We start from the raw sequence: 144,179 nt of genomic DNA on the forward strand, positions 1-144,179 counted from the left end.
GAGTGATATATAAATAATTTTTTTTTGCCACACAGGAAGTTATCATGATAATATGGATGTAGCATTAAATAATAAAAACAAATGGCACCACAGTCACAAGGCTGGTGGGAGGGTAGTAGTCAGAGCTGTACCGTCCATGGGGTGAGATGAGCTTCTTGCCTCAGGCGGCAGGCCTGTTGACTCTCTGTGGGGGCAGGAGCGCCACTGAAACCAGCCACTGCCATCCCCTCCTGCGCTATAATTGTACCTGCGTCTATAGGACACAGATACAATTACATGCATAAGTGCTGAATGGCCTGGCACGTTCCATGCCCGGCCATTCAGCACCTTTCAATGATGCATGAGGCGCGATGACGTCATCGCTTTACTTTCGTCCTTGAAAGCCGCTGATAGGCAGGGCAGAATGACTTGCTCTGGCAATCAGTGCCTTTCAAAGATGTAAGGACAGGTGAGTATGTAAAGTTTGTTTTTTTTCTCTTAAAAGTGTGAGTGCCATTATATACAGGTGGGGCTCAATCGACAGGCGGCACAATATACAGTGGGGGCTATATGTGTGGCACTATCTACAAGGGGGGCTATATGTGAGGCACTATCTACAGGGGGCTATATGTAGGGCACTATCTACAGGGGGCTATATGTGGGGCACTATCTACAGGGGGCTTTATGTGGGGCACTATCTACAGGGGGCTATATATGGGGCACTATTTTCAGGGGGGCTATATGTGGGGCACTATCCACAGGGGGGCTATATTTAGGCACTATCTACAGGGTGGGCTATATGTGGGGCACTATCTACAGGGGGGCTATGAGTTAGCTAGGGTTAATTATACTGTATGGAGGCATCTGTGGAGGTATTATACAGTATGGGGGCATCTGTGTGGACATTATACCGTATGTATGTGTGCAGCTAAGGGGGCATTATACTGTATGGGGTAGCTGTGGGGACATTATACTGTATGGGGACAGCTGTGGGGGCATTATACAGTATGAAGCAGCTGTGGGGGCATTATACTTTATGGAGACAGCTGTGGGAGCATCATATTGTATGGGGGCAGCTATGGGGCATAATACAGTATGGGGTAGCTATGGTGGCTTTATACTGTATGGGGCATCTGTGGGGGCATTATACTGTATGGGGGAAGCTTTGGGGGCATTATACTGCATAGGGCATCTGTGGAGGCATTTTACTGTATAAAGGCATCTTTGTGGGCATTATACTGTATGGGGCAGATTAGGGGGCATTATACTGTATGGGGCAGCTATGGGGCATGATGCTGTATGGGGCAGCTAAGGGGCATTATACTGTATTGGGCAGCTATAGGGACATTATACTGTATGGGGACCGCTGTGGGGGCATTACACTGTATGGGACAGCTGTGGTGGGAATTATATTGTTTAAGGACAGTTATGGGGGCATTATACTGTATGGTGCAACGGTGGGGACCTTATACTACATGGAGCAACTGTGTTGGCATTATACTGCATGGGGCAGCTAAAGGGGCAATATACAGTATGGGCAGCTGTGGGTGCATTATGCTGTATGGGGCAGCTGTGGGGCGTTATACTGTATGGGCAAGTATGGGGGTGTTATGCTGTATGGGGGCATCTGTGTGGGCATTATACTTTATGAGGGCAGCTGTGGGGGTATTATACTGTATGGGGCAGCTAAAGGGGCAATATACTGTATGGGGCAGCTGTGGGGCATTATACTGTATGGGGACTGCTGTGGGGGCATTATACTGTATGGTGACAGCTGTGGGGCTTTATAATGTATAGGGCAGCTATGGGGCACTATACTGTATGAGGCAGCTACGTGGGCATTATACTATATGGGAGCATCTGTGGGGGCATTATAGTGTTGTATAGGGGCCAGCTGTGGAGGCATTTTACTGTATAAAGGCATCTTTGTGGGCATTATACTGTATGGGGCAGATTAGGGGGCATTATACTGTATGGGGCAGCTATGGGGCATGATGCTGTATGGGGCAGCTAAGGGGCATTATACTGTATGGGGCAGCTATAGGGACATTATACTGTATGGGGACCGCTGTGGGGGCATTACACTGTATGGGGCAGCTGTGGTGGGAATTATATTGTTTAAGGACAGTTATGGGGGCATTATACTGTATGGTGCAACGGTGGGGACCTTATACTACATGGAGCAACTGTGTTGGCATTATACTGCATGGGGCAGCTAAAGGGGCAATATACAGTATGGGCAGCTGTGGGTGCATTATGCTGTATGGGGCAGCTGTGGGGCGTTATACTGTATGGGCAAGTATGGGGGTGTTATGCTGTATGGGGGCATCTGTGTGGGCATTATACTTTATGAGGGCAGCTGTGGGGGTATTATACTGTATGGGGCAGCTAAAGGGGCAATATACTGTATGGGGCAGCTGTGGGGCATTATACTGTATGGGGACTGCTGTGGGGGCATTATACTGTATGGTGACAGCTGTGGGGCTTTATAATGTATAGGGCAGCTATGGGGCACTATACTGTATGAGGCAGCTACGTGGGCATTATACTATATGGGAGCATCTGTGGGGGCATTATAGTGTTGTATAGGGGCCAGCTGTGGGGGCATTATACTGTATTGAGGCATTTGTGGGGCATTATACCTTATGGGGGCACCTGTGGGGGCATTATACTTTATGGGGGCATCATACTGCATGGTAGCATTTGTGGGGGCATTATACTATATGGGGCAGCTAAGGGGGCATTATACTGTTTGGGGCAGCTATGGGGCATTATATTGTATGGGGGAGCTATAGGGCATAATACTGTATGGGGCATTTGTGGGGGCATTATACTGTATGTGGTCCTCCATGTGGGCATTATACTGTATGGTGCAGCTAAGGGGGCATTATACTGCATGGGGGCATCTGTGGAGGCATTTTACTGTATTACATAGTTACATACATAGTTTGTACGGTTGAAAAAAGACACATGTCCATCAAGTTCAACCAAGGGATGGGAAAGGGGAAGAAAAACATTTCTACACATAGGAGCTAATATTTTTTTGTTCTAGGAAATTATCTAAGCCTTTTTTAAAGCCATCTACTGTCCCTGCTGTGACCAGCTCCTGCGGTAGACTATTCCATAAATTCACAGTTCTTACAGTAAAGACGGCTTGTCGCCTCTGCAGGTTGAACCTTTCTTTTTCCAGACGGAGGGAGTGCCCCCTTGTTTTTTGAGGAGGATTTACATGTAACAGGATTTCACCATATTTTTGCCATTCATATATTTATATAAGTTAATTATGTCCCCCCTTAGTCGTCTTTTTGCAAGACTAAATAGGTTTAGTTCTTTTAATCTTTCCTCATAACTAAGATTCTCCATGCCCCTTATTAACTTCGTTGCTCTTCTTTGTATTTTTTACAACTCCAGGGCATCTTTTCTATGAACTGGAGCCCAGAACTGAACTGCATATTCTAGATGAGGCCTCACTAATGCTTTGTAAAGTGGTAATATTACATCCCTGTTCCGTGAGTCCATACCTCTTTTAATACACGACAATATCTTGCTGGACCTTGAAGCAGCTGATTGACATTGCATGCTGTTATTTAGTTTATGATTTACAAGTACACCCAGATCCTTCTCAACAAGTGACTCCCCCAGTGTAGCTCCCCCTAGGACATATGATGCATGCAGGTTGTTCGTAACCAGGTGCATAACTTTACATTTATCTACATTAAACTTCATTTGCCAAGTGGACGCCCAAACACTTAGTGTGTTCAAATCAGCTTGCAATTCACGAACATCTTCCATAGTCTGAACTATATTACATAGCTTGGTGTCATCTGCAAAAATAGAAACAGTGCTATTAATCCAATCCTCTATATCATGAATAAATAAGTTGAATAATAGTGGTCCCAGCACTGAACCCTGTGGTACACCACTTATAACCGGGGACCATTCAGAGTAGGAATCATTTACCACAACTCTCTGGATACGGTCCTTGAGCCAATTCTCAATCCAATTACAAACTATACTTTCTAAACCTATAGTCCTTAATTTACCCATTAGACGTCTATGAGGGACAGTGTCAAATGCCTTTGCAAAGTCCAAAAACACTATATCCACAGCGGCCCCTCTGTCTAGGCTTCTGCTCACCTCCTCATAAAAACAAATCAGGTTGGTTTGACAGCTTCTGTCTTTAGTAAAACTGTGCTGGCTATCACTTATAATACAATTTGTTGTCACATAATCCTGTATATAGTCCCTCAATAGCCCCTCAAACATTTTCCCCACAATGGATGTTAAGCTTACTGGTCTATAATTATCCGGGGAAGACCTAGTGCCCTTTTTAAAAATAGGCACCACATTTGCCCTGCGCCAGTCCCTTGGCACTACACCAGTCACTAGAGAATCTCTAAATATTATGAAGAGGTTACAGAAATAACTGAACTAAGCTCCTAAAGAACTCTAGGGTGTAACCCATCTGGTCCCGGGGCCTTGTGTACGTTTATTTTATTTAATTTAGCTTGCACCATATCTACAGTCAACCAATTCAGTATATCAACTGATATATTAACAGCACTGGCACCAGCTACATCAGCTGCTCTTTCTTCTGTTGTATATACAGAGCTGAAGAACCCATTTAGTAACTCTGCCTTCTCTTGATCCCCTGTGACCAACTCCCCATTACCACTATCTAGGGGTCCTACATGTTCAGACCTTGGCTTTTTTGCATTTATATACTTGATGAATTTTTGGGGATTTGTTTTACTATCCTTGGCCACCTGCCTTTAATTTTGTATTTTTGCTGATTTTATTACCTTTTTACAGATTTTATTAAGCTCCTTATATTTTACAAAGGCTACTGCTGTACCCTCAGATTTGTATTTTTCAAATGCTCTTTTTTTTTCATGTATTGCCCTTTTTACAGAAGGTGTAAGCCATGTGGGGTTTAATTTTAGTCGTTTATACTTGTTACCTATAGGAATAAATTTTGCACTATAATTACCCAAAGTAGATTTGAAAATCTCCCATTTATCATTTGTCCCATTATTTAACATTAGTTCTTCCCAGTCTATATCTTGAATTGCAGCCCTCATTCTGGGGAAATTGGCCTTCTTAAAATTAAGTGTTTTGCCCTCCCAGCCTGTGTTTGTTTTTTACAGTATATGTAAAATATAACTATATTATGATCACTATTACCGAGGTTTTCACGAACATTGACGTTCCCAACAAGCTCTGTGTCACGGAGCGGGTTAGTGGACCCACTAGGCCGTACCGCCGCAGCGGGGAGGCAGCTGGCCAACCAACAGGACACCCCAGAAATACAATGTCCCGCACAAGGGTACCTGAATAGTCCAGATGGTGGCCGCAGCTCTGGCACAGATGAGATGGGTGCAGCGGATGGCGCCATGGCTGGATGACAAACGTGGCGGATGACACAGGAGCCGCAAGTTGCGCCAGACGTGGCGGATTCCTCTGGACGTGGCAGATAACACAGGACGTGGCGGATTCCTCCGGACGTGGCAGATTTCACAGGACGTGGCGGATTCCTCCATACGTGGCAGACGACACAGGACGTGGCGGATTCCTCTGGACGTGACGGATTCCTCTGGACGTGGCGGATTCCTCTGGACGTGGCAGATTCCTCTGGACGTGGCAGATTCCTCTGGACATGTCAGATTCCTCTGGACGTGGCAGATTCCTCTGGATGTGGCAGATGACACAGGACATGGCACGACTTGATACTAGGGCAAAGCACGGGAAACAGGAACGGGGGAACAAGGTACGGGTAACAACAGGAACGGGAAACACTAAGGGACCATTTGCAAGACAGACTGGGAAAACTAACAACGCTCAGGCATCGAACTAGGGGGCTGGACCCCTCTTATAGCCCAGGGTACTCACGGGTCAAAGGTCGTTCAAGATGTCCGGTGGAGGTGAGTGGATGCAAGCGCTGGCGTCTCCTGAGGAGGAGGCTGGGGCCAGCGCTTGCCGACTCATGGCTGCAGCTGTCAGCGGGAGGCTGGAGCTGACAGCCCGCAGCCACGGACATTACAGTATCCCCCCTCTTACGCCCCCTCTTCTTGGGACCGGAGCGAGAGAGAAACTTCTTTAGAAGAGTAGGGGCATTGAGGTTCTCCTCTGGCTCCCTCGACCTCTCTTCGGGACCAAACCCCCTCCAATCCACCAAATACAAGGTCTTTCCTCTCACTCTCTTGGTGTCCAAGATCTCCCTTACCTCAAAGATGTCCGAGGAGCCGCTGGGAGCAACCGCAGGGCTGGGAGTCTTGGAATAGCGGTTTAGGATGACAGGCTTCAGGAGGGAGACGTGGAAGGAGTTGGGAATCCTGAGGGTAGGAGGCAGCCGAAGCTTGTAGGCGACAGGGTTGATCTGCTGCAGGACCTCGAATGGTCCAAGGAACCTGGGAGCGAACTTGTATGAGGGCACCTTCAAGCGAATGTTCAAAAAACGTAGGAGGAGGGGCGGCAGAAAACATCGAAAACACAGACCAGGATCTGAGCCGTCGCCTCCGTTCATGGAAACCCCTGCATCAAACCTAAATGTCGTAAACTTATCTTCCATCCCACTTACGGAAGCACAAATTGAAGTGTTAACTTTAGGTCTGAACTTTGCTCCCAGCAACAATTTCGACCTTTTCCATACCATACTCGATATCAACAAATTTGTAAGAAACCTTACCATTAAAAGACATTTCCTTCCAACGGAAACACCAATTAACGAAATAATAGCAACTGAAAATTCCATAAATAATGAAGAACAACAAACAGAATGCATTAAATTGAAGGAACGAGATAACAGAAAAGAATTTTCCTTCCAAGAATTACAAACGATGATGTGCTTGGAAAGCCTAAACACAGAAACAGTGGAAATGTATACAAATATGGCAACCAATTTTACAACCAGTAATTCAAAATTCTACCCCATCGCATCCAGAACTGAATCAATGGACCATTTTCAACTGACGGTAGAAAAAGAATTACAACTATTATTAGAAAGTACCCAAGAAACCAAGTATGAATCTAATCTTCCAATACGTCTCAAAAAGGCAATAAAATCTTTGAAAGATAACAAAGAAATTATCATAAAAAACTCCGACAAAGGAGGAGGAATAGTAATAATGGATAAAAACAACTATAAAAAATCAATACTAGACCTATTAGCAGATCAAAAAACATATAAATTACTGGAAAAAAATCCAACTGAAAAAATACAATTTAAAATGAAAAATCTGCTAAAAGAGGGTGTGAATAACGGTTTTCTTACCCAAAAACAAATGGATTATATTTATCTAGAATATCCTACTATACCTATAATACATGCCTTACCAAAAATCCATAAAAACATTCTCCCTCCACCCATGAGACCCATAGTCTCGGGAATAGGATCAATCCTTGAAAGACTATCAGAGTGGTTAGATTGCCTATTGCAACCACTTGCACAACAAGCACCGTGTTTCTTAAAAGATACCAGAGATGTACTTTCAGCTTTTCAACATAAAAATTGGAATAAAAACCTAACATGGTTAACATGTGATGTAGTCTCATTATACACTGCCATTCCTCACCAAGTTGCACATGATGCACTGAAATACCATCTAATAACACACAGTACCCATACCGAAGATTTTCAAAACTACATTCTAGAAATACTCATGTTTCTCATGTCACATAATTACTTTCAATTCGATGATAATTTCTACCTACAATTATCAATGGGGGCAAAATTTTCTCCATCCATTGCAAATCTAGTAATGTCCTGGTGGGAGGAATTCCATATATTTTCAAACAATCCACATGAAAAACAAATAGAATGGTACGGTAGATATATCGACGACCTTCTACTAATATGGAAAGATGATGTAAAAACAATTTCATCATTCATCTAATTCATAAATAACAATAACTACAATCTCCGTTTTACCTATCAGCATGATCAAAACAAAATCACCTTCCTAGATCTGGACTTGACAGGAGAGATAGACAGTATTATACAAATACAAACCCACCGCAAAATAACTAGTGGTAATACAATACTGCATGCTGACAGTAACCATTTAAAACAAACGATAAAATCCATTCCGGTAGGAGAAATGATCCGTGCAAAAAGAAACTGCACCTCTCATACTCAATACATGAAAGAAAAAAACCAAATTGAAAACAGGTTACAAGAAAGAGGATATCCAAAGTGGTCTCTTAAAAGAGCAGATAATATCACATCTAAAATCGATAGAAGCCACCTACTCAATCAAACCAAAAAGCATGTTAAAATGGAATCAAATAAGCCTACCTTAGTGCTACAACAAAGCAACCAATTTCAACAAATTAAACAAATTGTCAATAACTATCTACCCATATTAATGGAAGACGACAACTTAAGATCAATTCTGAAAGATGGTTGCAGGATAGTAGCCCGAAAAGCTCCATCAATAGGAAGTGTTCTATCACCATCGGCTTTTCAACCCATAGAACCTACAACTACATGGTTGGAAAATAAAGGATCATACAAATGTGGACAACATCCATGCAAAATATGCTCATATACTCATGTCACAAAAACCTTCTCAAACTCCAACAATTCTGAGACTTTTTCCATACAAAGTTATATCAATTGCAATTCAGAACTAGTAGTATATATAATTGAATGTACGGAATGCAATTTAAAATACATAGGATGTACAAGCCGCAGATTGAAAATCCGCATACTTGAACACCTAAGCTATATAAGAAATTCTAACATCCAAAACATTTCAAATGCGGCAAGACATTTTATATTTTTCCATAAAAGAACAATAAATTCATTCCGTTGCTACGCAATTGAAAAAATCCGTAAATCCAAAAGAGGAGGAAATATAAAAGAAAAGATGCTACAAAGAGAAGCATTTTAGATTTTCCGTCTCAAAACAAGAGTACCAGAAGGTCTTAACCTAAAAAGAGAGATCATGCACTACTACTGACCATAGAATAATGAGTTTTCAATCAAATGAAAAAAATCCGACATGACACATCATTCATGTTATACAGATATTTTCATGACCATCACAATAAACAATACAACTTTCACGATAGCATGTTACAGCTACTCGTATATATCATAATGGAAAAATTCATACGTTCAAAGTGATAAATATATGTAGTAGATAACCAACATATATTTTCATACTCACTAGGTATAAACATATCACTACCTCTACATTTCTATTTAATACGTTTTTAACCAGCATTATGTATCTACCCAGACACATAAGCTTTTTAGCAGACTTGTCATGAATTTTCATTAATTCATACTCACAACTTCCTTGATCATAATTTCCCTCGTTCTTCTTTTCCAACATTTCCCATTCAATCATCATTCACACACAATCGAACTCCTGAAACACTGCTGGAGCTTTACACAGTCCGAAGGGCATCACCAGGTATTCGTAGTGCCCGTCCCGGGTGTTAAATGCCGTCTTCCATTCGTCCCCCCTGCGAATCCGGTCTAAATTGTAAGCCCCACACAGGTCTAGCTTAGAAAAAATTTTGGCCCCTCGTATGCGATCAAATAGCTCAGAGATGAGTGGCAACGGGTATTTGTTCTTGACTGTGATCAGGTTGAGGCCCCTGTAGTCAATGCAGGGACGAAGGGATCCATCCTTCTTTTTAACAAAGATGAATCCAGCCCCGGCCGGAGAGGAAGATTTTCGTATAAAACCCCTCTCCAGATTCTCCTTTATATAGGCCGACATGGATAGAGACTCAGGCAAGGAGAGAGGATATACTCGTCCACGGGGAAGAGAGGCATTAGGAACCAGTTCAATGGGGCAGTCATAGGTGCGATGTGGAGGCAGCGTCTCAGCCTCCTTTTTGCTGAAAACATCTGCATACTGAGCAAAATGGGGAGGCAGTCCCGACAGCGACTGATTCAGAGAAGGCTTGACAGGATGGATCTGCAACAGACAATGACCATGGCACTTGGAGCCCCATTGGAGAACCTCTCCAGAATTCCAGTCCAGGACTGGGGCATGTAGTCGAAGCCAAGGCAGGCCCAGCAGAACAGGATTGATGGCCTTGGGCAAAACAAGGAACAAAATAAATTCAGAATGAAGTACTCCAACCTGGAGCTTCAACGGCTTGGTTTTAGAGATAATGGGATCAGGCAGAGGCAGTCCATTAACTGAGGCAACAGCCAAAGATGTCTCCAGGGGAACTGTGGGCAGCTGAAGATGATCCACAAGCTCTTTCTGGATGAAATTTGCAGCAGAGCCAGAGTCAAGATAGGCAGAGACTTGATGCGTCCTGTCGCCGGATACCAGGGTCACAGGAATAGTCAATTTGGAAGAGAATCCTCTGTTAGATTCTGTTCCACCTAGTGTTGTCTCTCCAACCAATCCTAGGCAATGGGGTCTCTCCGGCCTCTGGGGGCACAGACGCACAATATGGCCTCCATGGCCGCAATACAAACAAAGTCCAGAAGTGAATCTGCGTTGTCTCTCCTGGGTAGACAATTTAACATAATTACTCTGCATCGGGTACTCTGGTGGGACGACTGAGGAGGATTGCAGGACAGCAGAATCCAGCCTGGGAAGTTCTCTCCCCCGGAGAACCTCTTGGGAACGTTCCCGGATCCTCATGTCGACACGGGAGGCGAGTAGGATAAGATCGTCCAGGGTAGATGGCAGATCGCGAGCAGCCAGCTCGTCCTTGATCCCTGAAGACAGTCCCTGCCAGAATGTAGCCACCAAAGCCTCGTTGTTCCAGGTCAATTCAGCAGCCAGGATACGGAACTGAATGGCATACTCGCCCACTGAGAGGTCTCCCTGGTGTAGGGTCAGCAAGGATACAGCAGCCGAAGAAACTCTCCCAGGTTCCTCAAAGATCGAGCGGAAGGTCTGTAAGAAGCACTGCAAGTCCCGGGTCTCTGGTCCCTGATGTTCCCACAGAGGATTGGCCCATGCCAGGGCTTTGCCGGTAAGGAGAGAGATGATAAATGCGATCCTGACGTCATCCGAACAGAAGGACCTGGCATGTAGTCTGAAATGGATCAGGCACTGATTCAAAAATCCCCTGCAGGACCTCGGATCTCCGTCATAGCGGGGAGGTAGCGGCAAGAAACACAGGGGGTTGGTATCGGTACAGACAGGAAGTGTAGGAAAGGGTGCGGTGACGACTGTGGTTGGAGCAAGCAGCCGATGGGCTATGGCAGGGGTCAGGAACCTTTTTGGCTAAGAGAGCCGTAAACGCCACATATTTTGAAATATAATTCCGCGAGAGCCGTACAATATGTTTAAAGGGCCATTGACAGATCAATCGCTCCAATGTTCACTTAGTACAGCAAGGAATGCTCCTCCCTGCTGTATAAAGCCACAACTGGACTGAAACAATGGTAATTAGCAGTAAAAAAATTAAATAAATAACTTACATTGTGAGCTTGCGATGCATGACATCAGTCCAGTAGTCTGGCTTCTTCTTTTTCCTGCGCATGACTGGAAGCTGGCATTCTTCCCACCTGATGTTGAGAGAATGCCAGCTTTGAGGCATTCGCAGAAGAAAGAAGCTGGAATGTTGGACATGTCACACAACGCATTGTCAGTTATGTCAATTATCTATTTTATTATTTTACAGCGAATTATTGTTTAGGTCCAGCGGTGGCTTAGTGCAGCAGAGAGGAACACTCCTTTGTGTACTAAGTGACCGCTGGAGCAATTGTATCTGTCAGTGGCCCTTTTAAAAGTGTTGGTCTTACAGAAAATGAACAAAAAAGAGAGGCTCAGACCCATAGGGAACTAAAGCATTTACTACTTAAAGTGGTACATACAAGCAGGCACACCCAGCGTAATAAATAATTGAACTTTATTAAATAGTCTCACTGTACATAAAGTGCACACATTGACTTGTATTTAATTTTAAAGAACAACAAATCTCCGAACTCTTTTTTTTATAACATAATAACGTTTTAATGCTGTTGCTAACCAACGACGAATAGAATACTTCCTACCGTTAACGTCCAAGGGAGACACAAGGGAGGAGGCAGATGCCGCTTCACTAGGGGACGCAGGTGCGTGCTTGCAGACGGCGCGGCTATGCAGGGAGTTATGGGAAATGTAGTCCATGCTCCCTGCCGCTCACCACTGCCGCCAATGCTTATCAGGCCATCAAAGAACTACCAATATCAGCGTGCACCGCGGCCTGATGGAGCGCGGTGCACGGGCTGATGGAGCGCGGTGCATGCATCCTTCCCATAGACAGGTAGGAGCCCTGTCTGCGAGCCAGATACGGCCATCAAAAGAGCCATATCTGGCTCGTGAGCCATAGGTTCCCGACCCCTGGGCTATGGCGTTCACTGACAGGAGGAGCTGGTCTTGTCGTGACTGGAGATCTTCCATCTCAGCCAGCATGGCTTGTGTAGTCAACGTCTCAGGTTGACCAGCGGGGTCCATGGCCTGAGCGTACTGTCACGGAGCGGGTTAGTGGACCCACTAGGCCGTACCGCCGCAGCGGGGAGGCAGCTGGCCAAACAACAGGACACCCCAGAAATACAATGTCCCGCACAAGGGTACCTGAATAGTCCAGATGGTGGCCGCAGCTCTGGCACAGATGAGATGTGTGCAGCGGATGGCGCCAAACGTGGCGGATGACACAGGAGCCGCAAGTTGCGCCAGACTTGGCGGATTCCTCCGGATGTGGCAGATAACACATGACGTGGCAGATTCCTCCGGACGTGGCAGATGATACAGGACGTGGCGGATTCCTCCAGACGTGGCAGACGACACAGGACGTGGCAGACGACACAGGACGTGGCGGATTCCTCCAGACGTGGCAGATTCCTCTGGACGTGGCAGATTCCTCTGGACGTGGCAATGACACAGGACGTGGCAGATTCCTCTGGACGTGGCAGATGACACAGGACGTGGCACGACTTGATAAGGGCAAAGCACGGGAAACAGGAACGGGGAACAAGGTACAGGTAACAACAGGAACGGGAAACACTAAGGGACCATTTGCAAGACAGACTGGGAAAACTAACAACGCTCAGGCATCGAACTAGGGGGCTGGACCCCTCTTATAGCCCAGGGTACTCACGGGTCAAAGGTCGTTCAAGATGTTCGGTGCGTGCGCTGCCCCTTTAAGAGCGGGGACGAGCGTGCGCGCGCACCCTGCGGGCTCCGGCGGAGGTGAGTGGATGCAAGCACTGGCGTCTCCTCTAGTGGGGTCTTCCACAAACTGGCCCATGAAATTTTCTTGCAACAGGTTGAGGAAATGTCTCCCCTTTGCAGTTGAAGCCAAACCATGACGCCAATTAATATCCCGGTAATTAAAATCTCCCATTATCATTACTGTACCGCCTGTGCAGCCTGCTCCATCTGTTTATATAGCTGACATTCCATCTCCTCAGTTATATTGGGGGTCTATAGATTACACCAAAAGTAATTTTTTCGATGTTTACCTCCCTTTGTAATTCCACCCACAAGGTTTCAACCCCCTCACATTCTTCACCCTCTAATGTCACATTCACACTCACCTTCATATCGCTTCTCACATACAAACATATACCACCACCTTTCCTATTCGCTCTGTCTTTCCTTAACAGTGTAAAACCCTGTAGATTTACAGCCCAGTCATGTGAAGAGTCTAGCCATATATTTTCTTCCAGTACCAAGGCCTCAGGCTCCCCCATTTTGCTTGCTAGACGTCTGGCATTTGTGAACATACACTTTAAATGTTTCACTTTCAGTATCAGAGATGTGATTATTTGACATTATTTTGGCATTTTTATTTTCACTGCTTTTTTGTAACGAAAGGATCTCCTTATCTTGTTGCCTAGTCCTCTCCCCACAGTCTGTTTCTCCCCCCACCAATATAGTCTGACCCCTCTCTAACCTAACTATCTCTATTTTCTACATTGGCCTCCCTCCTCAGCCCTAGTTTAAATACTCCGCCACTCCAGCTAGAATTCTCTCCCCCAGCACAGTGGACCCCCTTCCATTTAGGTGCAAATCATCTGCAGAATACAGTTTGTACCCCAATGAAAAGTCAGCCCAATGCTCTAGGAACCCAAAGCCTTCTCCTCTACACCAAGACTTAAGCCATGCATTTAACTCCCTGAGCTGGGGGCATTTTTGTGGGCATTATACTGTATGGGGCAGCTAAGGGGCATTATACTGTATGAGGACAGCTGTGGGGGCATTATACTGTGTGTGGGCAGCTATGGGGCATGATACTGTATGAGGGCATCTAAGGGGGCATTATACTGTATGGGGCAGCTATGGGGCCATTATATTGTATGGGGACAGCTGTGGAGGCATTACACTGTATGGGGCAGCTGTGGGGAAATCATCCTGTATAAGGGCAGTTATGGGGGCATTATATTGTATAAAGCAGCTAAAGTGGCAATATACTCTATGGGCAAATATAGGACATTATGCTGTATGGGGACAGCTGAGGGGAATTACACTGTATGTGGCAGTTATGAGGCATTATACTGTATGGGGGCATCTGTGTGGGCATTATACTGTATTAGGGCAACTAAGGGGGCATTATACTGTATGGGCGAGCTGTGGGGGATTTGTACTGTATGGAGGCATTTGTGGGGCATAATAGTGTATGGAGGCCTCTGTGAGAGCATTATACTGTATGGGGGCATCTGTGGGGGCATTATACTGCATGGTGGCATTTGTGTGGGCAGTATAATGTATGGGGCAGCTAAGGGAGCATTATACTGTGTGGGGCAGCTAATGGACATTATAATGTATAGGGACAGCTGTGGGAGCATTATACTGTATGGGGCAGCTGTGGGGGAATTATACAGGATGGGGCAGCTGTGGGGGAAATATCCTGTTTGGGGCCTCAATGGGGGCATTATACTGTATGGGGGCATCTGTGGGGGAATTATAATGTATGGGGTATCTGTGTGGGCATTATACTGTATGTTGGCAACTAAGTGTGCATTATACTGTATATGGGCATCTGTGCGGGCATTATACTGTATGGGGGCATCTGTGTGAGCTTTATGCTGTATGTAGCATCTAAGGGGGCATTATACTCTGTGGTTTCAGCTATGGGGGCAATATACCGTATTGGCAGCTGTGGGTGCATTATGCTGTATGGGGCAGCTGTGGGGCATTATACTGTATGGGCAAGTATGGGGGTGTTATGCTGTATGGGGGCATCTGTGTGGGCATTATACTTTATGAGGGCAGCTGTGGGGGTATTATACTGTATGGGGATAGCTGTGGGGCCATTATACTATATGGGGGCATCTGTGGGGACATTATATTGTATGGGGCAGCTATGGGGCACTATACTGTATGAGGCAGCTATGTGAGCATTAGACTGTATGGGGAAGCTGTGGAGGCATTATATTGTATGGGGCAGCTAAAGGGGCAATATACTGTATGGGACAGCTGTAGGGCATTATACTGCATGGGGCAGATGTTGGGTCGTTACACTGTATGGGGACAGCTGTGGCAGCCTTATATTATATGGGGGAAGTAAAAAATGTCTACACATAGGAGCTAATATTTTTTTGTTCTAGGAAATTATCTAAGCCTTTTTTTAAAGCCATCTACTGTCCCTGCTGTGACCAGCTCCTGCGGTAGACTATTCCATAAATTCACCATTCTCACAGTAAGGCCTCATTTACACGAGCGTATTATACGCGCGTGCGACGCGCGTGCTTTTCACGCGTGTCGTACGCACCTATAATAGTCTATGGGGCTGTTTAGACGATGCGTGAATTTTGCGCAGTGCGCGTGCGTTGCGTAAAACTCACGACATGTTCTAAAATCGTGCGTTTTTCGCGCATCACGCACCCATTGAAGTCAATGGGTGCGTGAAAACCACGCATGCCGCACGGAAGCACTTCCGTGCGAACTGCGTGATTCGCGCAAGAGCTGTCAAACTCCTGAATGTAAACAGAAAAGCACCACGTGCTTTTCTGTTTACAAACATCCAAACGGAGTGTCAAATTCGAGATGAGCGCACCGAACTTCACCGGGTTCGGCCAAACTCGTTTTGACCGAAACCGGTAAAAAATGTTCGGGTACGCGACGTCAGGAGACAGTCTCTGTCCACGGTGCTGAAAGCGTTAAACTGGTTCAGCACCATGGACAGTGACTTCCGCTCCGAAAATCCATGAACCTGTAAAAAAAAAAAGACGTTCTGACTTACCGATAACTCCGGTCCGACCTCCCGGGATGACAGTTAAGTCCAAGTGACAGCTGCAGCCAATCACAGGCCAAGCACAGGCTGCAGCCAATCACAGGCTGCAGCGGTCTCATGGACTGCGGCGTCATCCTGGGAGGTGGGGCCGGATGACGAGAGAGGGACGCGTCACCAAGGCAACGGCCGGGAGACCGGACTGGAGGAAGCAGGCAGTTCATGGTAAGTTTGAACATCTTTTTTTATTCACAGGTTGGTGTATATTGTGATCGGCATTCACTGTCGCGGGTGCTGAAAGAGTTACTGCTGATCAGTTAGCTCTTTCAGCACCTTGGACAGTGACGGGCGTCGACTAGCCTCATCTCTATGATGGCGGCTGCGCGAAAATCACGCAGCCGCGCATCATACACGGATGACACACGGAGCTGCCAAGTGCCTTTTGCGCGCGCAAAACGCAGCGTTTTTTGCGCGCGCAAAACGCACACGCTCGTGTAAATGAGGCCTAAAGAAGACTTGTCGCCTCTGCAGGTTGAACCTTTCTTTTTCCAGACGGAGGGAGTGCCCCCTTGTTTTTTGAGGGGGATTTACATGTAACAGGATTTCACCATATTTTTGCCATTCATATATTTATATAAGTTAATCATGTCCCCCCTTAGTCGTCTTTTTGCAAAGCTAAATAGGTTTAGTTCTGTTAATCTTTCCTCATAACTTAGATTCTCCATGCCCCTTATTAACTTCGTTGCTCTTCTTTGTATTTTTTCCAACTCAAGGGCATCCTTTCTATGAACTGGAGCCCATAACTGAACTGCATATTCTAGATGAGGCCTCACTAATGCTTTGTAAAGTGGTAATATTACATCCCTGTCCCGTGAGTCGATACCTCTTTTAATACACGACAATATCTTGCTGGCCCTTGAAGCAGCTGATTGACATTGCATGCTGTTATTTAGTTTATAATTTACAAGTACACCCAGATCCTTCTCAACAAGTGACTTCCCCAGTATAGCTCCCCCTAGGACATATGATGCATGCCGGTTGTTCGTATCCAGGTGCATAACTTTACATTTATCTACATTAAACTTCTTTTGCCAAGTGGACGCCCAAATACTTAGTGTGTTCAAATCAGCTTGCAATTCACGAACATCTTCCATAGTCTGAACTATATTACATAGCTTGGTGTCATCTGCAAAAATAGAAATAGTGCTATTAATCCAATCCTCTATATCATGAATAAATATGTTGAATAATAGTGGTCCCAGCACTGAACCCTGTGGTACACCACTTATAACCGGGGACCATTCAGAGTAGGAATCATTTACCACAACTCTCTGGATACGGTCCTTGAGCCAATTCTCAATCCAATTACAAACTATACTTTCTAAACCTATAGTCCTTAATTTACCCATTATACGTCTATGGGGGACAGTGTCAAATGCCTTTGCAAAGTCCAAAAACACTATATCCACAGCGGCCCCTCTGTCTAGGCTTCTGCTCATCTCCTCATAAAAACAAATCAGGTTGGTTTGACAGCTTCTGTCCTTAGTAAAACTGTGCTGGATGTCACTTATAATACTATGTGAGAGCATTATACTGTATGGGGGCATTATACTACATGGTTGCATTTGTGTGGGCAGTATAATGTATGGGGCAGCTAAGGGAGCATTATACTGTGTGGGGCAGCTAATGGGCATTATAATGTATGGGGACAGCTGTGGGGGAATTATAATGTATGGGGTATCTGTGTGGGCATTATACTGTATGTTGGCAACTAAGTGTGCATTATACTGTATATGGGCATCTGTGCGGGCATTATACTGTATGGGGGCATCTGTGTGAGCTTTATGCTGTATGTAGCATCTAAGGGGGCATTATACTCTGTGGTTTCAGCTGTGGGGGCAATATACCGTATTGGCAGCTGTGGGTGCATTATGCTGTATGGGGCAGCTGTGGGGCATTATACTGTATGGGCAAGTATGGGGGTGTTATGCTGTATGGGGGCATCTGTGTGGGCATTATACTTTATGAGGGCAGCTGTGGGGGTATTATACTGTATGGGGATAGCTGTGGGGCCATTATACTATATGGGGGCATCTGTGGGGACATTATATTGTATGGGGCAGCTATGGGGCACTATACTGTATGAGGCAGCTATGTGAGCATTAGACTGTATGGGGAAGCTGTGGAGGCATTATATTGTATGGGGCAGCTAAAGGGGCAATATACTGTATGGGACAGCTGTAGGGCATTATACTGCATGGGGCAGATGTTGGGTCGTTATACTGTATGGGGACAGCTGTGGCAGCCTTATATTATATGGGGGAAGTAAAAAATTTCTACACATAGGAGCTAATATTTTTTTGTTCTAGGAAATTATCTAAGCCTTTTTTTAAAGCCATCTACTGTCCCTGCTGTGACCAGCTCCTGCGGTAGACTATTCCATAAATTCACCGTTCTCACAGTAAAGAAGACTTGTCGCCTCTGCAGGTTGAACCTTTCTTTTTCCAGACGGAGGGAGTGCCCCCTTGTTTTTTGAGGGGGATTTACATGTAACAGGATTTCACCATATTTTTGCCATTCATATATTTATATAAGTTAATCATGTCCCCCCTTAGTCGTCTTTTTGCAAAGCTAAATAGGTTTAGTTCTGTTAATCTTTCCTCATAACTTAGATTCTCCATGCCCCTTATTAACTTCGTTGCTCTTCTTTGTATTTTTTCCAACTCAAGGGCATCCTTTCTATGAACTGGAGCCCATAACTGAACTGCATATACTAGATGAGGCCTCACTAATGCTTTGTAAAGTGGTAATATTACATCCCTGTCCCGTGAGTCCATACCTCTTTTAATACACGACAATATCTTGCTGGCCCTTGAAGCAGCTGATTGACATTGCATGCTGTTATTTAGTTTATAATTTACAAGTACACCCAGATCCTTCTCAACAAGTGACTTCCCCAGTATAGCTCCCCCTAGGACATATGATGCATGCCGGTTGTTCGTATCCAGGTGCATAACTTTACATTTATCTACATTAAACTTCATTTGCCAAGTGGACGCCCAAATACTTAGTGTGTTCAAATCAGCTTGCAATTCACGAACATCTTCCATAGTCTGAACTATATTACATAGCTTGGTGTCATCTGCAAAAATAGAAATAGTGCTATTAATCCAATCCTCTATATCATGAATAAATAAGTTGAATAATAGTGGTCCCAGCACTGAACCCTGTGGTACACCACTTATAACCGGGGACCATTCAGAGTAGGAATCATTTACCACAACTCTCTGGATACGGTCCTTGAGCCAATTCTCAATCCAATTACAAACGATACTTTCTAAACCTATAGTCCTTAATTTACCCATTATACGTCTATGAGGGACAGTGTCAAATGCCTTTGCAAAGTCCAAAAACACTATATCCACAGCGGCCCCTCTGTCTAGGCTTCTGCTCACCTCCTCATAAAAACAAATCAGGTTGGTTTGACAGCTTCTGTCCTTAGTAAAACTGTGCTGGATGTCACTTATAATACTATGTGAGAGCATTATACTGTATGGGGGCATTATACTACATGGTTGCATTTGTGTGGGCAGTATAATGTATGGGGCAGCTAAGGGAGCATTATACTGTGTGGGGCAGCTAATGGGCATTATAATGTATGGGGACAGCTGTGGGGGAATTATAATGTATGGGGTATCTGTGTGGGCATTATACTGTATGTTGGCAACTAAGTGTGCATTATACTGTATATGGGCATCTGTGCAGGCATTATACTGTATGGGGGCATCTGTGTGAGCTTTATGCTGTATGTAGCATCTAAGGGGGCATTATACTCTGTGGTTTCAGCTGTGGGGGCAATATACCGTATTGGCAGCTGTTGGTGCATTATGCTGTATGGGGCAGCTGTGGGGCATTATACTGTATGTTCAAGTATGGGGGTGTTATGCTGTATGGGGGCATCTGTGTGGGCATTATACTTTATGAGGGCAGCTGTGGGGGTATTATACTGTATGGGGATAGCTGTGGGGCCATTATACTATATGGGGGCATCTGTGGGGACATTATATTGTATGGGGCAGCTATGGGGCACTATACTGTATGAGGCAGCTATGTGAGCATTAGACTGTATGGGGAAGCTGTGGAGGCATTATATTGTATGGGGCAGCTAAAGGGGCAATATACTGTATGGGACAGCTGTAGGGCATTATACTGCATGGGGCAGATGTTGGGTCGTTATACTGTATGGGGACAGCTGTGGCAGCCTTATATTATATGGGGGAAGTAAAAAATTTCTACACATAGGAGCTAATATTTTTTTGTTCTAGGAAATTATCTAAGCCTTTTTTTAAAGCCATCTACTGTCCCTGCTGTGACAGCTCCTGCGGTAGGCTATTCCATAAATTCACCGTTCTCACAGTAAAGAAGACTTGTCGCCTCTGCAGGTTGAACCTTTCTTTTTCCAGACGGTGGGAGTGCCCCCTTGTTTTTTGAGGGGGATTTACATGTAACAGGATTTCACCATATTTTTGCCATTCATATATTTATATAAGTTAATTATGTCCCCCCTTAGTCGTCTTTTTGCAAAGCTAAATAGGTTTAGTTCTGTTAATCTTTCCTCATAACTTAGATTCTCCATGCCCCTTATTAACTTCGTTGCTCTTCTTTGTATTTTTTCCAACTCAAGGGCATCCTTTCTATGAACTGGAGCCCATAACTGAACTGCATATTCTAGATGAGGCCTCACTAATGCTTTGTAAAGTGGTAATATTACATCCCTGTCCCATGAGTCCATACCTCTTTTAATACACGACAATATCTTGCTGGCCCTTGAAGCAGCTGATTGACATTGCATGCTGTTATTTAGTTTATAATTTACAAGTACACCCAGATCCTTCTCAACAAGTGACTTCCCCAGTATAGCTCCCCCTAGGACATATGATGCATGCCGGTTGTTCGTATCCAGGTGCATAACTTTACATTTATCTACATTAAACTTCATTTGCCAAGTGGACGCCCAAATACTTAGTGTGTTCAAATCAGCTTGCAATTCACGAACATCTTCCATAGTCTGAACTATATTACATAGCTTGGTGTCATCTGCAAAAATAGAAATAGTGCTATTAATCCAATACTCTATGTCATGAATAAATAAGTTGAATAATAGTGGTCCCAGCACTGAACCCTGTGGTACACCACTTATAACCGGGGACCATTCAGAGTAGGAATCATTTACCACAACTCTCTGGATACGGTCCTTGAGCCAATTCTCAATCCAATTACAAACTATACTTTCTAAACCTATAGTCCTTAATTTACCCATTATACGTCTATGAGGGACAGTGTCAAATGCCTTTGCAAAGTCCAAAAACACTATATCCACAGCGGCCCCTCTGTCTAGGCTTCTGCTCACCTCCTCATAAAAACAAATCAGGTTGGTTTGACAGCTTCTGTCCTTAGTAAAACTGTGCTGGCTGTCACTTATAATACTATGTGAGAGCATTATACTGTATGGGGGCATTATACTACATGGTTGCATTTGTGTGGGCAGTATAATGTATGGGGCAGCTAAGGGAGCATTATACTGTGTGGGGCAGCTAATGGGCATTATAATGTATGGGGACAGCTGTGGGAGCATTATACTGTATGGGGCAGCTGTGGGGGAATTATACAGGATGGGCAGCTGTGGGGGAAATATCCTGTATGGGGCCTCAATGGGGGCATTATACTGAATGGGGGCATCTGTGGGGGCATTATAATGTATGGGGTATCTGTGTGGGCATTATACTGTATGTTGGCAACGAAGTGTGCATTATACTGTATGTGGGCCTCTGTGCGGGCATTATACTGTATGGGGGCATCCGTGTGAGCTTTATACTGTATGTAGCATCTAAGGGGGCATTATATTATATGGTGCAGCTGTGGGGGCAATATACTGTACGGGGACAGCTGTGGTCATTATACTGCATGGGGCAGATGTTGGGTCGTTATACTGTATGGGGACAGCTGTGGCAGCCGTATATTATACTGGGGAAGCTATAGGGGCATTATACTGTATGGGGGCATCTGTGTGGGCATTATACTTTATGTAGCAGCTAATGGGGCGTTATACTGTATGGAGCATCTGTGGGGCCATTATACTGTATGGAGGCATCTGTGTAGGCATTATACGGTATGAGGGCAGTTAAGGGGGCATTATACTGTATGAGGGCATCTGTGGGGGGCATTATTTGTATGGGGATAGCTGTGGGGGTAATTATACTGTATGGGGCATCTGTGGGGGCATTATACTGCATTGTGGCATTTGTGGGGGCAGTATTCTGTATGGGGCAGCTAAGGGGACATTATACTGTATGGGGCAGCTGTGGGGGCCTTATACTGTATAGGGCAGCTATGGGGCATTATATTGTATGGGGCAGCTATGGGCCATTATACTGTATGGGGGCAGCTGTGGGGGCATTATACTGTATGGGGCAGCTGTGGGTAATTATACAGTATGGGGCAGCTGTGGGGGCATTATACTGTATGGGGGCCTATATGGGGCCTCTGTGGGGGCATTATAATGTATATGGGTATCTGTGTGGGCATTATACTGTATGTAGCAACTAAGTGGGCATTATACTGTATGTGGGCATCTGTGGGGGCATTATACTGTATGGGGCATCTGTGTGGGCTTTGTACTGTATGTGGCATCTAAGCGGGAATTATACTCTATGGTGCAGCTGTGGTGGCAATATACTGTACGTGGACAGCTGTGAGGCATTATACCGCATGGGGCAGCTGTGGGGTCATTTTACTGTATGGAGACAACTGTGGCAGCATTATATTATATGGGGCAGCAATAGGGGCATTATGATGCATAGAGGTATCTGTGTAGGCATTATACTGTATGAGGGCAGCTAAAAGGGCATTATACTGTATGAGGGCATCTGAGGGAGCATTATACTGTATGGGGCAGATGTGGGGGCATTATACTGTATGGGAAATGTGTGGAGGCATTATATTGTATGAGGCAGCTAAAGAGGCAATATACTGTATGGGGCAGCTATAGGGGGCATTATACTGTATGGGGCAGCTATACGGGCATTCGACTGTATGGCGGCTCCTGTGGGGGCATTATACCATATTGGGGCATCTGTGTGGGCATTATACTGCAGGGGGCAGCTATGAGAGCATTATACTGTGTGGGGCAATTATTTTGAATTAAACTGTGTGGTAGGGGCATTATACTGCGTGGGGGCACTATGGGACATTATACTGTATGGGGGCACTACGAGGCATACAGTATGAGGGGCAGCTATGGGGTTTTTATACTGTGTGGGGATTCTATGGGGACATTATACGGTGGGAAGGCACTATGGGAGAATGATATTTTGTGGGCTGATCTGGGTGTGTTTGGGTGGAGATAGGGCAAGGTTAGAAGTGTGGCTTAACAGGGAAAAAATATTGCCTCTAAGATTTCTCCTGTGCATCCCCATCCTCTGGAACTTTCTACCCCAACACATCAGACTTCAACCCTCATCTACTGTCTCCGTTCCCCTTCACTTGAAGATTGTAAGCTCTTGCAGGGTCTTTTCTCCTTCTGTACCAGTCTGTAATTTATTAAGGTCATGTTTATTGTATTTATTGTCTCATATTATCAGAATAAGCTGTCATGTGTGTGTAAATGAGAAATAGCACTATATCTGACCTTTATATGACGTACTGTATATCCTGCATTTATTAGCAGTTTTTCCCTTTGCAAGATCTATCTCTAATTCTCAGTTCTCTCAGCTGGTGGGTAGAGCCTAACTGCTGTCATGTCTTCTATATACTGCACACATAGAGAAGAGAACATCCTGCTCTCCTATCTCTATCACATATACAGAAACAGCAGCAATATGGAGGAGATTATACTGAATTAATAAGCAGAGTAGCTGTGAATTCAGCACTGGAGTGAGATATAAAACGTACTAGGAAGCTGCTGCAGTGCCTCTGTGCATCTCTCGGCCACTCTCTCACTCCGCTCCTGTTCCTTCCTCCCCTCTCCATAGACTTCTTTAGGAAGCGTGTGGCCTGATCCCTCAGTGAGCTGATAGTACGTCTCGTCTTGAGGAGACGGATTTAGCAATAAATTCAGAGTGAGTGGACAGTTAGAAGGGGGAGAAAAAAAGATCCTGATAAGTGGAGAAAAAATAGGTACTTTCCCCTAATAAGATATATTACAAAGTTTCTTATATTTGATTTATGCAAAGTTTTTTTTTTTAAAAAGTGAACATATAAGCCCATTTTTCATATATATATATATATATATATATATATATATATATATATGGTACATTGTGTTTGCTAACTGTGTTAGAAGGCTAATGGATGATTAGAAAACACTTGAAAACCGTTGAGCAATTATGTTAGCACCGCTGTAAACAGTTTTGCTGTTTAGAGGAGCTATAAAACTGACCTTCCTTTGAGCTAGTTGAGAATCTGGAGCATTACATTTGTGGTTTCGATTAAACTCTCAAAATGGCTAGAAAATGGCTAGAAAAAGAGAGCTTTCATGTGAAACTCGACAGTCTATTCGTGTTCTTAGAAATTAAGGCTATTCCATGCGAGAAATTGCCAAGAAACTGAAGATTTTCTACAACGGTGTGTACTACTCCCTTCAGAGGACAGCACAAACAGGCTCTAACCAGAGTAGAAAGAGAAGTGGGAGGCCCCGCTGCACAACTGAGCAATAAGACAAATACATTAGAGTCTCTAGTTTGAGAGAGTGGCAAAGAAAAAGCCATATCTGAGACTGGCTAATAAAAGGAAAAGATGAATATGGGCAAAATAACACAGACATTGGACAGAGGAAGATTGGAAAAAAGTGTTATGGACAGACGAATCGAAATTTGAGGTGTTTGGATCACACAGAAGAACATTTGTGAGACGCAGAACAACTGAAAAGATGCTGGAAGAGTGCCTGACGCCATCTGTCAAGCATGGTGGAGGTAATGTGATGGTCTGGGGTTGCTTTGGTGCTGGTAAAGTGGGAGATTTGAACAAAGTAAAAGGGATTTTGAATAAGGAAGGCTATCACTCCATTTTGCAACGCCATGCCATACCATGTGGACAGCGCTTGATTGGAGCCAATTTCATCCTACAACAGGACAATGACCCAAAGCACATCTCCAAATTATGCAGAACTATTTAGGGAAGAAGCAGGCAGCTGGTATTCTATCTGCAATGGAGTGGCCAGCGCAGTCACCAGATCTCAACCCCATGGAGCTGTTGTGGGAGCAGCTTGACCGTATGGTACGCAAGAAGTGCCCATCAAGCCAATCCAACTTGTGGGAGGGGCTTCTGGAAGCATGGGGTGAAATTTCTCCCGATTACCTCAGCAAATTAACAGCTAGAATGCCAAAGGTCTGCAATGCTGTAATTGCTGCAAATGGAGCATTCTTTGACGAAAGCAAAGTTTGAAGGAGAAAATTATTATTTCAAATAAAATCATTATTTCTAACCTTGTCAATGTCTTGACTATATTTTCTAGTCATTTTGCAACTCATTTGATAAATATAAGCGTGAGTTTTCATGGAAAACACAAAATTGTCTGGGAGACCCCAAACTTTTGTACGGTAGTGTATATATTCAGAAAAAAAAGAAAGAAAGCAGCTCAGGTCCAGTAGTGGGTGCAACTCATCCTAGGCTCAGGCTATGAGCCCTCAGATAAACAGCAGGCAAAAAGAATGAGGCAGCACTCCAAAGTTGTGAATGAAAATGAAAGGTGTGTTTATTCACCCCACAGGCAAGCAACATTTCGATCCAGCTTACTGTGGTCATTCTCAATTTTTTTAATATTTTTTAGAGAATCCTTTGCAGGCAATGCCTGCCTGAACTCTGGAACCCATGGACATCACTAAACGCTGGGTTTCCTCCTTTGTGATGCTTTGCGGGCCTTTACTGCAGCTATCTTCAGTTGTTGCTTGTTTGTAGGTCTTTCTGCCTGAAGTATTGTCTTAAGCAAGTGAAATGCAGCTCGATCGGGTTGAGATCTGGTGATTGACTTGGCCATTACAGAACATTCCACTTCTATGCCTTAAAATATTCCTGGGTTGCTTTCGCAGTATGTTTTGGATCATTGTCAATCTGTACTGTGACGCGACGTCCAATCAACCTTGCTGCATTTGGTTGAATCTGAGCAAAAATGATATCCCTGAACACATCAGAATTCATCCAGCTGCTTCAGTCTTCAGTAACATCATCAATAAACACTAGTGACCCAGTGCCTTTGACAGCCATGCATACCCATTCCATTACACTGCCTCCACCATGTTTTATAGAGGATGTGGTGTGCTGTGGATCATGAGCCGATCCAAGCCTTCTCCATACTTTCTTTCTCCCATCATTCTGGTACAGGTTGATTTTAGTTTCAACTGTCCAAAGAATGCTGTTCCAGAACTGGGCTGGCTTCTTTAGATGTTGTTTGGCAAAGTCTAATCTGGCCTTTCTATTTTTGAGGCAGAGTAATGGTTTGCACCTTGTAGTCAACCCTCTGTATTTGCTCTCATGAAGTCTTCTCTTTATGATAGGCTTAGATACTGATACACCTACTTCCAAGAGAGTGTTCTTCACTTGGGTAGATGTTGTGAAGGGGTTTTTCTTCACCATGGAAAGGATTCTGCAATCATCCACCACTGTTGTCTTCTGTGGACGTCCAGGCCTTTTGGAGTTCCCGAGATCACCAGTGCGCTCTTTTTTTATTTTTTTCAAGAATGTACCAAACTGTTGATTTGGCCACTCCTAACATTTGTGCTCTCTCTGATGGATTTCTTCATTTTTTTCAGCCTAACGATGGTCTGTTTCACTTGCATTGAGAGTTCCTTTGACCTCGTTTTGTGGGTTCCAAGCAACAGCTTCCAAATGTAAATGCCACACCTGGAATCAACTCCAGACCTTTTACCTGCTTAATTGATGATGGATTAATGAGGAAATAGCCCATGCAGCCCATTAAATAGCTTTTGAGAAAATTGTCCAATTACCTTTGGTCCCTTGAAAAAGAGGCATCTACATATTAAAGAGCTGTAATTCTTAAACCCTTCCTCAAATTAGGATGTGAATACCCTCAAACAAAATAAAACAAATACAATAAATAGTTCTAGTTGCTTATTTTGTAAAGAAACAAAATGATGATCTACTTCCGGTTCAGTAGAAATAAAGGTGTCCGGGTGTTGTGGCCATGATATAAGCATAACAATTCTAATCAGAGTGACACAATAAGGCATTTTGCGGATCAGTAGAAAGGTTCAGTTACCTAAAGATATGTCGATATGTCAGGCAAAACAAATGCTTATTGTCTGTGTAATGTTTTGGATGAAATTGTTAGGCTAGGAGTGGAAAGTTGCATACCTATAGTATATACACAAATTCTTTACATTTCTCGGCGCTTCAATAACAATGCTCCCATGCTTATACCTAGAAAATGTACAATTCTTTAAACATTTATAGTGTCATATTAGCAGAATTTCATGAACATTACCTTTAATAGTATGGTCAACTTCATGCATCTTGAGCTGCCCATTTTTTGGGCTACATTTACTATTAGGCTTAGATATGATTTCTCCATTTATATAATATACAAGGTATATTCATAACAATATATTAAAAGCTATACAGAAAGCATTTTCAGCATGATGGTAGCACTGATTAATTAGTATAGGATTACCACCAGCCTAGGACCAAAAGGTTTGCATTCTATATACCAAAAGGTTTGCAGTCAGGAGGTACCAGCTGCATCATACTCCTGAGGAGCGGTTGTACCACCACACTTCTCCCGCCTGCGCTCTCCCTCTCCCCACCTGTGTTGGTTCAGCTGCTGCCTGTGCAGTTTTGCAGGCAATCATTGAACATCAGTGATTTCAACCAAACCTTCTGTTAGAAAAGATGAAGGATCCTCAAAACGCTGAAAATTCTGCTGTGCAGAAGCAAGGAACCAATGCAAAGACAAAAGGTACGGTTAGGACTGTGCATTTGCATCTATCTATCTATCTATCTATCTATCTATCTATCTATCTATCTATCTATCTATCTATCATCTATCTATCTATCTATCTATCTATCTATCTATCTATCTATCTATCTATCTATCTATCTATCTATCTATCTTTTTTATACACTGCTTATGCCGGCCTATTTTATATGTAAAGCATATAATGTATGTAGCTTATGTCATTTTCATAAAATAATACAAACTAGAATTGTGTTTGCTACCAGAAAACTTTAAAATAATAGGAATACATACAAGACAGCAGAATATGATTTGTTATGCCTTTTTTTAGTCTCATAAATGCCAGTGCGGCAAATTTTCCATTGCTTTGACATTGAATCTTACTTCACAATGGATTATTATCAATGTCACTATATAAGGTTGTACAATATCTTTGTACGAGCTGAAATAATAATTAGGATGGGTGGTCTATTTCTCAGACAATAGAAGTGACTGTCTCCTACTAAAAGGGCTCAATGGTTTATTCTGTGTTTTATCCTTAAGGGAATATCACCAGTTGCTGATGTAACTGCTGCATTGATAGTATATATTATACCATGTTTTATGTTATGCATTTTATACCAGTTATGAATGCATCTAAATTGTATCCTCATGAAATTAATTATATCTGGAACTGAAGTGAATTAAATGAGGCTAATGTGATATTGAGGTGAATGCCCTTTATGATTGTCATATAAATGGACTTGCAGGTATGTACAGTACAATATATTTCTGGAGAACTGTAGGTAAATTAGAAATAAATATTTAAAAGACGTATAGGGTAAGTCTTTGTGTGTCATATGTGTGTAACTGGAGACATGTATTATTGAAAAGGTGAACATAGACGTATTTAATGACGTAGGTGGTAAATATAGACCTGATGTCTAGTGGTAGTAAAAAAAAAAAAATGACGCAAAAGTAGTGTCAGTGTAGCAATGACTTGTGAGTGAAATGAATAAATCATTGTGTACTGTGTAAGTGTGATAGCTGAGAACACTAGACGCAGCTGTGTTGTCAGATGTCACTCTACTGAGAGGTGACAATGTAGGGAGCAGGTGTGAAGTCGCTGGGAGAAGGCTGCTATGGTTAGTAGAGAGTACATGGCTGGAAAGGACGCAGCTAGGTAAACACTTGCGGCATACATTAGGGTCAGAGTCAGAAATGGTGAAGCAATGTTACAGGGGAACAATACAAAATGACCTGTCTGTGATATACAAAAAGGTAATGAAAGCTGTAAATGACTTATTTCACACAATCATAGAAATGCACTTGCACAACCCCTGTGCGAAACTGGCTTAAAGGCCCCCAGACAATAAAGAAATAACAATGTCTGCAGGCTTACTGCAAAATGTGTCAAATGCTGTATACCCGGCTGTTTCTGCAGTCTATAGCTGTGCCAACATCCTGCACTCCAATTAGGCAGAGCACTGCTGAGATCACATGGTGCTGCGATGCTGGATCACCCGGTATGATAGATGAGGCTCTGCTGTCACCATGGTAACAGTATTTGTCGAATGCATTTCTGGTATCATAGGCAATAAACTGTATCATAAACAGATATAGAAATAAAAGCTCAGGCACATAAATACTTTGTTGTTGGTTTTTAATACATTTAACTATAAAGAATGCCTGCCATTTAACTTTTGTTTTCTATCCATTTGAATATAAGGGTGTATTCACGCAAAATATTTGGCGCCACTTAACATTGTAAGATGGCGTGCCATGAAGAATTATAAACTGCTAAAGCAGGAAAACCCTCATTGGCCCATGAGCACCTACCTCCATAGGGTATGTGCACACACAAACTCAAAAACGTCTGAAAATACGGAGCTGTTTTTTACAGCTGCTTTTGGAGCTGTTTTTCTATAGATTCAAACGCTCAAGAAGTGACATGCACTTAAAAAACGCCCTGCTTCCGATTTTTGAAAGCACTAAGTGGAACATACCCAAAGACTGATGAAAGAGCTCAACTAATGATATGGGAGTGGTTAGCATGGCTTGCACAACTCACAGCTCCTCACTCCCAAGCCTCTTCCACGCTGGGCGCCACCAAACTGGTCTCTACATCAGGACGTAGTGTGTGCGTGCATAGTTTGTCCTGTCCTGACACTAAACAACGACAGGACCCAGTGCGGTGGCGCCTTTCGCAGAATGGGGAGTTCTTGCTCTGGCCTGAAGTCTGAGTTTAGGGGTTTGGTCTGGCATCCGAATTAATTTAAAGCATACCTGCACTTTGCCAACTATTTTCCCAAAACATACTATACTTATACCTAAAAGGTCAGAGAGCAGTTCCTGCTGAAAAAACCCATTATTAACTAATTTTTTCATGCACGCATCGTGCCATTTTTCATGCTCCGCTATTTTCAATCTACTACATTTGGCGTGTCCAGCACTCTCCTTCTTGCCAACACTACTTTTTGCTAGCGCTTCTGTGCCCACATTTCCCAGAATGCTGTACGCGATATCAAAGATCGCACAGCCTCTGGCCGTTTAGGTTTCAACCTCTGATTGGTCAGAGTCCTTCACTCTGTCTGACTGTGTGTGTTTGTTTACAGAGAAGAGACGTATTCACGTTCTTCCCAGCTGTGTTTTTCATCATCCACTCGGTGATTCGTGTGAATGGTTTACCCACATATGGTTCTATGTGTGTGAACTATCCACATGGCTCCTTGCATGTAAAACTACTCACCCTCTCCCCCCTGTCTGTATGGAGATCATCACCACTTTTCTCTCCATAGTCAGCAAAAGCTTCTCCATAGTCAGTAAAAACCTGAACAACTGACTATGGGGAGGATAGTGGTGATACAGACAGGGGAGAGGGGGTGAGTTGTTTTACTATGTGGATAATATGAACATTTTCAGGCAATGTACCCAGAGTTAGTAATAGCCTGACCAGCTAAATATTGTGAGGATAGTAGACTTCCATAGTCAGCTGTCCAGGCTTTAAATGACTCCTGCCATAGTGGTTACAAGTGTTTGTGGTATCCATACTACTCCTTGCTTGTAAATAACTCTACGCGGTCTATATGGAGATTGTCAGCACTTTCCTCTCCAAAGTCAGTAAAAGCCTAAACGGCTAACTATGGAGAAGATAGTGGCGACAAAAAGGAGGGCGGGTGTTGAGTAGATAGTCAAGTCGGGAGCTCTATAAATAGCACGAACGCTCGGATGCGCTACTTGTAAAGGCTACAGTACAGAACACACAGGCTGAGAAGCACCGCTTCCTGTGTTCCGTCTTGTCTTGTCTGTTGCTAGAGACGGCCCAGAGCGAGCAACAAGCAGTGGATGTCAATTTTACAGGAATTAAAACCCCTAGTGACGAGGAATTACGGCATTTTTTAAAAGGGGTAAGAAGGCATTTTTTATTTTATTTAAATGACAAAAAATGATGTATAACTCATAAGCTATCAGAATAAATCAAGTTGTTTAAAAGTGCAGTGACCATTTAAGAGTCTGATCTGGGGTCTGAATAAATGTATTGGGTCTGGTGTGGATTCTGAATTTATTTAGGGGTCTGATTTTATTTTGGGTTCTTATGCCTGTATTCATTTTGGGGTCTGGAGTCTGAATTATTTATATAGGGCTCTAAGCGAAGGAAAGAATTTATTTAGGGATCTGCTATGGGCTCTGAATGTGTGTTGATATAGAGAACGGGGACGTGCTGCAGCAGCAAGGAGTCACAGTAGACGTCATCGGTGAGTCACTGGATTCAATTGTTATGTATTCTGCATTCACTTGTATGGTCTTCAGTGATAATACTCTGTGGAGCACTGTGTAGAACTGGTATCTGGCCACTACATGGTCACGGTATGGTGTTATTATTGGCTATACTGGACTTTGCTTAGTGGTAGCCTACAGTAATAATATTTATTTGTTGTGTATTACGTTAATTTATGGAAATAAAATACCTTGTCCCGGCACTGATCTTGGCTATTTCTTTGCCAGTCTTATTGCAACAAATTTATCTAATGTCATCACACCATTCATTACATTTGTCACATTTTATAATGGAGAAGGTGTGTTGCTTTGATTTAATTTTGGGGCTTACAATTTACGCCAACCTATTGCAGCGTGCTGATGCAACTTTTTTACAACTTTTTGAAAAGTCTCTTTTCATAACTTCACCCATAACTAAGACAACATGGCTAATATGAATTCCAAAGTGGTGCACAGAGCTTGTGAGCTATTGTGTTAAAATGGTACCTCTGCAATAAGCTACAGTACAGGGGAGCTGGGGACTGTCAGGGTGAATACAGGTTTGTTCTTGTGAGCTGACTTTAATAGCACCCAATGGAACTAGACCTGTCTGTGTGGCAGCTCACAAGGACTAATGTGCCGCCTCACTGACAGCTCCCTGCTCCCTTTTACATTTTGTAGTTGATTGCCGAGAAAGAATTTTAACAAAATGTGTATTACAAAGCGTTATCACTTCATGTGCTGACTCTTCGTAACATATTTACGTTAGTATTAAATCTCTTCAAAAGTAAGAATCCTGTTGGCGTATGAGAGACTGGTATATGTGCTAAGCTGTTTGCAATGTAAAATGAAGAACAACAAATGCATTTAACCCTTTCCCGGCGCTAATATGCTTATTTACATCGGGAAAGGGTTTTTAAAAATGGTGCCCGCTCAGATAAACGAGCGGGCGCCATAGCTGCCGGGTCTCTGCTGTGTTGCACAGCAGGGACCCAGCTTCAATGCCTGAGATCAGAAAAATTTCTGATCGCAAGCATTTAACCCCTCAGATGCTGGTGTCAGATGTGACCACCGGCATCCGAGGGGTTTTTACTGCCCGGCCTCTCTGGCTCCCGCGTGGCGAGATCATGGGAGCTGGTGTATTCCTATAGCAGCTGGGAGCCTTGTGAACGTTCCCTGCCCTGTTATAGGAAGATTGCTATTGAGACCTGCCTGTGGCAGGTTTCAATAGCAATGCACTAATTTTGCCATAGACTGCAATATTGTGATATTGCAGTCAATGGCATAAGTAATCTAATGATCGCAGGTTCAAGGCTCACTTACCTATTTGATTACCCAGGATTTTAAACTATTTGAGGAGAGGTTCCCTGATCCCCCTGTACTGATGAAAGCTAATGATATCTGACACCAGACGGGTAGGAGGGCATTGACCCCTTGGCTCTTTACACTTATCTATTGCTTATACAAGGAAATATACAACATGGGAGATCTATGGAGCTCTCTTGTACACTGAAATGTACAATCTAATTATATATTTGAGTGAATATTTCGCTGTCTGATGATGCAATGTGACTTGCCGAAACTCACAAAATATTGCTTGAACACATCCTGATTCTAAATTAAATTATTACGCAAAAAGCAATCAGTTTACATTTGTTTGTACTTTCCTACATGAAAGTTTTAAAAAATATATAGTAAAAGTTATATTTTATATATGAGCTCCGGATCTATCTTTTTTTTCTCTATACTGATGAATCAGCTGTGCAGCAGTTGCCTCTGCAACTGTCCTAGCTACTACTCAAAAGCTGGGAGATGACGAGCACGCAGCTATAGACCTGCTGCTCGTGACACCACTGAGACTGAACTGTATCACCCACGTGAGTGACTTCACGTCAATACGTCAGGACGGTTATGGTGGAGGTCCCTTTGTGCCATGTGTCCATGCTGTGTATGCTCTACCTAATGTGGGCTCCTATGGTGGTTCACTGCTACCTGGTGTTTCCTTCAGCAAGTGGGCCTGAAGCGTCAAGTACACCTTGTCTCTCACTGTGCATTCCGTGCTTGACTGGCACGGAATGAAACACATTCCTTGTTTGTTGGCAACTTACCTTACCTTTGAATCTGTTCCAGCCAGGACTTATTAGACAGAATTAACCAATTTAACAACAGGAGCACCACAAATATGTAAGACTTAACCTAGAATAGTAACTCTTCTCAAACGTCTCATTTGTTACTTTTTAGCACTTTGCCTCTATCACTTCATTTCGTTCCTCAGGATTTATCACTGCAGCAAGAGGATGGGTCTTTAGGTTTAGGTTTCAAATCGGTCAACCCTACATGTCGAGGCTATCTAATCTCAGGTGTAAGGTACCTTGCTCAGTTCTTGTAGTTGCAGGCTTCTTTTCCTCTATATGTTCACTTGTTCTTCAAGCGCCTTCAAGGCAGGTCTCACTATGGCTCCCGCTCTACACACAAATTCTGTGCTCCATAAGATAGTGCCGCACCACTCTTCTTTCCCACCTCATGCTCCTCTTTCCTCTCTTGTGAGCTTTCTGCGCCTCCCCATAGGTTGTGTCTTCGACATCTAATTGGAGACCAATGCAACTGCCCCCTTTTTTGCCTCACTGCGCCAGCAGGTGTGCCTCCACCTGCCGTTACAAGGACACTCCTCTGCCTGCAACGGGTCTTGCAAGACAATAGGGACTACATCAGTGAAGAAGAGTGGAAACCTCTCTCTGCATGTGTCTGCCACTAGTTGCCGCGCGGGAACCCTGCCACCAACGATGTGCAGTACCAGAAACAAGAGGAATGAAAAGGAGACAAAGACCAAGGGAAAATACACACAAGAGGACACAGAGTGGGTATGAAGGCATACAAGATATGTCTGGGGGATGCACTCACCTGCATCTCCCCCTTACATATCCCCTGGAGCTTGATGGGCGAGTTCTCTGCCCAAGCCAAGACAGAACGAAGTCTCAGAGGTGAGGTGGCTTATGACAAGTTGCTATGGGCCAGATACATGGACCTTACACAAGGTCCTCATGTGGCAGAATGACGTTTCCTTTTTCTGATTGCTGCCAGGCATCAATGCCTGAGTTATGGAAACCAGCCATCAGTTATATATTGCAAGATCCTCTGGTGGAGGCACTGAAGCCTCCAGCGAGGCAGGTTTGATCACTTTAGGGAAGGCAAACGGGCTCTAAATATTCTGGTGTAGAGTCAATCTGGCCCCTAACATTCTTCAAATGACACTTGATACACCAGGAGCATCGGATCCAATTGCCGGATAAAAAGATAAGGTGCCGGTTTACCTGCCTCTTGTGTCTTGTTGTTCCCAACCAGCACTTGATCTCCTAACAACAATTGCAAAACCGGTGGGCAGCCAGGAGGGGCCTACATTTTTGTCCAATAGATTGTGGCATGCATGAAATCCTGCACAATTTGCAGTTGGTTCTGGTGCTCTTGTATCCACTGCATTGGAGTGCGTACTGTTGTCTCCTTGGGCACATCCAACAGGAGGCATAAGGGTAATCAGGGGGTTTCCCAAAGAGCAGCAGAGAGGGTGTGATCCCTGTTGCACTGTGAACAGTGTGGTTGTACTTCTTGGACTAATTTGGGCCAATGTTCTTGTTTTTCTTTGACGAGGGTAGGGATAAGTCTGAGTAAGGTGCGGTTAAACCAGTCACACAGCCTCACAGCCTCTTCCTTTGGGGCTTGTAGGGAGTCGTCTTTGATCCCGGGGTAGCCGACACAGCTCATGCACCAGTTTGGCTTCCAAGTTCGGCATTTGATTGGTCAGGATGCGTCTAGGACATTCATAGGGCCTAATCATATGAGTACACAACAGCTACCCAGTCGTCTTTGCAGTTGTATCATTAGTAGGAACGATTATAGCAAATTTGGAGATTGAATCAACACATACTAGTGCATACCGGTGTGCCAAGATGGTAAGGAAACCTAGAGTGAACAACTCAAAGGGTTCCCCTACCATAATGGACAAAAGAGGCACAGTTTGTTCAAGTCCCTTGGTCGGGCACAGTTCAGGCACTTTTAACATATTGCTTCCACAGCAGCTGACAATTCCAATCTCTAGAATTACCATAGTATAGTCTTCTTTGTCTTGAAATTAAGTGCCCTTCGGTCTCATTTAACAGCAGGCAAACTTCCCTTACTTGATTGTGTGGCTCCAATAACTGTAATATGTCTTACTGATCCCAAGGTTGCCGGGCTTTTGGATATAACACCCTACAGTGTACCTCTAGCTGATCCCACTGTCAGATGATGGCTGGCCCTCGAGTTCTCTCTCCAGGCATCCTGGAAACAACACTAGTCACCCACCCCTACATGAGGTGGATCTCAGAGTCGGCCTGTTGACAGACCATCCACTCCCCCCTGGAGGGCATTTTCTGCATGTGTACTTAACCCGGAAGCTTGACCAATCGTAGTGGGAAAATCTCCACATCTTCTAGGGTTCCATCTTGCTTTGCAGGGTACCTAAGTGTGGTTTAGGACAGAGCATGAACATCTCTGTTAGACTAGCTGGGACGGTATAAGATGATATAATCAAACCGAAACTACCTGGCTACTCACTGCTGCTCCATAGCCTTGGGTATTGCTGTCGCCAGGCAAGCCAAGGGGTTTTTGCCTGCATACATGTTGATTCGCGCCCCAGCAATGTGCACTGCAAACCTTTAAGTTATGGTGAATAGTTCAAGGCAGTAGGAACTACAGTATAGTTTGTGGGGCTTTTTTTGGTATTGCAAGATGCGACTACATGTGTGATGACCTGCGACCCGCTTCTGAGCCATTACTGCACTTAAGCTTAATGGACTCCCATCAGTTTGGATTTGAAAGGGAGTAATTGACAAAAGCCAGGTTTTGTCATCAGGCAACTCTTCAGCTCTTCAAAAGCATCCTTTTAGGCGTAATGAATGAAGTCTTCTTTTTGTTGCTCTTCCAAGTGTCCTGGTGAGTGCAAATGTAAAATTTTCTGTAATTCACACAAAAGCCGAGAATTATGTACTTTTTCCTGACCAACACTAGAGAAGCAGCCCAGAAGCTGAAACTTGCCCAGTTCACCACTCCATCCAACATATTCAGTTGAAGCGCCTTCCCCTTCAAGTATAGTGCTGGGAGAATGATGTGGTAGTGTCCTTGCACTGGTGATGCCACTCCTGTATTAATAAGACGTACAATAGCCTTGGTACACTGCCTTTTCCTGTGGAGTTAGTTTCAACAAGGCCAGTTTAATTGCTCCCAGAGCCAGTCCATTTTGGTTGGAGCTGTGCCAACTGCATAGGAGATGCCATGTGTCATGACAGGCAACCTAAACGCAGAGGAAATCCCTCAGAAATCTCACTACAGGAAGAGGATGAAGTGTTTAAGCTCCAAACAGGCCATCGCTTTGTTTGAGGGTACTTACTTGGGACCTAGCTAAGTGGTAGGGCAAAAGGCTTACTTACTCAGACTTTGTCACGTTGGGTTTGTGGACCCACTGGGCCGTACCGCCTTGGCGGTATGGCAACTGTCCAACAGGGCACAGGTCACAGTCCACAGTTCGTATAAGGTACCTGTGGCAGCTCGGACAGTAGCAAGGCAGGCTCGGCTTGGACCAGGCAGTGAGTAGATGTCAGGCGTGGAGCAGCAGGACAGGTGTAGATAAAGCACAGCACGACTACAGCACAGCAAGGCACTAGAACAAGATAGCACGGGATACAGGATACGGGACACAGGAACAGGGAACACTGGAACTGGAAAACACTAGGAAACCATTTGCTTAGACAAACTAGGATATGACAAACAACGCTCAGGCAAGGATCAGAAGGGCAGAGGCCTTCTTATAGTCCAGGAAATCATGTGAGTTGATGATGATGATTGTTTCATGTGCGCACGCAGGCCCTTTAAGAGTGGACACGAGCGTGCATGCGCACCCTACTGGACACAGCGGACCGGAGCGGAAGTGAGCACTGGTATCTCCTAGGAAGGAGATGGGGACCAGCGCTCACAGATCCATGGCTGTGGGCATCGAGAGGTAAGTAAACCGGACGGCCCGCGGCAATGGACGCTACAGACCTGATAATAGCCGGCTGCTTTTCCTCCATATGCCCCCTTGCTCTTTAGGGTCTGCAGGTTAGGCTCCCTCTCTTCAAACAGCCACTGTTACCTAAAATGAGGCCCCCCCCATGCTCCTTCTCTTAGGCCCTTCCTGCTTCCTCCCCTAAGTTTAAGGAAATACAGTACATGGTTATAGGGTTATAATATGACTACATATTTTATAATTCAAGTCATATTGCCGTTTGTCAAATGTGTGAAAAGATTTCTGACAGCGAAAGGGTTAAACTATATATACATATATATATATATGTGTGTATATATATATATATATATATATATATATATATATAAAACAAAAAATTGTACGTACATAAAAATTATACAAAAAAACATAAATATTGAAATGCAAGACTCAAGACCTCTGTAATGTCCGTGGCTGCGGGCTGTCAGCTTCAACCTCCCCCTGACAGCCGCAGCCACGAGTTGGCAAGTGCTGGCCCCAGTCTCCTCCTCAGGAGACGCCAGCGCTCGCGTACACTCACCTCTGCCGGATCCCGTAGGGTGCGCGCGCACGCTCGTGCCCGCTCTTAAAGGGGCAGCGTGCGCACCGGACTTCATGGACCAACTTTGACCCGTGAGTACCCTGGACTATAAGAGGGGTCCAGCCCCCTAGTTCTATGCCTGAGCGTTGTTGTTTTCCCTATAGTTTGTCTATGTGATGGCCTCCTAATGTGTTTCCTGTTCCTGTCCCTGTTCCAGTCCCTGTTCCATTCCCTGTCCCTGTACCTATACCTGTTTCCAGTTCCTGTTCCTAGCAATCATACCTTCCTGGTCTAGCACTGAGCTGTGCCAAAGTCATGCCATGCTTCATTCACGTCTGACCTGCTTCACCTCGCCTGACGTCCGCCTGCTACCTAAGTCCCAGCCAAGCCTGCCCTGCTGCTGTCTGAGCTGCCACAGGTACCTATAGAACTATAGACCCTCACCTGCTCCCTGTTGGCCAGCGCCTTACCGCCAAGGCGGTACGACCCAGTGAGTCCACAGACCCTTCGTGACAACCTCACACAGTTACGTAAGAGAGGTTAAAACCAAATAATCTGCTGGGTGCTCAAAGCCAAAATGAGACATGTCCTTAAAGGGGTTTGTGTCTGTGTATGAATGCTCCTTCATTTTCAATATGTTGACCAGCTCTGTGCATAACGGTTGTTTTCTCTTTTAATCATTTGTATATTATTAAGTAAAATTACAGTCTGGACATATAAACATCTTTTACAGTATGTTTGTTGTTGGTTTAACCCCTTCCCGCTGCAGTCACTTTTGACCCTCCTGACAGAGCCTTATTTTTCAAATCTGACGTGTCACTTTATGTGGCAATAACTTTGGAATGCTTTTACCTATCTAAGAGATTCTGAGATTGTTTTCTCGTGACACATTGTACTTTAAGTTAGTGGTAAAATTTAGTCGATACATTTAGGTCGACAAGAGCCTCCTCCTGGTAACGCACACGCTCACACAGGCACCCACAATCTAAATAGCATTCAACAGGTTATGCTTTTCCTCTTCGAGCTTGTGGGTAGGTTTGGGGCAGCAAGGAACAAACTTATTAATTTTAAGGTTACAAAAATGATGAACTAAAAAACACAACATACATATAAACAAAACAGTTACAAAATAAAAGGGAATAAAGCAAAGAATAACAGACCTCTTACATATTTGATAGGTTAGAGATCCCGCTGAGGAGAACAGCTTGAAGGTGGACAGAACTGCAATGTGGTCGCATCTCCTGTGGTCTGATACTGTGTATTTCTTGGTATGCCATTATACAGGGTTCAAACAAGACCCCTCACCCCTCCTCCTGGTCAGGTGGGAGGAGGATGGCTAATTACATACAAAACAGGGAAAGTTGCCGGACACAATTCTAATCGGTCATATCTCCTTATATGAATCTCCTAGCAAGATACTATATCCGACAAATTCCCGGGCATATACAGTGAAGGAAATAAGTATTTGATCCCTTGCTGATTTTGTAAGTTTGCCCACTGTCAAAGACATGAACAGTCTAGAATTTTTAGGCTAGGTTAATTTTACCAGTGAGAGATAGATTATATATAAAAAAAAAAAAACAGAAAATCACATTGTCAAAATTATAGATATTTATTTGCATTGTGCACAGAGAAATAAGTATTTGATCCCTTTGGCAAACAAGACTTAATACTTGGTGGCAAAACCCTTGTTGGCAAGCACAGTAGTCAGATGTTTTTTGTAGTTGATGATGAGGTTTGCACACATGTTAGATGGAATTTTGGCCCACTCCTCTTTGCAGATCATCTGTAAATCATTAAGATTTCGAGGCTGTTGCTTGGCAACTCGGATCTTCAGCTCCCTCCATAAGTTTTCGATGGGATTAAGGTCTGGAGACTGGCAAGGCCACTCCATGACCTTAATGTGCTTCTTTTTGAGCCACTCCTTTGTTGCCTTGGCTGTATGTTTCGGTTCATTGTTGTGCTGGAAGACCCAGCCACGAGCCATTTTTAATGTCCTGGTGGAGGGAAGGAGGTTGTCACTCAGGATTTGACAGTACATGGCTCCATCCATTCTCCCATTGATGCGGTGAAGTAGTCCTGTGCCCTTAGCAGAGAAACACCCCCAAAACATAATGTTTCCACCTCCATGCTTGACAGTGGGGATGGTGTTCTTTGGGTCATAGGCAGCATTTCTCTTCCTCCAAACACGGCGAGTTGAGTTAATGCCAAAGAGCTAAATTTTAGTCTCATCTGACCACAGCACCTTCTCCCAATCACTCTCAGAATCATCCAGGTGTTCATTTGCAAACTTCAGACGGGCCTGTACATGTGCCTTCTTGAGCAGGGGGACCTTGCGGGCACTGCAGGATTTTAATCCATTACAGCGTAATTTGTTACCAATGGTTTTCTTGGTGACTGTGGTCCCAGCTGCCTTGAGATCATTAACAAGTCCCCCCCCCCCCGTGTAGTTTTCGGCTGAGCTCTCACCTTCCTCAGGATCAAGGATACCCCACGAGGTGAGATTTTGCATGGAGCCCCAGATCGATGTCGATTGACAGTCATTTTGTATGTCTTCCATTTTCTTACTATTGCACCAACAGTTGTCTCCTTCTCACCCAGCGTCTTACTTATGGTTTTGTAGCCCATTCCAGCCTTGTGCAGGTCTATGATCTTGTCCCTGACATCCTTAGAAAGCTCTTTGGTCTTGCCCATGTTGTAGAGGTTAGAGTCAGACTGATTAATTGAGTCTGTGGACAGGAGTCTTTTATACAGGTGACCATTTAAGACAGCTGTCTTTAATGCAGGCACCAAGTTGATTTGGAGCGTGTAACTGGTCTGTAGGAGGCTGAACTCTTAATGGTTGGTAAGGGATCAAATACTTATTTCTCTGTGCACAATGCAAATATATATATATATATATATATATATATATATATATATATATATATATATATATATATATATATATATATATATAATTTTGACTATGTGATTTTCTGTTTTTTTTTAAATAAAATCTATCTCTCACTGGTAAAATTAACCTAGCCTAAAAATTCTAGACTGTTCATATCTTTGACAGTGGGCAAACTTACAAAATCAGCAAGGGATCAAATACTTATTTCCTTCACTGTATTTACCAACCTTGGCATACCAAACATGACTATGAAATATTAATAATTTTAACCAACATTCAGTTTTGGGGTTTCTCATGGACGAGAATCCCTGCGCTTGAGACCCAAGGAGCGTCTGAGTTCCTGGATCATATACACCTAGCTGGGTTATATACAAGATGAATTATGACAGGGGGGCTTTGATGCATTATATTTCTTTGATCTCATACAGACATTTCTGTAGACATGTGGGTACTTGAGTCTGGCTGTCTGGCTTCCAAAGCATTGACTTTATTAGCACCCAGGTGTGATGGGAGCCCCACAGAGACAAATTTAGTCGTTGTGTCGACATGCAAACTAATTTGATTATGTCTCTGGAAAAGGACATCCTGATTATCCCCAAAAGTCAGGGAGATTTACCTGATGCATGGGTTTTAAAACAAATATATCTCATAACACCCCTCCCTTTTATTGATGGCATGGGAGATTGATTCACAACATGAAAATTAAGAATATTACATCCCCAAAAACTGGTTTATCACACTGCAGAATTAAATTCCGCATCGCAGGTCAATTTATTGCCATTTACGCTGAGTTTTTTTTCCACAGCGTGGGCATGAGATTTACTAAATCTCACCCACTTTGCTGCTACACGACTCCAACAGGTTTAAGGCACAGAAACAAATAGCACGGGATACAGGGTACAGGTAGCAGGGCACAGGAACAATGGGAACTGGATAACAATAAGGGGCCATTTGCAAGACTAACATAGGAAAACACAACAACCCTCAGACAATGAGAAAAGGGGCAGGGCCATTCTTATAGTCCAGGGTGATCATGGGCTAATTCATGATAATTCCAATGTGCGCACGCTGGGCCTTTAAGGCCGGGCACGAGCGTGCCCGTGCACCCTACGGTACACAGCGGACTAGAGCGGAAGTGAGCGCTGGCGTCTCCAGGGGAGGAGATGCGGGACAGAACTAACAGATCCATGACTGCGGCCATCGGGGGGTGAGTAATCCCTACGGTCCGCTGCCATGGATGCTACAGTATTCCTCTCTCATGCCCCATCTTCTTCCTTGGGGCCAGAGCGAGAGAGGAACTTCTTAATGAGGGCAGGGGCACTGAGGTTCTCTTCCGGCTCCCAGGACCTCTCCTCTGGACCAAACCTCTTCCAATCCACCAAATAAAAAGTTCTTCCTCCTACTTTATTGAAGTCCAGGATCTCCTTAACCTCAAATACATCAGAAGAACTGCTGGGAGCAACTGCAGAGCTAGGCGTTTTTGTGTAGCGGTTGAAGACCACAGGCTTTAGGAGGGACTCATGAAAGGAGTTGGGGATTCTGAGGGTAGGAGGCAGCCGAAGCTTGTAGGAGACAGGGTTGCTGTAGGATCTGAAAGAGTCCGTGGAACCTGGGAGCAAACTTGTATGAAGGTACCTTTAGACGAATATTCCTTGAGGACAGCCAGAGTTTGGAACCCGGAGGATACTGAGGCAGCTCTCTTCTTCTAGTATCCGCCTTTCGCTTCATGCGGTCGACCGCCAGGAGAATGGAGAACTGGGTTCGATGTCAGATCTGTAGAAAGTCCCTGAATGCAGAGTCAGCTGCGGGCACCTGTTACTTAGCTGAAACAGGAAGAGTATTTTGTGGATGTTGGCCATGGACAATGAAGAACGGTGTAGAAGCAATGGACTCACTTGTGTGGTTGTTGTATGAGAACTCGGCCCAAGAAAGAAGCTGTACCCAGTCATCATGCTGCATGGAGATGAAGTGTTGTAGATAATTCTCCATGATTTGGTTAATCCTCCGGGGAGGACTTTTGTGCGCCTGGCAGACAGAAGGAGAATTCTTCGCTGGGGGCACAGCTCCAAACTGGCTGGGCACGCTGGTGCTCGTAAAACCCAAGATCTGATTGCCCGTCATTTCTGGTGGCCCACGCTGCCCAAAGATATTGTGTCATTTGTCTCGTCCTGCACTGTGTGTACTGCCAACAAGGTTGCTCACTCCAAGCCTGCTGGTCTGCTCCAACCTCTGCCTGTGCCCAATGCTCCCTGGCAGCATATAGCAAGGGACTTTGGCACAGACCTTCCTTCCTCTATTGGATGCAATATGGTCTGGGTGGTGGTGGACCGGTTCGCGAAAATGGCTCATTTTGTTCCGCTGACCGGCCTACCTTCTGCTTCTCGACTGGCTAATCTCTTCATCCAGCACATTTTCCGCCTGCATGGCTTGCCTCTTGATATTGTGTCTGATCAGGGGGTTCAGTTTACCTCGAAATTCTGGAGAGCCCTCTGTAAACTCCTAAATGTGAAGTTGGACGTTTTCTTAGCCTACCATCCCCAGTCCAATGGTCAAGTCGAGAGGGATGTCTCTAACTTGCAGAGGATTTACAAAAATAATACAGGACGTATCAATGATACCTTGCAGAGACTCCACAGTGTCCTCTGTCTCGAATAACCTGGACAAGGCTTTGGCCCTCACATATTTGTCAGCAGGAGGTTAATGGAGCACAAACTGGAACCGGGCGAAGAACAGCAACCACCTGGCTTGACGGGGGTTCAGCCGTTGGGCCGACTGGAGATAAGTGAGTTTCTTGTGGCCGGTATATAACAGGATGGTGTGAGCTGCGCCCTCTAGTAGATGTCGCCACTCCTCCAGAGCCAATTTGATGGCCAGTAACTCCCGATCCCCAATAGAGTAATTGCGCTCTGCGGGAGAAAAAAGTCTAGAATAATAGCCACATACCACTGTCTTCCTTTTGGAACCTCTCTGGAACAGAAGTGCACCTGCACCAACAGAGGAGATGTCCACCTCCATCGAAAGCTGTTGAGATACATCAGGATGATGGAGGGTTGAGGCTTATGTGAAGGCACTCATAAGACTATTAAAATGCAGATTCTGCCTCTGGAGTCCACACCTTGGCGTTCATAACTTTATTGGTAAGGGTAGAGATGGGAGCTGTCAGTGAAGGGACGTTTGGGATAAACTGCCGATAGAAGTTAGCGAATCCCAAAAAATGCTGTATGGAACTCAAGCCTTGAGGACATGGCCATTCCACGACAGACTTTACCTTCTCAGGATCCAACTTGAGGCCTTGATACGAGATGATGTAGCCCAAGAAGGGTAGAGAATTCTCAAACACACACTTCTCCTCCAGCTTGGCATACAGGCGAGTCTCCCTTAATCGCAGCAGAACTTGACGGACATGTCTCTGATGAGTCATCGGATCTGGAGAAAAAAATCTAAATGTTATTGGGATAGACCACAACACAGACATAGGGGAGATCTCGGAAGAATTCATTGACGAACTCTTGAAAGACCGCGGAAGCGTTACACAGACCAAAGGGCATCACAAGGTATTCATAGTGCCCATCTCAGGTGTTGAATGCCATCCTCCATTCGTCACCACGGCGGATCCGGATCAAGCTGTAAGCCCCACGCAGGTCTAGTTTAGAGGAAATCTTGGCTTCTCGTATGCGGTCAAATAGTTCGGAAATTAGTGGCAATGGATATTTATTCTTGACCATCATCAATTGATTGAGGCCCCGGTGGTCGATGCAAGGCCTAAGAGATCCATCTTTCTTCTTGACAAAGAAGAACCGGGCCCCGGCTGGGGAGGAGGATTTTTGTATGAAACCCCTCTCCAGATTGTCTCTGATATAGGCAGACATAGACTGAGTCTCTGGCAAGGACAGAGGGTATACCCGTCCACGAGTAGGGGACGCATTAGGAACCAGTTCAATAGGGCAGTCATAAGCCCGGTGTAGGGGCAGCGTCTCAGCCTCCTTGCTGAAGACATCCGCAAACTGAGAGTAATGAGGAGATAATCCTGCCAATCACTGAGGCAGAGGAGGCTGGGCCGGATGGATCTGCAGGCGATTGAGACACTTGGAGCCCCATTGGAGAACCTCTCCGAAATTCCAGTCCAGAACTGGGGCATGTAGTCGAAGCCAAGGCAGGCCAAGCAGCTGATGGCTTTGGGCAGGACAAAAATGAAATTAGCTCCGAATGAAGGGCTCCAACTTGAAGCTTCAATGGTTTGGTCTCAGATACAATTGTATTGGGCAGAGGCAGTCCATTCACTGAGGCAACAGCCAAAGACGTCTCCAGAGGGACTGTGGGCAACTGGAGAAGATCCACTAGGTCCTTTTGGATGAAGTTAGCTGCGGATCCAGAGTCCAGATAGGCAGATACCCGGGGGCATCTTTTCGCTGGACACTATGGTCACGGGGATGGATAGTTTTGAAGAGAGTTTTCTATTTAGCGCTGTATCGCCTAGGGTTGTCCAACCAATCCTAGGCATTTGGAGTTCTTTGGCTTCTGAGGGCACAAACGTACAACATGGCCTCCGAGGCCTCAATACAGACAAAGTCCCAAAGTGCGTCTGCATTGTTTTTCCTGGACAGATAATTTGAGCCGGTCCAGCTGCATAGGCTACTCTGGTGGAACAACGGGTGAGGGCAACAGGGATTGCCGGAAAGTAAGAGCCAGCCTGGGAAGTCCTCTCTGCCACCAAAACTCTTGGGATCGCTCCTCATGTCAATCCGGGTGGCGAGAAGTATGAGGTCATCCAGGGTCGGTGGCAGATCATGAGCGGCAAGCTCGTCTTTAATCTCGAAAGACAGTCCCTGCCAGAATGTAGCCACCAAGGCCTCATTGTTTCAGGACAGCTCAGCCTCCAGGGTACGAAACTGAATGGCATGCTCGCCCACGGAGGTGTCTCCCTGGTGAAGGGTCAGCAGAGATGCAGCAGCAGATGAGACTCACCCAGGTTCCTCAAATACCTCACCTAGATGGGATAGTGCGACATTTTAGGGCACTTGCCTTCATCCTCCAATCCGCTCACGGAACTGACCATGAAGACTATGCTTCAAGTCTTGCACCAGTCCTTACAGGCTGGTCTGGCGGGGCTCATTAACCCTTTAACAGCCTCAGTCCATGAGGTGGAACACAGAGTCCAACATCTAGAAACCAAAATGGGTGAAATTACTTCCTCCCACAACAAGCTTATAGATGCACACTACGATCTAGAAGATGAGCTCACTCAAATCAAGGCTAAATTGGCTGACATGGAGGACAGGTCAAGACGTAACAACATTAAACTTTGGGGTATACCGGAAGAAATTATCCTGCAAGACCTTAATAGATATGCGCAAGACTTCCTTAAAAACTTGCTGCCAGATTGTTCCCCGAGGGACTTAATTATTGACAGGATACATCAGGTCCCCAGACCCAAACACCTGGCGGCTGATGTCCCACGTGATGTTCTGGCATGCATACATTTCTTTCATATAAGGAACGTCTTATGGCTTTTACCAGAAAAAAACAGCTGATACCAACGCAATTCCGGATGATATCGGTCTTTTGGCGGTGATATTATAAATGCACAGGCAATTGGCCCCCATCACGCTAGCTCTCCGGGAACACAATATCCTATACAGATGGGGTTTTTTGGTCAAGTTGCTGGTCACACACCACAATACCTCATAAATAGGAAGAAGGAAAAAACGGCTGGCACTGCTGAACCAGAAACACTTGCATGAACGGAGTGTATCAAATGGTTTTCTTATCTTTGCTGATTATAGCAGCCAAGTTGCCTGCGGGTGCTCATCGATCAGTACAGCACAATATAGCTTGAATAAAACGAGATAGAAGATATCGAGGCACTCACCGGATAATCAACAAACTTCTTTATTTCTGGATCTCGGTCAGGATGTGGAATTAGCCTATGGCCGTTTCACGTGCGTACACGCTTCCTCAAGGCCTTGAGGAAGCGTGTACGCATGTGAAACGGCCGTAGGCTAATTCCACATCCTGACCGAGATCCAGAAATAAAGAAGTTTGTTGATTATCCGGTGAGTGCCTCGATAACTTCTATCTCGTTTTACACACCACAATGCCCTTCACATCATCGGATCTCCGGCTGAAGGCACAGCTCTATTCCATCAATGGGATATCAAAGTTACACTCCTGGCCAAACCTCTGACCCACCCTCCACAACACCTTAGAGGAGACTGGCAGAAGGTGACTCGTCACAAATCTCCACGCCGTTGATGACACGATAACCCATTCAGTAAATGGATGAATGGATCCAGAGCTACTTCAACTCCTTTTCATTAAGGTGCTCTCAAATTACCAAGGTGCCTAGGGCGGCCATCTTGGTTCAACCTCTGACTGACTTTTTCCCCACTAAACCTGATATATGGCTGTTGCTGTTTGTTTTGTGTTATTTTCATGATATGGATGACAGCCCTATCTCTTTCATTGCTATGTTTATGTTCACGTTCATGTTACACACTTTGTCTCTTAGTGCTCCCATTTTAACCGGTATTTTGTTCAATGACCACACTCTCAGTCGACTTCTTTCTGCAGATTGCCCCCTAGATAGCCAAATTGTTATAACTGTATCTGAATTATTTGGTATTACCTGATTAACCAACCGCACACCACTACTTTCAAAAATGATTCTTAAATTAACATCTGTAAATGTTAATGGGCTCAATACTCCTCAAATGGGAGCCTTTATGTGGACAGAGACTAAATCCCTGTCCTGCGATATCTTCTGTGCCCAGGAGACCCCCCTCCTTTTGAAAGATGCTCACTGCATCAAATGTCATTCCTTCCCACATATTTTCCAGTCGCACTTCAAGACTAAATCTAGGGGCGTTCTGTTGGCTGTCAGAGATACGGTAGCTTTTCAACAGCTTTACGTATGTATACATCCCAATGGTCGTTATATCTTGTTGGGTTGTCTGATCAACAATGTAAAATACACCGTGGTAAATAGGCTCCAAGTCCGCTTTCTACATAAATTATTTAGGACCATTCATAAATATAGAGATGAAAACTTCTGCTATGTGGATATTTTAATACAGTTATGGACCCATTATTGGACTCCACCTCTGGTAATAGGTATGCCCAAACCTCCTTACGTACTTTAGTCTGGTCTAAAGATTTATATGACGTCTGGAGAGTACGCCATGGCACTGAGAAAGATTTTTCCTATTACTCATGTTCTCATAACAGTTATTCACGAATTGACATGTTCCTTGTAGACAAAGACCTGCTACTCCTCACGAATCATTCGACTATTGAAGATATTAAATGGTCAGACCATGCCGCATTGAACATATCCTTAGAAGAACATAACAATACAAATCTCACTTACCTGTGTAGATGCAATCCCTTTCTACTCTCTCACCCTAAATATAAAAAAGACCTGGTTAGGGACCTTGAGGAATATTTTAAAATTAATGACACAGAAGACATACACATTAATACACTCTGGAATGCTCACAAAGCGTTCATGAGGGGATCCCTGATCCGTACTGGCCATATAGTTAAGAAACAGCATCTGGCTACAATCACCGCCCTCACGGAACAAATTCGTAAGTTTGAATTGTTAAACAAATCTGCCCCATCATTACAGCAGGCTGATGATTTGACTTACTTAAGCCAAGAGCTACGTCTTAGTTTGGTGTCAGAATATGAGAAAAATCTGCCTAAAACCCAAACGAGATATTATTCTCAAAATAATAAAGCTGGTAAACTATTGGCTGCCCGCCTTAAAAACCAGCACCAAAAATCGAGAATCCTCTTTCTTAAAGATCCTAATACACACGAACAGATAACACACCCCAGAGATATTGCCAACCGATTTAGGGACTTCTACGCTTCTCTGTATAATCTCAAAGATGATCCATTCACGTCCCATCCAACTCAATCTGATGTCCAAACGTTCCTAGATAGTATTCCTTTATCTAAACTTTTGACTAATCAGCTAGCCACTCTCAATGCCCCAATAACAGCGGAAGAAATTGCAAATATTATACTTAAATTGATGCAGGGAATGTCACCTGGTCCGGACGCCCTGACTAATACCTATTATAAATCCCTCCAAGGAATCCTTACTCCCTTCCTATGTAGATTTTTTTCAATCGGCACAGTCCTCTGGTTCCCTTCCTAAGGAAAACCAATTGGCGCTAGTAATTACTTTGCCAAAGCCAGGCAAGTCTGCTGACCTACCACAAAACTTCAAACCTATTTCCCTGTTAAACACAGACCTGAAACTCTATGCCAAACTGATAGCAACTAGATTGGCCCCGTTGCTGCCCTTCCTAATACAAGATGACCAGGTAGGGTTTGTCATGGGAAGGCAAGCGTCGGATAATACTAGGAGAGTGGCAGGTTTACTTAATCACATTGATAAACGATGCATCCCCGCGGTAATGTTGGCGTTCGATGCAGAGAAAGCGTTTGACCGCATTTCATGGTCATACGTCTTCTCTGCCCTCAAAACCATGGGTTTCGCAGGTGACAAACTAACGGCAATACAAGCCCTGTACACTGGTCCCTCCACAAAGGTTTATACTAAAGGAGTCCTATCTAATGATTTCCAAATCCTTTAACGGTACTCATCAGTGATGCCCCCTATCACCCTCATGTTTGTCCTTTCGATGGAACCACTAGCCCACCTACTTAGATTGCATAAAGATGTCCATGGAATAAAAGTAGGTTGTAGAACCCATAGTATAACTCTATATGCGGATGATGTGATCTTATCTCTATCTAATCCGGAATCTTATTTGGAAGCTGCAATTGTGTGCATATTTAACTTTGGCTGAATCTCTCTATACAAACTCAACCCACAAAAGTCTCAGATCCTCCCTCTCCATTTGCAGCTATCTTCTCTCCATTTTCTTCAATCCAAATACCAATTTGTGTGGAATCACAAGACATCTCATATTTAGGTCTTACTTTATATAGCATTCATGGCCGAGGACCGCGGGGATTATTCACCCCCCGGCGGCCGTAGCCATGGATCTGTGAGCGCTGGCACGCATCTCCTCCCCTGGAGACACCAGGGCTCACTTCCGCGCTGGTCCGCTGTGTCCTGTAGGGTGCACGCTCGTGCCCGGCCTCAAAGGGCCAGCGCCGCATTGTATCAATTCCCAAGCCTAGCAATCCAATCTTAATTGCCTTTTACACCTGCCGATATTCGGCCGCTGCAGCAAGCGCCGATCAATGAGACATCATTGATCGGCACTCGTGTGCTCCTGTCACACGGAGCTGGACGAGCGGTCGTTACTCCGATCGCTCGTCCCCATACATTATTATCATATCGGCAGTGCGTCTCCCTGTTTACACAGGGAGATGTGTTGCCGAAAATGATAATATTTTAGTCTTTTAAAACTATACGACCAGCAGATGATCGAGCGTTTGCTCGTTCATCTGCTGATGGCTGCCCTTTTTACACAGGGCAATTATCGGCAACAAGCGTTATATGAATGCTCGTCTGCGCGATAATCGCCGAGTGTAAAACCCCTTTATGGTGTAAAGATACAATTTTGCTTAGTTGAATTGACAGAGTTAAAAAATGTGCAATGAAGTGCTTACTTGTCCACATCCCCTCCAGCATTTGGCAGAAACATTGGAGTAGATTTTGGATAGACTGTATGGGGTGTGGTACCACCTGTATAATATTTGGTAATATGGTTCATAATGGCTAGAACAAGAGTTCAACTTGAGCATTATGTTAAATAATTAGTACGGTTGAAAAAAGACACATGTCCATCAAGTTCAAGCAAGGAATGTTGTACACTTTCATCCATTGTTTTTCTGGAAAATGTTTGTTTAGGTCTCGGTGCCATTTGGAAATATGTGGTAATGTTTAAAATTGTAGGGGAGACGTTTATAATGATTAAAAAGTGTTAATGACTCTATGTAATTTTATCTGGTGGTGCAAGTATCTAGATGCTATTTGAGGTTGTGTTAATAATGGGTTCGGGAGTTTTCTAAGAAAAGAGCGAATTTGTAAAAATGTATAAAACTCTATTTTATCAATTTGATATTTGGATGTTTGATCTTTAACCCCTTCCCACTGCAGCCACTTTTGACCTTCCTGACAGAGCCTTATTTTTCAGATCTGACGTGTCATGTTTATGTGGTAATAACTTTGGAATGTTTTTACCTATCCATCCGATTCTGAAATTTTTTCCTCGTGACACATCGTACTTTATGTTAGTGGTAACATTTGGTCGATACATTCAGTATTTAATTGTGAAAAACACCAAAAATTAGTGACAAAATTTCAAATATTTGCATTTTTCTAAATTTGAATGTATCTACTTGTAAAACATATAGTAATACCACACAAAATAGTTGCTAATTAACACTTTCCATATGTCTACTTTAGATAGGCATAATTTTTGGACCATCCTTTTATTTTTCTAGGATGTTACAAGGTATAGAACTTTATCAGAAATGTCTTACATTTTCAAGAAAATTTCAAAAGGCTATTTTTACAGGGGCCAGTTCATTTGTGAAGTGGCTTTGAGGGGCCCATACAATACAAATTCCCATAAATCACCACATTTTAAAAACTGTACCCCTCAAAGTATTCAAAGCAGCATTTAGAAAGTTTCTTAACCCTTTATGCATTTCACAAGAATTAAAGCAAAGTAGAGGTGAAATTTACAAATTTAAGATTTTTTCCAGAAATTCATATTTAATCTATTTTTTTCTGTAACACAGAAGGTTTTACCAGGGAAACGCAACTCAATATTTATTGCACAGATTCTTCAGTTTTTAGAAATATCCCACATGTGGACCTAGTGTGCTAATGTACTGAAGCACATGGCTCAGAAGCAAAGTGTAGGTTTTTATATCCACTGTATGAAGTGCAATGTATTAGATCTGTCAGTCGTTCACTGACAGCAAACCGAGTAGGCTTCACCTCCAGGCGGGCCTAATTGACTTCCGTAATAGCAGAGCAGGACGCCATTGTTAGTTTTTTTGTGGGACGAGCCTTCGTTTGCATTGGTACAATTTTGGGATACATGAGACTTTTTGATCACTTTATATCCTATTTTGTGGGAGGCAAGGTGACCGACAATTCTGGCATAGATGTTTTTAGGGGTTTTTTTTATACAGCGTTCACCATGCGTTATAAATCACATGTCAACTTAACTCTGCAGGTCTGTACGATTCTGTCAATACCAAATTTCTAGAGCTTTCATATGTTTTACATAAAACCATAACCTTTTAATTATTTTGTCGATGGAGCTGTATGAGGATTTTTTTTTGTGAGACGAGCTATAGTTTTTATAGGTGCCATTTTTGGATACATGCGACTTTTTGATCACTTTTATACTAATTTTTAGAAGGCAAAGTGACCAAAAACAGAAAATCTTGCATTGATTTTTAGGGGTTTTTTTTTATGGCATTTACCGCACAGGATAAATAACATAATAATTTTATAGTTCAGGTCGTTATGGTCGCAGCGATAACAAATATGTATGGTCTATATATTTTTTTCAATAATAAAGGACTTCATAAAGGAAAAAGTGTGATTGTGTTTTATTTTATTAATTGAAACTTTTATTGTATTTTTGACAACTTTATTTCAGTCCACTTGTGGACTTGAAGGTGCAACTGACTGATTTATTTTCTGATACATTGCACTACCTATGTAATGCAATGTATTAGATCTGTCAGTCGTTTGCTGACAGCAAGCCAATTGGGCTCCGTCTCTGGGTGGGGCCTAATCGGCTTCCGTAATGGCAGGCCAGGAGGTCATTGTTAGGCCTCCTGTTGCCATAGCAGCTGTCGGCAGCCTAGCGATGGCATGGAAGGGCTGCCTATATGCTACAAACCGTTAAGATGCAGTGATCGCTTCAAATTGCTGCATTTAAGGGGTTAATGGCAGGAATCGGAGCTAGTTCCGGTTCCTGCCATTACAGCAGGGTGTCAGGGTGTCAGCTCCCGGATTTCCGTTTCTGGGGTGGCGATTAGCTGCAAACACCTTCAATGCAGCGATCGCTTTCAACCGCTACATTTAAGGGGTTAATGGTGGGGATCAGAGCTAACGCCGGTCCCCGCCATTACAGCAGGGTGTCAGCTGTAACATATAGCTGACACCCGGGAAAGATGGCACAGACTCTGCTTCAGAGCTAGTGTCATCCATTTGTTGTAAGTATGAGACAGATTGCTATGTCGACGGAAAAATAAAAAAGTTATAGCTTTTTGAATGCGACGATGGAAAAACGGAAAAATGTGCTATGAAAAGGTATTATTTATGATTATCAGTTATTATTTATTGTTACCTTGTGTTTTTTCTAGGTTTCAGTCTTAAAGAAGCATTCCTGGTCCCTAAGCAAATCATCAATAAAACTCTGTGCGTCAATACCCCCAATGGTGAGTGTGCTTAAAATGGTTGTTCCTACATTAAATATCATATACATTGCAAACATCATAAACATAAACAATGTTTGCCGTTTACATGCTATTAAAAAAAATGATCCAGTGAAGAGTTATGAGTTGACGTTTATTTACATTGTAGGGCGCCACCTAGTGTTCAGTGTTTAGCAGCTCGCACGTCCACCAAATGAGCTTAGTGCAAATGGAAACGCATGCTCAGTCACTCTCCCCATAGCCAGATATCTGCATAGTGATCCTCTTTTTACTCTAGGGAAGCCAATAGAAAAAGTTTTCTGCCCTGCTTGTCAGGAAATAAGATTTCCTGCAGTAGCATGGCAGTATAGCTGCACAGACTTTTCAGTTTGTTAGGACTGTAAAGCTCTGCATCCTAACAACAGATATGAAACCAGCACATGCCCACTCACTCTTTATTGTTTTATTTCATTATATTTTTATTGGTTTCTAAGGGAGTGCATATTGTGACTATGAACAACAAAATTGTGACAGCCCGGTAGGGGGCCGGAGTAGCTATAATTAAAACATAGGCTTCGTTCACATCTGCATCAGGCTTCCGTTCATGGGTTCCGTCAGACCTTTCCAGCAGGGGAACCCATAAACGAAAACTAAATGGAAACCATAGCTTTCCGTTTGCATTACCATTGATTTCAATGATAATGCTTCCGTTGCAAATGGTTTCCATCTGTCTCCTTAACGTAAGGTTTCTGTTTTTTTGGGCGGAATCAATAGCGTAGTCGATGCCACAATGGCCAAACCACAGCCACTACATGTGACATTTCTTTAAATGCATCAAATGACAGCAAGTAGAACATATGCTTTAAGTAAAAGAACTACAGTATAAAAAAAGCATACCCTAGGGACAGATTTATATTATTATAACAAAAAAGAAAAACATATACACAACAGTTATTATTTTTTAAGATAAACAATGCATTTGCATTTCTATCAGCCATAAAAAAAAGTGGCCTATAGTACTGTATGAATTGAGAGTTATCCATGCTGCAGCTCTACAAACCTGATAAATAGAAAACGACACACTTAGGCCTTATTCACACGAATGTGTGCATTTTGCGCGCGCAAAAAATGAAGCGTTTTGCACGCGTTGCAGTTCCGTGTGTCATCAGTGAATGGTGCGTGGCTGCGAGATTTTCACGCATATGCCATCCTTATGACACGCGGTTTTGATGGTTAGAAACTGCAAAGAATGTGGTGCTTTTTGTTTTTACTTAATTTCTTTAACAACTGTAGCGCGAAGCACGCGCGGCAAACGGAAGTGCGTCCGTGTGCCGTGCGCGGTTTTCACGCACCCATTGACTTCAATGGGTGCATGATGCGCAAATAACTGCCAAGTATAGGACATGTCGTGAGTATTACGCAGCGGACACGCTGTGTGAAAATCACGGACTGTTTGAACGGCCCCATCGAGTTACATAGGTCCGTGCAACGCGCATGATTTTCACGCGCGTATCACGGACGTGAAACACGTTCGTGTGAATAAGGCCTTATCCAAATAAGTATCTGCTCGTCAGTATACCATAATGCTGTATATAGAGAGCAAAGAATGGCAGCACTCCAACAGGTTCAGCGAAAGAGGTGGACTTTATTCTCCTTTCAACGCTTCAGCTAACTCATTGGTGCCTTTCTCAAGCAATACAAACAGGGATTTTAGGCAGGTATATAAAGGTGCCCATTTCAGTTAGTGGAATAAACATATTAAGATATAAAATACAAAATACAAAAGTGTATAAAGTGCTAACAGTGTATAAATGTAACCAATCCAATCATGGACATTATTAAAGTGTATCAAAATTCATGATATATATACACAAATAACGTAGACATCTAATTTTACAGTTAATTGACCATAACAATATTAATAAAAATTCTAATAAACAGCTGGTAACTGGGACTCACCACATGAAAGAAGCTCCACCGATACATCAAAACATGTCGTCTCTCTCGGCGTTCTGCCCTAACCACTGCGCATGACAGCCAAAAAGGCAGTCTATGGATTGGTTACTGTGAGTGTCACTCAATCTAGGTCACAGGATGTGCATCTAGCTACTGCGCATGACAGACCCCAGCGCGTACACCAATGCAGCTGCGCAGAGTATAAAGAACTCTATAGCGACGTGTCCCTAGTAACCTGCGCAAGCGTGGAAACAATTTACAAACGTGTCATTCATATGTGAAAACTGACACAATGAAGGGAAACAAATTAACAAAATAATCGGGGAGAACCCTATAATCTATCTGAAATCGAGTACACATATTTTTATGGCTCTTAATACTTGGGAATTAGTTGTCAGAACGACATACAAAATATATTACATATACCAAAGGTTAAAGAAGCCACTATCCACCTATCCAGGGAACAGATCAGATAGACCTGCAGGGACAATTTTTAGGAACAATTTTAATAGATACCAATAGAACATGTAAGTACATATGGGTATATATATATATATATATACAGTGGAGGAAATAAGTATTTGATCCCTTGCTGATTTTGTAAGTTTGCCCACTGTCAAAGTCCTGAACAGTCTAGAATTTTTAGGCTAGGTTAATTTTACCAGTGACAGAGAGATTATATTAAAAAAAAAAAAGAAAATCACATTGTCAAAATTATATATATTTATTTGCATTGTACACAGAGAAATAAGTATTTGATCCCCTACCAACCATTAAGAGTTCAGCCTCCTCCAGACCAGTTACACGCTCCAAATCAACTTGGTGCCTGCATTAAAGACAGCTGTCTTATATGGTCACCTGTATAAAAGACTCCTGTCCACAGACTCAATTAATCAGTCTGACTCTAACCTCTACAACATGGGCAAGACCAAAGAGCTTTCTAAGGATGTCAGGGACAAGATCATAGACCTGCACAAGGCTGGAATGGGCTACAAAACCATAAGTAAGACGCTGGGTGAGACAACTGTTGGTGCAATAGTAAGAAAATGGAAGACATACAAAATGACTGTCAATCGACATCGATCTGGGGCTCCATGCAAAATCTCACCTCGTGGGGTATCTTTGATCCTGAGGAAGGTGAGAGCTCAGCTGAAAACTACACGGGGGGGGAACTTGTTAATGATCTCAAGGCAGCTGGGACCACAGTCACCAAGAAAACCATTGGTAACACATTACGCCGTAATGGATTAAAATCCTGCAGCCTAGCCAGTCTCCAGACCTTAATCCCATCGAAAACTTATGGAGGGAGCTGAAGATCCGAGTTGCCAAGCAACAGCCTCGAAATCGTAATGATTTACAGATGATCTGCAAAGAGGAGTGGGCCAAAATTCCATCTAACATGTGTGCAAACCTCATCATCAACTACAAAAAACGTCTGACTACTGTGCTTGCCAACAAGGGTTTTGCCACCAAGTATTAAGTCTTGTTTGCCAAAGGGATCAAATACTTATTTCTCTGTGCACAATGCAAATAAATATATATAATTTTGACAATGCGATTTTCTGTTTTTTTTTAAATATAATCTATCTCTCACTGGTAAAATTAACCTAGCCTAAAAATTCTAGACTGTTCATGTCTTTGACAGTGGGCAAACTTACAAAATCAGCAAGGGATCAAATACTTATTTCCTTCACTGTAACTGTACTGTATACACATAGTTGCTGAAATTTGTTTTAAAATATTGCGACACAAACCATGAAATGTGATCTGTTATTCAAAAAAGTTTAACATTTTACCTAGTCAAGAAGAGATTAGGTCAAAAGTGATTTAGAAACATATATCAGAGCCTGGAGAATGTGAAATTGTTTGATGACAGTGCTATATTTAAAGCTCATGCTGCCCTAGGCACTAAGACATTATTCTCTCATTTAGTCAATGGAGGTCACGTAACAAGGCTGTGTTCACATCTGCATTGGAGTCTCCGTTAGGAGCCTTCATCACAGATTTGATCAGAAATGGACAAAGAAAATAGTGCATCCTGCTATTTTTTCCAGTAAAATTATGGAAACCATGACGGAGACCCAACAGAACCCATTAAAGTCACTACGTTCCGTTGGGTGCTGTTGGTGTTCATCATGCAAGAAATCTGGCATTTGACAGAACAGAAAACCACAAAAAAAATGAACACAGATGTGAACATAGCCCTTCATCAGTTTTCTGGTATAAATGCACTAAAAAAAATAATTCCATTAAGGATGTATGAAGATTCTCTGACATTTTTGCTAACATTACATTTTATATTTGTGTCAGCAAAGGAGGCCGTCACCTTCCAGTTACACAGGGTTATTAACATTCAAGAGTGGTGGTGAACAACACTAGGAAACTTCTTGTGTTCATAGTATGATTTGTATTCCCCAGAAGTCATGTGCTCTCTTTGGGAATGCACCGATCAGAATTAACATTAAAGAGGACCGGTCACCTCTCCTGACATTTCTATTTTATTAAATACTTGTATTCACCATAAAATAAAAATTCTTGAATATATTTTCTTAGAACCCTGTTTTATGCCATTCTCTCTGCTATTCCTCCTACAAACTTATGAAGACATTGACAACTGGGTGTTAATTCTAGAACAGAGGTCAGCAACCTTCAGCACTATAGTTGCAGGCTGACAGGGCATGCTAGCAGTTGTAGTTTCAAAACAGCTGGAGTGTTAAAAGTTACTGACCCATGCCTGACCTAGAGCATAACACTGCCTCCACCGGCTTGCCTTCTTCCCACAGTTTATCCTGGTGCCATATCTTCTCCAGGTAAGTGACGCACATGCACCTGACATTCTACATGATGTTAAAGAAAACGTGATTAATCAGACCATCTTCTTCCATTGCTCCATGGTCCAGGTCTGATCTTCATGTGCCCAATGTACAGCCCTTTTGAAGGTGGACAATGGTCAGCACGGGTACTCTGACTAATCTGCGGCTACAGAGCCCCAAATGCAGCAAACTGCGATGCACTCTGTGTTCTGACACCTTTCTGTCATAGCCAGCATTAATTATTTTAGCAATTTATGCTACAGTAGCTCTATAGGATCGGACCAGACAAGCTAGCCTTCATTCCTTAGGCGCGTGGATGAGCCTTGTGCACCCACGACCCTGTCACTGGTTCACAGGTTGTTTTTCCTTAGACCACTTTTGGTAGGTACTGACCGCTTAACACTGAGAACACCACACAAGACTTGCAGTGTAGGGGATGCTATGACCCAATCGTCTAGCCTTCACAATAAGGCCATGCTCAAAGTCGCTCAGATCCTTACAATTTTTTTTTTTTTTACAGATTCCAACAACTCAGCTTTAATAACTGACTGTTGACTTGCTTTCTAATACACCACTTGGCAGGCGCCATTGTAACGAGCTAATCAAAGGTTATTTATTTAACCTCTCAGTTGTTTTAACCCCTTCCCAACATTTAACGTATCCATACGCCGAAGTCGAGTAGGGGAAGTATGGAACGGGCTCACGGAGTGAACGCGATCCATACGATGCCGGTATCGGCTGTTTGTTACAGCCGACACTTCAGAGTAACTAGCGGCATTGCGCTTGAGCGCGATCCCGCTCATTTAACTCGTTAAATGCTGCGGTCAATAGTGACCGCAGCATTTGAATCGTTAGAAAAAGGGGGCGACCCACTCTAACAACTCATTGTGCCCCCCGCAACGCAATTGCGGGGCGGGTGATGGTTGCTATGGCTGCCTGGGGGCCTAATGAAGGCCCCCAGGTCCGCCATCTTTGTGCACCTATTAAGCCCTGCCTCAGCAGGGCTTAATAGATGCCTGTCAGAATTACGATATACTGCAATACATTAGTATTGCAGTATATCGTGCAAGCGATCTAATGATCGCTGGTTGAAGTCCCCTAGGGAGACTAATAAAAAAAGTAAAAATTAGTTAAATAAAGTTTTTTTTTTATGTAAAAAAATAATAATTAACGTTAAAAAAACACCCCTTTTCCAATTTCCACCCTAGAGCATAGTCAAAAAATAAATAAACATAATTGGTATCGCCTCGTCCGTAAAAGTCTGAACTATTACAATGTATCATTATTTAACCCGCACGGTGAACGCCGTAAAAAAAAAATTGTAAATGCCAGAATCTCTATTTTTTGGTCACCTAATCTCCCACAAAAAATGAAATAAAGAGTGATCAAAACATCACATGTACACCAATATGGTGTTATTAAAATCTACAGCTTATCTCGCAAAAAATAAGCCCTCATACCACTTAATCGACGGAAAAATACAAAAGTTATGGCTCTCAGAATTTGGCGACACAAAATTAATTTTCTTTTTTACGCTTAGGTTTTTACTTGTAAAAGTAGTAAAATATAGAAAAAAAACTATATATATTTGGTATCACCGTAATCGTATTGACCAACAGAATAAATTTAACATGTTGTTTTAATTGCACAGTGAATTCCGTAAAAACGGAGCGCAAAAAAACATGGAGGAATCGCTGTTTTATTTCTTTCTACCCCACAAATATTTTTTTTCCCGTTTCCTAGTACATTATATGGCAAAATAAATGGTGCTACGAAAAACTACAACTCGCCCCGCAAAAATCAAGCCCTCATAGTACTATATAGATGGAAAAATAAAGACGTTATGGCTTTTGGAAGGTGGGGAGGAAAAAACGAAAATGAATATCTGAAAAAGGGCTGCGGCGGGAAGGGGTTAAAGTTATGGCTAGATGGAGCACAGGGCACACTATACCAGAATAATAATATATCATATGCTAATCTTTACAAATAATACATTCATACAGAGACCAGCCAAAAGTCCTCACCGAATCGTGTTTAATTGGTGCAGAATTTCAGATGGATTTGCAGCTGCGGACTTACATTAAAGAAAACAGTCTTCGGAGCAGTGAGGTATTGCTACGGGAAATATGGTTTTTTTTTCCCTACCTGCAATTGTTGCTGCAAATTCGCAGCTTTTCCACAGCAAAAATAGCAACATTTGCTATTTGTTGCAGATTTTGACTTCCCCATTGAAATCAAATAAAATACTGATAATAATAGTACTGTACAGATAATGCCTCCAAAAACAATAGTGCCATTAATATAATGCCTTTGAAAAAAGTGGCACACAAGTTGTATCCCTGAAAATAAGGCCACCTAGGCAGAACCCTGAAAATAGTACCACACAATAAGTACGTAGTGCCCCTGAAAATAGTGACATCTAGGTAATGTACTGCAAATAATGCCAGACAACGTATAGTGCCATCAAAAATAATGCCACCGATGTAGTGCCCCTGAAAATAGTGGCAGCAATGTAGTGCCCTTAAAAAGTGCCAGACATGTATTGCCCTAAAAAGTGTCCCCGAAAATAACGCCACCAATGTAGTGCCCCTGAAAACTTGCAAGCCACATAGTGCCCCTGTAAATAATCCCAGTCATGTATTGTTTTTGAAAATAGTGCCAGCCATGTAGTGGCTGGTAAATAGTGCCGGCCACGTAGTGCCACTGAAAATAGTGCCACTGAAAATTATTGCCACCCATGTAAAGCTGGATTTACACACTGTGTTTCCGGTGGCATTTTTTTTCCAAGAAGAAATGCAGCGGCAAGATGTTACTAAAATATATGGTAAAATAGGAGAAAGCCTACATACACCGTGTTTTGCTTTGTGGTGGTTTATGTTTGTTCTTTTTCCAGTTATTTTGTTACAGATTTTGTGCTTGCTACAAAAACAACATCATTCAGTTGAATAAAACTAATTTTCCGTCACAGAAATTTCTGCAACAAAATCTGTCACATATGAATCCACCCTTAGGTTTTGTTTCCACAGCGCAGATTTGCTGCAGATTTTGCATGCATTTTTTTTTTGTAAAAATCAGAATTCGATCTAGAAGAGCAGACATGTACATATCCTGTTTTGTCCTTAAAAAATACACGCACATGTTGCAGAGTTTGATGCAGAAAATCCAGGTAATTCAGCAGGTAAAATCTGTACTTAAGCGCTTAAACGGAATTGTGAAATTCTGCCGCATTTATAGGAGCAGCAAAGTGGATGAGATTTAGTAAATCTCATGCCCACGCTGCCGAAAAAAATGCAGCGTAAACTTTAATAAATTGACCCGCAGCATGTGCTGCGTTTTTGTTGATTTTCTGTTGCAGGTTTTCCCCATTGAATTCAATGGGCAGTGGCGTAACTACCGCCTTAGCAGCCGTAGCGGCTGCTACGGGGCCCGCGGCATGAGGGGGCCCGTGTCGCCCGCCGGCACGGGCCCCCACCATGGCCGGAGGCTCCGCTAGCAGCCGCTATGGCTGCTACAGCGTGACGCCACTGAACACTACGGCAGAGCAGGGAGGTATCTCCCCACTCTGCCATTAAACAAAAGACATGTATCCCCTATCCACAGGACCTGTCGTAAAAAACATAGCGAAAAACGCGAGTGGCTTAAAAAAACGTCTGAAAAACAGGAGCTGTTTTCCCTTGAAAACAGCTCCGTATTTACAGACGTTTTTGATTTTGTGTGTGCACATACCCTTACTTTGTGTTTTGGCTAAAAAATCTGATTCAAAAACTGCTACAAAAACTGTTTTAAGGCCAGATCACACACATAGTTTTGATGCAGTATTTGGCTCAGTTTTTTTAGACAAACACAGTAGTGGACACATAAGAAATGCGATGCATCAGTTCTTTCTTTTATATCTTTACTTTCTTTTGGATCCACTTCTGGCTTTGGCTCATGCACATGCCTCTTAATAAATTAGGCACATCTCTGGCCTGCCGTGCGCCAGAAAATAAAATCTACTTCAGCTACGGGCTGGATTAGATTTGCCAGTTTCTGGCGTAAATTATATTACATTTATCAGGTTGTGGTGGCCCTGCCTCCTTTATCTAAGCACTGTTGTAAGTGCGTAAACGGCACAAAAGTCCAAATTTTTCCCGAAAAATGCGACATTTGTGCCGTTTGCGTCTTATCTACAATAGAAAACTGCTATCGAAAAGTTAATAAATTCCCCCTATGTGTTTACCTCTATGCACATACACGTGCAGGTTTTGATCAAGGTTTTTTTAAGCAGTTTTTGAAGCCAAAACCATGTGTGTGTCATAAAAGGAAAGAAAGTATAAAGGACAGATACTACTTCTCTTTCTTTGAATCCGCTTCTGGTTTTGGCTGCAAAAACTGGTTAAAAACCTGATCAGAAGGTGCACTGTGTGTATGGGCAGCCTTATGCAAGCTCTCACTAAATTGCTAATGCCCAATTAACATCTGACTAACCTGTTTAGTTCCCTGTCTCTAAGGAGTTTGTTACAAAACCATATGACTGAGGGCTTGGGTTGAATCTAATTCCTGCTTTGAATGATCCTCCGAGTGAATGTTTAATCCCTGCAGAGAATAATGTGCAACCCTCAATTTGAAGTATCTCTGCTTCTTGTGTGTGTTATTTATGTGTCCGTGCAGAAAGCTGTAGGGTAGGTATATTGAGATAGTGCAAGGGGAAGCAGGACAGGTACAGTAAGCGTCTAATTTCTGACTGCATGTCTTTTTATTTCATAGCAGATTCCATGGGTATGAAGGATTGGTTGTGCGCCTTTTGTTGCCTAAGACTCGGGTGTATTGATTACCCTAAAAACGAGAAGCAGCCTCTAGTAAAGTAAGTCAATCTTATTTCTTCAGTTCTATAGTATACACTCTGTTATACAGTGCCTTTACCAGAAAAAGTAGTAAATAATTATATTCAATGATGAGTAATGTGCAAAGATTGACACATGCACCATTTATAAGGCTGGATTCACACAAGCACATTACGTCCGTAATGGACGGAACGTATTCGGCCGCAAGTCCCGGACCGAACACACTGCAGGGAGCCGGGCTCCTAGCATCATACTTATGTTCGATGCTAGGAGTCCCTGCCTCGCTGCCGGACAACTGTCCCGTACTGTAATCATGTTTTCAGTACGGGACAGTAGTTCCATGAAGAGGCCGGGACGCCTAGCATCGTACATAACTATGATGCTAGGAGCCCGGCTCCCTGCAGTGTGTTCGGTCCGTGACTTGCGGCCGGATACGTTCCGTTCATTACGGACGTAATGTGCTCGTGTGAATCCAGCCTTAGAAATAGGGCACTGATGACATCACGTTCAGCTGTGATGACATACCCACGACATTGTGTTCAACGTATACATCTAACAAGCATGTAGACTTCTATTAGCTAGAGGTATGCCAAAATAGTGTCCAATTTGGTTGGCACACATTATTTTAAGCTGTATTGAAAAACGTAGTCGATTACGCTTTCAATATTAATGGATTCCGCAAAAAAATCGAAAATAGCCAGGGCTACTCCTAGAATCATTTTTAGTGCTATTGATTGATTTTAACGCTTGAGTGACAGCTGCAGTGCACAAGATTGAATGCAACTCAATGTATTTATTTGGATTACAGCTGTCACTCAAGAGTTAAAATCAATCCATAGCGCTACAAAAAGTCTTAGTGCAGCTCTAGCCTTAGGCCTGATTCACACAAACATGTCCGTTTTGCGTCCGCAAGAAAATGAACACGTTTGTCATGCGTTGCAGTTCTTTGTGATGTCAGTTGATGTCTGTTTATGGGCAAATTTTTTTATTAAAAATTTTTTTTTCTCTTCATTTCTTATGAACTTGTGCGTAAATCACGGAGTGAACACAGATGTGCTGTCCATGATTTTCACATACCCATTGACTTCAATAGATGCATGATGCGCAAAAAGTGCACAAGAATAGGACATTTAGTGTGTTTCACGCAACGGAAAGATGCTGCATGAAAAACACTACATATCTGAATGTCCTCATTGAATTGCATAGGATATATTCAAGGTTCGTGTGAATAAAGCCTTAGGGTGGGGACACACAGGGCGGATACCCTGCATTAAAGTACATAGTGTGACTTTCCCGGAAACCACAGGGAATTTTGCCCAAACCCCTCCCCCTCTTTTTTTAATTTTTTTACATTTTTAGAGTTGAATGTCTGCTGTTGTGATTTGTGTAGTGTAATTGCAGCGTTTCTATCGCAAACAGATGGCTATTTGTTGCGGCTTTTACCTCCCCATTATTTTCCTTTTTTATTATTATTATTTTTTTACAATAACATTTTATTGAGGTTTCACAAAAAGTATAAAAGCGATAAATGCCAAAATAACATGGTACATAGGTTGCAAATGAAAATTAAGTTTCATGTCCAGAGATAGAGTATGTACAGTAGAAGGACCTCCCCATTCATTTCAATTGGGAAAACCCACAACAGAAAAGCAGCAATTCCGCAGCATAAATTGACATTTGTTCAAATCTCATCCACACTGCTGCTACTGTGCTACGCTGTGGACTCTCTGCAATGAAATCCGTTGTGGAAAATCTGAAGTGTATTCGCTGTGTGTCCCTACCCTTATACTACAGCTCTTATGATCCACACCTGGTTTTGGATTGAAAAATAGCACATTAAAGTGTAACTAAACCTCCCACCAACTTCTGACGTCATAGTGACATGTCAGAAGTTTTGATCAGTGGGGGTCCGAGCACTGAGACCCCCACCAATCGCTAGAACTAAGCGGCAGAATCGCTCAGGTGAGCGCTGAGCCGCTTATGTTCTGATCTGCTTTTTCCGTAAAAAGCTGATGTAGCGGTGTATGGGCCCATATACTTTCTATTGAGTCCGTACACCGCTACATCAGCTTTCTGAGAAATACTGATCAGAAACCAAGCTGCTCACCCAAGCGCTTCTCCCACTTCGTTCTAGCGATTGGTGGGGGTCTCAGTGCTCGGATCCCCACTGATCAAAACTTCTGACATGTCACTATGACATGTCAGAAGTTTGTTGACGGTTTAGTTACCCTTTAATACCTGATTAAAACCTACAGGTGTAAATACACCCTAAGTCCACACGGCACACAGGCGTATTACGGAGCATAAAACGCTCAGATTACATTAAAAAAAACTCCTTGTAAAAATGCACTTCAGAAAAAAAAATTGACATGTCCCTTCTTGAAGCGTTTTACAAGCTGATTTTTCTGGTTTTCCCATTTGATACTTAAAAAAAATTGCTTAGAAAGTACACTTTCAAATATGCTTGAAAAATGCTTTACATTCAGCTACAAAAATGAATGGATTTCAGAAGGTGTTTTCTTTTGAAATCAGCCCGACTATATGTTATGTGAACATGGCCTTAGGGCTCATTCAAATGGAAGAGTGACTGTACAAGCTCTGTCATGTCCTATATGCACAGTACAACAATTTTCTATCCCAGAAAGAGAATGCCTCTAGGGCAGAATATGGTGACATACAAATACCTTTTGTATGCCACCATATTAGAAGAGGTACAATAAAGGGCTCATGCACCTCTGTTCTACAGCACAATCCAAAATAGAGCTGTAATACGGCTATGTGCATGACCCCTTAGCCCTAATGGAAAAAGTCCAGACTGCTTATCTGTTTAATTCTGGCACTTTAAAGTAATCTCTCCGATGATTGAAGTACAAACCACGTCATAGCTTACTGATAATTGGAAAGCCCCCAAATTGGCTGCTTCCGTTGTGGCAGAACAGCTTCTTATGCTTCTAGGCTTTGTATACATGTAAAAATCATTAACATTTGTGTTGCACCACTCCTGATACCGGCCTACATGTTAGAGGCTTTATGGCTCCCTTGTACCAAGTTGCATGGTCTACCCTCTATCTCCCAACCATCCCGGATTCAGCGTGGCAGTGTCCCGCTGTACCAGGCTGCGGGTGGTATGTCCTGGTGTCAACTGTACGAATGGGTTCACACGACCTATATTCGAACATAAACGAGACGTTTTACGCCTCGATTTACATTTGTAAATACGGCTCCAATACGTCGGCAAACATCTGCCCATTCATTTGAATGCGTTTGCCGACGTACTGTGCCGACAACCTGTCATTTACGCGTCGCTGTCAAACGACGACGCGTAAAAAAGACGGCTCGTCAAAAGAAGTGCAGGACACTTCTTGAGATGTAATTTGAGCTATTTTTCATTGATTCCAATGAAGAACCACTCCAAATTACGGCCGTAATTGACGCCTCGCAAAACGCGAGTACGTGCAATTACGTATGAAATTGCAGAGCTGTTTTCTCCTGAAAACCGCTCTGTAATTTCAGACGTAAATGCAGTTATCGTGTGCACATACCCTACCTGTTCCTCATCGGTTGTCCCTCTTTACGATACTTAAAAGTTGTAAAGGTATGCCTGTACTGCAGATATAAGTCTGCAAGCTGCACTACATTGATAAAAATGGCACACAAACATTCTAAACTAGTCACAATGTTTTCTTTCTCATGTCACTGAGTGGTTGGCTTATGTCGACACCAATCGTTTTTGTCAAAACTCCTCAGAGGTCCATAATGCGTACTACTTTACACCCTCTGCCGCAGATCCGCCATTTTAGGGTCCCCTCTGTGCTGTCCCAAAATGGCTGCCGTGCTTCTTAGACCAAGTCTGAGACACTCCCACTGTTCTCGGATTGGCCAGAGCTGCTCACGTGTGCAGTTCCATCCAATCTGTGAACCGAGGGTAGTGTCTTAGACTCAATCTAAGAAGTACTGTGACCAATTTGACATGTTAACTTTCTTCTACGGATTGATACAATTACGGCGATACCAAATTTTATGGTGGTGGTTTTTATTTTTTTTTACAACAAAAAAACTATTGTGAAAAAAATACTCTCTTTTTCTCTCTGGCTTAAGCGGGGCTTTTTTTGTTGCGGTGCGGGCTCTATTTTTTATTGGTATTATTTTGGGGTACACAACTTTTTTTTTTTTTTTTCTTTTACAGCATTCATAGTGTGGGTTCAATAATGTTGTAAGAGTTTGGACTATTATGAAGGCGGCGATACCAGTTATGTTAATTAAAAAAAAAATAACATTACTTTAGAGAGAGCATGTGAAAAGGTGTGTTTTGTTTTGTTTTGTTTTTTTATTAGTGCCCCCTAGGGTACTCGAACCAGCACTATATACTGCAATACTAATGTATTTCAGTATGTCGCTATTTTGATAGGCTCCTCATAAGCCCTTCTGGATGAAGGGTTTAATAGGAGTACAAAGATGGCAGACCCGGGGGCCTTCATTAGGCCCCCAGGCTGCCATGACAATCATCAGCACCCCGCGACCACATCATGGGGGGCCGATGGGCTGTCTGAGGGGGCCGCCTCCTTCTTTCTAGCACCTTTAGATGCTGTGGTCACAATTGACCGTGACATTTAAGGGGTTAAACGGGCGGAATCCAAGTGATATTTGATTCCATCTGTTGCAGTGAGGTGTCGACTGTGTATGGAACGTGCTCAGCCCGCTTCATACCTCACTTCAACGATTGTCACATGTACGTGACAATGCGTTAAGGTTCATACTTATTTGGGCTCTTTCACATGTTGGGCATGTTCTATCCAAAAAATAATCTTTTCTTTTTTTATTTTTTTTAAAAGACTGGGACAGATCCCAGCAGTAAAAAGTAATTTTCTTAGTTTGCTGGGATCTATTCTCTTTTTGGCAAAATAATTTTTGCTCATTGCGTTTTGCATTATTGCATTTTTTTTCATGCAACCTTAGCATATTTAACATGCTTGATAGTCTACTAAGGGACAGTATTGCAGTTTGGTATATGGCTGTTTTAGAGCTCTGTTCACATCATGTTTACGCCATACAGTTTGTGCAGTTGCAGTTTTTCACGGCATCCGCGTGGCACCAGATAGTTTTCACAGACCTATTCAATTTAGCAGGTGAATCGGGTCCGTGAAAAATAACCCGACTTTCCGATCCGTGGAAAGATGGGACGTGTCCTATCTTTCCACGGATCACGGACGGGACCCGGCCGGCACACAACATTGTGTGCATTAGACATTCAGAAATACTTATTTTATTATTATTTAAATCTACACATCAGGTTTTGTCCATTCTTACATTTCACGTAGCATCAGTGATCATCCTATTTTGACGTCTGTCAAAAAAAAAAAATATTACCTGCGTCTCCTAGCCACCCATCCATGGAACAGACTGCACACGGATGGCACCTGTGTGCTGTCCACTTTTTTTTATTTATTTTTTATTGTCTTGGATGGGCATGTCTAGTTTGAGAACCAGACCGAAGAAGTGCATGTTGTAATTTTCTTTGCAACTGTCCATTTGGAAAATCGAACATGTGGATTAGCCTATTCACTTTAATATGTCAGCGTTCAGTCCTTGTGCTATCTGTTCTACACTCAGATATCATAGGGACGTGAACAACGCTCTTCTAAATAGGCCCTAAATGTATGCAGGACCAAATACTATTATTATAGAGGTGGCAATTTCCCAGGGGTATCCGCCATTTAGGGGCCCCGACCACCGCATCCCTAGCATAATATGGCCTCTGCTACTGAAATGAGCAGCTACAGGAACGTTCTCCAACAGAGTAAAAAAAAAAAAAAATACACCTTTTAGCATTTTTAAGGAATGTTTTTGCTGAAGAGTACATAATTTGAAGTAATTCACTTTAATACTGCTAGGCATATCTGATGTTAATAACTTCCTATTTATGCAGACAAATATTGCTATAACAGATAACAAAGCTTCCATGCCTAAATAGGGAGTTTTCAACATTATTCGGGAAGTGTCTACAAAGCAAGTGCATGGCAAAAGTGAAGCAGTTGCCCAAAGCAACATATCAGTGTATACCTATAAATAATACACACAGGTACAGAATATATTAAATATATACATAATAATAATTAATAATATATATATTTAAAATGTATTGGAAATTTTTTTGGGGGAAGATCGCATTTTTCATCAGCAACGAGGTACGGCAATGGGGAGTCCCACTGATCCCACATATGAGAATTTGTACCTTGGCTGGTGGGAAGAAATGGTAGTTTTTGGGGAAAAAATTTCCAGTTGGACTTCATCAATAGGTCTCTGGATAAGATATATTGATGACGTGCTGTTACTTTGGAATTCCACAGTCGAAGATTTTCATGCCGTTTGTGGTAGCTCTGAATGAGCATGATCTAGGGCTGAGATTTACAAGTGAGATTAGTGATCTAGAACTATCATTCCTGGATCTCAAGATCACAAAAACTAAGGAAGGCACAATTCGCACCAAGGTACACCGAAAAGAGACCGCAACAAACAGCTTTTTGCAATGGGACAGCTGTCATCCCTACCCCCTAAAACGAGGTATCCCCAGGGGCCAGTTCATGAGGATACGCCGGAATTGCAGCTCTTTAGATGATTTTGAGCTGCAGTCACAAGATCTTGCTACTAGATTGAAGGAGAGGGGTTTTCCAAAAGGTGTAACCAAAAAGGCTTATGAGGTGGCAAGAAATTCTGACAGAACGAGTCTCTTAGTTCCAAGAAAAAGAAAAGAGGAAAAAATTACTAGACTTATAGGCACTTTTGACTCCAAACAATCAGAGGTTATGAAAATACTAAAAAGATGCTGGCGTATTCTCAGTGCAGATATGGACTTGACGGATCAGATCACTCATCAGCCATCGGTCACGTTCCGAAGGGGTAAAAATATCAGGGACAGAGTGATGCATAGTTGCTTTGATCCTATACCACAAAAAGGAACATGGCTTGATAGGAAGATTCCAGGTACATACAAATGTGGTAGATGTAGAGCTTGCAACTTTATCCAGAATGGGAGAAAATTCAAGTGTCCCCACCGAAATAGAGTATGATATAAGAGATTTTGTGAATCGTAAAACAGCAGGGGTGGTGTATCTTATCACATGTCCATGCCCACTGAATTATGTGGGTAAAACATTTCGGCGCCGAATTAGAGAACATGTAGGAGGTGTGACAAATGACAGAGACACTCCCATATCTAAGCATGTACACGCTAAACATCATGGTAGAGCAGAATGCTTAAGATTTCAGGCGATTGAACTGGTGCGTCCTCCAAAACGTGGAGGGGACTGGGACAATCTAATTCTGAGAAAGGAGGCCCAGTGGATCTACAGACTGGCTTGTACACAGCCAGAGGGTCTAAACGAGCAGACTGATTATACCTGTCCCGCTAGCGTTATCTATTGGAGCCAGATAAGCGGATTTTGGATTTGCTTTATTTATGTTTACACTCATCTGTAGTCATTTATTAATTCTCAAATATTGGTATAGTTGTCCTTTTAATATGGTCAGAATGTACTATTGTAGGAAACCCTACTATTGCCTATTTATCCATACCTAGTGGGTGAACAGAGGGTTTTGCTAGACTAATGGCTGCCAGATTGCAGTGTTGAGCTGGACAGCAATCTTGATTCTCACGTTAATATTTTAGCTCCGTCCCCTAGATGGGAGGGCTTTGGGCACTAATGAGATGCACTCCGAGGTCTCTCTCTGCGCCTGCACATTCGGCATGATGATGATGGTGGTGGACTTCCGGGTATGTCCGTTGACGCGCCGGGAGGCACATGACCATACGTCACAGATGACGCGGCCCACTGTGATTGGCCGTCTTCGAGGCTTTGCCTCAGCCCAAGGGGAGGAGTATTAATTGTATAAACTCTGAGTCATGAGTGAAGAGTGCCGCTGACATCCATGCGAGCACGCTTCCGTGTGTGTAACAGAATATCTGTTACAGATCTATATCACTGGCGCTTCAGCCAGAATGATAAAAGTACAGATCCCTGATGAAATAATATATAGAAATGCCTAGGGTCAGATGAGAAAGGGATTGTAGCGTAGGTGGCAGTGGTATCGTTGGGCAACCCCAGCACTGGGGTACTTAGGAGCGGTAACTGCAGGCTCTGGTGTGTTGCAGGGTCCCATTCACTGATACACCAATGTTTAAACGCTGATCCCATATTTTCAAGCATACTCTATTAGAGGAGGGTTCACAAACTAACCAGCAATTGTAGTATATATTTAAAACCGTTTTTAACAAGCACGGTGGGCTCTTTTCACAGTGGTGATTTGTACCCCTGTTTTTACAGAGTTACCTAATAAATATTATAAATTTTACTCCTTAATCACTTCAGTGAATTGCAATCTTTAATACTTTGTGGGAGCACAAGTTAAATATCAAAATATACAGTGAATTATTGGCTATAATGAGTAACTTGGTTACAGGTCTAATGAGTAAGTTTATTGAGATGTGATATATTGATTGTAGCTGAGTCTTCTCTAAATCAAAAGTTGTTAGGATCTCAACCCAGTTGTTGGTGAGTGTACGATTACCGGAGATTGTGAGCTTACCCAGGTTCACCTTCTTTTAGAGTTAATAGAGAATGTAGAAACGGGACACTTTTGGAAAGAGTAATGTTACTATAACTGAAATGAAATCCAATCGATAGTTTAATTCCACAAAACTATAATATTGACAGTTAATAACCGTTTGTTTCATCAGTAATAACAACCACATCCAGAATTACTCTGTGGTCCATGATGATGATGAGAGAAACCTGTGGAGCTCGCCTCATGACTTGTCTCATACAGAGGCTGTTGATGATCGGATTCTGCACTCCTGGATTCAGACCAGACGCCAGCTGGAAAAAGACTCGGAGGTAGGTAGAGAGCATGGAAGAGGTATAGGGGGTCAAGCACATGGGATCTGTGTATTCGGGTTAGCCATATACTGTATTTAGAGCCAAGGACATAATTGGATAATTGCCTCTGAGAACAGAATAGACTATCACAAGGCAAGTTGGGAAAGGTTTATCTGATCTCGCAGGATACGTTCTGATCCTGTCCTTGGCTCTAAATATACGGTTTCTGCACAGAGCCTTAGGCTTTAGTTACACCTGGTTATGTGGTGCAGCACAAAACTGCACGTTGAGAAACTTTAGCAACACCACAGGTAATACAAGTGGCTTTAGGCCAGGATCACACATACACAGTTTTGATGCTGTTTTTGGAGCCAAACTCCGTAGTGGACACGAAAGAGAGGAGATGCATCAGACTCTTCTTTACCCCTTTCCTTCTTTTTGGATCCAATTCTGGATTTTGCTGAAAAAAAAAAAACTGCCAAAAACTGCATCAAAACGGTGTGTGTTATTCTGGCCTTACTGAGATTAGTACCCACTGTTTTTGGCAAAAAGCAGTTTTTGTAATGTTTGGAGAACTTCTTTATTTTTATTTTTTAAACAATGGCTGTTATATGCCATTCTTATTACAGATGGGGCATGCTGTAATTTAAAAAAAAAATCTTTTAAAACTAAGTTTTTGGCTCCGTTTTTCTTGTGGAGTATACACCAAAGAAAGGAGATGCGTCGGTCTGTTCTTAATACCTTTTTGTTAATTTTCAAACCACTTCTTTGGCTCCAAAAAAATAAGCCAAAATCCGCACCAAAACGTGTGTGTGATCCTGGCCTTAAAGGGGTATTGCAGTTTCAACAAATAAATGTTGTTTTTTTTTTTGTATGACCGGTTATACAATTTCTTCAATATACTTTATGTACTAATTTCACACCATTTTAAAGATCTCTGCTTGCTGTCATTCAATAGGAACAGTCATTGCTTACTTCCAGTGGATAAAAATCTGTCCTGGTCATGTGATGGAAACAAAGGTGCACGGCTCCTTACAGTACATTTATAAGGCCTCCTTCAGAGAGTTTATGACTGGTGTTTTAAACTGCATGCAAAAACACCAGCATTTTTTAATGTTGCATCCGTTTTTGGTGGCAATATTTATTATGTGTCATTTTGTACAGCTTTTTTTAAGTCCTACATAGAAGCTTATGGGGAAATATCCCAGAAAAGACACCATACCTAGAGCATGATGCATTTTGAAGAAAATGGCACTAATGCGCAAAAAATGGGCTCTTCTATTTTACCAACGACTTTAAAGTAACATCTGGCTGCAGCGTTTTATTAGTGCAGCAAAAAAAAAAAACCTCGCAAAAATGCCAGCGTAAACGCTGTATGTTAATCCAGCATGAGACTTCAAGCAGAGCTTTTGAAACCATGAGGAATTCTGTTGGGAATTTGTATAACTTGTCATTCTACACACACAATAAGATTTATTTGTTAAAACTGCAATACCCCTTGAAGGGTTAATTAGAAAATGAATGCCGACATCAATGGTTGCTAGGTATAAACGCGCCAGTTATTTGCAATTTGATTTTTTTTGTTTTAATACTTCTCAATTGTGTTTATCCTTGCACTTAATGAATGGGCATGAACTATTTACCATTCTCTCCAAACCACACCACCACACATGCGGAAGTTCAGTATTACAGGAAAATAGATCAAAGTACCGCTGATCTGTGAAATCCTTCACTAAAATACTTTAAGAATGACATTATAATGAGCACTCCATCTAAAAAAGTGCTCAATCTTCGGCTAACATCTGAAAATATTTGTTTTAGTAGTTTTGTAATACTTCAGTATGTGAAAAATTATTTTTTTCTTGATTGCTTAGTACAGTAGTTGCTGACTATCTGAAATATTGACATTTTAACTATTTTACATTTATTTTGAAAACTTCTTGTATAATGCTTGACATTTAGTGCTGCTTAAAGTTTGAAGAATTTGCTAGTAGTTTGTAAAATTACTGTTTTGCAGCTGGGAACTTTTTGTTTGAAATCAATTCTAAAATTGTAGAAATTGAAACCATGAAAAATATTTACAAAATGTTATGTTATTCAAAATTCCTATGTTCGTAAATAAAGCACCCGCTTCTCTAAAGCCAGTTTCACATGTCAATCATATGGGTTAATTTAAACTTCCATACAGTATTATGGCCAAAAGACCCGGATCGCTTCTCATCCCTCACTCCCCTGGTTCTAAAGATCAAAACTTAAATGACAATCTCTATTGCCTTCTAAGGCTGGTTTAACCGTAGGTGTTGTCGGCTGTAAGGATATGTTCACATTGTGTTTTCAGGCGTTTTTCAGGGTGTAAAAAAAAAAAAAACGCCCCCGTAAAAAGAAGTGTATGTCACTTCCTGAGCCATTTTTGGAACTGTTTTTCATTGTGTCAATAGAAAAACCGCTCCAAAAAACTTTGCTTTAAAAATGGCTGAAAATCAGAGGCGGTTTTCCCTTGAAAACGGCTCCGTATTTTACAGCCATTTTTACTTGAGCGTGTGAACATACCCTAATAGGCATGCTAAAATGTGGCTGTATAAATTTGGCCAGATGCCTCATGCACATGGCAGAGCCATGAGCACGGAGCCTGTACGGAGTGTCTGTGGTTTCATACTATGGAGCTGTAGGCACTTCATGTATGTACTGCTGTGTGGTGTCTCCATATGACCCCATATTATAAAGATAATATATAAAGATTTTTTTTTTTTTTGCTAGATGCAATGATTTTAGGGGAGAACCTCTATAATAGGCTTCGTGCTATAAAGGAATCTTAGTTTACTTAAAACCTGCTCCGTTGTTTGTTAAAGGAATTTAAGGACTGGTTATGAGATAGAACTACCATAGACTCTTTGGTTGAATGTATTTGCTTGTTCATTAATTTACATTTTTATTTTATTTTTTTAAATCTTTTTTTTTCATTTTGATTATTTGTATTGACGTTAAAGTGGTACTATTTTTGGAACAAAGCAATCATGTTTTTATATTCATATACGACCCCATTAAATTCGATAAAAATAATCAAAATATAAATGGATTGAAAAAAATAATAATTGCATAAACAAGCAAATCCATTCAACCAAGAGTTCTCCTTTTAATTGAAGGCTTTAGCTGAGCATGCCATATGCTGTAATTTCAAGAAGTAGTTCACACGAAGTACAATTATGTTTCACACCTTTGTTTGTTGAATTGTTTTAACAGCAATTGCTGTTTAACATTTTAATCTGCCTTTCTTTTTTCCCCATAAAAAAATAACCCCCGTTCACATTCTTGTTTGTGGCTGTTCTCAGTATATGAGCCGACTAGGTGGAATTCGATTTATCCATAATCTTGGCTCTACATTCATCTCCTGGAGCACAGAGTATTGTACAGCTGTAACATGTGAAACATTGTGTACTTTTCAAAAAAGTGGGTGAGGGGGGAATGATTTGTGCAAAACATTTGAAATATTTTATGCGTACATGTCGTCAGCTGCAGGGACATCATACAACGTCTCATTAAACAGCATCAAGAAATAAACGACTTTTATCAATAGATTACATAATTACTCGCAATAAAATGATCTGTCGTATTGGATTTTTCAGTTGGTAGCAAGGGCGTACATATTGCACAAAATTTACCATGCAACTGCTATGGGGACTTTGGAAAGACCCTTCTTGGTCTCATCCCCTTTCTTACTAAGAGGTGAAAACCTGTGCAGAACTGTCCTCTTCAGGGGAACTGCATTGTTAGCAACAGGGTGTAACTAGAATTTATAGGGCCCCATAGCAAAATCAGATGGGGCCCCCCCTAGTGACAGAAATTTAAAACTGCAGAATAAGCATCAACAAAAAAGGTATAAAATAAAAAAACACCACCATATATCAGGGAATCCATATCATAGTGCTAGATAGCAGAAGGCTATCTACTTTTTGTAGGGAATAACAAGGAACAATGTTCTAGCACCTGAGGGCCCCCCCTCAACCTTAAGGCCCCATAGCAGCTCCTATGGTTATAGTTACGCTCAGGGCCGACTCTAGCATTTCTGCTGCCTGTGGCAAAAATTGAAATGGCGCCCCCCAGACTTTGAGTGATATCCCCCTGGCTTTTCTACATCACTAGCAGCCTCCTCCAACTCTTGCGGATGCACCGTTGAATTGTACTCCTCTGGCATGTGCGGTGCAGCCGGGCAGAATACACCTCGCTGCACGGTGCGTGCCCGAGACGTACAAGGCAATGGCGCATCCGAGGAAGTTGGAGGAGACTGGTAGTGATGTATAACAGCCAGGGGGATGTTAATCAAGCACGAAAAGGTGGGTTTGGAGGCAGGACCATGTGACTATTCAGGATAGCGGCACCTCCCCATTTTGATATTATAGATTTTGCTGCGTCTGAAAAAAAACATACAGGGGAATATTTGGAAATATTGTCAGGTCATGTATTGCGGCATGGTGGCTGTTCAAGGAGTTTTAAGTACCTGACAGGTTCCCATTAAATATACAATTAATTTAAAACAATTCTGTCTGTCTTGCAATTTTGTTATTATAAATATATACTATATAATTACAGCATCAGAACAAAGCCCTGATATATACGGCACCAGAACCAAGCTCCGTACATATATACAACACCAGAACAAAGCTCAGCACATATATACAGCACCAGAACCAATCTCAGCGCATATAAATACAGCACCAAAACCTAGCTCAGCGCATATATACACAGCACCAGAACCTAGCTCAGCACATAGATACACATCACCAGAACCTAGCTCAGTGCATATATACACAGCACCAGAACCTAGCTCAGCGCATATATACATCACCGGAACCTAGCTCAGCGCATATATACATCACCGGAACCTAGCTCAGCGCATATATACATCACCGGAACATAGCTCAGCGCATATATACATCACCGGAACCTAGCTCAGCGCATATATACATCACCGGAACCTAGCTCAGCGCATATATACATCACCGGAACCTAGCTCAGCGCATATATACATCACCGGAACCTAGCTCAGCGCATATATACATCACCGGAACCTAGCTCAGCGCATATATACATCACCGGAACCTAGCTCAGCGCATATATACATCACCGGAACCTAGCTCAGCGCATATATACATCACCGGAACCTAGCTCAGCGCATATATACATCACCGGAACCTAGCTCAGCGCATATATACATCACCGGAACCTAGCTCAGCGCATATATACATCACCGGAACCTAGCTCAGCGCATATATACATCACCGGAACCTAGCTCAGCGCATATATACATCACCGGAACCTAGCTCAGCGCATATATACATCACCGGAACCTAGCTCAGCGCATATATACATCACCGGAACCTAGCTCAGCGCATATATACATCACCGGAACCTAGCTCAGCGCATATATACATCACCGAAACCTAGCTCAGCGCATATATACATCAATCGATCACCGGAACCTAGCTCAGCGCATATATACATCAATCGATCACCGGAACCTAGCTATATATACATCACCAGAACCAAACTTAGCTCAGCGCACATATGTATCCAGAACCAAACATAGCACATAAATACAGTTTAATGTAGTGCAAGCCCTGCCGTATAGGTTTGTACGGCGTAAAACTACAGCTTCAGCATGGTGCGAACAATGGTAAGAATATGCTGGGAGTTGCTGTGTCACAAAAAAAAAATCATACCAACTATCCTTTTGCTGCAGATCATATAGTGGCTACAGTACTGATTAGAGGCAGATTAAACCGTTATATTCAGTGACCATCTCAGATCCTAGTTGGTTTTTTTTTTCTCCTTCTCCATCCGGTCCAGACCTCATGACGACTTCTCCCGGCTACAGACCATTTCTGCAGTTTGTCGCTCAGATGTCTTCAGCTTCTCACTTTTCAAACATTTCTGCACCTATAAATGAAGATAAAATTCTCATGATGCCACACACTACACCCCTAAATATAATCGTGCCATACACTGTCCCTGATTATAATAGCACCATACACTGTGTCCCACACACACAGTGCTCCCTGTAGATGGATCCCCCTGTAGATAGTGCCCCACATATAGCCCCTCTGTAGATAGTGCCACACATATAGCACCATGTATATAGTTCCCTACAAATAGCCCCCACTGTAGATAATTCCCTACATATAGCCCCCTATGTAGATTATGCCCAACATATAGCCCTCCCCTCCTGTAGATAATGCAACGCACACTTTTTAAAGAAAAAAACAACTTTACATACTCGCCTTGATCCCGTTCCCACGCAGTCCTGTGTCAATGCAGACCTGCTCTCTTCTGAGCAGGTCTGCTGGGGCTGAACGATGCAAGAGACACGATGATGTTATCACGCTGCTAGAGTCGTTGAAAAACGCTGATTGACAGGGGAGAATAACTTGCCCCGCCAATCAGCACCTTTCAACAACGAAAGCTTTGCGCATTGTTAAAATCAGCGTCATTGTAAGGCACTGAATGGTTGGGCACAGAACGTTTTCTGCGCTTTTGCATGTAATTGTATCTGTGTCAGACGCAGATACAATTAGTGAAGGAGGGGGTGGTGGTGGCTAGTTTCAGTGGTGCCGCCGCCACCTCAGAGAAGAAGCAGGCCGCCGGCTGAGCCGAGATGCTCATCTCGCCTCATGGACGGTGCGGCCCTGGTTAAGCTAGTGGTTAGCAAACAAGAGTTTGAGAATTGGCAAAGGTGTCATGGTAAGGATATGGAGGGAAAAAGACACCAGTCCCTTCTCTCCTGGCTCAATCACAATGTGTGGGTGCATTTAACTTTTTTCTATCGGGCCCCTCTCTTCTTTGTATGCAATTGGTTGGTAGTCTCTCATAATACAATATTTTTGTTAAAGGGGTTGTCCCACGATAAAATATTCAATTTCTCTATTAGATGACAAAAAGCATAACCATTTTGCGATTGGAATAACTTAAAAGAACACCAGGGGGCATTTTTTTTTTTGTACTCCCTTTCACAATGCCAACCTAATGTTATCAGTGCTGGCGAGAAGAAGCCACTTCTAGTGCTTTGATTTTTATTGGCTGGCCTGCACAATAAAAGGAATCTTTCCCCCAGCTGTGAGCTACTGGGAATGTGTTTACACTGACACTCCCTTTGTCCCTTATCAATCCAACTAATAAAAAAAATAATCTAAGGAAAAAATGCAAAAAAAAACAAAACCTTTTCCCTCCATTAACCCCTTAATGACCAAGCTCTTTTGCGCGTTAATGACCAAAGATAATTTTATGTTTTTTCACTGTTGCATTCTAAGAGTTGTAACTTTTTTTTTTTTTTTGTTCCGTCAACATAGCCGAATAAGGGCTTGTTTTTTGCCGGACGAGTTGTGTTTTTTAATTGCACCATATTTGGATGCATATAATATATTTAACTTTTATTAACTTTATTTTAGGAAAAAATTGAAAATAAACCGCTATTCTATAACATGTTACCTTAATTCTATTTCTTTGGCACGGTTCCAGAGGTACCAAATACGTAAAGTTTTTATGTTTGCTAAATAAAATCCCTTTTAAAAAATAAAATTACTTCGCCGCAGTCCAAGAGCCGTAACTTTTTTTATTTTTCAGTCGATGTAGCCGTATGTGGGCTTATTTTTTTGCGGGACAAGGTGCAGTTTTCATTGGTAGTATTTTAGGGTGCATGGGACTTATTGATTAACTTTTTTTTATTTAATTTTTTATGGGGGGAATGGGATGAAAAAAGGAGTTTTGACATTGTTTTTTTTACGGCGGTTTAATGTGTTAACTTTATTGTTTGAGTTGTTACGATCGTGGCGATCCCATGTATGTTTTTTTTTTTTTTTGCACTTTTACTAAATAAAGACCACTTTTTGGGGGAAAAAAGTGCCTTGATTTATATTTTTATTGTAATATTTTTTTTCATACACTAAAAATACAGTTAGTATATTGAAAAAAATAAAATAATTAAAAATACAGTTAAATACAATTATTAATTTTTTTCCCCCATTCGGGGACTTCAACATGCGATCTGCTGATCGCTTATATAATGCTTTGGTATACTTGGTAACCAAAGCATTTCGACCCGTTTTTTTTATGCGGAAACCGCTTCAGAAAACGCACCAAAAAGCTGCTGAAAATGCCTCCCATTGATTTCAATGGGAGGCGGAGGCGTTTTTTTCCCCGCGAGCGGTTAAAAGAAGCAACATGCCCAATCTTCGGGCGTTTTACAATTCTGCGTCTTTGCCCGCGGTGCTCAATTGCTGTGGGCGAAAAACACGGCAAGCTGTGTGCAGGCAGATCAAAATCTGCCTCAAAATACCAGTTTTTCCTATAAAAAAAACTCTGTGTGAACAGGGCCTAAAACTGACAGGCAATCTATTAAGCCATGTCTCTGGCATGGCTTAATCGGCAGTTGCTGAAAGCAGCTGGGGGCCTTTGTTAGGCCCCCTGGCTGCCATGGAAACCGATCGGCACCCCACAATATTGTTGCGGGGCTGCCGATGGGGTGACGGAGGGAGTTCCCTCCCTCTGTCAAACACATTAGATGCCGCAGTAGCGGCATCTAATGGGTTAAAATGCCAGAATCGGAGACCGCTTCGATTCCGGAAGTTGGGGCAGGAGCCAGGCTGTGTATAACCGTTGCAGTACCCATGAGATCAGAGCAACGGATATTTCAGTCGCTATTCAGGAACTAGCGTATGCTTGTGATGGATATATCCGTCGCTCGTCATTAACGGGTTCACAACTTAGTTGGTATCGCCTTATCATAATGACCAGAACTATAAAGTTAGCATGGTATTTCACCTACGTGGTAAACTTCGTAAAATGATAAAACCTAAAAACAATCTCCGAATTGCTGTTTTATTTTTGTTCATTCCACCTCCCAAACAAAGGAATAGTTCAAAAGTCGTGCACCAATAAAATATATATATTTATGACGCAGTCGGAAGGTCATACGCCAAAGTCGGGTAGGGGAAGTATGGAGTGGGCTCACGGAGTGAACCCGCTCCATACGATGCCAGTGTCGGCTGTTTGTTACAGCCGACACCTCAGAGTAACTAGCTTGAGCGCGATCCCGCTCGTTTAACTTGTTAGATGCCGCGGTCAACAGAGACCGAAGCATTTAAATCGTTAGACAGAGGGGCGACCCCCTCTTTCAGCTCATTGCGCCGCCCGCAATGCAATCGCGGGAGGTGGCGATGGTTGCTACGGCTGCCTGGGGGGGCTAATGAAGGCCCCCAGGTACGCCATCTTTGTACACCTATTAAGCCCTGCCTCTGGCAGGGCTTAATAGTTGCCTGTCAGAATCACGATATACTGCAATACATTAGTATTGCAGTATATCGTGCAAGTGATCTAATGATCGCTGGTTAAAGTCCCCTAGGGGGACTAATAAAAAAAGTAAAAATGAGTTAAATAAAGTTTTTGGGGTTTTTTTGTGTAAAAAAAAAAATAAAATAAATAAAAGTTAAAAAAAAATCCTTTTCCCATTTTCCCCCTAGAGCATAGTAAAAAAATAAATAAACATATTTTTAATCGCTGCGTCCGTAAAAGTCGGAACTATTAGAATATATCATTATTTAACCCGCACGGTGACCGCCGTAAAAAAAATAAATTGGAAACTCCAGAATCTCTATTTTTTTGGTCACCTAATCTCCCACAAAAAATGAAATAAATAGTGATCAAACCGTGGCATTTACACCAACATGGTATTATTAAAAACTACAGCTTATCCCGCAAAATATAAGCCATAATACCATTTAATCGACGGAAAAATAAAAAAGTTGTGGCTCTCGGAATTTGGCGACACATAATAAATTGTCTTTTTTACACTTGTAAAATATAGAAAAAACATATATATTTGGTATCGCCGTAGTCGTATTGACCTAGAGAATACAGTTAACATGTTGTTTTAATTTAATTAGTCGTTTCCAATCTGAATATGCAATGAAGTTCTTTTCTTTTAAGGACCAATTCCCTGTTACCTCCTCGCCTAATGGGGGGCACAGAATCAATGATGAGATACATTGTGCTTACAGTCTAAAAAATGTCTAGATACAGGTAAATTTAGTCTTCGTTTTGATATTTGATGGGTCACTTCAGTCGTGGTTTCACCTACGTAATATAACCCACACAGGCAGTTTTATTAAGTATATTGAAAAGGAGGTCTGGCACGTAAAAAAAACCACATAATTTTTAATGGTTCTACCCGTTTGGGGATGACAAAAGCTATAGCCTTTAATCATATTGTTGCAGACATTGCAGCACAGGCAGGGATAACATCCCTTCTTAGGAGGAGCCAAATAGGTCTGACCCACACCACTTTTGGATTTAATGTCCGCTTTGACCAGTCTATTTTGTAACGTTTAGCCCCTTTGATATTCCATCATAGGTGGTTCTTGGAACCCATGGATTGTGGGGAAGGCCTTGGTAAGCAAGCGCCAATCTTTGCGTATGATTTTACTAATCTCCAAACTGGAGGTGGAGAAGGTAGAAACAAAAGGTATTCATACATTCCTCTTGTCTGTTTAACATTTTATTTAATAACTCCTATCTGTTAAGTGATCGAACTCACCTTTTATGATTGTCCAAAAATTCTTTAGGATAGCTCCTATCCGAAAAACGTCTGCACGTCTGATCAAGTCCGGGGGACAATATGTCTGCCTCACTAACGATCCTCCTAACCCTAAGGAGTTGGCTGAATGGTAATGATTTAATCATTGTCCTAGGGTGTCCACTCTACTAATGTAACACACTATTTCTGTCTGTTTTTCGAAAATATATCTGTGGTTAAAATGCCACCCATAAGTTAAATCTGTGTTTCTAGAAACTCTGTGGAGGAGTCCAAATAGGACATTGTGAATTTGATATCAGGACATATAATATTGAAGAAAATATAGAATTCTTGTAACCCTCTCAATAGAACTGGTCCAGATGAGGAAGACGTCATCTATGTATCGCGACCCATGACTGAATTGGTGGGACACATAGACAAGGTCCTCCTCCAAACCGCTGCATGGAAATATTTGCATAAGTTAGGGCCATATTTGACCATATAACTGTACCCCTCTCTTGCAAAAGTAATTTATCACCAACCATGAAGCTATTTTTTTGTAATATAAATTCAAGAGGTGCCCTGATAAATTCTCTTTTTCCAGTCCGATCTGTTAAGATAATGTAAGACAGAATCAATACCTTGACTGTGATTGAGGTATACAGACTCCCCACATCAAGGGTCATCAAGATCGATTGGCCAGGAATTTGGAGATTACCAATTCTTACCAAAAAACTCTGTGGCGTCCCTGATGTAAGAACCATTGCAAATTGTCTCAAAATTTTCTCAAGAAACATACGTAGCTGCAGGAACAAACAAGGAATCGCTCCCTGACACAATTGGATGTCCAGGAAGTTTCACAGAGTTTTTATGGATTTAGGTAACCGGTATAAAACTGGGGTCACTAGATATTTAACCTGTAGGAATTCACATAAGTCACATATCAATGATTTGTTCTTTCGAAGGCGTCAGTCACAAGGGACTCCAAAACTCGAGAAAATTTGAATTTTGGGTCATCTGTAAATTCCACTTAAACCTCTCCATCGTTTAATTGGTATTCCATCTCCTGCATTTAAAGGGAGGTGTCCATCACAATGATGGCAACCCCTTTTATCTGCAGGCTTGATGGTAAAATAATTGTCAATCCATTCCTTGAGATCTATCTACTCTGTATGTCTCATGTTCTTATTATCGCGTCCCTCACAAAGTTGTTTTTTACGTAACTCACAAATGTGATTGTTAACAAATGTGATATATGTCTCTATCATATGAATTGTAGAAGATATTCCACAGCACTCACTTGCTCAGATACTTTCCACTTCAATCTTAAAGAAGAGATGCAAATTCCATGTCCAGAAATTCCATCCAGACAAACGTATTTTATGCTTGAGAAAGGCTCCTGGGAGGTCGAAACATCACTATATTGATATACTTGGGATGTGTTAATAAACACAATTTTATATTTTTGCCATATTGATGCTGTCTATCATATGAATTTTCTGCAGTGGCTGAAATTTAGTTTTTCTATGTAACTCATTTTTTACTCTGAACATATCTGGTATGTCGCTTATACTACATGCAGATTGACCTGCTTTAAATTTTAATAGCCTAAAAAAAAAACTTCAGATCAAGCTCAAACCAATTAATGAAATTGGTAGAACAAAAAGACAGATCACGATTGAGCATGTTCCAGTGACATACTTCCTGTCACCGTGCCATCTTGGACATGCGCAGTAGACGCTCAGGGATGCCGCTATGAACGTGTTTTCCTCTAGAGCGATGTAAAATTATAATATACTAATTATATTTTATAATTAGCCTCTGCACCTTCTTAATTTATGTATTTAATGCTTTTTATAACACTCTTTTTTTTTTATGGGTCCCTTTTATGAAGCTGCACTATTTATATTTGTGTATGTATATTGGATAGCTATATTGAAAGAGAATTAAAAATGTAAACAAAAGTCCCATTTGTTAAGTAAAATAATGTAAACAATAAAAAAGCGTAACAGGTATTGCTGCGTCTCTATGATCCAAACTATTAATATATAATGTTACTTATGCTGCACAGTAAATTCTATATATTAAAAAAAAATACACAATTGCTGTTTTTAGTCCCCCTCACCTCCCAACAAAATAAAAAGTGATCAAAAAAGCTCCATCGACAAACTTATGGCTTTTAGAATATGGCCACACAAAACAATTTTAAACAGTTTTTATTTTTTTAAATGTCGCAAAACATAAAAAAAAGATATAAATTTTGTTTTGCCATAATCCTACTGTCCCGCAGAATAAAGTTAACTTGTGATTTTTACCGCACAGTGAACACTGTAAAATCAAAACCCCAAAAACAATGGCTGGAGTTTTTCAGTACATAATATGGTACGATAAACAGCACTATTAAAAAAAGACCACTTGTCTCACAAAAACTATGCTTTCACATGTCTATGTTGGTGGAAAAATCATAAAGTTACAGCCCTTGGAAAGAAGAGAAGAAAAAACAAACTGGCTGTGGCAGGATGGGTTAAATAAGTACATAAGAAACAGCACTTGCTTGAGGTATCATGATTTTAGATATACATTTGTTTTGCTGCTATGAACAAGGGCAGGCTGTCACTGCACGAGCCTGGTTCCATCAGGGTGAAAAGAGAAATTCAAATAATTGACTCTCACATCAGATCAGCAAATTCAATGGATTGTTCAGTTCATTGATGCGTGTGGCAGGAATACCACATATGTGGGTTATACTGGAAAACCATGACATTAAAATGAAGTCACAGGATTGCCGGTATCCGTGGAAGTGGATGGGGGAAAAAATTAAAGTTGGCAGTAGGTGTAGTCAGGTAAAAGAATTATGATGAAGCATAGTGTTTAAATTAAAAAAATAATTACCCTAAAAAGACCTAACTTCACTGCTGTACTTCACTGACCAGAACTAAACCAGGAACTACATTTCCCATCATCCCTTGGGTCATGCTCTTGCTACGCTTCACCCTGTGTTCCCCATTGTCAGACAGTATAGAGCGGATGGGCATGTAGAGGAAGCTTTGAATGAGGACTGCCATCTCTATTTCTGAGGTGGAGTACAAACACTAGCGCAGGTGCTGAAGGATACGACAGGCTTCAGCAAGGTTTGTTTTGGCGGCTCGCACATGCGCAAGTCTCCTTTCTTCCTCAATGATCAGACGGAGACCTGCGCATTCGCGTAAGAATTCCAACTGTGTAGACACTGGTGACATTATATCACTGAGCAGCTTTAGTACTGTGCATGACCAGCCAAGTTGTGGAAATGGACTACAGGAAGTCTCCCATAGAAACATTCTGAAAACATGGACTGGAATGGCGAAATTTGAGATCATAATATTTCGTCAGCACTGTAAATTTTGTTAAATAATATGAATTGCAAAAAAATTTTGTGTGGTCATTCACTATTAATGGAGACCAATTTTCCCTGACTGGAAAACCACTTTAAAGAGAAGACATTCTGGGGCTAAGATCCCTTGTACCAGCAAGCTAATGACAGCCAACAGTAATTTAATGATCAACTAGTAGTAAGAAAAAATAATAATAAAATGTATCTGGGGGGTTTCAGCTGCTGGACCCATGATTGCCAGAATGTCCTTTTACTGCTGGCAATCATGGGTCCAGCCGCTGAAACCCCATAGATACGATGCTATTGCCGTAGAAAGCTGTGGGATGAAGTCAATTGGTTGAACCCACTAAGGCATATCCCATGATGAGATATGAGCTCCGTTTTTTTTTTTGTTATAAGAAAGCCCCATCAGACTTTCACAAAATACTATTGATGATACGTACTTTTCTACTGACTGGAAGAGATTAGGACTTTATTGCTCACTGTCAGCAAATATACTGACCATCGGTAATTCTGGATAATCCAGTACAATGTAAAATTTGTATTTAGATATACCTGATTATCTGATGGGTGTCAAGGTGTCAGTATTATATTATCTAATGGGGCCACATTTTTATGAAACCAAAGTCAAGTACAGCCTTGGGACTTGGTGACAAAACAATGAAGACCTTTAAAAATACAAGGGTGTGTTTTTGGTACAGTATGTGCGTTATCTTTTGACAGTTTATAACAAAGAATCTTATTTCCCCCCTGGTCTGCACCTAGGAATGGCAAAAACTCAACTATGAAATTTACACCCTAAGGCAAGCAAGAAGAGAAGTGAGAGCAAGGTGGAGACGGATACTGGAAGACTTAGGTAAGTGCAAGAAAAAAATAAATCTATATATATATCTTTTTCTAATGTCAAGAAACTCCTAATCACTCATATCTGTGTTTTACTGGTTATTTACAAAGAATGAGGGTTCAACGTTGCAGAGGATCATTATCACCTTTTCATCCATTAATATTGTTACTTGCCTCTTTGTAAAATTTCAGCACTATTGTCTTGACTTCAAAGCACAATTCACTTAGTTCTGAACTGCTGAACTGGTAGAATGAATGGAGACTTGAGTGGGCCTGGTGCCCGGGTGCAGTCATTCTTCTTTTTCTTTTTTTGCAAACCCAGACTTCTTTGGCACCTAAATAGCAAATAAAGTGTTACCATTTGGAGCAACACGGGACAATTAGGATATCAGGGCAGCATTTACTTCTATATTTGGGCATGTTTTTGCGGGCCGAGATTTTTTTTTATTGGTACCATTTTGGTGTACATGTGACTTTTCGACTGACTAACTTTTTTTATTATTTTTTGGGAGGGAAGTTTAACCCCTTCCCTCTTTAGCCACTTTTGACCTTCTTGACAGAGCCTCATTTTTTAAATCTGACATGTTTCACTTTATGTGGTAATAACTTCGGAATGCTTTCACCTATCCAAGCGATTCTGAGATTTGTTTTCTCGTGACACATTGGACTTTATGTTACTGGCAATATTTGCTCGATACATTCAGTATTTAAATGTGAAAAGCACCAAAATTTAGCGGAAAATTGCAAAAATTAGCATTTTTCTAAATTTAAATGTATCTGCTTGTAAGACAGGCAGTTATACCACACATAATAGTTGCTAATTAACATCCCCCACATGTCTACTTTAGATTGGCATCATTTTTTGAACATACTTTTATTTTTCTAGGACGTTACAAAGGCTTAGAACTTTAGCAGCAATTTATCACATTTTCAAGAAAATTTCAAAAGGCTATTTTTACAGGGGCCAGTTCAGTTGTGAAGTGGCTTTTAGTATATTATATTTTAGAAATCTCCAAAAAAGTCACCCCGTTTTAAAAACTCCCTCCTCAAAGTATTCAAAACAGCATTTAGAAAGTTTCTTAACCCTTTAGACGTTTCACAGGAATTAATCCAAACTAGAGATGAAATTTACAAATTTCATTTTTTGTTGTTGCAGAAATTCATTTTTAATCAATTTTTTTTGTAACACAAAGTTTTACCAGAGAAACACAACTCAATATTTATTGCCCAGGTTCTGCAGTTTTAGGAAATATCCCACATGTGGGTCTAGTGTGCTTATGGACAAACACAGGCCTCAGAAGTAAAGGAGCACCTAGTGGATTTTGGACAATCCATATATTTTAGGCACCATGTCAGGTTGGAAGGGCTCTTGCAATGCCAAAACAGTGGAAATCCCCCAAAAGTGACCCCATTTGGGATACTACACCCCTCGATGAATTTATTTAGGGTATAGTAAGCATTTTGACCAGACAGCTTTTTTGCAGAAATTTTTGGAAATAGGCCATGAAAATGAAAATCTACATTCTTTCAAATAAAATGTAGGTTTAGCTATTTTTTTTTTTTATTTCCAAAAGGACTAAAGCAGAAAAAGCACCACAACTTCTGTAGAGCAATTTCTCCCGAGTATGGCAATACCCCATATGTGGTTATAAAAAATGTTTGGGCACACGGCAGTGCTAAGAAGGGAAGGAGTGTCATTTGGCTTTCGGACTACAGATTTTGCTGGATTGGTTTCTAGTCGCTATGTAGCATTTGCAAAATCCCTGTGGGACCAAAACAGTGGAAACCCCCCAAAAGTGACCCCCATTTTGGAAACTACACCACTCAAGGTATTCACCTAGGGGTGTCGTGAGCATGTTAACCCTGCAGGTGTTTTGCATAAATTAGTGTGCACTCGATATTGCAGAGTAAAAAAAATTCAATAGATATGCCAATATGTGGTGTCCAGCTTGTGCCACCATAACAAGACAGCTCTCTAATTATTATGATGTGTTTCCCGGTTTTAGGATCACCCTTCATGGGGCCCTAATCTTTTGCCTGGACATTTGACAGGGCTCAGGAGTGAGAAAATACCATGCGAAATTGAGGCCTGATTTGGCGATTTACACAGAATTGGTTCACAACTGCAGAGGATCAGATGGGAAATAATAAAAGGAAACCCCCCAGAAGTGACCCCATTTTAGAAACTACACCCCTCGAGGCATTAAGGGGTATAGTGAGCATTTTCACCCCACAGGTCTTTTCCATAAATAAATGCACTGCGTATGGTACAAAGTAAAAATTAACATTTTTCCCCAGAATTGCCAATTCAGTGGCAAGTATGTCGTGCCCAGCTTATACCACTGGAGACACACATCCCAAAAATTGTTAAAAGGGTTCTCCAGGCAATGGCGGTGCCATATATGTGGAAGTAAACTGCTGTTTGGGCACACTGTGGAGCTCAGATGGGTGGGAGCGCCATTTGGCTTTTGGAGCGTGGATTTTGCTTGGTGGTAGTTTTACTGGTGTTTCAGTTTATAATGTGGGGCATATATAAGCTGGGCACAGTACATCAGGGGCATAGTCAGGGGGCATAGTCAGGTGGTATAATAATGGGGTAAACATTAAATAATCCATAGATGTGTGTTACGCTGTGAAGCAATCATTTCTGCACAGGCCAGTGTCGCACTGATAAACGGTGTCTTTACTTATCCCCCTTTTGGTCCACACTCCGCGCCTTTGCAGTTCGGGGAATTTTACTGGGAAAGTGTTGTCCTGGTATAATACGGGCACCCTCTCTTCTAGCAGATATGTTTGGGCCCCCCTTCCTGGTTCCCTAATTTTAGGGCCCCGATAAATCGCCTCTTGAAACAGACGAAATGTTCCCCTCTGATCTGCACAACTGCATATTTTTTATTTCCTGACTTATGGAAGCCTTAACTAATTTTATTTTTTCATAGACGTAGCGGTATGAGGGCTGTTTTTTTGTGGGTCAAGCTGTAGTTATTATTGGTACCATTTTGGGGTACATGCGACTTTTTGATCACTTTTTATCCTATTTTTTGAGGCAAAGTGTCCAAAAAACTGCAATTCTGCCATAGTTTTTTAGGGTTTTTTTATACAGCGTTCACCATGCGTTATAAATTACATGTTAACGTTATTCTGCGTGTCAGTACAATTCCGGCGATACCTAATTTATAGCACTTTTTTCTGTTTTACAACTTTTTGCCCAATAAAATTTTCTTTTGTAAAAAGAATGTATTTTTTCTGTCACCACGTTGTGAGTTCCAGAACTTTTTCATTTTTCCGTCGACGGAGCTGTATGAGGGCTTGTTTTTTGCGAGACGAGCTATAGTTTTTATAGGCACCATTTTTAGATACATGCGACTTTTTGATCACTTTTTATTTCAATTTTTGTAGTCAAAGTGACCAAAAAACAGAAATTCTGGCATTATTGTTTACGGGTTTTTTTTACACCGTTCACCGCATGGAATAAATAACATTATATTTTTATATTTCAGGCCGTTACGGTCGCGTCGATACTAAATATGCATGGTTTATTTATTTTTTTCAATAATAAAGGACTTTTTGATAAAATAAAACACAATCGCCCTTTTTTGCTTATTACTTAAAACTTTTATTATATTTTTTACAACTTTTTTTCACATTTTTTTTTCCACTTTACTTTAGTACCACTAGGGGACTTGAAGGTCCAACTGTCAGATTTTTTTTCTAATACATTACACTACCTACGTAGTGCAATGTATTCGATCTGTCAGTCATTCACTGACAGCAAGCCGATTAGGCTTCGCCTCCGAGCAGGCCCTAATCTGCTTCCGTAATGGCAAACAGGAGGCCATTGTTAGGTCTTCTGGTCTCATAATAGCAGTCGGCAGCCGTGCGATTGCAGAGCACTGCTGCCGATCGGCTAGCAACCACAAAGATGCAGCGATCGCATCCAATCGCTGCATCTGCGGCGTTAATGGCAGGGATCGGAGCTAGCTCCGGTTCCTGCCATTACAGGTGGATGTCAGCTGTAACATACAGCTGATATCCACCGCTGATGACGCCAGCTCATCTCCTGAGCCGGCGCCATCTTGCCGGCGGCTACGGAAGCCTTTCAGGCCCCGCCTCCGGGCGGGGGCTGGAAGTTTTCCATGCTAGGCACACCGGGAGGCCAGTCTCCGGTTGCCATTGTAGCCACCGACACCCCGGCGATATCATTGCTAGGGTGTCGATGAGCTGCAAACACCTTAAATGTAGCGATCGGTTTTGACGGCTGCATTTAAGGGGTTAATGGCGGGGATCGAAGCTAACTTTCCCCGCCGTTACAGCAGGATGTCAGCTGTCAGATACAGCTGACATCCTGGGATGATGGCACCGACTCGGCTTCTGAGTCGGTGCCAAACATTTGGCGTAAGTATACAACATTTTGCTGGAAGCACTGGCTTTCCATGTCGTATACTTACGACAAATGTCGGGAAGGGGTTAAACAATATAAGCAATTCCTCCATTGTTTGTTTTTTTTGTGGCTTTTTTTGTACGCCGTTCATCCTGTGGTTTAAATAACGTGTTAACTTTATCATACTTCCCAACCATCCCAGATTCAGCAGCACAGTCCCGGATTCCTGGCGGTGTCCCGCTATCCTGGGCGACCGGTGGTATGTCCCGCTGACAACTTTTTCTGCGTCCTCAGGACGCAGATACAGTTGGACCCAATGCTGAAGAAGGGGACGGTCAGCTACCTGCTTCAGCATTAGTTCAGAGCACTGGCACTAGGGGCAGCTAGGAGGGCATTCTACTGTATGGGGCAGCTAAGGCAGCATACCATATGGTGGCAGCTATGGGGGCATTGTACTGTATGCGGGCAGCTACGGGAGCATTATACAGTATGGGACAGCTGTGGGGGCATTCTACTGTATGGGGCATTATGCTGTATGGAGGCAGCTTTGGGGGCATTATGCTGTATGGAGGCAGCTTTGGGGCATTATACTGTATGGGGCAGCTATGGGGGCATTATGCTGTATGCAGGCATCTGTGTGGGCATTATACTGTATGGAGCATTATACTGCATGGGGCAGCTATCGGGCATTGTACTATATGGGGGAAGCTATGGGGCATTATGCTGTATGGGGGAATTTGTTTGGGCATTATACTGTATGGTGGCAGCTAGAGGGCATTATACGACGTGGGAGGTACTATGGGAGCATGATACTGTGTGGGCTGAACCGGGAGTTTACGGACGAGGATTTGGTGGGATTAGAGGCGTGGCTTAAAAGAAAAAAAAATTGCTGCGACGCATCGGTTGTCCCTCTTTGTCGTTGGGAGGTATGACTTTATTGTTCTGGTCATTATGATCGTGGCGATACCATATATATGTATATTTTTGTTTACATCTTTACAAAATAAAACCAATTGTTTTTATTTTTTTCAATGTTGTTTTGTCCCACTAGAGGACTACACTATGCGATCTTCTGATTCCTTTATATAAAGCCCTGTTATACTCCGTATACCAAAGCATTACTGCTTGTCAGTGTAAAACTGACAGGCAATCTATAAGGCGATGCATGTAGCATATAGCCATCGCAGGCCTGGGAAATTTGTGAGGCCCCAGGCTGCCATGGCAACCCATCGAATCTGATCGTGGGCTGCCGATGGGTGGCAGAGGAAGCCCCCTCTCTCTGTCAAACCACTTAAATGCCGCAGTTGCTATTGACTGCTTCATATAAAGGGTTAAGACTTCTTTCACATCTGCGTCGGGGCTCCGTTCCGATGGAGTTTTCCGTCGGAACGGATCCCTGACTGATACAAACGGAAACCATAGGTTTCCGTTTCCATCACCATTTCAATGGTGACTGATCCGGTGCCAATGGTTTCCGCTTTTCTCCGTTGAGCAAGGGTTCCGTTCTTTTGACGGAATCAATAGCGTAGTTGACAAATGGAAACCATTGGCCCCGGATCCATCACTATTGAAATCAATGGTGATGGAAATGGAAACCTATAGTTTCCATTTGTGTCAGTCAGGGTCCCGTTACGACGATAAACTCTGTCGGAAAGGGACCCTGGCGCAGATGTGAACGAAGCCTAACTCTGAGAGTAAACGTATGTGCACACTATAATGAGTTAAATGAATAAGGCGTCCTACTCACATCTACTACAAATATATAAAACATAACTAGAACATTATCCTAAGAAATAAACAAGAAGGCATTATTTTGGTTAAAGTGGAAGGCCACAGCTTTATTATTATGATGGACAACCTCAACCTGCCCAGCTACGATGGGCAGCAAACCGTCCTGGTATGTCCCAGCAATATTCTGCAGTGGACAAATAACATGCAATAGTTATAAACGGCTTGCTAGGCAAGACAACACCGCCAGCTGTGACATCAAAATACAATACTCTTTTACGGGGACGAGCGATCGCAGTAACGATTGCTCGTACCCATACATTACTGATCATAGCTCCTTGCGAAAGGAACAAACAAGTGCCAATCAATGATCTGCCTCATTGATTGGCGGTCGTTGTTGCGACCAAAATTGGTCGGTGTAAAAGGACCCTTAGGAGCTATCCCCTCCTGGCTTCCTTCAAGAACAGAACCACTGGTCAGAGTGTTCATGATCTACTCAGTTGTCTGTATAAATAAATTTAGACTAGACAATAACAAACAGGTCTTTACCTTGGTCTCCCACACGGTTAATCACCACCAGTTACCAACCAATTACGGTGGTTATCATCCACTTGCCCACAGATCCTTAATAGCATATAACGCCATCATGTTAAAAGTTTTAACTCTGTATAACAAATTCAGATTGGTGAAAGCTACTATGGGCTCTACCAAGAATCCATTATTGATGTAGGAAACTCAGAAATGGCTGAATAGATACAAAAAGTCAAAGCCTGGACTTCCAATTCAAAATATTATTCCTTAAAACACCAGGGAGGGAGGGCAATTTTCTGCTGGAACAGCCTGGAAAGAAGCCTGAGGTAAGTGTGCTTTCAACTTATATAAATTCAAACCCCTTCTCTCTGTCCTCTGTGACCTGTAACATAAACATAATAAAGGTTGGGGCCAAGGAGAGCGCAAAACAAGTATTCCAGCCCTGACCTGCATTTGCCCTTTATTAACTCTATACTGACCTATAGTCCAGGGCACCTTCCTTAAGCAGTTTTGGTGACCGCTATCCTGGCCATTTATCTTCTATCCTGGCTACAGAGAGAGACCGAAGCAAAGGGGCATGTAAGCCAGACTTCTGACACGTGCATTGCCTCATACAAAAAGGGAGCATTACCTCCACCTAGTGGCAGACATAAGGCACATATGTTACACACGCACACACACACACACACACACACACACACACACACACACACACACACACACACACACACACACACACACACACACACACCAGCTAAAGATGGAGCATGCATGGACTATTTTATAAATAAATGAAAAAGAGCACCTTATCTGTTCATGTTATTTGTACCTACTACCCAGGATTTTAAGATATCCACATTAACCATACTATTGTTTTCTCTAGGTTTCCAAAAAGAGGCTGAATCCCTCTTATCTGTTACAAAGCAAAGTACTATAAGTTGCCCTAAAAACATGAAGAAGGCAATGGAGCTTCTTCTGCGCCTTACAGATGATACAACAATTTTCCCAGCAGGGTGGGATCTGCCTGAGAGATACCTCTATATAATGGTAAAATCTTATTTTATTACCCCTGGTGATATGAGGCTACAAAGAACCGAGCAATACATTCTAACTCTGTTTCCTCATGTAGGACCGACTGATATGCCTTGATGCAGTGGAGGATTTCTTTAACATCGCTCACAGGAGATATCCTAAAACATACGAGGAAATGGGATCTAAAATGATAAAGTGATGCTCCTTTTGCATGACCTTCTAGAGCAAGAGGTGCCTTTCTATGACCAGAGGGCCCCTCTTTTAATGTGTTTATTCTGCAAATGCTGAACCAATCAGTCAACCTTTTAGTCTGCAACTTGCAAAGAAATGGGTTTCTCTGTACTAAATGCAAAATCCTTTGTCCTCAACCCTGGATTATGTCTGTCCAGCAGATATGATGTCCAGACTTTTTACCAACTAGAACTACTCGCTGTTCCCACTGCCGGCAGACAACCTCTACAAAGCTTCCATAGAATTGACGCGTCTAAAGGACTTGCTGTATTCTAAAATTATGTATTCTAAGTATTTAGGAAAAATTGTGTCAATCCAATTTGCTACATAGTTATAAGGCCAGAAACCTTCACCTAGTTTAAGTGACAATTGATCTTCTGGATGTACTTCCTGGCATCAGAAGATCACACGGGTATAAAACCATAACATGTACCCCCTGAATTTCTCTACATTATTTTAGAGACATTATTCTAGGCTATGTTTTACCCCAATTTGATTTTGGACAATTTGCTTAAAGGGTAGCCTTTAGGTGGGATTCTCCAGTATTAATAAGCATGCCGGTGGTCTCTAAAAGATTCCAATGAACTAAGAAACCCTGTAATGCTGAACATGTGGTTATCGTATTTTATGAAATCACATTTAACCACTTCCATTAGATAAAATGGAGCTCTGTTAAAACTGACGTACATGGCTTATGTACAAGATTGTCTTTCTGTCACTCTATGACTGAACACCAGACTCGGAATGGTTAGCAATGGGTCAGACATTTTTACCTATTTCTTATATGAAATCAAAATCAAAATCAAATCAAAATCTGTCTATTTGTATTTTTAACAATCTGCTGTGATAATAGTGAAGCTGCAGAGATCTAGGACTATGTTTTCGGTGCACGTCACCACTTCAGACCTAACAAAGTCTTGAGGTGTAGTCACGTGTATTATGCTGCAGACCTGCGTAAGGTAGGAGATTGTCACATTCTGAAGAACTGCTGCAGCCATGAACAAGGCCCTAGAAAACTTTTATTATTGTTATTATAGATATCCATTAAATTGCCCTGATTAAAATATATATTTATTACACAAATATTATAAAGATTCTACTTATTGTGCATTCAGATGATTTTATATTCTTCTTATACAACTGTGTATTAACAAAGTCAAATAACTAAAGCGTAACTATTTCCATGCTGTTTCTTTGTTTCCCTAAGTCAGCAAAAAAAGGTGCCAAATCTGTAATAAAGAACTTGTGTTTACAAAACTCAGTGATCTGAAAAGTTGTGGCACTTTGTTTGTTTTTTACTTTTTTAGAGGTCTGTTTTACTTTAAATTCAATATCTGCATAAGACAGTTGTTTTATGCTGAAATTGAATTGCAATGAAAAGTGCACTTCCTTATATACACCACGAGAGGGCTGCAGTGTACTATAAAACCTGTAAGAATTTCCCCACCTTTTCCCCCAAAAAAGTAAAATAGTAAAAGCTACAGTTTAGGCCTAATTCACACAAACGTGTCCGTTTTGCACGCGTAAAAAATGCAGTGTTTTTCCTCATTCTAGTTCCGTGTGACATCAGTGCATGGTGCTTGTCAGAGTTTTTTACGCGCGTATGTAATGCGTTTTTTACGTCAGCAAAATAAACTGAAGGAGGTGGAAAACACTGAATGTCTGAATGGCCCCATTGACTTGCATAGGTCCGTGTGACGTGCGTTATTTTGACGCACGTAACACGGACGTGAAATGCGCTCATGTGGATTATGCAACGACTGCTATTTTTTGCAGGTTTTCCCTCCCCATTGAATTCAGTGGGGAATACAAAATTGACAATCTGCGGAATAAAATTGTGCACCACATGTCCATTTCTGAGCGTTATCTCTGCACAGTATTTACGTGGCGTGCGGATGAGATTTGTTCAATTTCATCCACTTTACTGCTACTGTATTCTGCTGCGTTTTTTCCGCCCGCAATTCTGGACGGAAAAAACGCAGCAATTCCACTATGTGAACAAGCCCTTATAAAGCTGGAGGCAGATAAAACAGGATCCAATATTAACCCCTTCCCCCTGCATGCATTCTGGGCCCTAATGACCAAGTCATTTTTTTAGTTTTTCCATCGTCACATTCAAAGAGCTATAACTTTTATTTTCATGTGGACGTAGCTGTATGAGGACTTGTTTTTTTGCGGGATGAGTTGTATTTTCCAATGGCACCATTTTGGGGTATATATTAACTTTTTTTGGGGGGATATAAAAACCCCCCGCAATTTAGCCATGGTTCTATGCATTTTACATTTACACCGTTTACTGTGCGATGTAAATAACATGCTACCTTTATTCTATGGGTCGGTATGATTACGGCGATACCAAATATGCATAGTTTTTTTTATGTTTTACTACTTTAGCAGAATAAAAACACTTTTGAACTAAAATAATTTTATTTTGCATCGCTGCTTTCCAAGAGCCATAACTTTTTATTTTTCCATCAATGTCGCCATATGAGGGCTTGTTTTTTGCGGGACTTTATTGCTACCAATTTGGGGTACATGGGACTTATTGACTAACCTTTTATTATTATTTTTGGGGGGGGATGGGAAAAAATTTAGTAGATCGCAGATATAATGCTTTGGTAGACTTCGTATACCAGAACATTATTGCCTGTCTGTGACCAATCAGCGTCATTCACTTCTCAGTGTTCCAGCCCATTGTTCCAGCGTGATTGTGCAGTGAAAGAATCTGGGCTGGAACAATGGGAAGTGTATGACACTGATTGGTCACTGATTGGTTAGCGTCATACACTCCTCTGTACAATGCCCAGTTGGGCATTAAGAAACTAATTCGCACAAATCTAAAATTGCTAATTTCTGGCTCAAAAATGATAGTTTTTTAAAAATAAAAACCACTGCTTTTATCTACATTACAGCGACAATCAGATTATGTAGGAGATAGGGCACTTATAATCTGGTGACAGAGCCTCATTAATATACTATAAAGTTAATTATATGGTGGTGGGCATCATGTTGGTGGTATAGGGCAAGAAAATGTACCTGTAATGTCATTTTGTTTAATCTAGTTTTTAATTTAGTCTGAATTGAGTTGAAACTTTGTTTTTCTGATACAGAGCTCCAGATCCCCTACTTCCCTTTACATGACCATCCAGTTAAATTATAAAATTCTTTCTGCCTGCAGCTACCACTAGAGGGAGCTCATTGCCTATAATTGAACTCCCCAATAAATATATATGCAGTGAGCACCCCGTAGTGGCAACAGAAGTTTTTTTGGTTTTTTATTTTATCTGTTAATTACTCAACTGCTCCTGGATACTAGGACCTCTCCCCCAAGGTTTGCCCATGTTTAGAGAGAAGGGCTTTAAAGAGGCTCTGTCACCAGATTATAAATGCCCTATTTCCTACATGATGTGATCGGCGCTGTAATGTAGATATCAGCAGTGGTTTTTATTTTGAAAAACAATCATTTTTTAGCAAGTTATGAGCTAGTTTAGATTCATGCTAATGAGTTTCTCAATGGACAACTGGGCGTGTTTTTACTTTTTACCAACTGGGCATTGTACAGAGGAGTGTATGAGGCTGACCAATCAGTGACTAATCCGTGTCATACACTTCTCATTGTTCCAGCCCAGCATGATCCACAGCACAGTGTGATTGTGCAGTGAAAGAAGTAAACACGCCCAGTTGCTAAAAACACAATACACGCCCAGTTGGAAATAAGAGAAAACACGCCCAGTTGTTCATTAGAAAGGCTCATTTGCATAAATATAAAATTGCTCATAACTTAGCCAAAAATGATCGTTTTTCAAAAAACAAACAAAAACGTTACTGTTATCTACATTGCAGCGCCGATCACATGCAATAGGAGATAGGGGTTTGTTAATCTGGTGACAGAGCCTCTTTAAAGCTATGCCATTGCGTGTGTGGTGGCTTCAATGTATAAGGGTTGACTGGAATAGTTCTTTAAATTAGTCTGAAACACTTGCCTTTTTATATTTGTACCTCAAGTCACAACCTAACTTTAGGCAATGGATAACATGTGAAGTAAAATATATAATTTGACTGCATCAGACATTAGGAAATGGCATAGACTTGCATAAAGCGGCAATAAATTATTTTCCTTCAAAAACCTTTATGCTTCTCTCATAATGATCCTCCTTTTTGGAAAACCTTTATGAAGCATATGGGGCTACACACATGCTATTATTAGAGGCCACTTACTTGATTCGGACTGTGGCATTATAAGGTGGGTGTGGTGCGATGGTAAATTCCCTGCAGAAATGCCACGAAATTAGATAAAACAAAGCAAGAAGTTAGCTTGTCAAGTAACAATATTTACAGTTTGCCATTGATGGTGCATTCGGCCACAAATATTATATACCTTCTTCCCAGTGTGAGAGGAAGAGATAGTTTCAGTTCGGCTTTCTGTTCATCAGTTTCACTGACGGAAAGGTTGAATGGAACCAATGAACAGAACCCGAATGCTGATGTGAACAGGCCCTAAACTGGCAAGATAGCTGGCTTATTGTTCTGTGTTGCGGGCAGTGTAAAAGCCAAGGGCACACCTTCCTGACCAGACCTACTAGAGGGGCGTCTGCTTAGGTCTAGTAGGCCTCCAGGTAGTGGCTGCGTCTGCATAGTTTGGACCCAGGGTCGGCCTTAGGGGTGTGCGACCGTGCGAGTGCAGAGGGCGCTGCACCCTCCCAGCATGTAGAAAGCTCCACTAGGCTCTGCATCTACTCTGTGCTCTGCTCTTAGATACACACAGAGTAAACAAGAGCAGAGCAGAGGAGGAAGCTCCGCCCACAGCCAGTCCTCCAAGAAGCAAGTGAGCCTGTCAGCATGGAGAGATGGTAAGTGCCTATGAGTGTCTATGTTTGTATATGTCTCTGTGTTTGTATGTGTATATGTTCCAATAGTGCGTGTGTGTGTGTGTGTGTGTGTGTGTGTGTGTGTGTGTGTGTGTGTGTGTGTGTCTCTGCATGTGCACATGTTTCTTTGTAAGTGTGTGTTCATTTTATTTGTTCTACTTTTTAAACTGAAGACCTCTGTGCTGCCCCCTATATACTATGCTGCCCTATACATACTATGCTGCCCCCTATATACTATGCTAGCTCTTGTATACTATGCTGCCCCTATATACTTTGCTGCCCCTTGTATACTATGTTGCCCCTTATATACTATCCGGCCCTATATACTATTCTGCCCCTTATATACTATGCTGTCCATTGTATACTATGCTGCACCTTATATACTATGCTGCACCTTATATACTATGCTGCACCTTATATACTATGCTGCCCCTTATATACCATGATGCCCCTTAAGGGAAAAAAACCCATTTTCATATATAGTAATCTATAGAACTTTAACCAATTCATGGCAAAAAATTCATGTAAATAATCTTTTTAAAGTGTATCTCCACTTTTTAATATCAGATGTGTGGGTGCAAACTTCAGGGCCTGACCTCTAGCCTTCTCCGTTTAGGTACATCAAAAGAATAGGCAGCACTCCAGCCGTACTTCAAGTGAAAAAGAGTGTTTTTATATGCCTGTGTGTGCATGCCTGTGTAGGTATAGTTATCACTGTGTGTTATCTGTGGTGTTACATAGGGCTGCAGGTCATCTACTTCATTATCTGCACTGTGTATACAGTATATGTGCCTGTGTGGGTATATATGGGTCTGTATGTGAATGTGTCTTTGCGCTTGTATATATGTGCCTTTTATGTATTTGTATATGTTCCTGCCTGTGTATTTATGTGCCTGTGTGTGTCTATGTATTTACCTTTATGTATATATTCTAGAATGCGTGTGTATGTATATATGTATATATTTGCCTGTTTGTCTAAATATCTGCCTTTATGTATGTACAGTATATGTTACAATATGTGCGTGTCTATATATGTGTTTAATTTTTGGTTTGTGGAGGGCAGCAATAGAGAGTCTCGCGCAGGGCGCTATCCAACCTAAGGCTGCCCGTTTTACCTATTGCCCCTTTTATAGACGCTCGTGGCTGGCTCCTAACTATGAAGGCCATTATAGACTTATTGTATTTGGAAGTCGCTTTTATGTGCTGTACTCTGCAGGCTCATTCTTCACGTTTCCTATACCAAACATCTCCTTTATGTTTCTACTCTAACCGCCTAGCTTTCTTCACCGTGTGCGCTACCTCCGCAACTACTGCTCGCTCTCTGGTACCCTGATGCAGCTACAGGCCCTAGCACAGTTACAGCCTAGCCCAGTTCTCAAAAGCCCTCATATGATGCCTTAGTTCCAGGCCTCTACTCAGACGCTTCTCTAGCTCGGTCCACCACAGCAACTGGATTAGTAAAACGCTCACTCCCTCAAAAAGCCACCACACTGTCCTCTCCTCTCTTCAAAGCATGCAGGTCAGGTCACTCCTAGTTCTCTCCCGACACTGAACTCAGTTTCGTGGGCTCACTGCCATTTTATAGACATGCACCGCCCCCCAGGCAAGATGACGCACTCTCGTGTGTTCATCATCACCCTGTTGCAGAGCATAACGAATGCAGCCTAAGATGGCATCCGGGCCATGCATCCCAGCTCCAGTGTCTGTGACAACAAGCCAGTATCTGTCTCACCTTAGTTTATATTTGTATTCGTTGTTAGACAGGCACCCTGCTTCATGTACTTTGTCTCCCCCCATCATTATCAGATCTTGACCGGTTCATCCAAGATACAAGTGCGACCTACATTGGGGGGGGGGAACACAACACAGCCTCAACTCCAAAATGCAAGACAGCCATACAATAGCACTTAAAGATACAGTACCTAATAAATCACCACAACACACATTAAGGCATACTTCCCAACCGTCCCGGATCCGGCGGGACAGTCTCGGTTTCTCACTGCTGTCACGCCGTCCTGTGCGGTCTGTAAATGTCCCGCTGGGCGCTGCATCAGAACAGCTGATCGCTGCTGACTGCAGCAGCGATCAGAAGAAGGCAGGAGTCTTGCGGTGGTGTTCTCACTGGGATCGATGCCGGCCCGTGAGTGGACCAGTCCAGTCACCTGACCTGTCACCTGACTGGACTGGTTCACTCCCGGGCCGGCATTGACACCAGTGAGAACGCCGCTGCAAGACTCCTGCCGCCTTCTGACGGTGAGTGACGTCAAAGCAGAGCGGAGAGTGGCAGCAGTAGGGCCGGCTAACCCGGCCGCCCGGCTCCCATAGAAGTCTATGGGGCCGGGTAATACACGGCCATCACCGGAATGTGTCCCGAGTGACGGCCCGTGTCTTCCGTCGCTCGCGCTCTCTCCTCCTCCTCTTCACAGTGCAGAGTGCATGTGAGGAGGAGGAGGGTATTTTTTTTGCTCCCTGTAGGAGTCAGAATCCGCAATCCCCGGCCGGGGATTGGGGATTCCGCTACAGGAGAAGTGAGTGACTACACTGTCCATATATGGACACAGCGACGTCACTCACTTCTGAAGCGTAATCTCCGACCCTGTGGCCGGGGATTCCGCTACAGGAGAAGTGAGTGACTACACTGTCCATATATGGACACAGCGACGTCACTCACTTCTGAAGCGTAATCTCCGACCCTGTGGCCGGGGATTCCGCTACAGAAGAAGTGAGTGACCACACTGTCCATATATGGACACAGTGACGTCACTAACTTCTGAAGCGGAATCCCCGACCCTGTGGCCTGCAATTCCTCTCCAGGAGAACTCAGTGACTACACTGTCCATATATGGATATTGAAGTCAGTGACTTCTCCTGGAAGGGGGGGATGGGTGCAACCTACAGGGGGCTGTGTGGCATTACCTACAGGGGGCTGTGTGTGTCGCTATGTACAGGGGTGCTGTGTGTGTCGCTATGTACAGGGGTGCTGTGTGTGTCGCTATATACAGGGGTGCTGTGTGTGGCGCTATGTACAGGGGTGCTGTGTGTGGCGCTATGTACAGGGGGCTGTGTGTGGCACTATCTACAGGGGGCTGTATCTGACGCTATGTACAGGGGGCTGTATCTGGCACTATGTACAGGGGGCTGTGTCTGGCGCTATCTACAGGGGGCTGTATCTGACGCTATGTACAGGGGGGCTGTATCTGGTGCTATCTACAGGGGGGCTGTGTGTGGCACTATCTACAGGGGGCTGTCTCTGACGCTATGTATAGGGGGGCTGTATCTGGCGCTATCTACAGGGGGCTGTGTCTGACGCTATCTACAGGGGGCTGTGTCTGACGCTATGTACAGGGGGGCTGTGTGTGGAGCTATGTACAGGGGGGCTGTGTGTGGAGCTATGTACAGGGGGGCTGCGTCTGGCACTATCTACAGGGGGATGTGTGTGGAGCAATCTACAGGGGGGCTGTGTGTGGAGCTATCTATAGGGGGCCTGTGTCTGGTGTTATGTACATTGGGGCTGTGTGTGGAGCAATCTACAGGGGGGCTCTGGTGGATGATTTTTCCATTGACCGGTAGCAGAGTTACACAACTGGAAAAAAAAAATCCCCATCATGTAACTCTGCTACCTGTCAATTGAAAAAGCCATCCACCACAGGGTCTCCCTCTTGACTTTCATTGTTCTCAGCCTTTTGGTTTGTCCTGTGGCTGCCGCCGTGATGAGCAAATGTTATACCCAAGATAGGAAAAGTAACACAAAGACGATATAACCGGATCCATAATATCTGTGATATCCAGACAGTCTAGAGAGCCGCAGTGAGAATGATTAAGGCCCTGGCTGCAATAGATCACAATGGCCCCATTTACTTGGGAATGCAAATCTCACATTTTACAGTATCACAACATAAATGGGAACTTTATTTACCTACTTTATTTTTTATTTTTTTAAGTGGATTGTTACTTTCTCATGCCACGTGACACATCCTGGTTGTGGAGCTGTATGGTGCATATGGTACAGAAATATAATGCATTCCCATCTGAAATCTAAATCCCATAATTTGGTTAATATGTTTTGTCTTACAATAGTTCTTAGTGTGTGTGACAAAATCAAAATGTTCAGCAGAGGGCAGTGTTGTATGGTAAATGAGCGAAATCAGAGAGATATAATATTGCAGAACACTATTCATTCTGCTCGTAATAGCAAATAGGAAGTCTAGTCTAGGTAGTGGTTTAAATAGATTTTGGTTACTTTGTTAAGGAAATCTCATTTCCATTCATATCCAAGGTGATGTGAGGATGTGTAGCAAATGTACTAATATCTTCACACTACATTTATGAGGCATGAACTTCGAAAGAAACCTTGTGCTTACTTTGCATGTGTCTTGTTTGTCCATACGAGTCTCTAGAATTCTACCTGAGTAAGTAGGTAAGCATGACTCAAATAAGTCAAGTTGCTTCTCCCCTTACTAAACTTACCCATTACTCAAAGCAGACACTCAAACAGAGTTGGATTTTAATGGCCACAGCAGCCGTTTATTATTTAAATAACAAGGAATTTTAAATACCATTACTTTTTGAATCCCCAAAAAGGAATTCTTCATAACATTAAATAACCAACTGTGACCCTATCAGGGTCATGACATTATTTAACCACCAGAATGACAGGGGCAAGTCCTTGAAGCCACTGATATTTAAATTTTGGTCATCTGCCCACCAATACCTTACCCCCAGACGTAACCTGGCCCGGGGGCACCAATTACCTTTTGCAGATGACCACCATATATAACACAGCCTTCAAAAGGGGTAACACCCTAAGAAGCCGACTAATTAGGGGTGCATTCCCCCCCACCACTTTTTACGACCTACTTCAAGGACTCCCCCTGCCAAAGCGAAATAGGCCTTGACCACCTCAAGCCTGCGAGCTCCTCCACACACCCACCGCTCGTTCAATTCCATCAGTCAAAGCCAGACTCCACATATCCATGCCTACATCATTGAGGTGCACTCCATCCTCCCTCCAATACTTTCCTGTCCCAGACTCCAAATCCCAGTGGCGCACCGCAACCCCGCCATTACGTGCCACGAAGCCCGATATAGCCCTGTTAGCCTTAATGCGGGCCGTGTTAACTCTCGCTACCGAGCGAGCCATGCGCCAAGTCTTCCTTGGGACCATCTCCGACCACACAGTCACCAGATTAGGATATGCCCATAAGCAAAGCAAATCATGCTTGACGTCCCGCACCAACTCCCGAAAAGGGTGTAGGCCCAAATCGTTGCCCCCCACATGCAACATCAGCACTTCCGTTGCCCTGTCCAACATAACAAAATTATGAAACTCAGGCAACACCCTGTTCCATGTCATTCCTCAGACACCCATCCACCGCAGGACCGCCACGTCTCGAGGGATCCTGAGCTGTCGACCGTCCGGCCGTACATCTGCGCGAAGGGCACCCCAGTACACAAAGGAGTGCCCCATAATCCACACCATACATGAGCCACGGCCTGCAAAACAAAGGGAAAACATACACGCACCACCTCTCACTGCCTCACGCAAGTATTACACAGGCGGAACGCACACACCCGGAACATGTTATATATTACCATTTCACAACATGTGCAGACGAACATAAGACCGGAAACGCGCCGACTCCCAGCGCCCTATCCGCCGCACACCTGCATCATCCAAACCCCATCTCACCGCCTCCGTCGCCGCCCCAATACGAAATGAATGAGAGGAGTATTGGTCCGCCTGCACCTGACAAGCCACCAAGCATTTTCTGAATACCGAGACGAACTGGAAACGCGACAAAAACTTGCCGTCTGCATGTCGTAGCAACGAAGCATCCAAAAGGCCTAATCCCTCTAAATACTCCCTGAGGCACAAAACCGGACAAACCGGATTTCCTCGGACCGCAAACAAGACCACCCTTCGTCTGATCTGTTTTTGACCGTCCCAACACTATCTCCACGCTGTCCTCATATAAATCCACATTGTCCTGCAGCAAGCCCCCCGGTCTAACCGAACTAGGCGAAACCAATTCCCCCACCCGAAACGCTCCAAAAAAGGCTAGCACGAAAGCCAACCGAAACAGCTTGCTCTCATACACTGAACACCACACCTGCCACACCACCACCTCCAGCGAACATAACAATCGAAAAGACACAGGCCGCCTCCGATCTCTTACCACTACACCCCGTCTCAAACCCCTCAATGCCTGGCCCACAAAGAAATGCTTTGTGATGTCCACTAACCCACGTAATTTAAAACCAAAAGCAATGGCCGCCACGAAGCGATTAACCTTGGCGACCGTGCAGCCCTTAGCAAACGCTTCCCCCAACCAGAACAACAGGGCCACCATCCTATCATCATCAGAACACACATCACCCAAAGATCTCACCCACTTTTCCCATTGCCTTCATCCAGCAGCATAAGCCAACCACGTGGAACTGGCTAGTGAACGTTCAATCAAGGCACCTGCCGCCCGGATACCAGCTCCCACAGATGACTGGGACATTCCACCCCAGTTAACTCGGTGTCCGGAACCAGATGATGAAAACGATGCCACTGCGAGCAAGAAAGCGCATCAGCAATACAATTCTCCACCCCAGGAACATGCACCGCCACCACCCACGCATTCAACTCCAAACAGGCAAGCACCAACTGACGCAATAAGCGAACCACTGGAGGGGACGACGCCGAAGTGTTATTTATAGCTATCACAACCCCCAGATTATCGCAATGGAAGCGCACTTTCTTATCCCGGAACCTGTCTCCCCAAATGGTGACTGCCACCACGATGGGAAACAGTTCGAGCAGGGCCAAGTTGCGCGTCAAGCCCGCCTCCACCCATGAAACCGGCCATTGCCCCGCGCACCATTGCCCTTTGAAGAACGCCCCGAACCCCACGGCACCGGACGCATCAGTAAACAACTCCAAATCGAAACTGTCTAGCGCCCGCGACATCCAAAGAGAGCGACCATTATACTTTGCCAAGAAATGGAGCCAAACATGCAAATCGTCCCTGTGATCCGCCACCAAACGAATGAATTGATGAGGCTCCTTGACCCCAGCCGTCACCGCTGCAAACCGACGACAAAACTCCCTGCCCATCGGCATGATGCGGTAAGCAAAATTTTATTTCCCTAACAAAGACTGCAATTCACGTAGTGTAATCTTCTTCAACCGACACGCTCTATCCACTTCCAAACACAAATCCCTCAGCTTATCCTCGACACTCCATCGCCACCGAATCGATTGCAATCCCCAAAAAACAAATGGTCGTCACCGAACACTCCGTTTTCCCGCAGCCAAGGGGACCCCAAACTCCCGCGACACGCAGTTAACTGTCTCCAGCAAATTTGCGCAAACCCCCGAACTCGCCGATCCAACACACAAGAAATCGCCGAGATAATGAATAACAGACTCCACCCCGGCGATGTCTCTAACCACCCATTCCAAGAAAGTACTAAAAACCTCAAAATACGCACAGGACAGCGAACAACCCATAGGGAGGCAACGATCAATGAAATAACCCCCCTCTCAATAACAGCCCAACAACAGCTGGCTGTCCGGATGGACCGGCAATAAGCGAAACGCCGATTGAATATCCGTCTTTGCCATCAATGCTCCTCGCACCAATGCCACCGCGGCATCAAACGACATATATACCACAGAACACAGGTCCGGGTCAATGCCATCATTAACCGACGCCCCTTTTGGGAACGACAAATGCTGAATAAGCCGGAACTTGTTACATTCCCGTTTTGGGACCACACCTAGAGGAGACACCACCAAACCCGTAACTGGGACCGCACTGAATGGACCCGCCATTCTGCCCATATCAACCTCATTCCTAAGTTTCTCAGAAACTACCCCGGCATGCTGATATGTCGACTTAAGGTTGCGCTGCGTGAAAGGGACCTCATGAGAAGGAGGCGGAATAACAAAGCCAGAACCAAAACCCAAACTAATCAACTGCGCCCCCTCCTTGTCGGGGTATCTACTTAGGAAGGGGGCCATCCTTATGAGCCTCACCGGAGTCTCCCCCTTGACCAGATGCACCGCTGGCTCCCCCTTGTAGTCTACCTTTTTTAAAACATTTTGACGCTCCATGCGACTGCCCGCTGCAGTGTGAACAACATGTTTGAATTTACACGTTGCTCCAAATTTACACTGCCCCTCGTTGAACTGCCAACACGTTCCAAGTTTGGAACCCGAGGCCTGGCTAGTCCCGCTGGAAGATCCTGTGGTATTCCCGCTCCCAGGAAAGGACTGCCCCTGCTTAAACAGCGCCGTAACCTTCAACCACAAGGCTATGTCCTTGTGATCCCACCGTATATTCCGCTTTCCGCTGCCGAAATTGTTTGTCATACCGCAGCCAAGGCTGGCCCCGATAAACCCGATGTGCCTCCCCCACCGCGTCTAAATAACGCCGAACAATTGTCCCCAATAACACTCGCCAAAATAGCAAAAGCCTGCATCCAATTGACGAATGTTTTTGGAATCAGCCTATACCGTCGTTTTTCCTCCTCGTCTTTCTTCGGTTCATCCCGCTTAACCTTATCTGGATTAAACTTCTCCAGCGGAAGAAGGGAAAAGATTTCCACGTACTCGTCCTTCCAAATACGCTCTTTAACCTCCTGCTTCAAATGTGCCCCTAACGGGCCCTCATAACATACATACACCTCCCCGTACGCGCGATCATCCAAACGCACCCTATCCACCTCCTTTGGTGACTCCATTTGCACCGACACCGCCACTGCATCCGCCACCCCCACGGTTACCGCCGCCCCGGTTTGCAGAACCGGAGCATTAACAGCAGAGCCCCCCCAAACCGCGGCCGGTGCCGCCATCGCCTGTTCTTGTGAAGGAGTGCCACCTAGCCGCCCCACCAACACCTTTAAACCACCCACTAACTCCGCCAAGCTATCCCCCCCACACTCGCCAGTAACACCGGGGCCCCTGACTCCGCCGCGACGCTACCAGACGCAACACAATCCGCACCGACACCCGACATCAATAAAGCTGGAAAAGGTAACGTAGGCGTCAACTCACCAGGCTGCCCAGGGGCTCACCAGGCTGCCCGTCAGCCGGACCCCCATGTCCACGTGAAGAGGCCGCAGCTCACCGTCCTCCAATGCTCCGGTCCCCCTCTGGCGCTGTCCGCATTGGCAGTGTGTGCACGGGGAATTCCAACGTCCGTCCGGGAAACGGGAAGACGACATTGCATCATCCTGTTGGCATCGCTCCAAATCCTGCATCCTCTGGCTTGTTGAACCAGCCCCACGCTGTTCAGCACCTGGCACTCCAAGCATCGACCGCATCCTGCGTCCTCCGCTCCTACCATCCTCCACCGCCACCTCGCTGTCACGGTAAGCCGACCCTCTGGCTGGCTCATCGCCATGCAGGGTTGCCGCTGCCCCTCTGCCACGCACAGAAGAGGGAGGGGGTGTGGCCGGAAGTGAAGACCGCATCCTCATCGTCGCTGCCACTGGGCGCTGCCGCGTTCTGGGATTCCTCCCAGGACCAGGTGGGAGAGCAGCAGCAGGCCGCCCTGGAGTCTGACCTGAAGGGTCCACCGAGGGGCTCCTCTTGCGCCGCCGCGCCCGCGGGATGACTTCCGGACTCAGCCGGGCGGGCGTGAGCGCCTCGTGCTGCGCGTTGCGCCGTTCTGCCGGCCACCGCCTGAGTCACGGGGGAGACGGGCTCTCCTCGCCTCCTATCCGTCCCCCTGGAACGCCGGTCCCATACCTCCAACTGCTCCAGCAGTGACGAGACCGGCGGTGTGATGGAGCGCTCCAGGCCCGCTCCCAACGCCTCCGCCAACTCCTGATCAGGAGCACCCGCGTGGCCGTGCAGCAGTGCCGCTACACGTGCGCCCAGCCATCCAGGACCTTGTGAGGCTGCCGCGATCCGCAGCTGCTCCAGCACCTCCTCGTCAGATGCTGTGGGAATGCAAAACATGTTCTTTCTTCTGTGTCCTGGCGAAGAGAGGGAAGAAGACCACAAGGCAACAGGTACATCCCCCTAAATCTCCACCCCTAATACCAATAACCCTCCTACCAACCCTATCCTTAAATTCCCATAGGCCAACCAACTCCATGTCCCTCCCATCTATTTTAAGTCATGGAGGCCTCCCCTTATTTTTATTTTTTGTCTGCAGTACGGCCTCTTCTGTAGTGCTTTTATATATGAAAGCTCTGCCCCTCATAGATCCATCTAATAGGACATCACAGCAACTTCCTATTCAAAATAGGACTGCAAAAATATGGCAATTAACAGAGGTCATTGGGCCCGCCAGCAGAAATGGCTCGGATGGTGCACCTTTCATCTATTCAGAACACGTGCATGTCCTTTTTTAATTGCAATATAATCTTTATCATTGCAAACAAGGGGTCCACGTGATGACGTAGGAATGTTCGCACACATGCGCGACTGTACTCTCCCCGCGTCACACTTCTCTCCTCCTCCATGCCGTACGCTATGCTATGCTGCAGAGGCCGCCGCTGGTCTCTGCGTTTCCGCCCGAAGTGTGTTGCAACCTGCGGTGGTTTGTGAGTGTGTTTGACCGCCCTGGCTTGTTCCCTCTCCACTGTTGATGACGCCGGTCTGCTCTGGCACCTCTGATATCTTCTACAGTTCACTATTGTGCCGCTACTGCGCTGTCTCTTTGCTGCTCCATATGGTCCCCCTGCAGTCGAGAGATTGGCTCGCCTTGGGGGGCTCTGATTGTTTTTGCTTTCTTGGCCGCATCTGAGGACTGGGTTGCTGTGTCTCAAAAGTAAGCTACTGTACATATCTCTCAGCTGCCTTTATGTTTAGAAAGTAAATTGTTATTCACTACTACTACTTGCCTACGACTGTTGGTTGCACCGGCATCAGAAAAGTAGATATAAATGCGTATTTTGCTGGACTCATAACTTCTACTATACATTCTACATTTGCTACAGACTACAGATAGCTGTGTAAAAGCTGGGTAAAAACCTGTCATAAATTTGGGACAAATGTGCATCGAGTCTGCATGAAGTTAATATCTGCATTAAACCCTCTATCTACATAAAGTTTGCAATAGTGATTTACACCAAGTCTTTCAGAAGCTTAGTGAACTTTGCTGTACTTGTGGGATGTTTTTTCTCATGCGGTATTGAAGCACGCCCTGCATATCCTACATCTGCTACAGACGATGGAAAGTTTTACCCAGCTTTTACCAGCTGGGTAAAAATCGGTGATAAATCCGAGACAAATGTGCATTGAGTCCGCATGAAGTTAATATCTGCATTAAACCCTCTAGCTACATCAGGGGTCTCATTTTCGGCCTGGTAAATGGGTCGCACATAGAAAAAATGAGAATTTGACGGGCCGCATTATTTTTTAATTTGATACACTACAAAATTATTGTTCATTAATTCGTTATATGAACTAGTATAACAATACTACATTACTATAATAACAATACTACATTACTATAATAATACTACGTTACTATAATAATACTATTACTACATTACTATAATATTACTATAATACTACTACTACATTACTATAACAGTGCTACAATACTATAATAACACCGATAGGTTTAAACTTACCGGAAATTTGCAAGTTTACTCCACGTGCTTATTTTAACAATCCAGTTTTCCAGTTTGAGGGTATGTGCACGCACAAAATAAAAAAACGTCTGAAAATACGGAGCTGTTTTCAAGGGAAAATAGCTCCTGATTTTTAGACTTTTTTTTGCAACTCATGTTTTTTGCGGCGTATTTTACAGCCTTTTCTGGAGCTGTTTTTCTATAGAGTCAATGAAAAACGGCTCCAAAAACGGCTCAAGAAGTGACATGAACTTCTCTGTCGTGGCTGTTTTTATACTCGGCCATTTTTCAAAACGTCCGTGTAAAAAAACGGCCCGTCGAAACAGAACACCGTTTTTCCCATTGAGATCAATAGGCAGATGTTTGGAGGCATTCTGCTTACGATTCTTCCGGACGTTTTTCGGCTGTTTACGGCTCGAAAAATGGCCGAAAATAAGTCGTGGGAACATACCCTAAGTGTCGCTAAATGCAGCCTGGCTGCTCAGTTGGCAGCGTTTGGCAGACACAAGAATGTCAAGATTGGGCAGCCCCTTTTTATATAGTACCACAGTGCCCTCTGTAGCTAATGCCATAGTGCCCTCTGGAGATATTGCCACAGTGCCCTCTGTAGATAGTGCCACAGTGCCCTCTGTAGATAGTGCCACACCCCCCGTAGGTACTGCCAAAGTACCCTCTGTAGATAGTGCCACACCGTAGATAATGCCATAGTGCCCTCCGTAGATAATGCCACAGTGCCCTCTGTAGAAAATGCCAGTGCCCTCTATAGATGGTGCAACATTGCCCTCTGTAGATGGTGCAACAGTGCCCTCTGTAGATAATGCCACAATGCTCTCTGTAGATGGTGCCACAGTGCCCTCTGTAGATAATGCCACAGTGCCCTCTGTAGATAGTGCCACATGTAGATATCTCCATTGGGGCTCCCATTAGGAGTGGAATCCCCAGGCAGAGTATTGCCGACGCTCTGACCGGTGATTCCTCTCCTCGAGGAGCCCCTGAAGTCACTGCCCATATATGTACTGTGACGTCAGGGGATCCTCCTGGACCGGATTAACAGTTGAGAGCTTTGCCCACACTCGGGTCAGGGATTCCTCTACTGGAGGAGCCCCTGAAGTTACTGTCCATACATGGACAGTGACTTCAGGGGCTCCTCCAGCAGAGGAATCCTCGGCCCGAGTGTCGGGAACGCTCTGGCTGGGGACTCCACTCCTAGATGGAGTCCCAATGGAGCTATCTACAGTGAGGTGGGGTGTGTAGTGCTGTCAACAGGGTGGGGTGTGTGGGGCACTATCTACAGTGGGGGTTGCACTATCTACAAGGGGCTGTGTGGCCAATGCTCACCTATCACCAATGATCCAGCAGTGCGGGAAAGGGACTGCGCTCCTCCATGATGTCATGAAGGGGCGCCGGCGCGCTCCTCCTTCAGCCTGCTCTCTCCTCTCCCAAGGGAGCCTTGGTGCCCCGCGGGCCTCAGATGATAGCCTCAGTGGCCACGTATTTGAGACCCCTGATCTACATAAAGCTTACAATAGTCTGCAACACTTTGCAGTCTTTCAGAAGCTTAGTGAACTTTGCTGTACTTATTTTTTCCCTTGCGGGATTGTAGCACACTCTGCATATCCTACATCTGCTACAGGCGATGCAAAGCTGGGTAAAAGTTGGGTAAAATTTATAGCTAGTCATTAAGAAGCCTAGTGAACTTTACTGTACTTGTGGGTCGTTTTGCTCTATGGCGACTGAAGCACGCCTTCCCTGTACATTAAATATATATGACACGAGGAGCGGAGAGGCTCTGAACCTACGAAAAATGGCTCCAAAGAACAATATGAAAAAATCAACAACAAATAAGAAGAGAATCCATTAAGGAACTAAAATCGCTAGAGAAATCGCTAAATGGAAGTTTAAAGAGGCTCTGTCACCAGATTTTGCAACCCCTATCTGCTATTGCAGCAGATCGGCGCTGCAATGTAGATTACAGTAACGTTTTTATTTTTAAAAAACGAGCATTTTTGGCCAAGTTATGACCATTTTCGTATTTATGCAAATGAGGCTTGCAAAAGTACAACTGGGCGTGTTGAAAAGTAAAAGTACAACTGGGCGTGTATTATGTGCGTACATCAGGGCGTGTTTACTACTTTTACTAGCTGGGCGTTGTGTATAGAAGTATCATCCACTTCTCTTCACAACGCCCAGCTTCTGGCAGTGCAGATCTGTGACGTCACTCACAGGTCCTGCATCGTGTCGGCACCAGAGGCTACAGTTGATTCTGCAGCAGCATCAGCATTTGCAGGTAAGTAGCTACATCGACTTACCTGCAAACGCCGATGCATCTGCAGAATCATCTGTAGCCTCTGGTGCCGATGTGTCCTCGCTCGTCTGACACGATGCAGGACCTGTGAGTGACGACACAGCGTGATCTCTGGAGAACACGGCTGTGTCTGCACTGCCAGAAGCTGGGCGTTGTGAAGAGAAGTGGATGATACTTCTCATAAGAACGCCCAGCTAGTAAAAGTAGTAAACACGCCCCGATGTACACACATAATACACGCCCAGTTGTACTTTTACTTTAAACACGCCCAGTTGTACTTTTGCAAGCCTCATTTGCATAAATACGAAAATGGTCATAACTTGGCCAAAAATGCTCGTTTTTTAAAAATAAAAACGTTACTGTAATCTACATTGCAGCGCCGATCTGCTGCAATAGCAGATAGGGGTTGCAAAATCTGGTGACAGAGCCTCTTTAAGGCTCAATCGGTCTATAAAAGATATCACAATTTAATATTATGCCAGTGAATATTAAGGAGTTAACAAGGGCAGTGACAGAGCCGCTGATGCCTCTTATAACATAGACAGTATACAAGGCTGTAGCACAGTTACTAAAAACAGTGGGAGAGGACATTCGGAAGCAAAGTGACCGGATGGATCAATTTGAAGACAGAGTTTCTACAATGGAGGATGAGATAGCAGAGCTTCATAACTCCGTTTCAAAGCTGCAAATGGAACATTAAGATAAAATCACACATTTAGAAAATCGTTCTAGAAGAAACAATATATGAATAATTGGAATTCCAGAGTCTTATTCTGCAACCATTTTGAGAGAAGTGATTTAAAATAATCCGTGAATTACTGGGGGAAATAAAAGTAGAAAGAGCCCACAGGCTGGGCGTAAAATTGAGTGAAGAAGAGAATATATGGCCAGGATTTTGTACTATAATGATAAGAACGAGTTAATGAGGGCCTTCAGAAAACAAAAATGAATTAAGGTTAGTCAATAATAAAATTCTTATCTTTTCTGATTATTCGGTGGAGGTGAGCAGATAAAGAAGATTGTTCTCTACAAGCTGTGCAAAATTAATACAAAACAAGATATGGTTCACTTTAATGTACCCAGCAATCCTAAGAATATATCATAATGATTGGACAGTTAATGTCCAGTAAAAGCTGCAAAAAGGATTGAAGTAAAGTATACATCAACGTAAAGATCTTCAAATGAATCATAGTAGGACGAATGGAATGAAATAAAAGAGAGGATTGCACAAACATTCTTAAAGAATCTTCCCTATAAATATGTTATTTTACTATATCTGTGTCTACATATACAGCTTGGTATTGGAGGGGGAGGGAGGTTATGCGGTGCGGGGATAGGGGATGGGAACATAGTGTCCAGATTCCCTATTTGGTTAACCGTGGAACTGTGGTTGGCACACCTAGCTCCAGGAATATGCGGCTAGCATGTAAATATGGCACTGTTATGTGGTCACTGTGCATGGCAATGTTATGGAGGGTCTGTGGCTGGCACATTAATGGGGACACTGGGCTATTACTTATGTCTGGCATATAGGGTGCTCTAATGTTACTGTTATAGAGGAACTATGGCTGTCACTTTTATAGCTGGCGCGTCTATGTGGGCTTTGTGGCTGGTATTGATCCTGAGGCTGTGTGGCTGACACCGCTGTGCAGCCACTGTGACTGGAAATTTAGTGAGGGCACTGTTGATGTCAATTATTGGGACACAATAAATGGCACTCTTACCGAGTACTTTGGGTTTATGTTGTTACAGCTGCTCACCTAGAATTCAACTTATGCTGGAGTTCTTTATGTTTTGTCAACTTTCTATGAGAATTAAAATATTGTATCTAGGCTCACTACTAACCTCACTATTTATAGAGGACGCTCAGCAATGAGACACCAGCCAGAGTATAAGATCGAAGATTGCATAATATTTTGTTCTGGACCAAAGATCTATAAAGGTCCTAACAGTGTGCCTGTCCACCACAATTTAAAATCGATACTTCGTCCACCTCATGACTTTGCTGTGTGATACCAATAGAAAAGAGCAATGGGGCGCTCCCATAGGGTAATACCTGAGTGGTGATGGTGAGGAAATACAATCAGTGACCTATGAACCAAGTTGAAGGAAAGAACAATAACAATAACAAGAGATCTTTACCACTGCCAACCAAGGGACCAGAATTCCTTTTGAATGACAGACACATTCCCCCATACCAATGACATCCTGCATTATAGAGGCAGCCCCATCCCCCATAAAATGACTCCCCAATATAATTAAAATGCACAGTCCCCAAAACATAGGCAGTCACATTGCCCCATAATAGTTAAAGGCTAAGGACACTTTTGACAGGGAACATTTTTTTATTTTTTTATACATGTTAGTGATTACCTGGAGTTAAAAAAGTTTCAAACTGCAATGTTTATACCTTCATTCATATTCAGACCCCTGTGATATTCCGTTTACAACTTGTTTCTAGCTTCAGACTTTTCTGCTGTGCCATGTTCCTCCTAGTAATACATGCTGGATGTGAGGTCTGTGACTTTAGGATGCTGCTGCCTTCACTAGCTCTTATGTATCAGAACAGCTTCATCCCTGTACTTCTTTCTCTCTACACTAATAGCCTGTGTGATTCTCCATTTGCCTTCCTCTCTATCTACATTTTGATACTGACAGCCTCTATGATATGCCTGAACACTTGGATGCCTTCCTCCTTCTCCAGTCTCTGATCTTCCGTGTATGACCTCTTTCCCCTCCCTGCTGTTATCTCTGGGAAAGGAGGGGGAGACTCGGCAGTCATAGAAGCAGTGTTCTGTTGGATTTATGTCAGAATTTGCAGGAGACCAGCTACAATATATAGACAACTGTATTGGGACACATACACATTACATCTACAGAAGCTTTTACGACATCCCATTCTAAATCCATAGGCATTAATATGGCGTTCGTCCCCCCTTTGCAGCTAAAACAGGTTCCACTCTTCTAGGAAGATTTTGGATTGTGCCTGTGGAAATTTTTGCCCATTCATCGAAAAGAGCATTTGTGAGAGCAGATACTGATGTTGGACGAGCGGGCTAGGCTCGCAATCTCCATTCTAGTTCATCCCAAAGATGTTCACTGGGGTTGAGGTCAGGACTCTGTGCGGACCAGTCAAGTTCTTCCACATCAAATTCAACCAAACATGCCTTTATGGACCTTGCTTTGTGCACTGGGGCACAGTCCTATTGGAACAAAAAAGGGCCTTCCCCAAACTGTTCACACAAAGTTGGAAGCAAACAATTGTCCAAAATGTATTTTTATGCTGAAGTATTAAGATTTCCCTTCACTGGAACTAAAGGGCATAGGCCAACCCCTGAAAAACAACCCATGGCATTATTCCTCCTCCACCAAACTTTACAGTTGGTACAATGCAGTGTAGGCAGGTAACTTTCTCCTGGCATTCACCAAACCCAGACTCGTCCATCAGACTGCCAGATAGAAAAGCATCATTCATCACTCCACAAGACCCGTTTCCACAGTTGCAGAGTCCAGTGGCGTCCTGCTTTACATCACTCCATCTGACACTTGGCATTGTGCTTGGTGATGTAAGGCTTGCATGCAGCTGCTTGACCATGGAAACCTATGCTATAAAGCTCCCAGAGCACAGTTTTTGGATGCTGATTTCAAAATACACATGGTTTTTGTTGCTTTTCAGTGCACAAAACAGCGCTGAAAGCCTCCGACACTGTTTTTTCAACTTCCATTTGATTTCAATTGGAGGTTCAGGAAGATTCTGCTCCTAGAGAGGTCAGGATGTTTTTTTGTGATTCCCATTGAAAACAATGGGAGGCAAAATATAGGCATTTCTTACGCTGATTCCGGCACTGAAAAAGTAGTGGAATCAGTGTGCAACAAAAACCCATGTGAACATACCCTTAATGGGGGGGAACCACACCTACAGCCATAACGGATAACCACAGGATGTTCTAAAACTGCAAAACCACAGCAGAAAATATTCAATAGTCCAGGGAATTTCATAAATTTCCACTCTCTGAGGATGGGAAAATACTGCAGTCACAAAACTGTGACATGACTGTACCGTGTAAATCCATCCTAATGAAGATAAACTTCCCCTAAGGCTAGATTCACACGAGCGTTGCAAACCTCGGACGTGAAAAACTACAGTTTTTCACGTCCGAGGTGCATCCATGCTGTACCCTGCAGGATATATGGAGGGATGTGTGAAGCGCAAAAAAGTAGGACATGTCACAGACCCTTCACACGCTTCGTTAAAACAATGGCCGTGTGAACTGCGCCATTGAATTACATAGGTCCATGTGACGGCCGTTGTTTCAACTGCCGTCACACGGACGTTTTCAACGCTCATGTGAATAAGGCCTAATACTGAGCTTATCGCGAGTAGTCTGACTTCTTGAATTCCTGCGATTTGCCAGGTCAAGCTTCTGGAAAACATGCATTATCCCTGCAACAACGTAAATGGTCACACTGCTCTGGCTAGTATAGGGGAGTCCAAGAAGTGTTCCTCTGGAGCACCTGGAACTGATAAAATAGTTTTCTCTAATGATTGGTGTAATGTGTTATATTTTCTATACCTGATACATTTACTTAAAATTAGCATATATCATGTAATTTCTTAAAATCCATTACAAATGTTGCTTTTTCTACTAGCCACACATTCCATAAAAGTACAAAGCAAATATTTTCCAGCAGGATCTAGACCAGTGGTCTTCCATGAGCCTGGGGCTGAAGTAGTAAAAGATTTATATGAGTTCGTCCCATAAATTTAGGCTGATTTCCCTTTCACTTTGTTTGATCGATTGAATTTACTGGCAAATTGTGGAAAATATTCATTGCCCTCATGACATCACCATGTGCAGCATAACTATATTATATTACTTATAGGCCGATTGTAAGTAAGTATGAAGCGTGACAGCACGTAATAGCTAATATTCACGGTGATTGCTGCAAAGAGAGAGAAATCTATCACATTAAATTAGAAGCTGTGTGAAGCTTTTCAGGAACTTTTTGTTTGTCCCGTGTGTATATAAGCATATTTGTTTATTTTATTGAGGGTGACCTGGGGTCCCCCTTGTTTGACCCCATCCACATTAAAATTGAAAGAAAATGAAAGAACAGGCAAAGGGTTTGGTACAGCTGGTATGAATTAATCAGACTCTCTTGCTCGGCATTCACTCTGTCGAATTCTCTACTTTTCCCCCCTTTTTTTAACTGTTTCCAGTAATGACAAACAGATGCTCTGCCTTTTGTTCCATTGCTTCATCAAGAGCAATGTAACCCTTGTAGTAAATGAGAGTATATGACATACATAATATTAAATAGCATAAACAAACCATTCACATCACATTCAAGCAATACTGCTTAGGATTCGTTCACATCTACGTCGGTACTCCGTTCATGGGTTCCATCTGACCTTTCCGTCAGGGGAACCGATGAATGGAAACCAAACTCTTGATTCCGCTACGTGACTACGCTATTGATTCCGTCAAAACAACGGAAACCATTTGCAACAGATGCGTTACCATTGAAATCAATGGTAATGCAAACGAAAGGCTATGGTTTCTGTTGGTTTGAGTTTGGTTTCCATTCATGGGTTCCCCTGACGGAAAGGTCTGGCGAAACCCATGAACAGAAACCCGACGCAGATGTGTACGAAGCCTTGGGTAAACTTTTTTGTTGTGATTTTTGTTCTAAACGTATACTGTAACAATGCTCCAGTTTTCTCAATAAATGCATTGAAAATATGGTCCTCAGGCTGAACACTATGAGCGAGATTTGCTAAGCAAAATGAGCTAGCAAGACAGCAAAAAATGCTCTGCGACTTGCGCCTTCCTAAACAGTTTTGAGATGTTTCTAGAAAAAAACGAGTGCGGTTAATAGGAATTGTAAAATGCACCAGATTTTCAACAAAGTGCCCCATATTTTTGGCACAAAATATTGGAATAAAGTACACCAGCCGAGAATTGGTGTAAGGAAGAGAATGTGTCTAACATGTCTAGCAAGGTGCGCCAAATGTAATATACAGCATGCACCATTGTGATAAATTTGCCACAGTTTCTGCCTGTCTGGTCTAGTTTTATCCTGTTTATCTTTAAGACAGAATTAATAAATCTCCCTCTATATTTCTAGAGCCCCTACGAATGTATCTGCCCAGCTTATTTACTAGAAAAGTTGTCTAAACTGGTATTTTAAGCCTTTGCTATATTTATCAACAGAGCCTGCGCCCTGTTAATGAATCTGGGGCACTGCTTCTGTGGAGCACCAATATTAATAAAGCTCCCTCAATGCTTCTTGGGCCAATAATTATTTTATTTGTTGTATCATCAAAAAAGCTATTGCTTCTTCACAGACGTGGCTAGTCTTTCCTTCACCTGGGGCAAACATTTCCAACCTAAATTTTTACTTTATGAGCTTGCAGTCGGTAGAACAAATTTTTTTTCTCTTTATGTCACTCTTCGATGACCTGTACCTAAATACCCTAGCCTTGTCAGAGTATTAGGAGCCATCGTTACATAACTTATGTGTGGAGGAAAATTGCTTCCATAATCAATATAGTATAATGGTTATTTACAGTAAGAGTTTTCAAACTCTGGAATGCCTGAACACAAGAAGTCGTAATGGCAAGAACAATATATGGAGGTAAAGATGGCTATTTTCTGATAAATTTGGGTTCACCTCCTTTATAAAAAATGCTGTTCTTGCATTGTATTCCTTGCCGTTGGCTAGGGTCCTTTCCTCGGGATTTCTCTCGCAATCCTTTCAGATAACGAACGGTACACGACAGGGTTGTCCTTTATCCCCTCTGATATTTGTTTTGTGTATGGAACCTCTGGCTGAAATAATTCAGACGTCCCAAAAAGTGTCGGGTATTAAAGTGGGTCACTCTGAACATAAAATTGGACTATACGCGGACGATGTCATCTTGGCCTGTACCTCACCTGAGGAGTCTATAGCTGAGATTTTGTAAATAATTTCCCAGTTTTCCTCTGTCTCATATTATAAACTTAATGTCTCTAAGTCCCTGATGCTAGCTCTTAATGTGGATCCCCTGCTTAAATCTTGGTTATCAACTCATGACTTAGCTTGGGCTACCTCGGGTCTCCCTTATTTGGGAATAAAACTGTTTCCTACTCCCTCCCAAGTACTAGCCGAAAACTATATGGAATTGTTAACCTGTCTACGGTCAGAATGTGCAAGACTGGACAAATTCCTTTTATTATGGATAGCTAGGATTAATTTAGTAAAGATGCTGTTGCTCACCAGATACTTATACTTATGTAGAACTATACATTTCCTCATACCCACACATATTACCTCACAGATACATAAATTGTTTCTTAGTTTTATATGGAACCATAAACGAGCCCGGGTAGCGAAACACATGTTCTTTCGTAAAGTTCGAGATGGGGGTTTAGGGGTTCCAGATGTTGTGGCGTACAATATTGCGTCCATTATGGATCAAATATATCCTGTATGGTGCTCCTAGTCTATTTCTAAATGGTCTCAATTAGAAAATGAGGTGGTTCCTAGGTTGCAGATGAAATCGGTATTGGTGGCTGTGTATATGGGAGCTCAACCGCCGTCCTTGTTACAATCCATGACTGATGCCGTAAAGACGTGGAGATTGTATGCCTGTAAATATAATTGGGTGTATATCCCTCTGGAGCATATTCCTATACAGGTTATATCCCTCCTGTCCCCTCAATTACCCGTAACTCCCTGGATTAGGGCAGGTATATAATCGTTCTCAGATTTATATGATGGTGTGGGTATCCGCTCCTATGAGATGCTGGCTGACCAGTATGATTTATCGGGGATTTCTCATTTTAATTATATGCAAGTACATCATTTATTACACTCCTCGTCATTCCCTCCAAAGCCGCCTTATTTTTCTACGTTTTATAAATATTTATTTCAGTGGCCAGGGTTTCAGAAAGTCCTCTCCTGTATTTATGTTCTTTTGCTGTCTAGGGGATTGGAAGAAAAAACCTCTTATATGGTAAAGTGGGAAAGAGAGTTGGGGGATTCCTTTTCAGTGGCACAATGGGCTAAGGCATCTAAATGGATCTTTCAACATACTAAGTGTATCAATCATTTAGAACTCACTCGTAAAATTCACCTCAGATGGAATTTGACACCAGCCCGGGTATCAAACATTTTCGGAGGAGCTTCTAATGTATGCTGGAGGGGGTGTCGTCATCTTGGCTCGGCTCTTCATATGTGGTGGTCTTGGCCGACCGTTATACCTTTGTGGTTAGAAGCGTTTAACCTGATATCTGAAATCGCTGGTATTCCAATACCTAGTAATCCAGAAATGGGCATTCTAGACATAGGGTTAGAGACTATCCCTTGGGCATTTAGGACGGTTGCTCATCATATTTTACTGTCAACAAGAATTTCAATTGCTAGATCTTGGAAATCCCCCATCTCTCCACTCATTTCTGAGGTTCTGAGACGAGTTAATAGTAATTATCATCATTAAACTATGCTTAACTACTCGATTGAGGGACATGACAAAATTGTGATCTCCTGGAGGCCTTGGAGTACTTCTAAATATCCTCTTTAACTATCTCTAATTTTTTATCCTTGTTGGTAAGAGAATTGTCAAAAAAAATTATCTTTTTTCCTTTCTCTGCTTGATACAGTGATGCAATAATTTCGTAACATGATATTTGTGGGGGTTTTTTTTTTTGTTTGTTTTTTTGTTATGTCTTTGATGATCTCGTATTGTTTAGAGGTCATCAGTTTGTACTTTGATTTGTAAAAAACGTGCAAAAATTATTGTTTAAAAAAAATAAATTATGGCTATAATCACTCACGGTTTTTTCTCCAACTTCTGGATCAAACAGCTAGATATGAAAAAAGTTGTGTTAGGAAACATCAGTTTCTTTAAGGTTCCCATGACTACTAGCCTAGCTTCTGGGTTGCGTTGCAGAGCTAATCTAATTTCTCTGTTTTCATCCTATCAGATTCCAGGGTGGAGTAAGTCTGGCCAGTTCTTTTATTGTTGCTTGTGTATTTCTTTATGTATGCAGTTTCTGATCAAGCTCCTAGCTACTCCCTGTATCACCTGACTATTTTGATTCTCGGTACTGGACCTCGGCTCTGTCTTCAGATTAACCGTTTTGCTCACTGATTGGACATGCTGCTCTCGGCTGGTTTTGACCTCTACAACTCCCGGTAATCTTCTGTTTTCTGATTTGGATTCACTCTCTCCTGGTTGTGAACTCTGTTGCTGTTTAACCTCTGTCTGTCTGGTTTCCATTCTGGTATTGCCTGCAGTGCACCTCCTGTCCAACACCGTATTCTGTTAATGCAACCTGGGTTCTATGCAGCCAAATCCATCCCGCCTTGCGGTGGACTCTGGTGAAGTCCATAGAGTAGCCTTAGACTCTGCTGAGCTGAGTAGTGACGGGCTTGGGGTAGCGGATTATTTGCATGTTTATTCCTGACAGTTTCCAGCTGCCTTCGGGGAGTGGATTACAAAGCAATTCTATAACTTGCACTCTGGGGGAATTGCTCAACTAGTGATTCCATAACAGGTTGTACTTGATCGACATGTGTCTTTTTTCAACCTAACTATGTAACTGAGGAAGGATTATATATTATGGGATCCAAGTAAGTGAGGTTGGGTCTGCTTAACTAGACCATGTAAAGAGTGAGACTATAAAAATTACCCATATATGATGAAGAACATACAAGGAGTATGGGCACTGTAGTGGGCATCTGTGTATAACTAGAATTAACATAAACACTACCACAGTTACCCACCTGATAACCATCAGGGATGATTTCTCTAACAGACGTCTATGGCTTATTGTCACGCAGGGTCCGTGGACCCACCGGGCCGTACCGCCTTGGATGTATGGCAGCTGGCCAACAGGGCACAGGTCAGAGTCTATAGTTCATATAGGGTTCCTGTGGCAGCTCGGACAGTAGCAATTTAAAAGTACATATTTTTAAAAAATATATGTTAAAAATTGGATATAGGAAAGCGCTACTCAAAAGGAAGGATAAGCAGAGTGATAATGATCGGTAGATTTATTATGCAAAGAAGGGCAACGCGTTTCAACGCAGAACCTGCATCTTCATCAGGTCAAAAATTGACTTAATACAATACAATTGATGCCAGCACATGGATACTGAAAGCTGCAACCTTGTTTTAATACTGCCTACATCTCTAAGCTGTACCTGCCAGTACAAGCTTTTTTGGTGAGTGTAACAACTTACCATCGCTATCTATTACTTTACCCATTAAGGTTTATCTTGCACCATGTGGCTCTGTGTATGTTTTTCTCTTCTCAGACACCACGGACAGTAGCAAGGCAGGCTTGGCTGGGACTAGGCAGCAGGTAGACGTCAGGCGTGGAGTAGCAGGACAGGCGTGGTATACAGCACAGCATGGCAACAGCTCAACACGGCACTAGATCAGGATACAGGAACAGGAAACACTAGGGGACCATCTGCAAGACAAACTTAGGATACGACAACAACGCTCAGGCATGGGAGGAAGAGGCTGAGACCTTCTTATAGCCCAGGGTGCTCTGGGAGCAATCAGCTAAATCTCCTACATGCGTGCGCTCTGGCTTCTTGATTCTGGACTGAGCTCGCGAGCGCACCCTGGTGGTCACTGTGGAACAGGACGACTGTATGTGCAGACATCTCGAGAGAAGGGCGTCGACTGGATGGAAGGAGTTCATGGTCAGCGACCAGGGACGTTACAGTATCCCCCTCTTATGCCCCTCCTCTTTGGACCAGAACGAGAGAGAAACCTGTTAATGAGGGTAGGAGCGTTGAGATTCTCTTCTGGCTCCCAGGACCTCTCTTCTGGACCAAACCTCTTCCAATCTACTAAATAAAAGGTTCTACCTCCTACTTTTTTAATGTCCAGGATCTCCTTAACCTCGAAGGTGTCTGATGGACTGCTGGAGGCAACCACAGGGCTAGGAGTCTTGGTAAAGCGGTTCAGAACCACCGTATTCAGGAGAGAGATATGGAAGGAGTTGGGGATCTTGAGGGTAGGAAGCAGCCAAAGCTTGTAGGCGACAGGGTTGATCTGCTATAGGATCACGAAGGGTCCGAGGAACTTGGGAGCTAATTTGTATGACGGCACCCTTAGTCGAATATTCCTGGAGGACAGCCAGACCTTCGTGCCAGGAAGAAACTGAGGAGGTTCTCTTCTCCTTGTGCCCGCATTCCGTTTCATGTGGTCGACCGCCAGCAGGATGGAGGATCGAGTCTGCTGCCAGATCTGCAGAAAGTTCCTAAAACTCGTGTCAGCAGTTGGTAGCTCGGATGTATAAGGCACCGGGAGAGGAATTCGTGGGTTGGCCGTAGACAATGAAGAACGTTGTCTTCTGTGTGGACTCGCTGGTGTGATTGTTGTATGAGAATTCAGCCCATTGAAGCAACTGCACCGAGTCATCATGCTGCTTGGAGATGAAGTGGCGTAAGTAGTTCTCCAAGATCTGATTGATCCTCTCGACCTGACCATTGGACTGAGGATGATAGGCCGAGGAAAAGTCCAACTTTACACCTAGGAGTCCGCAGAGGGCTCTCCAGAACTTTGAGGTGAACTGAACCCCCCGATCAGACACAATATGCTGCGGTAAGCCGTGCAGGCGGAAGATGTGTTGGATGAACAGCTCGGCCAGGAGAGGAGCAGAAGGAAGACCGGTCAGAGGAACGAAGTGGGCCATCTTTGAAAATCGATCCACCACCACCCAGACAGCACTGCATTCAGCAGTTAGAGGCAGGTCAGTAATAAAGTCCATAGCTATATGCTGCCAGGGAGCATCGGGCACAAGCAATGGCTGCAACAGGCCAGGAGGTCTGGAGTGAGCGACCTTGTTAGCTGCACACACTGAGCAGGAGGAAACAAAGTCCAAAATGTCCTTTGGCAGCGTGGGCCACCAGAAATGATGGGCAATCAGATCTCGGGTCTTACGGGTCCCCGCGTGACCTGCCAGTCTAGAGTGGTGTACCCAGCAGAGGATTCTCCCTCGGTCAGCCAGGCGCACAAAAGTCCTCCCTGGAGGAATGTCCCCAACTTGCAGGGGATTGACAGAGACAATGCAAGACGGATCAATAATGTTCTGTGGCATCTCCATGGTGTCCTCTGCCTCACATTCTTGTTGGTCGGGTGATAATGGAGCTCAAACTGGAACCTGGTAAAGAACAGCGACCACCTGGCCTGACAAGGATTCAGCCGTTGGGCCGTCTGGAGATAGGTGAGGTTCTTGTGGTCCGTAAAAATAAGGATGGGATGAGCTGCGCCCTCTAGTAGATGTCTCCACTCCTCCAGGGCCAACTTGATGGCCAGTAACTCCCGATCCCCAATCGAGTAGTTGTGTTCAGCGGAAGAGAAGAGCTTAGAGAAATATCCACATACCATATACTTGCCCTTGGGACCTCTCTGGAACAGGAGTGCACCAGCACCGACAGAGGATGTGTCCACCTCCACCGAGAACTGTAGAGAAATGTCGGGATGATGGAGGATAGAAGCATACGTGAAGGCACTCTTCAGGCTATTGAATGCAGACTCTGCCTCAGGAGTCCACACCTTGGGCATTCATGCCCTTCTTAGTGAGGTCAGAAATAGGAGAAGTCAGTGAGGAGGAGTTTGGAATAAACTCTCTGTAAAAATTGCCGAATCCCAGAAAGCACTGTATGGCCCTCAAGCCTTGAGGGCGTGGCCATTCCAGAAAGGACTTTACCTTTTCAGGATCTATCTTGAGACCTCTATTCGAGACAATGTAGCCGAGGAAGGACAGAGCATCCTTTTCAAATACGCACTTCTCCAACTTAGTGTACAGACGATTCTCTCTTAACCGCAGCAAAACTTGACGGACATGTCTCTGATGAGTCACAAGATCTGGAGAAAAAATCAAGATGTCATCAAGATAGACTACAACACAAACATAGAGGAGGTCACTGAAAATGTCATTAACAAACTCCTGGAAGACCGCGGGAGCATTACACAGGCCGAAGGGCATTACTAGATACTCATAGTGTCCATCACGGGTGTTAAATGCAGTCTTCCATTCGTCACCCTGGCGAATCCGGATTAGGTTGTAAGCCCCACGCAGGTCTAGTTTGGAAAAAATGTTGGCATCACGTATACGACCAAATAATTCAGAGATCAGCGGCAACTGATATTTATTCTTCACCGTGATTTGGTTGAGACCCCGGTAGTCAATACAAGGACGCAGGGAGCCATCCTTTTTCCTGACGAAGAAGAACCCTGCTCATGCCGGGGAGGAAGACTTCCGTATGAAGCCTCTCCCCAAGTTCTCCTTAACATAGGCGGACATGGACAGAGTCTCTGGCAAGGAGAGAGGATATATCCTACCACGGGGAAGGGATGCACCAGGGATCAGCTCGATAGGAGAGTCATATGCCCGGTGTGGGGGCAGTTTCTCCGCCTCCCTTTTGCTGAAGACATTCGAAAATGCAGCATAATGACCAGGCAATCATGCCAATGCTCGAGGCAGATAAGTCTGGATCGAACTAATCTGCACCAGGCATCGGCTGTGACACTCGGGGCCCCACTTGAGAACCTCTTTAGAGTTCCAGTCCAGGACTGGGGCATGTAGTTGGAGCCAAGGCAGACCCAGCAGCACAGGGTTAACGGCCTTGGACAGGACATAGAACAGTTCAGAGAGGAGAGCCACTACTGGGTGCCTCAGCGGCTTGGTCACAGCTATAACTGGGTCTGGCAGAGGTAGTCCATTTACTGATTCAACCATCAACGGTCTCTCCAGAGGGGTAGTAGTTAATTGGAGAAGGTCCACCAGGTCTCTACAAATTAAAATAGCAGCGGATCCAGAGTCCAGATACGCAGAGACCTGATGCGTTATCTCACCGGAAACTATGGTCACGGGTATGGACAACTTAGATGGGAGTCCTTCTTTACCCAAGGTTGTCTCTTCTGCCAACCCTAGGCTTTGGGGCTTTTGGGGACACAGACGCACAAGATGGCCTCCGAGGCTGCAATAAAGACAGAGTCCCGATAGCTTACATTGGTCCATCCTCACAGACTCCTGAGGAGGATCGGCATCTGAGGATGTCTGGGGTTTCTGCAAGGTAGGGACCAGACTAGGAAGGACTCCCTCCCGACGAACCTCTTGGAGCCGTTCTCGGAGTCTTCTATCAATCCGGGCAGCCAGGAGGATGAGGTCATCCAGGGTAGACGGCAGGCCTCGAGCAGCAAGTTTGTCTTTAATCTTAGGAGAGAGTCCATGCCAGAATGTAGCCACCAGGGCCTCATTGTTCCACAACAGTTCTCCCGCCAGGGTGCGGAAGTGGATGGCGTACTTGCCCAGAGAGATGTCTCCTTGGCGTAGGTTCAGCAAGGAAACCGAAGCAGAGGAGACTCGTCCAGGCTCCTCAAACACAGTGCGAAATGTCCGGAGGAACCCCTGGAAGTCACGGGTCTCTGGTCCTTGACTCTCCCAGATGGGTTCACCCATGCAAGGGTCTTGCCAGTAAGGAGAGATGATGAAAGCGACCCTTGCGCCATCAGACGAAAATGCCCTAGAATACAGGCTGAAGTGGATCTGGCACTGATTCAAAAATCCACGACAGGTACTTGCGTCTCCATCATAGCGGTCAGGAAGTGACAAAGAAAAATGAGGATCAACACTGCCAAGAGGTGTAGTCTGACGAACAGTACTACCAGGAGGTGTAGTAGGAGGGACGGCAGCTCGTGCCTCCTGCCAACGTGCGAGAATGTTCAAGGCCTGGAGGAGTTGGTCCTGTCGAGACCGGAGTTCTAGCATATCCGCCCGCAACTCTTGTGACGTTGTCATGGTCTTGGATCGACCAGCTGGGTCCATGGCCTGAGCGTACTGTGTACTGTCACGTAGGGTTCGTGGACCCACAGGGCCATACCGCCTTGGCGGTATAGCAGCTGGCCAACAGGGCGCAGGTCAGATTCTATAGTTCATATAGGATACTTGTGGCAGCTCGGACAGTAGCAAGGCAGGCTTGGTTGGGACTAGGCAGCACGTAGACGTCAGGTGTGGAGTAGCAGGACAGGCATGGTATACAGCACAGCATGGCAACAGCTCAACACGGCACTAGATCAGGTTACAGGTTACAGGATACAGGAACACGGAACACTGGGAGCAGGAAATACTAGGGGACCATTTGCAAGACAAACTGAGGATGCGACAACAACGCTCAGGCGTGGGAGGAAGGGGCTGAGACTTTCTTATAGCCCAGGGTGCTCTGGGAGCAATTAACGAAATCTCTCACATACATGCGCTCTGGCTTCTTGAGTCTTGACTGATCTCGCGAGCGCACCCTGGTGGTCACTCTGGAACAGGACGGCCGTATGTGCAGACATCTCTGGAGAGAAGGGCGTCGACTGGATGGAATGAGTTCATGGTCAGCGACCACGGACGTTACACTTATTGACTACATAGTTGAGGGAGCTCATTCAACTATTTCTGTACTTCCCATTCAGTTTAAAGAAGAGGATGGAAACTTCTCTGTTCTGAATAGGGCCTGGGCACCTTCAGTTTTGGGATCAGTCACCAGCAGTCAGACCACCAATGTTCCCACTAACTGCTAAGTAAGTTTTAGCTATTGCCTAGTAGAGAAGTAGAGTCGAGGATCTCTAGAAAGGAGACATTCAGATGAATAAATCTGGTTTTAGTTACACTTTAGGGTTACTTATTACTTAACCCTTTCAGGACCAGACTAATTTTTTATTTTATGCTTTTGTTTTTTTCCCTCCCCTCCTTCAAAAGTTCATAACTCTTACTTTTTCGTTGACACAGCCATATGAGGGCTTCATTTTTACGGAACAAGTTGTACTTTCTAATGGTACTATTTAATATTATGTTTGAGGTACTGGGAAGCTGGAAAAAAATACAGAATGGGGTGGAATTGGAAAAAAACTGCAGTTCTGCCATTTTCTTTTGGGTTTAGTTTTTACAGTGTTTACTGTACATGTGAAAATGACACATTATCTTTATTCTGTGTGTCAGTACAATCATGGTGATAGAAAATTAATATAGTTTATGTTATGTTTTAGTACCTTTGAAAAATTGTTTTGCATCGCCATATTGTGTGCCCCATAACTATTTTATATTTCTGTGTAAGGCGTGATTTTGTACATGAAAATATGTAGTTTCTAGTAATACCATTTTGGGGAATGTCGGGCATTTCGATCACTTTTGATTAAAAAATTTTGGGGGTTGAAAATCTGTGTAAAGGGAATGAGAAAATTTGGAGAAGTGTGGCATAAAAATCGAGATACAGCTCCATAAAGATATATTATAAAAATAATCAGTACAGAACTTTTTACCTATTTAGAGTAAAAAAAAATCGTGGCATGCCATAACTTTGTGGGCCAGCAAACACCAGTTGACAGGATCGTTTCTACTACATTCATAAAAGCAGACATCTGCCGCAAGTCTGAATTTTCTCTCCATATTTATACTGATTTTCCCCAGGTTCTCCTGTTACCTCCCACCATGCAAAAAGTAGTCTGCCTAGCTTGACCTGTATAATATACAGAAGACTTCTAACACTAAATTGTGCCCTCTAAGTAGTTATGAATAAGACTTAAAGCCTCTGTAAACCTTTGAGCATATATATATATATATATATATATATATATATATGTATATATATATATATATATATATATATATATATATATATAGATATAGATATATGGGTCAATGAAAAATGGCTCCAAAAAGGACTCAAGAAGTGACATGTACTTCTTTTTCGCAGGCGTTTTTTTACGTTGCGGTTTTTCAAAACGGCTGTGTAAAAAACGCCCCGCCAGAACAGAACGCCGTTTTCCCATTGAAATCAATGGGCAGAGGTTTGGAGGCGATCTGCTTCTGACTTTTCGGCCGTTTTTCGGCCGTTTACGCCCCGGAAAATGGCTGAAAATAGGCCGTGTGAAAATACCCTAAGTGTGAACATACTCAAAGACTGATGAAAGAGCTCAACTAATGATATGGGAGTAGTTAGCATGGCTTGCACAACTCACTGCTCCTCACTCCAGATTCTCTTCCATGCTGGGCGCAACCAAACTGGGCTCTACATCTGGACGTAGTGTGTGCGTGCATACTTTGTCCTGTCCTGACGCTGAACAACGGAACAGACAATGAAAAACGGCTCCAAAAAGTCTCAAGAAGTGACATGCACTTCTTTTTTACGGGGGATTTTTTACGCACCGTTTTTACAAACGGCTGCGTAAAAAAACAACCCGTGGGATCGAAACACTGTGTTTCTCATTAAAATCAATGGGCAGATGTTTGGAGGTGTTCAGCCGTGTGAACATACCCGAACAGTTATGCACATTAGAACAGTTGGGTTCCGCACATTGGAACAGTTGGGTTCTGCACATTAGAGCAGTTGGGTACTGCAGATTACAGCAGTTGGGTTTTGCACATCAGAACAGTTGTGTTCTGCACATCAGAATAGTTTGGTTCTGCACATTAGAACAGTTGTGTTCTTCACATTATAACAGTTGGGTTCTGCACATTGGAACAGTTGGGTTCTGCACATTATAACATTTGAGTTATGCACATTAGAACAAGTTGGGTTCTGCACATTAAAACAAGTTGGGTTTTGCACTTTAGAACAAGTTGGGTCTTGCAAATTATAACAGTTGGGTTCTGCACATTAGAACAAGTTGGGTTTTGCATGTTAGAACAGTTGAGTTCTGCACAATATAAGGCTGGGTTCACACGTGGCGGAATTGCACTTGAATTCCGCTGCGGACACTCCGCAGCGTTAATCCGCAGCGGAGCCGTTTCTCCATTGACTTCCACTTTAATTTAGAAGTGTTCGTTTAGACGTTGAGTAAAATTCCGCTGCGGAGCATAGGCTGCGGAGCGAAATTTGGTGTCCGCAGCATGCTCTGTCTGTTGCGGAGCAGTGGCGGACTGGTTGCGGACTCATGGCGGAATTTCTCCATTGACTTCAATGGAGATTCTAAATTCCGCAATGAAGTCCGCAGCTGTCATGCACATGTTATGTGTGCTGCGGATGCGTCTTGCTTTTTTAACATGACATTTCTTCATTCTGGCTGGACCTATGTATTTCTAGGTCTACAGCCAGACTGAGGAAGTCAATGGGGCTCCCGTAATTACGGGAGTGTTGCTAGGCGACCGTCAGTAAATAGTCACTGTCCAGGGTGCTGAAAGAGTTAAGCGATCGGCAGTAACTGTTTCTGCACCCTGGACAGTGACTACCGATCCCAATATACAGCAACCTGTAAAAAAATAGAAGTTCATACTTACCGAGAACTCCCTGCTTCTGTCTCCAGTCTGGCTTCCCAGGATTACGTTTCAGTGTAAGTGACGGCTGCAGCCAATCACAGGCTGCAGCGGTCACATGGACTGCCGCGTCATCCAGGGAGGTCGGGCTGGATGCCGAAAGAGGGATGCGTCACCAAGACAACGGCCGGTAAGTATGAAAGTCGTTTACTTTCACTAGGGAAAGTGCTGTCCCTTCTCTCAATCCTGCACTGATAGAGAGAAGGGAAGCACTTTTCCCGCAGTCCGCAGCAGCTAGTCCGCATCAATTTACTGCACATTTTGGGCAGATCCGCAGCCGTAATCCGCAACCCGGATTAGGTGTGGCATTGATGCGGACAGTTGCGGAGGAATTCCGCCACGTGGGGGCATGCCCTAATAGTTGGGTTCTGCACATTAGAGCAGTTGGGTTCTGCACATTAGAACAGTTGGGTTCCGCACATTAGCACAGTTGGGTTCCGCATATTAGCACAGTTGGGTTCAGCAAAATATAACAATTGTGCTCTTCATTTTAGAACAGTTGGGTTAAGCACATAAGAACAGTTGGGTTGTGCTTGGGACACTCAGTAGATATATACACACTGGATGCTTCCCAAGCTCCTTATAACCCACTGGTATTCCTGCTGAGTGCCCTCGCAGGCCCTTCTCATGCAGCTTTACCCACTTTCATTTCGGAGTAATTCTCTCAGAAAGTAGTTTCTTCACTTTCCACATTGATGAATAAAAACAAAGCAATTCTTGAATCTTCCCTAACTAAGGATATTCTGAGATAGCACACATGTAGGTAGAACGCACAGTCTTGTGGGGTTTGTTCCTTGCTGCAAGCTATGTTGCTTTTTTAGTAAACAGAAGTGAAGTGATTATAAAGATTCTGAGAGAGCGCTCCAAGGTTCAGGAAATATTCAAAGAAATCGCTGACAGATAAGAACCATTTGTCCTCTTGTGGGATAAAACGCTTTATATGATATATTTCCATGAGGATGGTGGAGGATACGTGGATTTTACGTACTCGTGGGGGTTACAGTCGTACTTTAGAGCAGTGGATACTGAGTAGTGGTCAGAAATATTGCAGTTTGTGCAGTTGTGTTCACAAAGTGAGTCACACAGAGAAATGTAGAGAATAATAATGTCCGCTCAGTCCTTACCATCTGTGCTGTGTTTTTCCATCCAGCTGTGCATCTAAGGCCCTTCCCGGCAGGTGGTACAGTTGACAGAATATAACAGAACAATAATCTTTCATATTAGAAAGTACCAGGCTGCACATCTTTCAAAATCACATAAGAGAAAAAGGGATTCTTTGTTCTATGTTGTCGGTGAGTTATAGATTTTAGTGAGGGACATAAACTCAGAGAACTCAGAGTACAGTTTTCCCTAGGCTACGGAAACGTACTATTACGATTTTAAATGACAGAGTAAAGCTCCACCCTAAAGCTTCTTTAGAGTAAATGCCCACTTTTAACACCATTTTGTTTTTAGGCCCATCATTATGTGCTCTGTTTTCTGATACAAAGTTTAAAATCCCTTCGAGATAAATGAAACATTTCTGGCTGCCTCCAGTGACTACTAGGGGGAGCTTAGGGGCTTATTGTATACCGTTTCCCACGAAGGAAACCTATCCACAGCCCATCACACCTTCCCATAAACCTTGATGGCATGCAGTGTCAGAACGCGATATCTCGCTTGTTTTTACACTGTATGCTGCCGGAGATGATGAATTATAGCAGTATACACCTATACCTATCTATCTACACCTCATTTACATATTGTGCATATGCCCTGTAAAAGCGTTTTATGTTTTAAAAAAAATTCTGAATTGCTTATATTTAGTTGATTTATGTGATTTTGTGGTTGGAAAAGATTTTTGACGTAAAGCCATTAACCCTTGCTGCCGAAGCCATTATTTGCTTTTTCATTTTCCCTTATTCCTCTCTGTCTTCCAAAAGCGATAACATAGCCATATGAGGGCTAGTTTTTTGCAGGATGAGTTGTAGTTTTTTATGTCTTTTGGGTTTTGTTCCTACTGCGTTCACCATGCGGGAAAAACTTTTCACTTTATTCTGTGGGTAAATACAATTCCGACTAGACCAAATGAATATAGTTTTTTTTTATTTTCTACTTATACAAAGAAAAAAAACAATAAAAAATAAATATTTGATTGTGCCATATTCTGAGACCCATCCGTTTTATTTTTTTCCGGTGATGAAGAGGTGTGAGGGTTGGCTTTTTGCAGAGCGAACTGTAGTTTTTATTTATAACATTTTGGGGTGCACACAACTTTTTGATGACTTTTTATTCCATTTTTTTGGGAGCTAAAGTGTTCAAAAACAAAAAAATTGGGCGGTTTTTATTGTTTTTTTACGGCGTGATAAATAATATTATTTGTCTACAATGGTCATGGTTTTGAGTCTAATGGAATATATTGTTTATTATATATTTGTGATATGTGTTTATATATTTGTGTATTTCTGAGGTAAGATAATTAAAAAATATAGTAAGATTCATATGGTGGCACTATATAAAGTAAACATAATAAATAATATATTAGCATGTACTTAACACTTCTCGAAGACTATATGCATTATACTACTACTAGAAAATTGGTGACTTGTGATGCTGGAAAAATGTCACAAGGAATAAGGCAAGAAAGCAGTTAATAAGCTGTGAAGGATTTCTACAGAGAAAATACCACAGCACTGAGTAACATGTCCAGCGGGAGCTTTATTGCTATTTTAGGAAGTTTGCTGTCTCATACAGGAGGTGTATCAGTGGTGAGTTATAAAAACATTGGGCAGATAAATAGTTTGTGAATTAAAACACTGTGTGCCCAAAAAACATAGAGGTCTCCTCACAGTCCCTAGTGTCACATGTGTGGGAGTGGGAACAGTGGGGGAGCAGTATTCAAAAACACAGAAGTAATTGAGATTATCCTGGGAATTGGCTAGGGATCAAGGAAAATACAAAATGTAAAGAAACATTAAATAGGACTGACCTAGAAAAATAATTTACAGCTTGATATATGGACTATCTTCCATATTGTATGCAAATGTTCTTAGATGTAAAGCATTTAAAGTTGGCTAACCATAAATTTAGATCAATGGAAAAGCTCTGTTTTTCTGAGTTAATTTAAAAGTTTCAAAAGCGACAACAGTCATATATACACAAGATAAGAGCTTTAATATAATCTGCAGTCTTTTCTTTGTACCTTTCCTTCCTTTTGGATCCACTTCTGGCTTTGGCTAAAAAAAAAAACGGAGCCAAAAACTGAATAAATAAAATGCACCAAAACTGCGTGTGTGTGATCCTGGCCTTAGGGTTCATGCAGATGGCAATACCATGTACATCAAGCCTTTATGAAGGCGCACAGAGAATCTACAGGTCTATAGACACTCCATTTGCCACAATGTAAAGCCTCCATGAAACACTGTATCCTCATTCTAGTAGTAATACTTTAAGAGGAGAATAACTGCAAAAGTGTTATTCGATGCTGCATGCCACAATTTTGTTTGTGACGGATTTATATGACCTAGTTATTTAAAACATAGGTTCACCTTTGTACACCATATTTTGCTTTATACGAGGAGTGCACCTATAGCAGTTGTAGCGGTAGCAATCATAACCCGGCTTTAACACCTTGGCAGCCAATAGTCCAACCAACCATATATGAAAGTAGGATTATAAGAAGATAATGCAATTACTTCTATCATTTTTGATGGAGCTACCTCACAATACAAATGAATATATGTTATAAATATAATGAAGATCGATTGTATATAGCATGTTACCATTAGCGAAAGTAGCATGTAAAGCTAATTTAGCTTTAATCTGCAAAATGTGGACTAACTTTCGAAATATTTTGTTTTCCATATCTCGTAATGATTGTGCATTGGAGCCTGAATTATAGACCTAGACTCCTTCCTCAATAAGTGGGGTCACACTATATCGACAGGTGCACAGCAAACAACTAGCTTTTTATCTATATCAGATCATTTCAGAGTGACTGGCAGGGCAGGAGTACAAGGCCAATATTGGGGACAAGAACAATTTTTTTGTTTTGCATCTCTGCATTGTGATGTTCAAAACTTGAGTTGTACTTTATCTACCATTTTATGTTACATATTGTAAGCATTAGCATTTAATTTAGATAAATTATTATTTTGGCAAGATGGCAGAAAAAAGAAATTCTGCACCAGTTTTTATTATTATTTTTTATGCCAAACCCCAATCATCATAAATGATGTTATACATTTATTGTACCGTTTGTTATGGTTGTGAGGCTACCAAATATATCTATACTAGACATCCGCATACAGAGATTTTTCATTTAGATTTTTTAACTATATTGTACTGCTATAAATCTGAATGCCAGTACATTAGCCTGTGGACTGATAGTACACAGGAAGTTGTTAGAGCATAGCTATGTATGCCTTAACAGGAAATATGGTCAGACAGCCCTAGGGTCCATCAATGGACCCTGGGCTTTCTGCCGAAACATGGTATAGGACTAGATTGCATTAGAGAAATTCCCTGTGACACGACCCAACGGGGTACCCCCACAGTATTTCCCTTTATATGTATTTATTATGGCATATAAAAGATAGAGCTGGGCTGCGACTGTGTGTTACAGCCGTGGCCCCACTTCCGATCGCACGGGCACCATAACAGCACCCGCGCAATCAGCATGACAAGTATACTCATCATTATGCAGCTATTGCCTGCCGCTTATGATGTGCATAGTCGTCATGGGACGTTAAAGCACATGCAAATGATTGGCCCTGGGGTAGCTGCTCATCAAGGTCTGTGCTTTATAATAGTTGGCGCAGTGGAATTTAGTGTAATAGTCTCTTCTATACACAATGGAGCGCTGATTGAAGAATGCTCAGTTGCTCTGCATTCAGTCTTCTTAAGTATAAATTTGGGTATCCTTGTAATGCTGGATAGTTTTAGAGTTAAGAAAACATCTTCTAATTTTGCCTTATTTTAACTGCACCGAACAAACTCATCATTTGCCTGTGAGACTATCATTTCAAATAACGTACTTTTTATTATTTCTATTGGCTTCTCTCTTGTGCAGCTGGCCACTCGCTGAGCAGGGAACTGTAACACAGCTCCATTCAAATGAACAGGGCTGTGTTGCAGTTCCCTGGAAAGTAGGTGGTCGGAAGCGTCGCTATGTATAGAAACACTGTGAAGAAGCTGCTAGTATAGCCCCCTCATTCGATGGATCGGTGGGGTTCCCGATAATCTAGCGACATTCCGTCACTTACTATGGTAGGAAAACATCTTTAAATCATAACCTAGCACATAGATTTCACATTCCTTAATTGTGACATTACCATTTAATGGTAAATATTACATTGAATATGGAATAAGTGACTGTGATGTGCCCCCTCTGTCATTTACTACACAATCAAATACCAACTTTGCTGGCATAAAAACTATCTGAACTATGCACTATTGTGACATCACCATTTAATAGAATTAGATACAGAATATGAAAAAGCAAGTGGTGCCCTTTGTGAGATGAGTAGACAATAAAATACTAACCTGCCACAAAGACTGTATAACTGCTCTATGGTGACATCACTATTTACATACTAATATGTAGCATACAATAATGAGTGACCTTGATTCTTTTGTGACATCACTAGACAATTCCTAACCTGGCAACCTGCACAATGCCACATTGCAATGTTGCTATCCAAATACAGTAAATACTAACATGGGACATGTAGAGGAGATGTTTATTTATTGCTTTAATTCCTCGTGTTTATGGTTTAAAAGATGATAACATATCTGTTTATTGTCAGGCATATGAAAAACATTACAAGAACTGACATAGAGACTGACACATCTGTTGCTTACATCACTACCCCACAGGCAGTATTCAGCAAAAATGTCCAGTGCTCTCTGTTAACTATTCTGCAGCGCTGCATAGTGAACAAGCAAACAAATCCATGTTTGCTACTTAGGACCTAATTTACCAATCATAATTCCACTCAAAATACATAATTCTGAGATTAGTTTATCTTCAGTCTAGTATACAGCATATATTTTTTTTAAATTAATTTGAGGCTTTCTGGAACTAAACTATACATAGGATGGGACATCATTGTTAGATCAGGGAAGTTCCCTGCCGATCATCAGAACATGAATTGACTAAACTGCAGTATCGGGATGAGCCGCTATGCCTGGATAGACTTTGGGCCTGGGTAAACAGAGAATCGGCAAGGGTCCCAGGGATTGAAACCCCACTGATCAAACATTGATGGCCTATCATGAGGATAGGCCATAAATGTTTTAGTCCTGGAAAACACCTTTAAAGGGTTCATGAAATCTAACTTCCTTTTATGTGGAGTTACCTTCTCATCATATGCTTTTTACAATGTTTATATACAGAGTCTTCTTGTCCTAATCATCCTTGTTTCTCTGGCATTAATGTGGAACTCCAGGATGTTTTTAGGGCTAATCAGTATATGTGTAGCAGTTACATGATAATCTTTTAATCATAGGTGGTATAGATTAGGGGTTTCAAACACGTGGACCGCGGGCTGCATACGGTCCCTAAGGCTGTCATCTGTGGCGCACAGAGCACCGAAGCTCTCTCGGGAGAGGAGAGATCAGGTCGAAGGCAGAGCGTGCCGGCGATCCTTCATGGTGTCATGAAGGGGCGCAGTCCCTTTCCCACGCTGCTGGATCACTGGTGGTAGCTGAGCAATAACCACACAGCCCCCTGTAGATAGTTTATGCCCCCATGTAGATAGTGCCCCACCTACCCCACCCTGCTGACAGCACTACACCACCCTCACTGTAGTTAGCTCCATTGGGGCTCCCTCTGGGAGTAGAATCCCCTGCCAGAGCATTGCCGACGCTCTGGAATGGGATTCCTCTGCTGGAGGAGCCCCTGACGTCACTGTCCATATATGGACAGTGACATCAGGGGCTCCTCCTGTACCAGAATCCCCGAGCCAGAGCGTTGCCGGAGATTCTTGCCGGAGATTCTGCTCCTAGAGGTGGCCCCTGATGGCAACGCGCTGGCTGGGGATTCCACTCCTATAGGGCCCCAAAGGAGATATCTATAGGGGAGTGTGGCACTATCTATAGGGTGTGTGTGTGTGTGTGTGTGTGTGTGTGTGTGTGTGTGTGTGTGTGTGTGTGTGTGTGTGTGTGTGTGTGTGTGTGTGTCACTATCTATGGGGGGGTGGCATTATCTATAGAGGGCACTGTGGCATAATCTACAGGGGGCAGTGTGGCATTATCTATAGAGGTTACTGTGGCATTATCTACAGGGGGCAGTGTGGCATTATCTATAGAGGGTATTGTGCCGTTATCTAGGGGGGTGGCACTATCTACAGAGGGTACTGTGACATTATCTATAGAGGGCACTGTGACATTATCTATAGAGGGAATTGTGGCATTATCTATAGAGGGCACTGTGGCATTACCTATAGAGGGCACTGTGGCATTATATATAGAGGGCATTGTGGCATTATCTACAGAGGGCACTCTGGAATTATATAGAGAGGGCATTGTGGCATTATCTACAAGGCCCTGTGGCATTATCTACAGAGGGCACTGTGGCATTATCTATAGAGGGAATGTGACATTATCTGGGGGGTGTGGCACTATCTACAGAGGGCACTGTGGAATTTTCTAGCGGGGGGTGGCACTATCTACAGAGGGCACTGTGGCACTATCTACAGGGGGCACTGTGGCACTATCTGCAGAGGGCACTGTGGCACTATCTAAAAAGTGGCTGCCCAATCTTGACATTCTTGCGTCTGCAAAAGCTGCCAACTGAGAAGCAAGACTGCATTTAGCGACGCTTAAAAAGGCTCTGTCACCAGATTTTGCAACCCCTATCTGCTATTGCAGCAGATCGGCGCTGCAATGTAGATAAGAGTAACGTTTTTATTTTTAAAAAACGAGCATTTTTGGACAAGTTATGACCATTTTTGTATTTATGCAAATGAGGCTTGCAAAAGTACAACTGGGCGTGTTTACAGTAAAAGTCCAACTGGGCGTGTATTATGTGCGTACATCGGGGCGTGTTTACTACTTTTACTAGCTGGGCGTTAGGAATGGGAGTGTATGATGCTGACGAATCAGCATCATCCACTTCTGTTCGTTAACACCCAGCTTCTGGCAGTGCAGACACAGCGTGTTCTCGAGAGATCACGCTGTGACGTCACTCACTTCCTGCCCCAGGTCCTGCATCGTGTCGGCCACATCGGCACCAGAGGCTACAGTTGATTCTGCAGCAGCATCAGCGTTTGCAGGTAAGTAGCTACATCGACTTACCTGCAAACGCCGATGCTGCTGCAGAATCAACTGTAGCCTCTGGTGCCGATGTGTCCTCGCTGGTCCGACACGATGCAGGACCTGGGGCAGGAAGTGAGTGACGTCACAGCGTGATCTCTCGAGAACACGCTGTGTCTGCACTGCCAGAAGCTGGGCGTTCTGAAGAGAAGTGGATGATACTTCTCGTCAGAACGCCCAGCTAGTAAAAGAAGTAAACACGCCCGATGTACGCACATAATACACGCCCAGTTGGACTTTTACTTTAAACACGCCCAGTTGGACTTTAGCAAGCCTCATTTGCATAAATACAAAAATGGTCATAACTTGGCCAAAAATGCTCGTTTTTTAAAAATAAAAATGTTACTGTAATCTACATTGCAGCGCCTATCTGCTGCAATAGCAGATAGGGGTTGCAAAATCTGGTGACAGAGCCTCTTTAAACTAGAAAACTGGATTGTTAAAATAAACACATGGAGTAAACTCGCAAATTTCCAGTAAGTTTAAACCTAGCGTTATTATTATAGTAATGTAGTATTTATTATTATAGTAATGTAATATTACAGTAATGTAGAAGTATTATAGTAATGTAGTATTGTTATAGTAATGTAGTATTATTATAGTAATATATTATTACAGTAATGTAGTAGTATTATAGTAATGTAGTATTGTTATAGTAATGTAGTATTGTTATAGTAATGTATTATTATAGCAATGTAGTATTGTTATTATAGTAATGTAGTATTGTTATAGTAATGTAGTATTATCATAGTAATGTAGTATTGTTATAGTAGTTCAAATAACTACTTGGTTAACAATAATTTTGTATTGTATCAAATTTGAAAGTAATGCGGCACGTCATCATCACATTTTATCCATGTGGGGCCCATTTATTCGAGTTTGAGACCCCCGGTATAGATGCTTGTAGTTTATAACTATTCTAATTTTGCTGTAATGCTATTCAGCTCCCTATGCTCTGACTACCCAGTGATTTTTGTACTTCAATTGTTGGGGTAGCAGCCATTGTTAGCCACTTGGTAGGCTATTAATAGCTGCCTTTGGTCACCTTGTCATCTATCTGCATAGAAGTATAAAGAGAACCTTCCTTTCTCACTCCATGTCTTTACTCCCATAGTCACACTTCTGTACCTTGTATGCCCATATGGATTTGTACACAAGGTGTAATCAATCCTCCACAGGAACATGTAACAGCCCACATGCACCCTGAATGCTACCGATTTAAAGTCTTTCTCCCTTATTAATTTCAACGGAGGTCAGTCCATGGGAAAAACAGTTATAATAATGAAGTCAGGCTGGGAGGTAGGACTAGAAGAAGCAACAACATCAATGTAATGTCGTCACTTACTACTTTTCTTTGCTTTGAGGCCTACAGGTCATGTAGGCCTCAATGCATGCTGCACTCTGATTATTCGAAGGTTACCAGTAAAGTCGTAGGGAACATTTCCACTTCTCTGTTTTTGGTACAATGGTGGCACCCCCGGCAAACATATAATTTTCCTAAAATATATTATTACATGGGAGTTATTCAGATAAATGGCTGTCCATGTAGTACATGGATGGCTCAAGATCATTAGAACTTGAACTCATATTGATCATACTAGTACATATGTGTTACATCTATGGCCGCGGCCCTGACTTACCCTCCGACGGCCGCGGTCATGGACGCCGGCACTCACTTCCTGGATCTGAGACTGTCTCACGCAGTGCGCGCACGCCCGCGCGTGCACGGCCTTAAAGGGCCCGTGCGCGCATAATGGCAGGAAGTCTGCAATCAGTCCAGAATGCTGCTGGACTATAAAAAGGACTCTGCCCTCTTGATCTTCGCGTGAGCATTGTTGTGTACCTAAAGTTTGTCTTGCAAATGGTCTCCTAGTGTTTTCCAGTTCCCAGTGTTACCCGTTCTTGCTGCCTGTACCCTGTATCTCGTGCTACCGTGCCTCTGTGCCATCTAGAGTTGAAGTCGAGTTGTGTCTTCCGCTGCATCTACTACGTCACACCCCACCCGGTGCTCGTCTACTGCCGGAGCCTTATCTTCAGCCTGAATCACCGCTACTGTCTACATTGCCTCAGGTACCCTTTCTGGAATATAGACTTTGTATTGTACCTCTTTGGCCAGCTGCTATCCCGCTACACGGTACGGCCTAGTGGGTTCACACCCCGCGCCGTGACAATATGGACAGTGTTGTCTTCCCCCTTTCATCAAGAAAACCTTTCCCAAAAAATACTTTAGGTAGGGATACAACTCACACTTCTGTTATAACTAAACAGCTGACTTTATAAAAGAGACAAATCGATTACTTTATTTTATTTTTAATTTCTTAGCTTAATATTATATTCTTTGGTAAAAAAAAAAAAATATTAAAATCTTATATAAAGTAACTGTTGCACTAATGTCCTCTGAATCTACAGCTTGGTGCCTTAGAAATATAAAATATAACAAAATGTTAATCTTAGGTGTAGTAGTCTGAAGAGAGTAGTCTAAGTTATAGATTTTTCCAGCAAAAATCAAGACTAAGTATGTCATATGTATAAAGAATATGTATATATTAACAGCTGGTAAATTACAGCCTGTTCCTATGCATAGCTTGTACCATGACACTGAACGGTTAATATATATATTTTTTTTACTGTAGTATAATCTTCAGATGTTTTCCTTCACAGATACAGTTATGCAAGGGATCTCTGACCCCTCACATCTGCTTTCCATTCTACCAGTATTTGTTTTGCTATGGAAACCAGACAAATCACCTGACTTTGGATCAGACCCAGGTCTACCTTTGGCTACCATCTCGCAGGGCCTCTTGGGAAACCTGAGGCCCCTCTAAATGATACAACATTTATAATGTTGAATAATAGAAAACAGATTCCAAGCAATCAGTCTTATTGGACAATGAGATTTTAACTTGATGATGATTTATAAAAAGATGCAGATAGAGTACCCTTATTTCGGAGTATTCTTGGCTGGGCTCCTTAATCATGCTATGTGCACAATCTGGACATTGGAAAATTATGTTCTTAATTTTATTTAGACGATCATTTGTTCTTAATTCTGTAGGTAAAATTGGTTTATTCTACAAAACCATCTGTTTTATCTGATGACCCTTGATTAAGTAAAATAGAGGTGAATTAAAGGTGATGTATGAGATTAGAATAACATGGCTCCTTTCTTCCACAAACTTTTGTCCACAGCCTGTGTCTACTTGATCTGAATGAGGCTGAGTTGCAATACCACACAAAGCCTATAGAAAAAAGTGGCACTGTTTCTAGAAGACATCAGCTATGTTTTTAAATCTCACACAACCCCTTTAACTAGTCTTACAAAACACAAAGTTTAAAGCACACCTGTGCCTTTCAGGTACTTTGCATAAATATTATAGACATAGGATCAGTTCTTTAATGTATTACAGCTAACTGACTATGGAATAGGGAAGTGACATGCACTTTGGATTTCCAGCAACTAATTACTACATATCCAGACGCTGTTGACTATTATTTAACAGTCTACATTCTGTGTCCAATTTCAGACGCAGTCTATGACAGGATCTCTGAATAACCTCAGAAATTTTACATTTTCTGGCTGCCCTTATCTATTTTAAAATTTCAGTTGCCCCAAGATCTCTTTGGCAATGCGTTAGACACCATTTCTGTCAATGTCCAGGCTGCAAATCAAGTACCCATGATGGGAAGAGGTGGAATTAGCACCAGAATTAGTGTTATGTTTAATAAGTTAAAACATTATGGAAAGCTTTTAATGAAAAGTAGGCTCACGACGGCAATGATTATGTTGTCATGGTCAAGACAGGCTTCTACTGCAGCTGAACAGGGGACAGCAGAGAATTTCTGGAATGGCACTGTTCAGGTCAGTGAAACTGTGGGGCAAGTAGAGCTCCATTACTCTGGCCAAAACCTATATTTTTATTTTTTGAGCAGATAGACTTTAACCCCTCAAGGACACGGCCAATTTGGGCCTTGAGGACAGAACAATTTTTTTATATTTC

General features: G+C 43.1%; 1 protein-coding gene across 2 annotated transcripts; it reads left to right on the top strand.

The window, feature by feature from the left end:
- The first annotated feature begins 27,839 nt into the window (after positions 1–27,839).
- On the top strand, positions 27,840–96,098 carry MREG (melanoregulin). Of its 2 annotated transcripts, none has more exons than XM_075829631.1 (7): positions 27,840–28,087; positions 53,630–53,704; positions 63,196–63,292; positions 72,007–72,163; positions 86,845–86,935; positions 94,446–94,609; positions 94,692–96,098. In XM_075829631.1, exons 1-7 carry the CDS (start codon positions 28,021–28,023, stop codon positions 94,791–94,793), a joined length of 753 nt encoding a protein of 250 aa, XP_075685746.1. In that variant the 5' UTR covers positions 27,840–28,020; the 3' UTR covers positions 94,794–96,098. The 2 variants fall into 2 exon arrangements, with proteins under 2 accessions (XP_075685746.1, XP_075685747.1); XM_075829632.1 differs by having other exon boundaries at positions 63,199–63,292.
- The last annotated feature ends 48,081 nt before the right edge of the window (positions 96,099–144,179 follow it).

The sequence above is a fragment of the Rhinoderma darwinii genome, chromosome 6 (genome assembly GCF_050947455.1).
Source record: "Rhinoderma darwinii isolate aRhiDar2 chromosome 6, aRhiDar2.hap1, whole genome shotgun sequence".
Classification (NCBI taxonomy): domain Eukaryota; kingdom Metazoa; phylum Chordata; class Amphibia; order Anura; family Rhinodermatidae; genus Rhinoderma; species Rhinoderma darwinii.

What these genes read in the sequence shown, in the direction of transcription:
- MREG (XM_075829631.1), top strand. Translation starts at nt 28,021, where the DNA reads ATGAAGGATCCTCAAAACGCTGAAAATTCTGCTGTGCAGAAGCAAGGA. An exon ending in GTGCGTCAATACCCCCAATG is followed by an intron (nt 53,705 to 63,195) that starts GTGAGTGTGCTT and finishes TTTATTTCATAG; the next exon opens with CAGATTCCATGGGTATGAAG. An exon ending in AGAGATACCTCTATATAATG is followed by an intron (nt 94,610 to 94,691) that starts GTAAAATCTTAT and finishes TTCCTCATGTAG; the next exon opens with GACCGACTGATATGCCTTGA.